Source organism: Apus apus, chromosome 2, assembly GCF_020740795.1.
Source record: "Apus apus isolate bApuApu2 chromosome 2, bApuApu2.pri.cur, whole genome shotgun sequence".
NCBI lineage: Eukaryota > Metazoa > Chordata > Aves > Apodiformes > Apodidae > Apus > Apus apus.
Window position 1 is genome coordinate 124,971,239 of NC_067283.1, and position 144,179 is coordinate 125,115,417.

A 144,179-nucleotide genomic window follows, 5' to 3' on the forward strand; every position below is an offset into this window, starting at 1 on the left:
AAGTAGATGACATCTGCTGCTCTCCCCTCATCCAGCCAATCAGTTATCACATCATAGAAGGCTAGTGGATGGATCAAGCATGATTTACCCTTGGTAGATCCCTGTTGACCACTCCCAATAACTTCCTGTTCTTCAACATGTTTAGAGATGACATCCAGAACAAGTCACTCCATCACCTTCCCAGGAACAGAGGTAAGACTAACCATCCTGTAGTTCCCTGAGTCCTCCATCTTGCCCTTTTTGAAGACTGGAGTGATATTAGTCTCAGGCACATCTGTTCTCCATGGCCTTTCACAGTGATGGAGAGTAGCCCTGCAATAACATCTTCCAGCTCTCTCAGCACTTGTGGGCGCATCCATTAGGGCCCATGGACTTAAGGATGTCCAGTTTGGCCAAGCACTCTCTAATAATACAATAAAAAATGCACAGATCATCCTTTCTAACATAAGATCTTTCCCACTCCCTCTTTTCAAACCTGTTCTTAAGAGATTTGTGACATTTTCAGAAATGGTCAAAACAGCCATGTCTTTCTGTATAAGTCACTTCCTTCTCCACAACAGGATCCTCAGTCTCCATCTACCTCAAATCCATAGGCATTTAGCCCTTTCCCTTCTGCTGAGCTAACATGATGGCATAGTCGAGCTGACATGCTGACATATTCTTCTTACCCCAGTCTTCAATCCTAGCCAATAGCAAATCTTTCCTTTGCCCCCTGACAGAGCTTTTTTTGCCATGTAATTTGCTTTGACAACAACAGCATATAGTATGGTCTGGGGATGTGAAGCATGCCCTCGAAGAAGAGATTCTTCCCTTCAGGTGGACCTAATAGCAACCTTCCAACATGTAGCAGGAGATCGAAAGGGAGATGGAGCAAGGCCCTTTTCAGCAGTGCATGTCTGGAGCAGGAGATACAATGGGCACAAGCTGAAGGAGAAAAGCCACAGACTGGGCATAAGGAAAAAAAAAAAAATCATACTTCAAATATTTCAGAATATCAATATTAATTTATGTAACAGTTTGGACACGTATTAAGCAAAATTAAATTTCCCAGCCTTTTTACTAATATGATAGTTATGACTGGATCCCTCAGGTTGTATAAACCTGTGAATACAGGTTTGCCACACTGTTTCATTCAAACCTATCACCACCAGTTCAGGCAACACTGAGGCAGATGATTTTTCTTACTTAAGTAAAACTTGATTTCCTCTGGATCATCTACCATTTAGAGTATTTTTTGTACAGCAAAAGTGAAATCCCACATACAAACACAACAGGAAGTGGGAAGGCAGATACATTGTACTATATCAACTTAGAGTAGAAGAATATTAAAAAAAAGAATAAAAAAAAATCCTGCCTTCACACAGCAACCTGGAATTCTTACCTATTTTTTCCATATAGAAGATGATGTTTGTTTAGTTATATCTCATTTTTTAACCTATCAGCTTTGAATTTTCAGCTGGCACCATCACTAATGAAATAGTGTAATGTTTATTAGAAATATCCATGATGTTTTGTGTGCTCGGTAATTTTGAGCTACGTGGTTATAACACAGATAATTGATAATAGTGGAACATTCTCAGAGTCTCTGGGTTAGAATAGGATAATAAATCTCTCACAATGCATCCTAAAGTGGAATATGGAACATATGGTGAGATATGAAAAACGTGGGGGGGAAAAAAAAAAAAGCAAATATGAAGTGTCAGTGATCACAAAAAAACACTGATTTCTTGGTGTATCAGAAAGCTCAATCAAGGCAGAAGGCTCTCACTTCAGGATGAGCACACACATTCCACTACCACCAAGTGCCACCTGCATTATGGAGCAGTTACATGATTGCAAGCTCAGGAAAATCTGCCTAAGCAATACATTTTATGAAGTAAAATACGATTGTGCATATAACCTGTGGCCTCCATGTGGGGAGCACCTGCAAGACATTCAATGTGGAATCAATGGCTAAAACACTCTGAGTTTATTAAACTATCTTACCATAATGTCAGTGAGTTGAAAAGCCGATATTGTACAGAAAACATGGAAATATCAGCCATTTTGTAGAAAAAGTATGTTTACTGGACTGTCAAGAAAAAAAACAACAAAAAAAAACCCCACAACTGTTTATTTCAAGCCAATCAAGTAACATTTTAGGCTAGCACCTGGAAAGCATGCTATAATTTTACTTTATATTGAGTGTTGATCTATGCATGATCTGTTTTCTACTTTCTCCTGGTCCAACCTCTATCCCATGGGACTAGAAAGTCTTCCATTCCACACTCAGACTGACTGTTCTTAGACAAGGCTCTAATTCAAAGATTTACTACAAAGCCAGTGCCAAAGGCTGACATTTCTGTCAGCTTGCACATTTTGATTACTAGGTAAGTGGAAAATGCAGATTGAAAACATTTTAAGGACATCAGCAAAAAACATATTTTCACTCCTGTTTCTTCTGATGACTTCTGTTAGGCTTCATTTAATTCCTGTGGGTCACCAAAAAAGAGGAGCCTGAGCTGGACAGGAACCTGACCATAACAAAACTTGATGGTAAACATGATAGCAAGGTGTTGCAAAGGTCACCAACTCTGCAAAGTCAGCATAACCTTCCACTTATTGATTCTGCAAATCAAGAAACTCACAAGCTGCTGCAAGTAAATCCAAATCCTATAAATTTCCGGTACGTGAAGGTTCCCACAAATAATTAATGTCAAAGTCAAGTCTATAAACAACTTGGTAAAGCATGTCAAACTGTCAGACATCCTTTATATTTTCAGTACACTTTCCAGTATAGGAGATAAAACAAGGACTTGCTGATGTTGCCCTCCTGAAGGCTGCTGGGCATCCTGGTGTCTTTCCAAAGGTCCTGAAGAACTTTGGACCAAAAGGAAGCATCTGGAATTTACAAATATTCATCTCTCTGGCAACCTAACCAAAGAATATGCAGTTGGAAAAGTTACAATCTTGTAAGCAAGCAAGCAGTCATTTCTACCACCTAGCAGTCAATATATTTGACCGAGTAGTGCTAGTCACAGCTTGTTAGAGGGCTTCCTCTTCAAGCAATGTAAACCAGTCTTGGAAACAGCTGTCCTAATAAAGCAAGCAGAGATCAGATTTAGTAACAATAGCTCTCATCAGGTTGTAGCCTAGTCCAACTTTACTGAAGTAATCTACTGAAACAAATTTAAGGAACGGTTGCATTTGTTCAATTGGCAATCTGCAGTAAGAAATGTCTGTCAGTTAAGCTTATTTCTATGTTATCAAACATCCTTTATTTCCACACAGCTCTTACACAGTTGAACAAAGTGCCCAGCAGTGGCAAACCTGCATACTTAACCAAATTTCTGAATGAAGACCCACACTTCTTAATTAGAGATGCTCTACCTATAGCCTCCTACAAGCTTACATCTGTAAATGACTTTGCACTCGCAAGTGAATCTGGTGTCTGCTCTGAGGTCAGCAGACATTTCACTCTGATCCTCAGAGCATGAGAATATCTCTATCCTACTAGACAAGTTAGACCAGGGGAAGCTAAGCCCTGAAAAGCAGTCATATTCATTAGCTCACGTCGCTGGGGAGAATCTTCTTCCCCTCCAGGAACTGGAACTCTTCTCTACCTTTTAGGAATGGCCTATTAGGAATAGCCACTTGTACAAGAATATCTAGGCATTTGTCTGCTAGCTGGCAGGCAAATCTCCAGCTGGGAGGGGCTAAACCATGACAAGTATACTAAAAGTTAAAATTGCAGGAACACTTGTGATCCATTGCTCAGCTCTGTTTTATTCTACAGCATAAACGTAGGCTTAGAGACCAACTTCATGGTCTGGAAACTAAATCCACCATAACTTCTACCTTCTCCCAGAACAGGTAGAAAATCATAGATAGCTTGAAAAAGTAGGAACTGGTAGGAATTAACAAAAAGACTTAAAAGTTTGTTTCAGGAACGCAAATTAAATTCCTGAATCAGTGAATAATTCAGATTAGAAGGGATTTCAGGAGGTCATATAGGCCTCGCACTGTAAGCAGGGTGAACACTGAACATCAGCCAGGTTAGGATTGCCTACTGAAGTGCATTGGAATCTGACTGAAAGCTGCTCACAGCTGCAAAACACATTTTGAGAACATGCAAAATATATCCATTAAAAGGTAATGGGAACTACCTGGGGTAACAAAGTATGTGCCCTGAAGATTTTAAAGCAAGGATACATCCTATCGAGAGCAGAGGACTGCTCATCTGTTTGATATAACAGCCTTCATATAGAGTTGATCCCCCTTGAAATAAATAGCTCTTTGAGGGTAATAAGCAGTGCATTAAACTCAAATCCAATTCCTTGGCTTTCAGTACTATTGAGCATTCTGCCATCCAAATATTAAACATGAAGCAGCTGCACAAAAAGAGTGCCGGAAATTTATGGTCAGTAAAGATCTGCCACTCGAGGCTAACATAAATGAACAAGCCATCTGCCTAAAATCCAGAAAACTGCTTTAAATATATGTCTCAAATCTTTGGGCAGGACATAAAGATCTAACACCCTAATGGCATTTAGCATAGGTATCCAATAGTATTCTAAGTAGGAAATGCATTTTTAATCCCACATATCAATGCCAAAAAATTTACCTTACTTAGGCAATAAAGTTCTATCTAAACTAATTTGTAGCCAAAGAAGTCATGGAAGGTGCACACATCTTCTGTATAAGTAAGGAAAACTTTTTGAAGAGAATTTCAGAGAATTTATTAATTTACAACATTAAACAACTCTGGAATGAGCAGTGATGTAGGGAACAACAAAAACATTCATTAGACCATGTCAGAGTCTACAGTAGGTTTTCTGTGAATATATAGAGTGTAGTTGCTTTTTTGAATGCCTACGGTAAGATAGAAAGATAATGCTGATGCATAATTCTACAGATACATGTTATTTATAATTTAGTGGGGTTTCCCAATTTATATATAGGGCATTTTTTATCATGTCTGTATCTAAATGCTAAGAGTTCTGTGGGCAATGGATCTACCATAAAAGGAAGAACCATACAGGTCCCCTCCTACTATACAATGAACCAAAAACAGATGATGGAAAATTTCCATCCTTTCTATCTAAGATAATGAAAGCATGAGGAAAAAAATAATCTGTAAGAACTGTATGCAACCTATGGAAGTCAAAGGCCCTGTTAAAGAGTTTAAGTCAGAGGGAATAGTGTTCTATTTTTTCACTACTAATTTTGGAAAAAGACTGCTTTTTCAATAAAAAAAACCCCTTAATCTTCTACAGAAAAGTGAGAATAATATTTTCCATTCAGTCCTTTTTAATGATTCAAAATTTACAAATGAATCTTAAGAAGTTACAGTAACAGAAAAAAAAAAAAAAAAAGTATGAATTATAAATGAGATAAAGCAAACCTCATCCTAGAGCAACAAGTGTGAGGATGCTGAACTCTTGTATAATGCAACTTTTGCTCTGAAAGATGCCTGTGCTTCGGGAATGCAAAGTATCCATAGCATTCAGATTTTCTTCTAGACTGATAGCTGTTCAGCCTGAAGAAGAGAAGGCTCTGCTGAGACCTTCTAGTGGTCTTCCATTGCCTGAGGGGGGCCTACAGGAATGCTGGGGAGGGATTTTTTACAAGGGCTTGTAGTGAGAGGACAAGAGCTAATGGATTAAAACTGGAAGAGGGGAGATTTAGATTTTACACTCAGAGGAAATTCTTTTATGTGAGGGTGGTGAGACACTGGAACAGGTTTCCCAGGCAAGCTGTGAAAGCCCCATCCCTGGAAGTGTTCAAGACTAGGGCAGGTGGGGCCCTGAGCAACTTGATCTAGTGCGAATTGCCCTTGCCCATACAAGGGGATTTGAACTAGATGATCTTTAAGGTCCCTTCCAACCCAAACCATTCTATGATTCTATGAAACACCTCTTAATTTAGGGATTAGCAATATACAGATATGTGAATATTCACCCATAACAAGAGGCAATGTTCCTTCATGAATATAAGCTTTGTTACAACACCAGAATGTACTTTGAAAGGTTACTTTGGAACTGTTATCAGAGGTTTGTTTGGTTGGTTTTTTTCATAAAAGCACATTTCTAAAAAATATTTTTTACTACATCTGATACAGGACACAATGTGTAGTTATCATGTATATACGTGATGATTGTGTAATTCTGACCCGGCTGCAATCAGTCCAACGTGGGCTAAATTTTCTAGAGACATTTCCTCATTTCTTATTGTTTATAGTCATCAAGAAGACCGCAGGGGCTTTTTCGTAATTAAGTTTTAACATGGCAAGAAGAAAAAGGCCACATGGCCATCTAGTGTTTACTGTAAGGAATGCAGGCGATCAACTTCAAAACGTTACTCCCCATTTGACAAGAACTTCACAGATATCCTTCAACAGTGAAAACACTTTCAGGGTGCATGCTATTTCTGAAAAGCTGAAACCTGAAATTCTGAAATTTTGTATATAAATAAAGTCTGTAATTCTGAAAACTATTGTAAACAGGTTTATTTCTCAGCATCAGTTATTCCTATTAACTGTATCTTTGTGTCAAGACTTTCACAGCACACTCATCAGTATGGAGCAGAGATACTGGTGCAAGCAGCAAGGATTTTCAAAGACTCCCAAGCACTGAGTGAATACATTGAATTTTGGTAGCAGTCAAGTGCCTAACTCCATTTTGTTATGTATATAATACCAGCTGATATGCTGATACCCCAAAATACTATTCAGAGTCAAATTTTTTGCCTCTTCACATGTACACTGCTCTGGAAGAGGGTTATTCCAAGCTGTCTGGCAGCTCTCCACCACACAAACATGCCAGGCACACCCTGGTATGTGGGGTCCCCAGAATGTGCTGCACATCTCAGGTCTGGTCTTGCTCTAAGGACAAATTCAATCCTACAGGAAAAAAAAAAAAAAAAAAAAAAAAAAAAAGACATGTAATTGGATTCTTTGGCTGCCATATGACCTGGTGGTGAACCAGAGCAAGTATTTACAGAAAATCTGTAAGTCGGAGCATGCTTACAGCTGTCAGTATGTGTCAGGGTGGAGTTATGATACACAATCGTTACAATTGTATGGTAATGTTTGCCTGTTCAGTCTGTAATGTATTCAATACAAAAATAACACATCCTGCCACACACAAAAGTAATTTTGTTTCCATTGAAGAGAAACAGAATTTTACCATTGACTTCGGAAGCATCATATTTCTAATGAAAATAACTTCTTTGTATTCATGTAGATTAATCACATTAGTTGTCCTTTACAGAAGTGTAAAAGTTTTCCTAGACTCAGATACGTCAGATTGGAAGAGACCTCCAGAGGTCATCTCTTCCAATCCCTCTGACAAGCTGGAAAGAAGGGAGCAGTGCTTCTTCTGCCTCCTATCTTCCTGACAATGTCACTCAAAAACTCAGGCTGAATCATTTTTTCAAAATGATGGTATTTTTAATAGACACTTTCTACTCCATTGTAGGAAGCACAGGTACTGACTGAAATCCTTCAGGAAAATTGGCAACACTTCCTGCGAGGAGAAATCTCTCATGAAGGCTCCTTCTAATGCATCTGAAGATGCAAGAGACACAGTTAAATGTCTCATCAGTACATGTTCATTAGGTATGGCCCTTTTGTGCACAGTGAGTTTTAATTAGCACTACCTTTGTTCCTGCAGGGGGTACTGCCAATGACAGCTGAGTTCACTAGCCTGCTGGGTAAACACTTCAATGTCTGCTACCGACATGGATCTCTTCTGCCCTCATAAATTTGAGTTCTTGTCCTAACTCTGCCTCATTTGTTAATTATGGCCATTGAGACTTATGCCATCAAGCTTTCTTTTTTTTTTTTTTTTTTTTTTTGAAGGTACTTTCAGCATAAGGATGGAAAAAAAAGAAATTACATTATAGCTAACACCTGAGCCCTATAGCAATTTCTACAGGCATATGGGATCTGGTGGGCTATTCAAGAATGTAGAAGAAATATCTAAGGTGATTTAATTCATTAAATAATTCCCTAGGTTCTCAGCAAGTACTACACACACAGGTCACAACGTTCTCCTTTACTTTTTTTCCAGTGTACAATTAATGAGATGGCTCATTGAGGAGTGGCTGGATTTAAATGTAAGAAGAAATGCCACATATGCAAATTTCCTGAAGGAAGCCCAGACAGGCATTTCACAAAAAAGAAAAACCACATCAGTGTAACATGGCACAACAGCATTCTGTTGTATCCCAGGTAAGAGAATATTACACTAAGCCAGAGCAGAAATCTTTAAAAAACTCTCTCAGGGGTTGGAAACACATCCTCCAGTACATTTAGTGAAATATATGTCTAAGTCTCTGCAACATTTTAAAAAATCCAATCATCTTATCATCCAAATATTTACTCCTGTTTTACTTCTGTCATATTTCAAAAGACCAGATTAAGTCCTAAGAGAGCTGCAAATAACAGTTAACTGTAAAGAAAACAGTAGGACTTGAATATGATGGGAATACTTCAACCACTTCTGACTACGTGCAGTATGTCCAATACACCCTCACCTTGCCTGTAAAAGTAGAGGACAATATTCATGGCAAAACTCTTCACTTGGGACAGAGAGCAGAAGACAAGCCCTTTGCTGGTTGAAACTATGACACTGACTAATGGAGGACAAGTGGAGTTTGTTGTGTGCCGTCTGCTATGGTTCTAGAACCGGATCGCCACATCACATGTACTGTCACTCAAGCCCACACCAGTTTCTAGTCCTATGTGTGTCCATACATCTAATCCTAAAAGGCAAAGCAATTAAGATCTCAGTACCATCACCCCAAACTGCCTCACTGCTGCTGCCAAAATTCCCTGTACATTTCAATTGGAAACTCCTGGGGTTCCTTGTGTCCATGGTGCAAGAGAGGCACAGAGGATGGTGAGCTGACAGGACACTGAGAAGAAAATGTATTTTGAATCTGTCCTTGCTGCACTAAACTGTTGCAAGGCCCAGAGTGCCATTACTTTCAAGACTTCTGGTAAATATACACAGTCCTGACTAGTACGATACTATGGTGTACAATTCATACATGAAAATATACTTGTGAGAGTAATTGAATCATCTTCCACTTGTGCGTTTGCTGAATTTTCTCAGTTTTCCCCAGAATGCATAAAGCTTTCAAAATCTTACTACTAGCTTGACAGGTTATTACATTGCATTTAACTTCCTTAGTTGTTTCAAGGATTTCCTGATGCCTTTTGAACTACTATGTGATGACATTTTGGAAATGAAACAGCTTTGGGGACTGGTAACATGATACAGGGCCTACACTTGCAGGTCTGCAGTGGCCATCTACCTTCTGTCAATACTGATCACAGTAATGTGTGGTTCCTTGCTGAAAATGAATTGGAATTCCAAGTCTGCTTGCTAATTGACAGCAAGTGCAACAGAAACCACCCTGATAACTGACATCTAAGTTGTGATGCCTCAATGAAATGGGTGAAAGAAGAAGTACCAGACTCCATTCTTATCCTTCTGGGACAGGGTTGGATCAGTAGATAATTTGTGGAATTACATACTAACCACACAGTACCTAGTCAATGACCAAATAAGGAACTTCACTTTACAGGATTGTCCATCTATCACCTTTCAGGAGCGTAAGTTCATGTTAAAAAAATAACTCTAACAGAAAAGGATGCTATTGCTTTTACTGAGGTCAGTGAAAGGGTAATACCATTCTCAGTGATGCTAATGTGAAGGTACAGGGGTGACATGAGTTAATTGCACAGTTACCACTCCATTATTGATTTATACTCTCCAGACATTTACAGAGAAATAAAGTAGTTTACATTTTACACACTCTCCTAAAATACGAAACACAGAAACTACTGTAAAGAGTTGGATTTCAAACCAGTAAAATTGTTACATGCAAAAGAATAAAAACAAGAAAAGGCTTAATTTTGTCTTTAAGTTTCCTTCTGTGAAGCATTAGAACTCTAATTAAGGGTTTGAAAAAAAGCAGGGAAAGAGGATTTGTCTATTGAAAAAGTTTACTCTTCCAATATCTATGTGCATATAGAAATGTCCTGCCTCTGTGATTAGCACAGTTGTCATAATTAAGGCCCACAAAAGCACTACGTAAATCTATTTGAACTATACATTTTACTCTATTTATCAAAAGATAAGATGATACTTGAATGTAACTGGATTGGTGTAAATTTTCCTGTTTTAACTTTAACAGTAACTGTATAGCACATACATAGCTGTTCTTCCCTTGAAAGAGTTTCTTTTGCCTGCCTATTCAGTCTGGTGACTTGATTTGTTCACTTTTGTTCATTCACAAGACAGGATGAGGGACTTTTTGAAAACAAGACTTCACAAGAAGCTTAATCTGAAATTTTCTTCAAGCCTTAGGGGTCGCTTAAGATTCACATTTCTTAACCCCCTTCCCCGTTTCATACAACAGTGTACGATGAAGGGTATCAGGAAGCGATGCTCCACTAGTGAAGCAAACCTGAAATTCACTTAATTGTGTAAATCTCCACCCGAGGCCCAAACAAAACAACAGAAGACCAATCTGTGGCACGCTAACAGTTCAGATAAACACAGGTCCTAGATCTTAGGTCTGCTTCCATACATGCTCTGTATACTTATCTGAATTTGTGTGCGAGTCCTGTGGAGCATGCAGCTTCATCTTTAGGGAGTCTAGGGCCTCCTTCCTTTAGTGTGTGGGTCTGGCCTTCTCCCCAGAATTTTATTTGTCCCAACACGCGGAACACTCCATTATACCAGACACAAGAATGAGGAGCTGGAGAAGGGAGAGACCAAAAAACTTGACAAAATACCACACAGTAAGTCTACAGAGAAAGCAGAGGAAGTAGTACATCTATATAAATGCATATATATATATATATATATGTATATATATAATCCCTCAAAAGACAAATCAGCTGTTCCATGATGATGTTAGCATAGACAATAGAGAAGCAGGATGAGCCAATGTATTCCACACTAGGGAGACAATTTCCTTTCAATGTACTCTTGCCTAGCATGCCTCTTTTAGTTTACATCTTTTGTATTACAGAGGCTAACTATTAACTCTTAAAACAGCTATTTTGTAATGCAATTACTTTCCATTTCTTCCAACCAACACATCAGCCTGACTTTAATGGTCTTTTTGTTTCCTTTTCTCAGGGAAAGGTGGACACTCCAAAATTCACCCATGCTAGCATGCTGTCAAACTACACATACAAACATTCTAGGAAAAAACAATCTGATGACTTCACTTAAACATCCTATTGTCAAGCTGGCAAAAACTTGCATTGATCTCACACATTCCCTGAAAGAAAATGTTTGTTTCTGCAAATCAGTATGAGAAAACACACAGAAAGTTAGGAAGCATGAATTTCTATAGTGTGATTTGATTTATAAAGCGTGGTTATTTTTATGGTGACAACATATTTCCTGGGGTTAGTGACTGAATTTTATGAATTGTTTAATAGATAAATACATTGCCTCTTATCAATCTTAAGTGATGTTTGCTTTTACACTTTTTGTATTAAGCTTCCAATTTTATGTTAAAAAAAATATTTAAATAAATGACAACTTTAGGTTCATCATAAAAAATACAAGAATGCCTATACTGTAGTTAGGCTTTAGGTTAGACTTAAGGTAGACAGTGTTTTATCGCATGGTTCTTACTGAAAATGTACATGGGGAATAACGGAATTTTAGATCTACAGGTATCTTAAATAGCAGTGTTCAGTAATATGCTATTCTTCTCCATTTCTTGTTACCTTAGAAATAAAAATTACCTTATATTAACACAAATAGGAACATAGTGGGGTTTCATTGTGTGTTCTGAATGTTGCTGTGATGTATACTGTGCATGAGGAACATACAAGAATCATAATTGTAAGTGGATTCTTAATAACTCTGGTAATTATATAAGCACCTATATAAGGCCAGGATACATATAAAACAGCCTACTCTTTCTGTATCAAATGACTTCAGCACTTGAAGAGAGACAGAGGTTCTCCCCCTCATGGATGATTAAAGTTACATGTTCAAAATCTCCGACACTGTTTTTAACAAAGAATACAGCCACTCACCTTCTGCAGCAAGTTGTCCGTCCTCTTTTGATTTGTCTCTTGAACATTATATCCCCCCTTCAGTTCTCCTATCATAACAACATGCGTGTTCAGTACGGTTAGAATAATCTAAGGCAAACAAGTTGACAGAATTTTTAAGTTAAGCTGGATCTCATTGTGTTATGGTGCAAGACATCAAAAACTGGCAGTTTTCAGCTAGGGAGTGGACAACCTAGGAAGAAGTGCTTGGAGTAAGGGTGGGACTGGCAGGGCTCTTCATAACTCACCTGGCTCAGGCTCTTCAGCCTCAGCCGCTGAGGCCAACACTGAGGCCTTCAGCACTAAAGACCTGAGCCACGTGTTTCTGAGACAGCTATGATAAAGTGATTAAAGTGCATCCAGTTCAACTCAAACCAGCCAGGAGGAGTTAGCTTGCATTTTCCTAAAACAGTGTTCTTCAGCTGGTGATCTGTGAATCATTGTGTTGTGCATGGATTAAGGAAAACATAAGGGGTAGCTAAGAAAAGTATATAAAAACACTGAATGTCATGATTTAATGCTGGGCCAGCAATTAAACATGACTAAGGCTCTGTGTTAATCCCTCTCCATCCCCCCGTAGGGAAAGGATAGAGAATAAGGGAGAGAAATCTATAGGCTGGAAACTAAACTACACAGCTTTAATGAAACAATAGTGATGAAAAGGAAAATCACAAAATAGATACAAATACATATAAAACCACTATAGCACCCCCTCACCAGTAATGCTCATGCCACCACTGAGGCTGCAGGGCAACTGGAAAAGTTCTGGATTTAATTCTTAAGAGTCAGTGGCAGCTGGGAGCTGGATGCAAGTACACACAGCTTCAGGAACACACATATCTGGATCAAAGGCAGATGGACAGACCGAGTCCTCCCAGGAAGCCAGCCATGGACACAGAGAGCTTGACCCTCATGATCCCTCAAATTTATACCCAGTATGATGTGCAAAGGATGGAATACTTAGTTTGGTTAATTTTGGTCATCTGTCTGGTCTGCTCCTCTCCCAAGGAGGGTCACAGGTGTCACCCCTTTACTCCTTTCCAGTTCTGGAGCATAAAATGTTTTTCAGAACCAAGCAGTGGCCTTAGTTCCACATACCACTCTCTAGCTGTAATTATAAACATTGAATGTTATCAGTCCTAGAAGGAGACGCTGACTGAGAAACATGCCATTAATTTCAGCAACTGCAGCTACTTAGTAGAGACTTAACTGAAAGTAAAATTACAGGAAAGAAAATTGGCTCTATCCTGGCTCAAAACAGGATGAATATTACAGTGAATCTGTACCTCCACTGAAAAAGTGGTGATCTACAAATAGAATAAATTTAAAAATTTTATTTTGAACAATTTAACACCTAAAATGGGCTCCAAAGCTATTCTGTAATTCTTTAAATCCAGTGCCAACACAATGCATATAAAAATAGCTGATAAACTCTAAGACTTAGGCAAAGTTTATTTGCATCTACATGAGCATAAAAATAGCCCAGAGGGACAACTTAGTTTTAATCTTCATTATTAACCCAAATAAATAGAATTTGTTTAAATGGTTCATTAGGCTTCTAGGGTGCTTTTTACCTGAGAAGCCCAACTGAAAACTGCAGAAGTTTTCATCAGTTGATGTGATGGAGGCTGAATTATTCCCAACTCTCAGCAAAATATAATTTTTATATGCCATGTCTACACTGTCAATATCAATGTATACACACTGTTTATCAGTATGCACAGTATGAATTATACCCACTTATCAGTAAAATATCATTTTCTTTTGCCTTGCCTACATTTTTTATTCAATCATCCCTAACTGAGTCAATGAGGTGGAACTGCTTTTTGTACAAATTATGTATCAGATACACACTCATCCTGTTCATCTCTGTTCTAGCCTGTTTCAGTCTTGCTGTGCTCTCACACTGGTACCGTTTAAATCTCTTTCAACAGCAATATCCTCTGCCTACCTATCCTACAGTTTCCAAGGGATCTCCCAAGACCTGTACATCCTGTGAGCAGTCTAAGGCAACCATGGCATACTCATATTTAGAGGGAGAAGTCCTTCAGTAAGGATCATTTCAGAATAGCCCATACTGGACAGAGCATGCAGACTAATAAATATATATCCAAACTGAAATTGCCATGCATATAAACATTTTTTATCATTTTTACAGATAAGCATAAGGTATATTCTATGTCACATTAAAGACATCAAATAACATAGAACAACACACTTCACAAACATAGACCAAGAAACAAATCCTTAGAAAGCTGCTCTTCTATGACCAGTATTTTTAGATATGGTATGTTGAAGTACTCACAATAACAACTAGAAATGGTTACAATTGTTGACATTACAAATAGCATAGTAATTTTTCATATCATCTCTTCATGCATGCATCTCATGACTGTATTTTGGAATAAAAATAATTTAATCACAATTTGCATAAAGCATACCATGAACATGGCCTGGATTAAGCAACAAGATGAAAATTTTATCACCAAATATGCAGTTACTATCTTCATCTGGGGAATAATTTTCATTAGCTTTTTTTTGTAATTACATCAGTAACTGCATTTGTGCTGCTAAGCCCTTATTCCTGCCTTAGCCTGGCAGGATTTTTAATCAGAAAAACAAACACTATGAATATGATTTGTACTTCCACACATTCACTAACGCTATGTTATTGACAATGTCCTAGACAATGATCTGTCCCCCTCCATCTGCATGATCAAAGGATGTGCTTTTCTCTGGGAGAGAATTGATAGGATCACTGACATCGGTCAGGTGGAACAAACAGGACGGAGACCCTGCATCTTATACTCTATTTAGCAATCTATCTACATGATAAGTATTCGTGGGGTCAAAGGGTCAAGTTCAGGAGTGGGGCGGGGAGTGAACTAAGTATTCAGGCACCATAAAACCTTCCAGATGCCCCTCGTTCCCTTCTTCCCCTCCAATACGTGGGACGCCTCACGTGTGGCACACTGATACGCTGGCAGGATTTTACTCACTTTCCCACTTACAGGCACTCGTTGCCGGCTGAGGCCGTAGCTGCCCTTTGGCCCCAGCTGCGGCAACCCAGCGGTTCAGCCCCTCCGGGGCCCCGCTGTGCCCGCCGCGGAGGCGGGGGCCGGGGGGCCGCAGGCAGCGGCACTTGCAGGCCCCGAGCAGCCCGGCCCGGCGCCGCTAGGTGGCGCGGCTGGGTCTCGCATGGCCCCGCGCCCTGCCGCCGCCGCCCGCCCTGCCCGGCCCGGCCCGGCCCTGCCCTGCCCTGCCCTGCCCTGCCCTGCCCTGCCCTGCCCTGCCCTGCCCGGCCCGGCCCTGCCCGGCCCTGTCCTGCCCTGCTCGGCCCGGCCCTGCTATGCCCTACCAGCGCTGCCCGGCCGGGCGCTGCCGCCTCGCCCCGCCGCACCGCGCCCGCACCTCCCTCCCATCCCCCCCTTATTCCGCTGCTAATGAGGGGAACGGCCGGGGGAGAGAGGGCGAGCCTGGGGGACTGGGGGGGACACACAAATCATCTTAAAAGAGAGGCGGAAAATTACCATGGGCAACCGCCACGAGGCTGTTTTTGTTTCTCGGCTCTTGCAGTAAACTCTTGTAATCTGCAGTCATTAGCATAATCTTCAAAGATCTTTAGGGGGGATAATCTTTAAACTGCCTAGGGTGCTCGCTTGTGAGGCTCCTAAATAGGATATCATTGGAGGACCGTCAATACCCTTTGAGGTGTCTTTCTTCGGATTCGAGGGGTTCCTCTCCGCCTTCTGCTGTGGCGGACAATAATGTAATCTCTGCCTTGATGGGGGTCAGGAGAGCATTACAGCTCTGAATACTCAAATCTGTTCTCTCGCGGGCTTTTAATTTACGAGGGGAGAAAGGCATAAATTTTCTCTCGAAGTTTACTTTTCGTCAAGGGTAATTATCTCACTTGCATTTGAACTCTTCGGGGGACTAGAATGAGTTTCCAATCATTTGATTCCCTTGCCTGAAATCTATAGCTCTTTTGTGTGAACCTGCAGAGCTCTGGAAATGAACAACCCAACCCGCGGTTTGCAGAAATGTTCATTGCAGCGAAGGGCGTGTTCGGAGAATACAAACAGCACCCACAGATAGTTGCCAAGGGCACCTAATACATCTTTGCATTACACCTTGAACCAGTCTGCTCGTATCTCCGAGTTTTTATTGCACGGATCATAAATGATTGTAAAGTCTGCAAATCTTTCATGAAAGCCTGGCAATTAATAGTTTATCTAGGGAACCTTTAAAGAAAACAGGGTCCCTAATGCAGCCCTTGAAATCGGTTCATAGCCGCATGGTGCCGGCGTAATCTCACGATTCAGAGTTTTAAGAGATTTACAGTTTTTCTTTTGAACAATGCACTTTCACTCTGTTTTGCGAGGCAAGAAAACGCAGAAACGTTAGTTAGTACCAGAATGCCAGGTGCTCTCTGATCAGGCGCTGGGGGAAAGGGCTCTGCAGAAGTCATCTTGAACACTCGGTACCAGAACCTGTAAAATTAGACCGCGTTTCCCATTTAGGGTTTCAGGTAACCACATAAAGCTAGATGTTTCTTTAAAGCAGTTTGGTCCTGATCGTTTCCTGTATTGCCCTTTTAAAAGCAGGAGCACCCCGTGACCTTAAGTGACTGTAGTTCCCAGCAGCCGTTTAGATGGTTTTATGAAGGCACGTTGGGGTCCTTTATCAATTATTCGTGTTAACAAACAAAAGGCGCTTGCCCGAAGATGGGAAAGTTTTTCAAGGGAAGCTCCTGCGAGGAGAGAAGTGCCCAGTTCCCCATAAATGATTTACAAGGGATGGATCAGTAACAAGGAAAAAGCAGCCCAGGGGAGGGAGAGAGGGCACGCAAATAGTTGCTTCACCCGCAGGTTAATGATACCGGAATGAAGCGAGCGGAGGCAGGGAGGGGGCTGCCCCGATGGGCGGCCGTCCGCCTCGGAGCCTGGCTGCTGCCCCAGCCCCTGCCCCGCCGGCAACCCCCCTTGCTTTCTCCCAAATAATGTGCCGGGAGCCTGCGTGCCGAGAGGTGGGCAAACGCTGCTCGGAGCGGGTCGGGGAAGGGCAGAGCCTGGCAGAGGTGGCCCGTAGTTGCCTTGCGGGGGCGTAGCGGGCTGCGCGCCCTGGGCGCCGGGCTCTCGCAGGGCAGGGACGAAGGGGCTGAGCCGGCCGCCGCAGTCCGGCGGGCAGCAGCCTGGCAGGTGTCTGCGGCCACACCCAGAGGCGGCCAGGTGCTTAGAGGGGCTTCTCCAAATTGGCCCAGAAACTATAGTGTCAGGGACTTCCCCCTTGAGCTCAGCGTCTAGAAATATTCGTTATTTCCGCTGCAAAGGCTACGTGGATTTCCTCCTCTCCCGAACTTCAGTACCTTCTCCCAGCCCTGCCTCCCGGGATGATGGTTAGGGAGAGATGTGGTGAACAAAAGGGACATCTCTTGCCCCTGATGGCCCAGCTGATGCTTTCTGGAATACCGGGTAGAAGATCCCCGTCGGTGCTTTAGTGCTCCATCCTCAAGAGAGGGGGGATCAGAAATGGAGGTGGCGGGAGCCCCCACCCGTGGGGGAAGCGGGAAAGGCTCCTGGCCACGGGCGCCGGGGCAATTCACAGCTGCTGCGGCTCTTTGGGCGGTCGCATGATTCCATCGTGGAGGTGACACGTGAAAATGCTGCTTCAGAGGTAGCACTGGCGGCGAGGTGACCGTCAGGGGACTCTATGCTGCCCCCCACTCTTCCTCAAAAACGTTGTTGAGAACTGTAAAAGGCAACCACTTCATAAAAACCATTTAAGGAAACGCTGAAGTCGAAATGGAAACCACTACTTATATTATCGTTAAATCAAACGTGGCCTTATGTGATGAGAAATAGGCGCAAATATTCGCTGCATATAAATGAAATTCCATTTACTATTCTGCAAGCTATTTGTTTTTGGCACGAAGCAGTACCTTTCCCGCAGAAAGAATGATAGTAATGTTTGTATACGCTGAAGCCACTGGAATCAAAACGTCCTGAGCCCCCCTCCATCAAATCTGCCAGCTTCCAGGTGCATGTGTAGAAATACAGTTGCTGAACATGACCACATGACTCTGGCATGTAAACTTTATTCTCATTAAGACAGCAAAGAAACCCCGACCAGTCTTCTTTATTAATCTAAGGAAACTGGTTATTAGCCATGGGCATATAGCTGAGATTCTCAGAAGAGAGGTAAAAAAAAACCAACAACCCTCATGTAAGTGACCGTCACTTTTTAAACCGGCTATTTGCGCCTGCGGATTGCTCCGAGGCTCGCTGTAGCCAGCAGCAGTAACGTTTATTTCATTGTCAGTGTTGCCCTTGCTTGCGGTATTTTATCTGCGGCAGGAGGTGGGCGAGAGTTCCTCAGGAACACGTCTTCCTTGGTGATTTTTATTGGCCTTTCAAAAACCACCTTGGAAATAACAACGTAGGACTCTGGATGTATTTACACCTTCCCTGTGGCTATCTGAACAGTTATGATTATTAATGTTTCGTAATGGGGGGGGAATTATCATGCAAATTTCCCTTTGTTGCTTCCGACGAACGATCGAAAGCCCTTAGAAATTGCATCCAGAGTTTCCACGAGCAAGGTCTGGAAATGAGGAACTGGCCACCTTAACGAGATACAACAGCATGGCAAGGCACCATCGGTACGAAAGTAGAGGAAAGTCGCTGATCTCCTCGCTGGGGAAACCAATCAATCACCGGCAGCTCTAAGAGGCTGCGGGAAAAGAACATTTTTCATATTTTTTTCAATCTTCTTCCTGTGTAGAACCAGCATAGTCCGTGTTCTGCGAGAGCGTCGTTATATCACTGACACGAGAGGACAGTTTTAGGGCGTCAGGCGTGTTTATGCACCCACGGAGAGGCAGTCCCTTATTACGGGGACTTCAGTAATTCTTACATGGGAACTTCTCGCAAATATCCTCTTTTCAAACCGCCAGAGGCCCCCTGGATGGTATTTGGAGTGACAAGACACCACCTTCACTGCCTTGAATTATTTTCTTTCTTCCTGATGCCTCTGTGGGTGTGAGCGGGTGATATCATAGGCAAAGCGTTAATTATTGTTTCGAGTCTGTGAATGTTCAATGTCGGAGGACAATGACAATTATTATTTTATAAATACTTCCTTGTGTCGCGACCTTCCTGATGGTAGGAGGCCCATGAAGTGTCTCTAGTGCAGGGAACCCAGAAACTGCAGTGAAACCCCGTATTTGGTCCCGTTTCTTTATAACACCAGGCGCCCAACTAAAATGAAGGAGGCTTCTCTTTCTCCTCCATCCCCCCCCTACCCCGGGACAGCTTCAGTGCAGCAAAGGGAGTGACACCAGGAGGGGAACCCTTGAGGTTTGGGCGCCCGCAAATTTGTGGCTGCCAAACACGGCGGAGAGCTGCGGCTGCGAGCGTCGCCGTTCACTCGGGCCCCGCGGCGTGGATGACCGCAGAGGAGCTCCAGAGCAGGGCGGGCCGGGGGTTATTTCCCCGCCCGCAGCCCAGAGGCAGTGGCAGCCCGGCGCGATGCAGCCGAGGGAGCGAGGTACCGGCCCGACGGCCGGAGGGCGCTGCCATGCAGGTAGCTGGGGGGGCGCCGGGGCTGAGGGGCAAAGCCCCCCCGCAGCACCTCGGCTCTCGCCAGCCGCAGCGCAGCGGGGCCCAGCAGAGGAGAGACGGTCCAGGCCGGGAAGCCCGGGCCCGCCCGCTGACGGGGCGCGGACTGCGCGTAGGGCCAGTCGCTGTCGGCAGCGGCAGCTTTCAGTTTTCATTGAGGTTGCTGGTTACTGTTTAACATCCCCACCCACGTTTCAGTTTGTTTAGTAAATCGATCTGATGGTTGGGCTGAGGCTACTGCCCTGTCGCCATTGAGCAAAGTTAATTCCTCCCCCCCCGCTCCACACAGTCTCTCCTCCTCCTTCCCTCTAAAGCATATGGTAAAGACGGTGCCAGCCACGCCAAACAAGTCACGCAGCCCAGCGCCGGGACGCCCGCGGGGAGCCGGGGGGTGCGGGGGAGGCAGGAGGCCCGGGGGATGCCGCCGCCCTGAGCTGCGACCGCGCCGCCGGAGCCCGAGGGACGGGGCGGCCCCGCCGGTAAGTTCCCGGGGGCCGGCAAGTGACACAACCCCGCGCACCCCGCCGCGCCGGCAGGAAGCCTCGCCGGAGGCGGCGAACGTGCCAGGTGGGGACAGCTGACTCGGCTGATCGTAAAGCGCACAGCAGCCGGGCTGGGGGGGCAATTACATTATATATATTTTTTTTCATTATTATTATTTTTTAAATTTTTTCTTTACACATCTGGTCACGTGTCCCTCTTGTCAGCGCCCGGGGCGCTCCGAGAGCCTCGCTGTGCGTCGCGCAGCCTCGGGCCCCCGGGGCGGGGTGTGTGCGTGTCCCGGCGGGACCAGGCGGCGGGAACCCGGCTCAGCCCGGCCCCACTTCGCCACTGCGTCCCCGCCCGCTGCCCCTGCCCCGCCGCGCTCCTGCCTGGGGCTCTGCTGGCGTTTGTGATTTCCTCTGCAGTCTTTGCACCGGCTTTAGGAAGATTTTCCGAAGGCGTTTTGGTTTTTTCTCACGTATTTCTCCACCCCCGTCCTCGTGATCACTAGTGCCGCAGATGGATCTCTACTGGATTTGTAGGGCTGCTCCTTGGCCAGTGCTGGAAGCCTTTGTTAGGGAATCCTGGAATACTGTCTCTAGCAGCAAAATAATTACAAAAGAGAAAAATTCAAATATGAAATGGGCAAAAGCAAGCTAAGGATGATCTTTGCATCAAATCCAGCAGTGTTTCCAGTGCTTCTGCAGTGTTAACAGGTGCACTCTGGTTACAGGGTACCTTTGGCTATATTTCCCATTTCAGTGTGCAGGAACAGATGTTTGACTCACAGGTGTGACACCTGAAAGTTGGCTTTCATCAAACATTTTGGGAAGTAGACAGTAGGTTGCAATAACGGCACTTTAAAGTGACTTCCACATACGCAGCAGTGAATACTATTCCATAGTAAACTATGGTTGTGTTAGATTGGACTTGGCTTTGTGCAGGCCTCTTCTTATACAGAGCTGCACTTTGATTTATTGTGATTTCTCACCCACAAAGACAGTAGAGTAGTTAAAAGCAGCATCTCCTTTGTTATGTGCTATGTTAAAACAATTAGTAAGACTGATTATGCTGCACAGCTTTCAAAGTCCCCAAGTCTTGTATGTGCTGAGAAGACTACAAAGTGATGTGTAATTCCCTGTATTCCTTAAAAAACAGAAGTTCTTGCAACTTATATAGGAGGCATATGAAGCATATATATATACATGCAGGTGATTTTCAAATATTATTAGCACTATTTTGGTAATTTCATTATTTTCCTGTTTTTCTAGTCATATGATAAGGAAAAAGGACAGAATGCTCTATTGCTACTCAGTTCACACTGCTCCTTATCCTTCAGTCTCTGAAGCATTGAGAGGAAAAAACAATTTAGAAAATTGCCCAGTGTTCAGTTCTCTGTCCCTTTCTCACTTACTGAAGTGCACCAGGCTGCCTAAGGCTCACTGCATACCTGTATTTGGAAAAAAATCAAAACCCAAACCAACCAACCAACCAAAACAACACAAAACAAAACAAAAAAAAAACCCAACCAAAACCAAAACAAGTGTAGAACAAGATGAGGATGCTGTTAACTTGCTCATGATGTTACCTTTGATTTCAGCAGCTCACACTTTTGGACTAGCTTCCCAGAACATGAACTTTGTGTTTCCTTAACACAAAGTGTAACTTTCTCTGCATCTTATCTAACTAGAGGAATATCTCTATCTCAGAATTTTGTACTTAGCAGCAATAGTGTAAAACCAGAGCAAAGCAGAGATCCAGTTTGCATTTCCAATATGGCTGTTATAAGTACCCTTAGGCAGTGTATTGGGAAAAGCTTCAGGTGGCATTGAGCTACCACTGCTCTTTGTCCTGCCATCCCACCAGGGAAGAAAACAGGAGTTACTGTAAGGAAAATGGGATTCCTGAGACCTGGTATAATAGCCAGTTCCTTGGATGGCCAAGTGCTATTTACTGTTAGTTTGTTCACATCATTAAATAGTCTCCAGGCCAACTCCTAATAAAAGCGTTCTAGTATAAACACATCTTTGCTATTCTTATTCCTCAAGATATGGCCTAGCATTGCTTGGCTAAATTTGAATCTGATCAAATCCTATTTGATCCCACTGGGTTTACCAAACTACAGTAGTGCACAAACAGAACTTTGTTTTTGTGTTTGACATGGTTCCTGTTTCAGATTTTGGAGGAGAATTTATATCAAGTCCATATGGACTCAATGCTACAACAGATTGGTCCATGTTGTGTCTTCAAACTATTTTATGATTGGAGTGGAAAAATGGGGTCCATCATGTCATCAGTGCTACCTGCAAATCTACATCATGTACATCAGTTTCTACTGGCTACAAGAAACAAAACATTCAGCAGTATTAATTAACCCTAGTAGGTCATTGATTGAAAGATACTTCCTGAAAAAAAATAATAATCAGAACTAGTAATATGGTAACCCATATGATAAAAAAAACCCAAAAACTTCTTTGTTTGTTTGTTTTTTGTTCATTTGGGAATTTATTCTGTTAAAACAATAATAATTTACAACTGTTTTAAGCCTGCATTGTTGTCATAACGTGGTAATGAGCTGAGCAGACTGCATTTACGTGTGTCAAGTAGCACTGGCAATGTACTCCCATTTATTAATTGATAAATGGACTCTTTGAATATGAGCATCTCTCTGCTTCAGTCCTCAGTGATTTCAAAGTTCTGTCTCTTGCTTGTGAGCTTTAAAGTATTCTCTGATTTATTTATTTTCATTTTTTTATTTAATGAAGTCAATTCAGCTGTTCAGAAGTCTTCTATTTCTTTTTTTTTTTCTTTTTTCTTTTTAATTAGTATTAAGCCTGAAAATTAGTTTGATTAGGTTATTTTATGCTATGTTGATATGAAGTATGTAATATCAGATGATTGCATTTTCTGGTAAAGTAGACTGGTAATGTCGATTGCTTTAGCATATAAAGAAAGGTTTTATTTCTGTGGTAAATAGTTACCTGTTGTACATGGTAATATATTCCATGATAGAATTTAAATTCTCAGCTAAAGTGTTACTGCAACATAGAAGGTTGTGGGAAGGCATGGCTCTTAAGTTTTAATGTATCTTCCTGAATGATGCATTATATAACATATCATGAAGAGAAAATACAGAAAATGTATTTCAAACAGATTAAGAGGTTTTAATGTCTTGCAACAGCTTTGATTGAATCAAATATTTTTCATTTTGAATTTTCAATTTTGAAACAGCACACCCTAAAAATCGGGTCAGAATGTTGTGTGCAATGTCAGACCTGAGATCTATCAAACTGAAAGCCTCCAACAGCATTTTCAAGCCTTTCTCAATTGTCAATTTAAGTTAATTGAAAATGAAAGGTCTCGCTTTCAGGATTGGGCCATTTAAATAGAAGCCTGCTGCTTTCATTTTGTAGAAGGGCAATCTCCCTCCACATACGTGTTTTTAAAAGGTTCATTCATAATTCTCCCTTCACACTTCTATTGGAAATGACAGAATTCATTATTTTGAGTTCTTGAACTATTTTTTCTGCAACTTGGGTGATAAATTGTATGAGATCTAGTTCATAACATGGCACGGCAACCCACAAGATTTAAAATTCTCAAGGCTCTATCTGTCTTTTTTTTGGCACTCGGCTGGCATGGGCACAGGAAGCCTCCATGTGCATCTTCTGCCTCTTACAGAGTAGTAGGTTGGGATGTTTTTATTCAATACTGACTAGAAAAAAAGACTCGCACCCCTGCTTGGTAATTCACTAGAGGTATCCAGGCAACAAGGACATACATTACAGTCAGCAGTATGCAAGGTGCTGCGTGAATTTTCCTTGCCTGCTGTTTATCTGGGAATCTGTCTGCAATAGACCTATGCAGTAGGTTTCTATGCAAATAGAGTTGTTTCCATTATCTGTTCCTAGCATGGTAAAGTTTGCCCCTAGACTTCTGGGTTTTTTTGTTTGCATTTAGTTCTCTGGTGGAAGAGGATTTCTCAATATGTATGTATGACAGTACTTGCCCAAACATGGGCATTATGCTCAAGTGGGAGAGGAAGATCAAGCCTCTGAAATGGCTTCAGCTTGCAATTGATAGTGCATCTATGGGAAGGTTGCAGTGAGAATCCCCTTTTTGAGAATCATGTTTGTATGAGGTTGCTAGGCTACACCAGCCTGGTTTTACACTTATCTGAGAAAAAATTAGTAGCCATGTCCATCAGTTACCAGCTACTTGCTACCTAAAATAGGTCTCACTGGCAGAAAGTTACGAATTTAATTTCCCATTCTATTTGCTACACAAGACATTTTTTCATTAATAGCTGACATGTAAAGTGTCAGCACTGGGCACTGAATGGAACCAGTTCATACTCTCAGAGCTGGTCCAGATGCTTGAAGATGGCTCACCACAATGACCATGCTTCCTTACGTGTTTTAGGCATTTTTTGTGCCTCCTGCAGCTAGATAGTGTGGGATTATTTTGTTTGGTTTTTTTTGTGTGTGTGTTTTTTTAGCTGATGACCAGGATGAGAAAGATTATTCTTATTGACACCACCTGTTTCAGAATCACATTTAAAAGTGTGTTGCAGGCCTTGTCTTTCACAAGGAAATGGGAAACTGAAATTTCATTAGCAGAAGAAATTATTTGAGAGAGGGCTAGACACTACTCAGAGCTGGAAGATGGTGATCACATTGCCATTGCATACATTAATACAACACTCACTGTCCTCTCTACTTTGTAGCTGTAGTCAAGTGCTGGCTTGTACCTGTTGTTGTACTCCCAAGGGTAAAATTTTTATTTTGGAAAATGATAGAATTTTGTTCACAGAATTACTAAATACATCACCTGTATATTGCTTCCGCGTCCCAACTGCTAAACAAGTTGAAACCAGTCTTTTCTGCTGAACCGTACGGTAGCCACGCAGTGACCCGATTAGGTGGGATAAAGGTCCCATACATCATTGGCTGTGTTTGTAGTTTCATATGGATTCTGTATTTCTTCTTTTGAGCATGCTAGAATGGAAGTAGGCTTTTTACTTATGAGCGCTGAAAACAATGCATAGCTTTTACTGCTAGATCTGATTTTGGTGGTAGACACTATCGACATTACATGTATATATTACCCTTATTTAATATCCTTCGTACCTTTTGGGGAGAAGAGTGATATTCCTGGCTTTAAAATGTCCAAATCCAAAACTTTTCAGAAGTATTTACGTTTTTCAAGAGGCTTTAATGTCTTTCAAGCTTTTTGTCTCAGTTCATGTTTTACAGTCCTACCCTGTATTACTGGTTTCAACTTTTGTTTTTATCTGACTCTGTGAGCTTCAGTGACTTTTTATATTAATATTAAACATATAATTTTAACAAGTGGTTTACATATACTTAGAGACAATGCTTTTTAACATGTTTGAGTTTTTAAGTGTCAGAACTTGGTCTGCCATAAGTTTAAGGCAAAACTTTAGGTTTTATCATAGTAATATGAATAACTTTGTCCGTGATAGTAGGAAGGAAAAAAAAAATGCATAGGAAGGCAATTGGTTTTAATGCGAGATTTATATTGCTATGTTTCATTTCAGAATCTTCTAGATAAATTTCAAGGATACAAACTAGTCCCTCTAAGATTTTGGTGTTGACATCCAAGCTTGCATTGAAAACCGGATCATTATATTGCAGACAAATCTGAAAAAAACCCCACAAAACCAAAACAAAGCAAGCCTCCACGGCAGTTTCCCCAAAGAGCAAAAAGTAGCCTCAGGATTAGAGGGAAGAAAATCTAGTTGTAAAAATGTAAAATGCATTAAGCTACTTGCAGGTGTAGGAGGCTAACTTTTTGAGTGGTTTTTGTTTGTTTGTTGGTTACGGCTTGCTTGTTTGTTTGTTTAAAGTGAGTCGATGAAAAGAATTTATCTCAAGTAACAAGTACTTTACAGGATCTGTATCTCCTTAACTCATAAACAGGATGAACCAGTGCCCCATCTCCCAGGAATTTACAATCCATACGAGATTTAAACATGTAGGTACATTCTGTGCATTACAGAACACAATTCTGGTTTGAGCCTTTGGGTTGATTTGGGGTTCATCTCCGCAGCCAGATTTTTCAGGATTGTTCAGATTACTTTGTTTGCAGATAAGTAGGAGTGGAGAAGAAAAAGTACAAGTGCCCTGATACAGGATGATGCATTTCATTTCCATTTTCAGGCTCAACCGAAGCAACCAAGGTAGCGTAAGGCATTAGCACCACTTGCTGGGCTACTTCATCTGCCATCTCTCCTGAAGGTCTCTATCCCTATAACAGAAGTGCCAGGATTAATACATATTCTTGTCTGTAGTTTAGATAATTGCTTAAATTGCTGAACACAGACATACTTCTGTAGATCTAGTGGATGTTGAATTTCCATGGCTGTGGTCCGGGTGCGTGCCAGCTTCTGCTTTCCCCATTGAAAGGAGCGGTCAGTTCTGAGGAGAGATGAGGCTCATGTTTTAGAGTATTGCAGCCAGACCTCAACTAATTTTAGTGTCAACAAAATGAGTAGTTTCTTTTTTTTTTGTCAAAAAGAGTAAGCTGACTGGTGTATATATAATGGTAGGGGTATTTGTCGGCTTGAAAATTGACTGATGGCAACTAACCTCATTTTTAACATCACGTTGATTAGTGGTAAATAGAACAAGCAACTCCACTATAGTAATCTTTTCAATGGCGAGTCTCTAAAGACCTTTTCTAATACCAGAGCAAAACTGGGAATTTTTCAATTAATAGACTTAAATTTCAAGGAAATATTAAGTGAAAGATTCTGGCTGAGAAAAGCATTCAAATTTTAACAGTAATTTTACCATAATTTTTGTTACTAAAGAACTTCATTGTGGATTTTTAATCTTATTTTAATCCAATAGGTCAAGTAATTTATTTCCCAAGATGTGTTTGAGGCTAAAAGAGGGCAGAAAATAAAAAACAGAAAATAAAAATGATCATTCCAAGGTCTTTATGGTACCAGAGAACACAAATGAGCATTCTGAAATTAATATAAATGTATGAATTGCAAAAACATTGGCAGGTAGAATATGAGACCAGCTTCAAGCGGCCTGAAGAACATATCTTAGAGATTGCAGCAAACTTTTTAACCTCTATGGTCACCTTCGGCATGTAGCAGCCTTGAATTTATAAGGCTGAACTCCTTTCCCGAAGAAGAAGAAAAACAGCATTGTAGAGCAGTTCTAGCCAGCAAGGTTCTTGTTAAACCTCAGCTGTATAGGGAAGGTCATGAAGGAAAAACTCTCCTAGTACAGAAGTATTTAATTAGCTAGGCGAAGTAATATAGTTAGAACTAAACACATTATCAAATCCAGAAAGACAATATGCTCTGGGAAGTCACTGTAAAAACAGCTTCTTTGACTGCCTTGTCTGGTAATTTTGGGTCGTCAGATAATGGATTTCTGTTTTTCAGTTTGAGAGCTCTGTTCTGCCTCAAACCAGTACGTGTGCAAGCAAAAACTTTGGGGAGCCCTCGTGTAAGTCCACTAATGGTTTAGAGATCTCGAAAGCTGATTGTGTGGTGCACCTTACTGCAGAGGATACATCTGCCCACAAGTGCACAAGTGCAGCTTGTGGTCCTGGAAAATTAAAGATGTTAGATTGCTTTTAGCTAGAGAAAAAAAATCAGCATGTCCTGTGATCCTTGATAAATCAAAATATATTTTTTGGCTGTCAGGAAAAATCTGTTGCTTGCTAGTGGCTGCTGATTGCAGGAATCCCTTTTGTTCAGCTGAGATGCTTTCCATATACAGTTTGGATTTGGTGTGCCAAATATTAGAAATATTCTCTTCTTTGCCTCTGTATCCTGATCCTAATAGTACTGAATTGAAAATTCTAACCCATTTTGGGCCTGACCTAGTGTTGGCTATTTGAGATGACCCTGGTGCTTGAGTCAGCGTAGTTGTATGTAGAAGGATATCTTCCAGCTGGGAACACTGGGAACTACTTACATTGAAGCTCAAGCTTTAGATACAGCATTTGGATGAATGTATATTCCCTCTGGCTGGGAGTAAATCTGTGAATCATACGAGTCTGCAGTTTGCCTTCTTCTCCTGATAGAAAATATTTAATGCTGTTATTAGTATGTGACATAGTTAGATTCCTGTTGAAAATCAATAACCTTCCCATAAAACAAGCCTTACATCCTTTCCTAAATTCATTTAAACTAATTTTGTATGCCTTATTAACCTCGTAATTTAAGAAAAAATAAAATAAAAAAACCCACAAACCAGCCACCTAATATTAAACAGTGTATGTAATTAAATTTTTCCAACCAAAGGGGATGTTTATGACACTAAATCTATCTGTTAGTCTATAAATACCTGTGCTTATAGTTGAACAGAGCAGTGGTTCTCATCCTGCGGGCCGTCAGACACTTAGTGGTGATCCACAGTGTACTGTAGGTAGTATGATGCCACTGCTACCTTTCTTCTTTCATCTGCTGTGTTACTTTCGTGAGGAACTAAATGTAGCACACTAAATGCGTTCCTAAAGATTCTGTGCAATCACACATTAGAAGCTGGGTGCTCAATGTGCATAGACACAGAAATGTTTTACAGTCAGGCCCTATACTTCAGCACAGTTGACATTTAAAGCAAAAGGTATTGAGTTCCTGAGAGGAAAGACACTGTATGACATAGAGGAATATTTTTGACTTTTATATAAAACTTCCAGTGAGCGTTTTGGAAGTTCTTTCAGCAGATTATAGTGTGTGAAAGTGTCACTTTAATATATAGTTGGCAACTTTTAATGATACTGAAACTTCGGAATTCTTTGCAGTAACCCTGTAGGAATTACCCAAAATGAAATAAATCAGCTGGGGTTTTTGATGACCTACAGAAAAAAAACTGAAAATAGGTGTTATTTGAGTTAGAAAAATATTGAATGTCCTATGTAATGAATGTGTGAGCAAGATTTGCTATGCTTTTAAGTATCGTGACACCTACTTTTTCCTGTAGTAAAATGTGCAGCAATACCAAAGCAGATGCAGCTATACTGGATGTCATCATAAGAAAAAAACAAAGCCTTTAGCAACTGCTTTATAAAACAATTGTTACTTGTTGTAATTGTTTTTTACTATATATATACACGTTCATTTCCAACATGCAGTCAGTGTTTAGGAATTATAAGTTTAGCAAACTCTTATTTAAATTTATTTTTTAAGAATAATCTTCACAAAAATAAAACCAAATGCAATAAATATTTCAATGTTTTTCTTTTGAAATAGATTCTTAAAATAATACTTAAAATGAAAAAAACCACAAAAATTAAAGTAAAATTGGAGTAGTCTACATTTTGACCAGCCGATTTTTTAACTTCTAGAAGCTTCACTTAGAACACCTTAGAATGATGTCACAAATGTATGAACTTTAATGTAGACTGTTTCTTAAATAAAAAAAAAAAAATAAGGCATAGTAATCTGTGTTAAGAAACAGAATTGTTTGTAATGAAGGAGAGAATCCCACACAATTTTAAATTCCCTGAGCAATTTCTTGATACCTGTTGATGCCCGTTGTTCTGGTCTGAATGCCTGCTCTCTATATGTGGATATCTATGTCCAAAAAGCTCATTTCAAGCTTTGTGTGTGTCTCTAAAGAAGGGCAACTATGCAATTTTTATTTAAGCAAAATTGTAAATTGTTTAACCTATATGTAGGTAAAACTTGTCTTTTCCCCTGGTAGGTTTTTCTCCCATTTTTAGTACAGCTGTCCAGTTCTATCAGAATTGCTTTGCCCTAGCTGAGGGAGCATGAGTGCGTGCGGGTTATTTATAGACTTGAGTACTAGTAAACAAGAATAGCGTGCAAAGATACTTTTTTCTAGACAAAGGCTGGTCATACATGCCTGGCGTTTTTTGTGTGTTTGGGAGTTTGTTTGGCTTTTTGTTTATTTGTTTCTATGTGGTTTTGTTTGTCTTTTTGATTACTCCAATTTTTACTAAAGTCATGAGAAGAGCAGCTGCCTGTATATTAGATATACCTGGTTGGTGCACAGTGCCAGCATGAAAAAATGTGGCATACAGTGTTCTGGCATCGGTGTAGATTTCTTCCAGTCTAATACTTTGGAGAGGAAGTGGTTATTGTTGGAGGAAGTTTATTCTTTCTTTATAACTTATTCTTGGGCAAGGAGCAGGAACGTAATTCTCTGTGTTAGAGAATGGATTAGAGTCTGTACATCTGTGGGGCTGGAGAGCTTGGCTTTAGGGCAGAAGGAGATGTAGCTGAATTGAAAACAGATGAAAGTCAAGATGAAGAATTTGATGAAGATGTGTGCAGGCCTTATTTCCAAAGGCTCTGCTCTCCCATCTTGTGTTTGGTAGGGATGAAATGAAGTGACTGTCCTCCAGCACCTGGAATTGCTGTGGCCAGGAAGATCACAGGTCAGACATTGGTCATAGCAACTACTGAACAGGGTTGGACTTCTAGATACGATTATCTTTAAAAAGGGACGAAGTCTGCAAAACTTTCCATTGCTAGGTCTGGGATTCTGAGTAAGCCACTGCCCTCACAGGTTTTTTTTTGGGAAAAAAGCACACTCCAGTTCTTTGCCAAGGAAATTTTTATATCAAGGGAATGTTTCAGGAATCAGCAGGCAGTTTGCAAACAGATGAGGTGCAGAAGGAGGAGAACCAGATTGATGCTGAAATTATGAAATATAGAAGCTGTTGAGAAAGAGGAAAGTGAAGGGGTAAGTAATAAAATAAATTCTTTGTTTGGGCTTTGGTGTTGTGAGCCTCAAGCTTACTTGAACAGTAGGGACAAAGGAGTATGAGATGTATCAACAGTTGTTGATGTTTCTACAGATAAGCATCACTGAAGCTGGTGTGGTGGTGAAGATTACAGGTGACTGATGACCTCACGTTCGATGCTTAGGAAGTAGTAAGGTGATGACCTTGGTGAGAACAGAACAGAGAGCTCAGAACTCAGCCTTGCAGGAGTCCACAAAGTAAGGATTCTCTGCTTAGAAGAAAACGAATGGTTGACGTGAAAAATGAATCTTTTCCAGATAAAGTAGTAACCATAGATTTATATTACAGTATAGCAATGGGAAAGTTGAAGGAATTAGAGAAATGTGTATGTATTACAAGGTGTGTGTACATAAGAATGTTAGACAGTTATGTTTAAGATATTGCACCTTGTCAAGTTAATTAATGTCTCATTCTATACTATATGCACCTTTATGGAATCACATCAGGGTAAACTTGCTAAGAAAGAGGTGTTACTCTGAAAAGTCACCTAGCTTTCTAAAAGATCAGCTGAAGAAGTAAAAAATAGCTGCAAATTTTTTATTTGCAGTTGAATAAAGAATTCTAACTATACCTTATCAATGAAAATAAACTATTTTAATAGCCACAGAGAGTTCAGGAACATCAGCATCAATATGCTGTTATTAGTACATCACTGCTATCATGTGGCATGTGGGAACTTTTGCACCAATCCTGCACACTGTGCCTGATTTCACTGCTGACCGAACTTCAGTTAATTGACACCAATTTAAAATCACTGTGATAGAAATAAAAACAAAATAATCCATCGTTTTTCATTATAACTCACTTCCACTGTGGAAAACTAATTTTTAAATTCAGTGCTAACTCCCATTGCATGTAGTTAATTGAAGCAGTTGTATGGGCTTGCATACCTTGTACCTCAACAATGGCACAGTATGGATACAATTACTTGTTCTTGATTGCCAAAATTGCTTACAGCCACCATTATATAACGAAGTATTTTCTAACTGTAGAGAAGCTTAATAGATTCTTTGCTCAGTCCTTTCAAGTTGCAGGTTCACATACAGTGGCTCATTCCAGCCTTTAGAAATGTTTGCTACATAAATGCTTTGGTTCTGGTGTTTTCCAGCCTTTTTTTTGAAGGAAAAGGTTCATAATACAGTCCTATGAGTTAGAGCTACCAGAACTTTCTTGGGCAGGCTTTAGCAGTTGGGGTTCTGTATAAAACTATTGAAGGCATAGGCATAAGAGAAAAAAAAATGAATGCAGAGCATTGAAGACAGTAATTACAAAGCTATTAAAAGGCAGAATAAGAAAGTGCAGTAAATATCCTACATTTTGAAACAAAACATAAGTTTTCCCCCATCTCAAGGTTCTTTAAACTGAGATTTCTATAGATCAGTGCTTGTGCAGAGGTACATAGGACATAAATGCAAAAGTTTTTTTGCCTTCCAGAGTACTAGGGCTGTTAAATGTCTGCGAGAAAACTCAGATGAGCACAAAGGATTTCTAAGTGCTATCATTACAGTAAATAATTACTATTTATAGTAATCATAGTTTAGCAACAGTAATTCCACCAGATTTGTGACAGCCTGCGTCCCCATTTATTTAAACAATAACATTTAATCTGTTTGTATTTCATCTGGAAATCACTTTCAAGACCAAGAAGTGTATTTCAGCCAAATCAGGGATTAACATTGACACTCCAATGTCCCTGGAATGAGGTCTTGTTTTTATTAACACTTGCTCATTTGGCAACAAGACAGGTGAGAGCACCTTCCCATAGCCCAGGTTTACTTGATGAAGCAAAATAACTTTCAGACCTTGTAAGAATGGCACCCATAGGATTGGATGTGGTCCAGTTTCTCATTTGTGATTTTCTCTTTTTCATTTTGTTTGAGATTGAATTTGAGGGAGAGCTTTGTTCCAGACAGTAGTTTATGGCAGTGGGCTGGAGATGAGATTTCATTGAATTATAGAACTAATACACAAAGAGAAAATATGTGAAAATTGAAATGACAAGGTAGAGTAGCTTGGCTGTTGAGGTAGATAAAATAACCAGGTTCTCGGGGAAATGAGGTGGGGATTTTTTTCCTGAACTGGATTTAGTTTGAACAAGAGCAGTTGAGATGGAAAACCTAGACACTATAAACACTTGATAAAACCAGAAAAAAGTATTTGTCCCACTTCTTCCTTGTACCTTTGTGTTGAAGGATCTGTAACAGTGTGATCCCACAGCCCAAAGAAAGCGAACGAGGGTCCATTTTTTTTGTCAGTGTAACACAGCTGAAAGAATAATAAATACATTTGATTAGGGTGGATGTTTTTTTTCTTTATTTACCATGCAGCATTGCTGTCAGAACACCCTGGGATACTGGAATGCATGGGAAAGTCAACAGTACTCAAATCTGTGTGTTCTGGGAGTTGTTTTTTATTATTATTATTTCATCATCATCATCATGTAGTATAATAAAGTATTTATTTTTCTTCTTCATTTTTCCTGGCGAATCACTGGGGCAAGTTGTGACTGATACCCCTTTGTGAACAGAAGAATAAAGTCGGCTTAATGCAGTCGTGCCACAGCTCTGGCAGAGATGCACTGTTTGAGGTGAAAAAGCCAGGATTGCTGCCAGGGCTCTCCAGTTTCCAAATAACTGTCCCCTCCTCTCTCATGCGACTGGAAGAGAGAGAACTATTTTACTTTTGATTAATAAGGAGTTAATTTCAGTAAAGCTTCTTTTAGCTCTTACAAACGCTCAGGGAGAAAGCGGCAGGCAGTGGCTTTGGTGGCACCTGAGGGAGGACGCTGCGCCTTGGGGAATGCGGAGCTTTGTAGTGAGCAGAACAGCCTGGGCTGAGCCCCCAAGCAGCACAGTGTTTCTGACCTTTTTATGTTCCTGCTTTAGTACCTGGAAAAAATGTCCATTGCAGTCAAATTTCATTGACTCTGAACTTAAGAGGACTGTGACAAATTGGTCAGGTTTTGTCAATTTGCTAAGGTTTTCTGCAGAATTGTGCTTTTTATATTTGTTTGTTTGCTTTTCAATGTCTGTGTTACTTACACTAGATTCCTGTGCAGTATTGTTTACAACTACCCTGGGTAATTTATTTTCACTCTACCAAAATTATCAATCTGACATAAAATAAACACATTCTCATCCTAGCACTTTCAGCTACCAATTACTTCACCAGTGAGGAGCACTTAACATAATGTGGTTGTACTGAGCTCTTACTTGTTTTGCAGAGCAAATGGTGACATCGTACACTGTTGTTTCTCTCTTCTGTTTTGCTGCTGGATAAAGTCTCCTGTTGACAGGCATCTGAATTTAGAAATATCTATGGAGCTATAAAAAAATATATGATGGGAAAGTTTAGAAGTTGCTGACTTCTAACTTACCCACATCTGAGGTTCACAGAAGACCCCAAAGTGTTCTGGACCATCACTGTGTTTTTCATATATTACAGTGTTGCTTGTTGGCCGCAAGAAGCAGAATGCTGTTTGCTGCTATAATAAAAAGGTAGCCTTTGCTCTAGGATCTTTAGTGCTTGCTAAAGTATTATCAGTAAAGTTAATATTTCTACTGCAGATCTGACTTTAACAGCCCATTCCATTCTTTATTTGCCAAAATAAACCAGATTATTGTCTTCTTTTCCACATATGGAGTTTTTGAGCAAAACTGGGGTGTATTTTGAAAAATTGAGTTTATTCAATTTATATGTTTGCCAGGTTGACAATTTGCAAAGGAAGGAGAACTTCTGACTTTTGGAAGTATTGTAATTTGTTGTTGTTGTTGTTGTTTACAAGGTACCACACTTCTTTTTGGGTTTTTTTGGTTGCTTTTTTTTGTGTAAAATTAATTTGGTTGTCCTCCTTTGAAAGTACAAGTGCCTCTGATTTGGGAGAGCTGACGGCTGGATATTTGAAGGTGTTAAGTAAATGTATTAGAGGAGGCTAATGTGTAACTTTGATGAGCCATATAGTATAATCAAGACCTAAAATGCCCACTATAGCCATCACAGTCTCTATGAGAAATCAACCAAACATTGCAAAATAATGTAGAATTAAGATTTTTGTTTGCTGATGACACATTACCAGTCATGTCCCCTCACACTTCTTGCTGTTGCCTGCTTAAGTGGCTTTTTGTTTGATGTTTATACCTGGCCCAGAGGAACTTGGCTGGAAGTCACTCCTTTGAGCCTTCTGGGGACAGCTGGTTATTTGTTAAACAGCTGAGTGGGACTGCCAAGTTCCTTCCTTAAAAACAGTGAAGTTAATTAATCACCACAGTTACAGCTAGAGGGTGATGAGGAATATTTAATATGAGTGAGAACAATCATTGTTGTAAAAGACAGGTAAGTTGACTAGGGTAGTATCTTCATTAGGTTCACTTCCATTTTCTTACGCAGTACAAACATCATGGATACAGACAGCTCTGGTAATTCCTAATAAAGCTACTCGTGGTTTCATCCCAGATAGTAGCTAAAAAACTAGACCAGAATGCTGTTTTGAGGCCTCAGCCACTCCAAATTCATATCAGCTATTTCTTATTAAGTACTTTTAGTTGTGTTTCACAATTAAACCTTTTGAAAGTAGACTTTGACTCCTTGGTTCAATAACAAGTGTCTCCAATATTTTAACTTTAATTTTATATTTATATATACACACACATACATGTATACATATATAGACATATTTTATGTGTGTGTATATATACATTTTACATATGTATATATACATTTCAATAGGATTGCAAATGCAGAGGTCATTGTCCAGTAGATGGAGGAACATACAGCCCTTGACCCCTGAACATATAATGAATGTTTTCAACTGACTTAAGAAATTAAATTGTTTTCTACAGTTAGCGTGTCTTTCTTCTTATCAAAGCTGTGGGGCTTTCCAGTGTCAGGACACTTGATGGGTGGATACTTCTCAGAAGAATAGAGGACTTATCAGTGTTTGCTTAGGGTCTATTACATTCTCGGCCATAAAAGTAGTTATGCTGTCTATAGCACTCATAAATCTTCACCTAGTCAAGGCTACTGTCTCGTTTCTTCATGCAAGTTTGTGTTTTTAAAAAATAAGGATAAACCAATTGCATAAAGTAATTAGAATCTCAGAACACCTAACTTTTGTCATTGCTGGTTTTTAAATAATTCAGTTTGCAAAACTGTCCACCTGATAAGTAAGCCTTGCCGCCAAATCTTTCTTTACCCTTATAATGAAAGCGTATGGCTTGGGCACATATTCACCAGAGGGCACTGTTACATATGCTCTTACAGAGCGTTTTTCTTTTGGTGAAAATAATGTCTGCTCTTGAAAGAAACGGTGTGTTGATGTTGGATTTTGAGGCACACTTTTCTTAGGGAAGCTATTGTTTGCAAGGTACTTTGAACTCTTTTGGTCTCTTTGTCTACATAAAGTACATTCTTCCTATTGAGAAGTGGCCATTGCTACCAAAGCTGATCTTACTGTAGAGGGCCCATCTTTGTGTGTGTGAATTAACTACATAATGTCAAAATCTATGTAATTTTTAAAAAAACTGAGTTTAATTAACCCTGAATCTTTAGGTTTCCACTGAAACAGTAGCAGAAGGGCAAATAAATGTCAGTTGTTCGCATTTATTTTTGTTGAAGAGAATGCTCAGGTAATAGCAAGTAAAAACAGTAATTCAGTTTTAGATAATTATTATGTCTGCTGTTTATTAATCAAAAGCATATACTCAGGCAATGTGATTATACAGGAGATCTCTGTATCCACAGTTACACAGATTTGTATTGCTGTTAGGTGAATAAAGATGAGAAAACTAAATAATGTTAGTTTATGCTTCAGGCTATATTTAAGTATGGAAATAGGCTAGTTTTGCCAGATGTCTTAGGACAAATCTTGCTGCAGTGTTTTTTTTGTTTTTTTTTTTGTCTGATTATGAGTTTCTTGAATTTTTATTTGTATTTTTCAACTATCCTGCTACAGAATGATTAATATGTGCTAATCTGTTTTACTAGTCTGTGTCTTTTATGTCACCTGGTACCCCTGTGTCAAAGAACTAGAATATCTTGGGAAATGGTAAATGCCATGCAGCAGTAAAAATCCAGTGTGAGGTGCAAAAAAAAAAAAAAATTTGCAGTGGGAGTGCACACTCACACTGCATGAGCTTGAAGTTCTTTCAGGGAGTCACTAGCTATAGGGAAAGGGATATGTTATTGACATAGGTGTGCCTCAGTGGACCTTCTGGTGTTGTGGGCTCCCTGTGTCCTGGTCGTTGTGTGTCCTGTCTTGAGAAAGTAAGCAAATGCCATAGCTCCTCTCCCACCGATGAGGTCAGTGAGAGAGAAGCAGGGAGAATGGTGACCTTCCAGACCTCATCCCAATACAGTATGAAGCAAAGCTGGGATATGACAGGTTTAGGAGCTTTGAAGTGCTTTCTGCTTGTGATTTTAGACGTTGTCTCAGTATAGTTTATTTTCCAAAAAGCCTTTGGCAAATTTCCTCAAAAAGGCACTTAAAGAAGCAAAGGTATAATGGGTGAAGATAGAAGGATTTTTCCTGGATTATTGATTGTTTAATAAATAGAAAACAAAGGGTAGGGCTAGGATTATGTTTAAGCTTAGCTTTTGTAATGAAAGGAAATGGCTAACAAAGTTCCAGATAGACCTGTTCAGATACAGAGATATTTCTGGGTCTTCTGTTGTTAACATATTCATCAGGGCTTCTTGAAAAGAGTGGAATCATGAGGTTGCTGCAGAACTACTGCCGTAGAGCGCATCGTCTAGTCTGCATCCATATTGTGGATTGGATGTGAGTACTGGATGTGTATCTGGTAGCTCACTTAAAAAGGTGAAAGGGAGCTTGCAAAGATACCCTTTACATTTCAGTGTCATTCAAGATGGCAGCCATCATAGTGATACTGAACAGGGTTTTTAACTATTTCAATAGGTTTGGGTAAGGAGCAGGGTACTAATGAGCACTGAAATTTCATTCTTTTCTCTACAAACTCTCCACTGGAAATCCTTATAAAACAGTTGTGTTACAACAGCCAAAACAACACCAAGTCCATGGGACTTGTAAGCATGTGGCTTTATTTTCTATTTTTTTGTAATTTCTGCTGATTTTTCTGCATGCCCATTTGATTATACTTAGTGCAGCCCTGATGCAGTGTGCTTGAATTGCTGTATCAGTGAGATTTACTAAAATAAGTCACACATTAATTGTAGGCCATTATCTATTGTTAACTCATCTAGAATTTCACGGCAAACTAGGCACTATGTGTAATGTTTTCTCAATTGCTACTGGCTGTGTTGTCTTAGTATAGCAGAATGGGACAGATAGTACAGCCACATGCAGTTGAGATACATGGAAACCAGTTCTGGGGAAAAAATACATTTAGTTAGTAATTGCAAATATTTAAAATTATTTTAGTTATTTCAAATTCTAGAGGCATTTAAATTAAAATTTATCATGTATTTATTTTAGACTTCTTAGTTGCATACATTGCCCATGAAATTCCTATCCATGCAGAACCAAAAAAACCCCAAAAAACAAACGCGGGCTCTTTTTAAAGTATATCTCTACTATAAAAAAGGCACTTTCAAGTTAATCTGTTGGTGTTTATACTTTCCAAGATTTTGTTTCATAAAGGAGATTTCATATTCACCTGGAACTGAGGTCTAAGAATTGCCTCCTAGCATTTATGATTGCCTTAACAATTTACAGTTAATTTGCAACTCATAAGCATAATACACACAAAAATATCTAGCAAACTCTTAGCATCACACTTCTCATTGGAGTACTTGGGGATGGCGTACTTGGGGCTGGGGTCATCAAAAGATGCAAGTAGATGACTAGTGAAATACAGCCTACCTATCCTACATATTGTCTGTCAGCTGGTCATCTTCTCTGCCATCACAAAGGAACAGGGCATTTAAAACCTTCAGAAGTAATTGCAGTTGCTGGCTCTCTTTCCTCTTGAAAATGGTGGTAGAATGAACACTGTGGCTATGTGTGTGTAAGAGGGAATCGTCTTTGGGTTGGAGAAGTCTTTGTACAAGATACCTCCTCTGTTCAACCTCTTCTTCATGCCAGCGATCTTGTCCTTCCCTCTTTTACTCTTCCAGTTGAGAATTGTGCTTTTCAGCATGCTGGTTCCCAACAGGAAGAGGCCAGTCATTATCAAGAGCCATGGATTCTTTTACCATATGTGTTTGCATCTTAAGGTGCCTGAATACTTCTGAAAAAATCTTGGCAGCTCCTTTTTATGGTGGTACTTATCTTCTACAAACCTGTGATTCGTGTGTGCTTCTCATTTCAGTTTGTTCACTGTTGTGTCCATGTTGAGAAGCTGTGTTGTAAGCAGGTCTGAGATCCCTCTGCTCACCACCTTCTTAGTGTTTAGAACTGGGGGTACAGAATGTTACCTGTGAAAATAACATTGGCAGGCAGTTATATCTCACTGTTTCTTTTAATTTCTTTTTGTTTAATCTTGTCTTGTTATGTCTCATCCTCTCATCTCATAATTTTATTTAATTTTCTTGAGACCAGCTACTACTTTGCATAGTGTTTTCTATAACATGTCTTCCAATAATTCATGAAATGTTTCAACTAAAATAAATGGCAGCCTATAAACACATTAATAAATACTTGTATGGCATAAAACAACTGTAACATTTCTTTCCGTGGTCTGAGTAAAATTGTATTAACCTTTTGTCAGGCTTGCCATCAAGCCATGATCTGATTCTACATTTCTAGTCTCAAAAATGTTTTATAGTTCTATATGTTAGTAGGAGTTTTAGGTGGCTTTCCTCACAGGCTTGTTTGAAGGAAGTGTGCTAAGTGATACAACTGTTTTTAAGACTGAAGGGGATCGTGCTCTTTGTCCCCTAGTGCTATCTAGGGGATAGTGCATGTTGCTGTTCCAGATGTAGTGCTGCTTTGTAATAATTTGCACATTTTCTGTGTGGATTTGGTTACTGAGTGATACACTTTATGACTACATTCAGTTAAATATTGGAAGTTTAGTGTGTGATCATATTTGTTAGCTTAATGCAGATCTGTTAGAAAATCAAGATGTGTGGCTTGGTAAAGCATCATTCTACTAACTCTTCTGGTACAATTAATGTAATTTGCTTTTGCATACCTCAACCAGCAATGGTTTCACTGGTGAACTTGTCAGAAGGAATGATAAAAGTCTTTGTCCATTAACATGAAAATGAAAGATTGAAAAGGGCAAAGAACAAGAGGATTGACATGAAAGGGTAATAGAATGAAAAATTTCGGGAGCTTGAGTGACTTGTAAGGTTAGACATGATTAATCTAATCCAGAGGTTTTAAAAAAGCTGGTTGATGATTCTGCTCCTCAGTGGTCACAAGTTCGCAATGAGAAGAACGATTAATCTTGTTGGCTAGCATGGCAGGTGGAATGCACAGTGCTGCAACTCTGGACCTAATATGTTATTTCATGGAGAATAAGTAAAGAATTGGCAAAAATTGATGTAAATATAAACATGGCTTCAGTGTTGCATCTAACTATTGTTACAGCTACGTAGAAAAAAAAAAATTGCTAGGTTTTAGAGGTCTTTTATTTCAAATTTGATTAAGATTTTTTTCATAATTAGATTAACATTTTGTTCATTTTGACAACCAGCTTGCTCGATCTGTTTTTAATTTTTCACTGCCATTATTTTGTGGATGCTTTTTTCAGAAAAGTCCTATGTATTAACTGAATTTTTAACTTAGCCTAGTAGTTACCTTGTCAAGTATCTCTGGTATTACTCTAATGACAAAAGAACTAATATAACAAAGGGATTCTGGAAGTTTTCTTTTTAGAAAATCCAGGCCTAAATCTGTTACATTTATATAAATGCATATTTTTCAACTTTTTAACTTACTAGCACGTTTCCTTAAAGATAATTGCATTGCATTTAAACACGACTTTCTGACAGAATTGTCCCTTAGCCAAACTGCATAACCTTCTCTCTGTCTCTCTATATACACAAAAACACACTGTGTATGTATGATGAAAATAAAATTGTAATATAAATATGTATACATTAATTTTCTGTATATTTTGTTAATTTATTTACAGTATCCAGGTAAATTGACATTGATTTTAATTCTGGAAGCTAAAATTGTAACTACTAATGTGAACATATTTGCTAATCCAAGACTTCAGTGCCAGCTTTTGCTATTAAGATTAGGTAAAGTACTCGTTGGCTACATTTTAACTATGAGTTCTTACAATAGTTTAAACATGTAAGTAAACAAGCCACAGTATATATAAGCAGTGTAATTTTTGTTTAAAAAGGTCATCTGTTTAAGTCAGCTACAAATCCCTTTTTTTTTCAGTGCCAGTCAAGTCTCATTGCCACTATTTATGTTATGAAAGTTCTATTTAAGTATATTAAAAATGTTTTCATTTTTTTATTACTGGATAACTCAGGCCCTATTATTGACACTTTTTCTTGATTTATTTTTAGTTTCTCTTTTCAGAAAATTCATCTAAATTTAGGGAGGCATAAAGTTGACAAAAAGCTGCACATTGTTCCAGCTTTCTTCCAATTGCCTGACACTTTGTCAAGATTGTAAAGCTATGTAGCAGAGAGTAAAATATGGATTAAACAAAGTTCAATCATCCTGAAAGCAGTACTGTTTTGTTTTGTTTTCCTCCCATTATTTTCTGTGCCTTTTTTTTTTTCCTCAATCTGTCCATGTTTTGTTCTCCCTGCTTTTAAGCTAAATGATGTGATTTATACACAGTGCTTTACTTTGGATCCTTTCTCAATGAAATAATTCTACACATAGCTCTTTTTTATTGTGTTTTTATTTCAGCAAGCCATTTTTTGGACAATAGCATACTGTTTGGACACTCAAAAATTCAAATGAAAAGAGGAATTTTTACCTCAGGGTAGTTTTGGACCAACTTTTCTGTTTAGAGCTTGCTATTTGAAGAATGTTGTCAAGCTGTATGTGCTTTCGAATGCACTTGCATGTTCAAACACAACCTGTTCTGTGTTTTGCTTAGAATATTAATGTGACATCATGTTATCTGGCTCATGCAATTATTTGTTCTGAGCAGTTGCTAGTTTGTGGCTGGGCTTCCATGTTTGTGCAGCTCATCCCAGTTTGAACAAGGGCTGGTTCCTAGAACTCGCAGAAGATGAAAAAAAACCCACTGTACATCTGTACAATGTCTCTGACAAAAGACTAACTGTAAGAGGGAATTTATCTGGAAAACTCAGGAGAAGGTGGAGAGAGCAGGAGAAGAACAGGCAATGCAACAGGTGTATCATACAGCACGAGAAATGCAGTTTAACACCCCCCCACACCCTGTTATTTAAAAGAAAATTTCAGATTTTTTTTCAGACTAAAAAGGAAGGGATTAAAAGACCAATCTTGTTCAAATTGGCACAGGAAATTCATAATGGTGCTCACAGGCATTTTGTAAACATCTCTTACGAAGATTTTAAAAGAAGAAAATGTAAAATCTGCATATGTTTAAGTACAATCTGGTAAGAAATCCAACAGTGGCCTCTTCCAGGTTAAGAAATATTATGATTTTTTGATCCTGAAAAATTGTTCAATGTAATAATTTATCTTGTTTCAATAGTAGTCTAAAGACATATTGCCTTAATGAAATATATATATATCTATTATTTTGTTGTTGTTGAAGTGATTTTTATACTTAAGGATCTAAATGACAATATCAAAGAGAGGAGACTGACTGAAAATGAGCTAGTGGGACAGGATAAAAAGAAAGAAACATTAGGAAGAAAAGACTGACACATACACAGCGTATGGGTGAAGTAAAAGTGAAGTGACTCTGCAGACATTTTACGTGACTTGAAGAGGTAATCCTAAAAAAATAGTTTGTTAATTTTCAGAACTAGGGAAAAAGCCCCCAAACAGCAGGGGTGTTTGAAAGATGAAACAAGAAATAGCCAAACTGAAAGTAAATTACTGTATTTTGTCTGTGAATGTAGTTGTGACTGTGACCAGTCACTGGGCTGTGATTCATCCCTAGATTTTTTTTTGCCAATTTTAAACCAAAACGGATTCTTCTGAAGGGCAATCACATGTTCTTGGTCCACGTTAGGAATATATTGGATCAAATTCCATTTTGCTTTGTTATTCAAAAGTCAGTGTAGGTTATTCCTTATGGGAATAATGCTTCTTAAGCTTCTTACAGAATAATATAAATGGTGAAGAGAAAGGAAGCTTTACCTGAATCGTTAATAGGTAACTATAGCTCTTTAAATGAAGAGATGTGATATTTTAAAGGAATGGATTTTAGATCAACATAGATTGATTGTAAAAATAAGCACAATATACTGTAGTTAATACATCTTAAGTTTGACTGCTTGTCAAGTATTTTGGAGAGGAAAGTCTGTTTACCATCAGATTCACAAGTACATAGTTATATTTTAAATAACTTTCTTACCAAGATCTGTCTATGGTCTAATATTAAACAGCCTCCAAGCTATGTTTAGTGCTTCAGGTGTTCTATGTACCTAATCTAGACAGTGCACCCACTGACAAAGGCACGTGTTAACACATTTTAACACAACCTCAGTGCAGCTATGCAAATTTTGCATTGTATCTAAATCACATCCTGCATTAAGTGCAGCCTGTACCCATGATGTCCACTTCCACCTTCCTGCCTTCTTAACTCACCTCTTTTGGTATTGCTCTGAAAGAAAATGGATTTGGGCTGAATTTGCAAAGATTTTTTTTTTTTTTTTCCACAAAACTTTTCTTTCTGTGAGATAGGTTTGTTTGTTTGTTTGTTTTTGCATGAGTTATGTGAAGCATGCTTTAAAACATTAGGCATAAGTCTGAGAATAATGATAACCAGGGATTTAAGAAAGATAATTAGTAGCAGCTCCAGGTATCACTGGGTACGAAGGTCTCTGTCATTAAGGACCACAACTAAATAAACATGCTGGGATATGATTGCTTTATTGCTCTTTGCTCACGTTGTTTTATTGCCTTACTAATGGCTATAGGATTAGGTGTGTTAAGTGAGTTCTGAAAATGTACAACTGAAAGAGATATGTGGGGAGGGGCTTTTCACCACAGAGGGTAGTGGTAGGACAAGGGGTAATGGTTTTAAGCGGGAAGAAGGGAGATTTAACTTAGGTATCAGGAATAAATTCTTCAACATGAGGGTAGCAAGGCACTGGAATAGGTTGCCCAGGGAGGCTGTGGAAGCCCCTCCCTGGAGGTGTTTAAGGCCAGGTTGGATCAGGCTTTGTGCAGCTTGGTCTAGTCTGGGGTGTCCCTGCTCATAGCAGTGGGGTTTGAACCTGATGATCTTTAAGGTCCCTTCCAACCTTAACCATTCTGTGATTCTAAGATACCTAAAAAAGTGTGTCCTTCCCATAGAGATTCTAACTTTTCCTCATCATGGATGATTGAGGGAATAATTTATCTTGCGTAGATAAGCACGTGTAGGTAGACAGGCACAGAGGGACTTAAAGAACAGATCCATTTCTAGGCTTCATCCTCACTTTAGTACAGCTGATGATTTTTATATGCCTTTATAGTGGCCCCAGTGGGAGAAGTTGTGTTATTACAGGTAGTGCTTTTTTCCTCCACAGCCAAACATTATGTTTCTGATCCAGGGTCTATGTGTGAAGATAAGCAGAAATAATTATTTCATATATATTTAACTATTAAATAAAACACCATCATTTCTGATATTGCCAGAATCAGTCTGGCACTTCTGAGGACAAAAAGTACTGATGGGCTAATCATTTTACTGCTTTCTATTTTGCATGCACTGCAGTTTACAAGATCAATAAAGAATGTAGTGCCTCAGCAATCCTACGACAGACTGTAAGAATCTCGGTGCTTGACTAAAGTCCTGTTGTGTCTGAATAAGGGAAGCTAGTTTCATCCCTGGTGTCTAGAAGTTATTTTCTGTGTTGTCAGTTTCTTCCAAGGGAAAGAACAATGTATAAGGTTGCTAGTAAATTAAAAAAGAAAGCAGAGAATGCTGTCTTAGCTGAAGCCGTTGGGTATTTTTTTGTAATAGGAAAACCTAAAAATGACATATTCTTACTTGAATCTTAATAACAGGGAGTTTTAGGATGAAGAAAAAAAAATGTCTTTCAGAACTTCATGAGTGGTAAGTGTATATTTTGTTTTTATGTAAGAATTACTCATAAATGTGCAGACTACATATGTATAAAATGTATAGGATCAGTAGCATTGACATAAATATACATTAAAAAAAAAAATAGTGACTGCTCAGGTAAAGCTCAGCATTTAAAAGTTCAAGTCTCTCTAGAAAGTCAGTGAGGCTGACTGCAAAAGGTGTAAAGTAGTTCTCAAGGTTACAACAAAATGTCCCTTTGTTTCCTTAATGCTTTCATCCTTCTTGAAACCCTCTCCACACAGTCAAATCAAACTTATTTTTCTTTCAGGCTTTTCTACTACAAATCCTCTTTTATTATGTAGTTTACCCAGTGTCTAAACATTAGAGTCATCCAAAGAGCAGGGAATCTTTTATTCATATGCTTCTATGTCAACAGTTCCGCAGTCTTAAAAACCATTTTGTCTCTTATTCCCTATATGTAATCCTTCCAGATAGTATTTCAAGACATTGTATAAATTCTATGCTATTTTATTCTACAAGAAGAAGAAAATCTGGCATCAACATTGTCTGATGACTTAAGCATTTTCTTGAAGTTTCTTTAATCTTCAGAAATGCCTTTGTACCTTGAATGAAAGCACCATATTCTCACCCTTTATAATCCAAATAAGAATTCTTTTTTAGGAGTGTTGTTGATTTGTACTGCAGGTAGCTTAGCATTTATTTTACTTTTATTGGTTGCAGGTATTACCTAGAGGTGAAGATGGAAACACAGCCTAGGAAATCAGCCTTCTCTCCTCTGTATATTGAGAACTGAAACTTTTGTGCTCTGTTTTCTTTTTTGAATCTCAGTTTTACTGCATGCTTCAGTAACCTACTGCCTTGGTAGAGACTGTATCATTAGCTGTCCTCTTTTGACATGCCACTCTCAGAAAAAGATGATCACTTGGAGATGCAGCTGTTGGAAAGATCATGTTTTCCTGAAAGCCACATAAATACCTATGAATTTATAGACATTGGTGGTGGGTTGGTGGAAAGTATGCACATCCCAAATATTTTTGCCAGATGTTGTCATTATATTGTTCACCCAAGGCTGTGTGTTGTCCTTATAAGGCAACTGTTCCCTCATCAAATATTATTACTTTCTGCAGTTGTCTGGATTTTCCAGTATCCTTCTGAGAAAGATGAACAGATGACCCATGAAGTTTCTTCTTCCATTTTTTAATTGATGTGTTTTAATCAGCTAATTAAGCACTTTGCCACTCTAACATGTATTGACCTTGAAAATGCAGTCCCAAAAGATGATGATTTCTGAATTTCTGAAAAATGATTTAATCTGATTTCATTAGGCTTTGAATTATCAGATATTCTTCAGTTCTCGGCCTTAAATACTCCTCAAAAATATTTTTCCCCTTTCCACTTTCTTAAGTGAATTCTACCTTTAATGTTTCTCTGTGTCCCCCAGTGAGCTAAATGATTCCTGTTTCTTCCTCATCAGCAGCAGCTCAAGTGTTTTGGATTCAGGTCTACTTGGTTCATGAGGATGATTTTTTTCCCATTTTCCCCATTTAATTATATAATGCCACTTCTGCTCAATTTGTGCAAACATCCTTTGGAATTGTTACAATTTGATTTTCTGTCAAGAATAGTTGCAAAGAAGAGAAAACGATGGGCAGAGGAGATGATGTTGGTGTATATCTTATTTGCAATTGTAGTAATAGCTTTGTGAATTTGAACACGTTAGTAAAGAGCACTTCACTCAAGTGCACATTACCGCAGAACTTGATAAACATGCCTAAGAATAATGCTACTCCAAGCTGGGCATATTAGATGGCTAACATCATTTCCAGCAGCTGTTAATTTTGTATCAACTGCAGTCGCAGCGTAATTCTGTTAATTGCTTAGCAGACTGAGGTCGGGTACATTTTTTAAATTCATAATTAGAATAACACACTTGATAGTGTTCACTTACTACTTAAAAAAAAAAATGATGCAAAAGTTCAGCAACATGAGACCAGAAGAGATCTCCTGAGTCATCAACTTCATCAACTTGACTGATGTCATCAACCCATATAATACCTTTCATAAATTTCTCTCTATGTCTTAAAACCAGATGCGTACCTCACCTCTACTCCCTAAATGGATGTTTGTTACAGTGCTGTAACCTTGTCATGTCTAGAAGCATTCCACTTGCCAGCCTTTGTTCTTATGGCAGCATTGCTTTATTGTCTAAATAATTTTTTCCTCCTACAATGCTTACTCTGCATGATTTATTTGTGGAATAAACTCCCTCTCACTTTTCGCTTCCATGAGATGGGCAAACCAACTCCTTTTAGTCTCCTTCTGTAAGATGAACGTTCTTGTGCCCTGAACATGGCTGAGAAGCCATTAGTGTTTCTTAATTCCAGTTGTAATGGCAGCTCTTAACACCTCCCTTGTGCAAATGGAAGCATAAATGCCATTCACTGTCGGATTAATGACCGATAGTAGGAGGTGTAGATGAGTTCTGCTGGCTCTGTAAAATGTATCCAGAAGTACAGCTGGAAGCAACTGGCTGACTTCTTATTCTGACTAAGTGAACAGATATGGCAGTATTTTAGTTAAAACTGTTTGGGACAGCTAAATCAATCTTTGTGAACCAAGTCCATCACAGTAACTTAATCTATGTATTCCTCTAAAAAATAGGGAATGCTGTAGTAATTTAGCCAGGAGAGGCTAGAAGGGTATTGTGATTCTTAGAAAATAAAAAACTCAATTATGAATCGAGAAATGGGGGGACACTTGGGGAACAATCCTGTATTGGGGGAGAATGAGGGGCTGGCTGGAGAGAAGCTGTGCTGAAAGGAGCCAAGGGGTCTTGGTAGATGGCAAGCAGAGCCTGAGCGATCCATGTGTCCCAGGAGCTGAGGTCCAACAGCATCCTGGGCTGCATTAGCAGAGTCAAGGAAAGTGGTTATCCCCCCTCTTACTTGGCACTTGTTAGATGGCATCTAAAACAGTGTATCCAGTTTTGCCTCCCCCTCTCCCCATCCTGCTCCCTTCCTCCTTCCAGGAAAGACATGGATAAACTGGAGGAGGTTCAATGGAGGACTGCCAAGATGGTCAGGGACTGGAACATCTGCTGGGTTGAAGAGAAGCTTACATAAAATAAAATTACTTACAGCAAGGATTGTGTCTTCATGTCTTTTTTAGGATTCAATGATTCTGAACAGTTTGGGATCTCAAAGTAATTTTTTATTCCACACTTCCTAGGAATGGTTTAATTTCAGATTATTTTTTTTAACTGTTGCTTCCAAGAAAACAACAGACAACAGTGCTGTAGTTTTGTTTCATTTTTTCCCTCAAGAACATTATGCAGGTCAAATTAGAAAAGTGACATCAATCCTCAATTAGAAAATATTTACCATGTTTCCTATCTCTGACTGTTATTATATGTCAAAAAAGGCATAACAGGGAGGTTTCAGTGTTTTAGTTGTATTTATTCAAAGGCCCAGGCAAGACCAGGTTTTAGTAAGATGTCTCATTTTTGTTAGACCAAGCAGGACATGCACTTCAAACACCCAATTCTGATACTCTTTGGTGTAGCAGTTGTATTGTTGCTGCTGGGTTGAACAGCCTTCTGCAGCAGTGTCTCCAACTCCAGACTTCACATCACCTAAAAAAGAAAATCCAGTTACCTCTATTTTTTCCATTCATCTGCACATTCTGAAACTTTTCTGATGACTAATTTGTTGTACATGTAATAAAACCTTAACATAAATGGCTAGGATACACCCACTAGTGACCTTTTCATCACCTAAATGAAGTCATCTTTGTTTCCTTGTGCTGCTATTGACTCAGCCTTCCTGGTTCCAAACCAAATTTGTTCTGTGGTTCTTTCAGATTCGGACATTGTTTCCTCCTGTAATTTTGCTTTTTTTTTTGAAAGCTGAAAGACTGACTTTTCACAGGAAGTTACTTTTGCCATTCTCACAAATCAGCTAGTAGTATCCAAATACTACTGTATCTTCAATGCTGATCTGTTTACAGAATTTATTGATCAAGAGTGGACTGTCACCTTAGATATTTTCTCATGTGTCTAATTAAAGAAATGTTATTTGGAATATGAATTCATATGAATCCATTTTAGGTAGGCAGTGTTGCCAGAAGAGAGTACTATCACTAGTAGAGATTACAGTTTACAGCTGCTTTTTCTCCTTAATCAGATGAAAATATGTGTCTTTACCACACTGGTTTGAAAAAACACTGAAACACTGGAATGCAACAACTTTTGTGTGTCCCTAGAAATAAATTTAGCAGATGAGCTGTGATTCCTCCTTTTGTTTAAAACGGAGTGTAGCTTGGCAGATAAGGCAGCCTGACTTCTAGTGGAAAGGTGTTCCTTGGGGCTGCATCTACACTGTAAGTGCATCACAGTCCTGGCCCCAGGAGATGCACCTGAACAGCATCACAGCTGGGTGGAGAAGTGGTCTGTGTCCTTCACATGACTTGTATTTCTGGTTCCCCAGGCCAGAGCAAGTATCAGAGAGGCTCTGAGCCTGTATGCATGATTCGTGTACCTCCCAAAGGATATAGAGGCCTGTCCTCTGGTCACAGGGATTTTGGGTACACATTCACATACTGGGACTGCAAGTGAGACCATGCAGGACAGCTCTCCCACATTTAGGTACGGTAACTTAACATTTGCTTTGTTGCTTTCTGTTATCAGGAATGTTTTTCACCTAGATTATTTTTGGATTATAATATATGTATCTCCACTTTAATCAAATGCAGAGATACCTGGGTCTGATTCTCTTAATCCTCAATGGGTATAGTGTTAATAATTTTATGGCTGCACACAAGTTAAGCTGGCTGATTCTCTTCCTCAAGCTCAGCCCTCTGAAACGTGATTTAAGCTGGACCAAACATCCATTATGTGAACTAGGAGTGTAACAATTTTTATTTTTATTTTTTTAATGAGATAAATGATGTTTTTTTTTCTGGCATTTATAGCCTGTAACCATTGGAGTGTATAATAATAATAATTTTAGTTTTGACAAAGTGCTCAGGTGGGTAGACCAGGTCTCCACTGAGGATCTCCACCTCTCGTCTGATTTCAGGAGTCATTTGGGTGGGTAGATTCACCTCACCTAGCTCGAGGGTTTTGTTGCGTTTGTGTGAGCACTTTGGTCAGATAACCAGTGGGAAGAAATGCGTGTTTTGAGAGGTGATTCAGTTCAAGCTACTGCTAAGGATAGGTTTAATGAATCTGTTTAGAAGAGCCTGTTTGTGATCAGTGTATACAAAGGGAGTCAGGTATCTGGTTTGCATGTAGATGACTATATTGTAGGCACGCGGACTCAAATGTCATAAAGACTATCTTTAGTTGTCCTTTGCCTCAGTTCTCTGTTCATAAAGAGAGGAAAATAGTTTGGACCTCTCACACAGATAGGGAGATAATTTTACTTACTGCAAGGTTCTCTGATAAAAGGATGGAGGCTACTTACATGACTGCATTAAACCCAAGAAATACGGCCACATGAATATTGCTCATTTCTAGAAAACCCACCCCGACACAGCTATTTTCCGTAACATTTAAGGTAGAACTGATCAAGTAACCTACATTATTGCAGCTTCACATAACTTTTCAGATTGGTTCTTGATGATTGGCATTGTGGTTTTACTCATAACTTCATCTATGACTGTTTTTCAAAGTTTCCTCTAACCTGTACTTAAGATTGAGATTAAGACAACTCTGCTTGTCTCATAGTCTCCACACCAGTGATTTTTTTCCCCACTCAGTTTGATCAGTGTTCTGGCTTTATTAATCAGAGAGGTGCAACCCATCTTATCGTTCTAATATTTATCATCAGATTTTAAAAGGGACTTCTAATGATGTCAAGCTTATTGAAATCACTGTTAAAAATATGTTGGAAGAATATATCTTTCTATTTCTTGGAAATCACAGTAGTTGATGCTTTACTCCTACCTGGGTGCTTTACTCCTTTTAAAACCTAGTGTGTTAAAATTGCAGAGTGGATCAGTATGTGTACTGCAAAGAACAGACTTAAGCTCCTTCTCCAGAGGATTCTATTGCATGTGCACTGGGATCTGAGTTTACTGCACTTAACAGTGCATATGCCTCTGCCCATAAAGATATCAAGTATCCAGGGCCTTCCAGGTTCTTGGGACAGCCCTGGTGTGTGTATTTTCAAGGAGATACTGTGATGTGTTTGCTGAAACCAGTCATGACTTTGTTCTCATAAGAAAAATAATGTAATAATTTTAACTTGAAATGTGAAAGGTTTATGATGTAGTGTAATAGTTTCTTTGGGCCAATTTGGGATTTTTAGAAGTTTTGTATAGTTGGTTTTGATACACTTTACAAGCAGTACTCAATCCCATCATATAATATTGTTCTCAAAGGTAAAAGTATCCTTTTGAAAATCAGTGTTTTACGTGCGTGCCTCCTTATGCATGAGGTGGTCTAAAAATCTACATATTTATTTGATGTATAAAATCAAGGTTTTATTTACCTTAAAGAGCTGATACAAAATATAACTGAAACAGAATATATTCCTTTATTCGGGTAGCATTTTGAATTTTCTGTCCCTTTGCTGCACTTTCAATTTAAACTTGTAGTCTTTAACACTGTCTGAATTTCTCATTAACTGACTTTTGCAATAGCAAAAATGAGAAAAATCAAGCTAAGCATAACTATGCTAGTGTCTTGGAAGAGTTAAACCCAGTGTGTTGACACAGCATTCTTTCTACAGGAATGTGATGAATCAGTTTAGGCTCTAGTTAAAAATTTTAATTTTACACAGAGTAACTGAAAGTAATGGGACTTGTCTGACTATTCAGTTATTTAATTTGTTTTTTTACGTAGGACCAAGAGTTATACAATCACTAGCATGACTAGTGACTAGTGCATGGCAAGAAATGTACTGAGTTTGTTTTTAAACCTTATGTAAAATATATAATGTACTCAGCAGCAGATAGGATATAAAAATTAGAAGACTTGCTGCAATTAATTCACACAGAACAGAAAGACTCTAGGCAAGCTGAAAAAACCTCCAAACAAACCTTACCTTGATATTGGTTAACCTTTTTTTGAACTCTTTTTATTGTGTGTAACAAAGGCAAGTGTTTACCTGGGGGAAAAAAAAAAAAAAAAAATCACATTATATGGTATTTCTCAAGATAAATGTGGATAAATTGTAAGTAAAATTTATCTAACTGACTATATAAAACATTGTTTATGAGCAAGTTTGCATAAAAACCTGCCAAGGAGGCTTATTAAGAAATTACTAATCACCTGAGGATGACTGAACAGGAGTGTTCTACTTATCAATATCATGATGGTTGGTTTTATCTTAAATCTGAACTCTTTATTCTAACTTCATTCTGCTCTCCAGAACAAGTCTCTGATTAATTTTCCTGTGTGTATCTGAACATAATAAGTTACCTGATCTAAAGAAATTATTAACAAGTAACTCCAGGCATTTAACTGTAACTCAGCAAATCTCACTCCAAAACTCTATGCTACAAACATCCTTTAAGCCCTCTAAACTGGCAACACTTCATGGCAGTTGTGAATTTTCAATAATAAAATGAATTAAAGAATATTCAGTTAAAATAGAAATATTAAATACTAAAGTTTACAAAATATTAAATTGCATACCTTACACTAAACCTTATCTGTTACTGTGTAAAAAGCAGAAGTATCCTATTTTTTATCCTTCCTCCCCATGAAAATGCATAATTTTTGAATAGTGCCTGCTAACCCCAGATAGGGTAAGCAAATTTACTGTTAATCTGGGCACAAAGCAAGGACAGGAGTGGATTGAAGTGGCAAAACACAGACTTAGTACTAGTCATGGAGATAATCTGCACATTGACAACACAGTGTCAAGAATTACTAGGATCCAGTATGTAGGAGGGAGAACTTCCTCCTATCCAATCCATTTCTGTATGGATAATTCAGTATACTCAGTGATAATTCAGGAAGCAAATCCAGCTGTCACAAAAGCACCAAAAATAAATTCTGTTGTGTACATACATGCATATGCTTATACATAAAAGGTATATGTGGTGTACACGTAAACCAGGATTTTAAATCTGCAAAATATTTGATATCTGATTTATAGTGAGAATTACAGAAATACCAGAGTCTGGGAAGTTTCAGTTGTCTTACACTTTCCATTGTCCCCCAGAAATTTAGAATAGTTTTGTAAGATAATAAAGGTTGGACTCAATTATCTTAAAGGTCTTTTCCAACTTAAATGATTCTATGATTCTACATGTGTTTCAAAGTCTATTGTGGACAGCTTTGTGGAACAGTTATATGAAGGAGTATGGCTGCTTTGTTTTCCAGAGTTTTAAACGTTTAACCACTGTACCTGGCATACTGTGTTCTGACTGTCATCACATTTGGACTTCACCATTAGGTGATCATTCATCATTAGGTGATCCTTCTAAATCTTCACTTAAAATGTGCTGCTTCAACAGGCACCCTCATGCCCTTTCCTGCTCCGTCACCCAGACACTGCTCTCCATCAGTGCAATTGCACAGCTACTAGTCAGCATCTCCTGGTGGTCTATATAAAGTGGTCCCTATGTGACCTCTTGGCAAAACGATGGATTTTACAGGATTATTTCATACTTTTTGGCAGTGGGATTATTTGATGAAGGCTGAGAAATCTCAGAAGAAATTTTTCAAGTGTTAGCTGCTGATGTACAATTGTTACAGTTGTATTTCAGCTCTCCTTAGTTGAAGAAATTCACTGCAACATGAGAATAATAAAGAAGTGGAATAGTAATACCAAAAATCTTCCTGGCTCTGGTAGCAATCAAGGGCAGGAGCATGCAGCTGCAGGACCACCACACACAGATGCACCACTGGTTTCACTAGACCACTGACAGAAAGTAGCACAGGGCATCTAGAAAATGCAGAAGATATTACCTTAATAATTTGGGTCTGTGCCGAGTGTGAGTGAAGCAGTGTGAGAATCATCCTCAAAACATGCCTTTCTGTTAAGGAGAAAATAGGAACTACTTTATGAGCTGTTACCCAAGACACTCACTGATGCTCTGCAAACTGGTCTGTGTGTGTGTGTAAATGATAAATAAAATCAGATAAACCAGATAGCTTTGTTTACCTTCACCTTAAGTAGTGACTGTAACATCTTCCCTTTGCATTTGGCACCACTGTATTACTGTTGCTATGCTAGTAGCATATTCCCTCAGTGACAATATGGTATATAAAGTGAATAAATAATTTATCATTTTGGAATAAGCTGTGCAGAGTGATATTTGGAATATGGAGGGAGGATCTGAAAGCAGGGTATATCCTCAGCCATTGTAAATGATCTTTGAAATTGCCCTATCACAGCTACTCTTCAGGCTCAAAGTATTTTCAAGCTTTTATATTCCTTTGATATTTCCCCTCAAGTTCCACTAGGGATAAGGACCCAGTGGATGTGAGATTAAAATTGTAAATTGCCCTTCATAGAATTTGGAGTGTTAAGTCTTCTACTCAGGTTTGGAACTGTCATGCAGACTAGTCACTGACATCTTCATAACTATTTTGGCAATATTTTCAGCTTACAAAATGTGCTAAATGGGGCGGGCCCATACTGTTTGACAAGTCAGAAGCCAGGCATGTTCTTTGTTTTCTGTGTTTATTCATGGCTATTGAAGTTGTAGCTAGGTGTTCCACAAGACAGATACTTTATGAAGCCAAAAACATAAGTATAAAGACAAATCAGAGCTTGCACTAATGGTCTGTTCCCACTTACGCCAAAATGAAAAAAAAAAAACAACTACCCCAAAATCTCATAATAACTTATTAAAGAAAGCCAAGTATTGTTGCTGTATGATACAGTGGAGCTCAATATAATGAATCACCAATTCAAATGAAAAAAGAGGCAGATTCAATATGTGCAAGAATCTTGTTTTTATAGAATGCCTGGGATGGTCTAAGTGTCTGAAAATGTGTGTAATGGAAACAGGCTTAGCCTAGATTTCCCACAAAGGCTTGTACTCATGTTTCACCTGGCATGATTTGTTGCAGCTTATCTTACCACCTTACCTAATAAGTGTGCTGTGAAAACCTGTTATTCAATTCTGGTACTGGCTTTGCTTTTCTAGTGTTTTATTTAGGCACTATATTTTTAGGACAAACTCGAAGATGCGAAATGGAGAGGCAGAGAAGCATCTAAGTGCTCTAAATTTACTCAGTAAAGCTGATAGTGGATGCCGGGTTTGAGAAGTGTGTATGAGATGGTGTCTTTGATCATCTTACTGAATGCAGTTGTGTTGTGGGATTACTTTCATGATTCACAAATTGTTCTGAAAAATCCTTTAGCATTAACCATTTCAAAGGCAACTTTGGCGTAGTTTGGCTCTGAACTTTTTTTTTTTTTTTTTTTTTTTTTTAAGGAGGAGCATGATAATGTTAGAGACTTGCTGTAATGTTTTAGAGTTGTAGAGGACTGTAGCCGTGTTTCTGTTATGGTATTTAGGTCTTAAGTACAAAAGGCTATTTATTTTCCAAGAAATCCAAGAAGTTTGGTAATACACGTTTAGTTTATTTCACTGATTTTTAGATGTGATTCAACTAACATTTTTATATTGGAGAAAAAAGCCAGTGATCTCTATCAAATAAGGTAATACTACAGTATTACAAATCTTTTCAGGCCATACATGTAATATTTTTATGTTTTAAATATGAGCAAACATGTTCCAGTCATTACTCATGGACCATTTATTAAATAAGTGAGGGCGGGTGACAGCAGAGCTGATGTGACAGTGACTGGCAGTGTTGTCCCTGGTGCTGAGGGGTGTGTTACAGGAGAGAGACACTCAGTCTCTGGTATCACATGGGCGTGTGTCTTTGTAAGCCAAAGATGAGATTCCCCACTAGCGTATGGAAATTTGCACACCACTTCCTGGGTGGCAAGCTTCTGGCGAATAAATTCCCCGACTTGGAGATCTACAGGTGAATTTGTGGTAGTAAGGTGAAGTTCTGGCTCAGTTTGTGTGGCTTCATTAGGCTTGGTTAGTACAGGCTTCCTGCCTACCCTGTCTCACACGTGTGCCTGCAAATGGGAGGAGAGGCATATCAAATTGTGTGTTTTATCAATACATTAGATAAATATGCCAGTTTATTCAGAAAAAAAAAAAAGTTGCATTCTGAGTGTATCTACCACAACTCGCTGTACTTGCAGAGCAAAGCAACATTGTCAAGATGTATTCCTTCCTTAGAACACATGGGAAACAAGAAAAAAACCCACAACTTTTAATAAGGACTTTCTTATGGGGACTGCCAACATTTCATAAGGTGGAATAATAAAAGAATATATTGCTGCTCATTAAAAAAAAAAAACAACAAAAAAAAAACAAAAAACCAGCCAACAACCAACAACTGCTTTCAGTAGTGATAGTAGTTTAAGATTTGTTTTCATTTTCAGGAAGACATTTATGGAAATAACCTTGGCTTTATTAGCTTGTGTTCTATTTTATACCACAATCATAAAGAATGATTACATTTAATATGGAGAGCTGAACAATTAACAGAGTTAATAGTCTTAAAGATAAGGTAGGAATGCTTTCTATATGTGATCATGTGATCATCAGATTTAAAGAAAAAACCCAACAAAACCACATGAAGAACACTATTGTGTAACTTTCTGCACAATTACTGCAAATTTTATTTTGAAAAAGTCATTTTCTCTTAACTTTACAGTATGGCTTATCTGAAAGAAATATTTAGCAGTTTGACTATTTATACAATTTTAAAACTTCTGCTTACCTAAGGCTGGTATTTTTTGGCTGTCAGTAGCAGATAACTTGACTTACAATTTGAAAGCAAATCTTATGCTACAAGCTGCATGGCATTCAGAACTGGAAAAACTCTGCAGGTGTCCAGTATGAAAATAAATCTGTGTAGAGGTCTGAATACTAGTTAACTATGTCAGCTGGGACTGACATAGGACGAAAAGCTCTTCATCATTAGCTTTTCCTCAAGTGCTTTAATTTCAGGACTGCATTCTGATCCACCTAAGGCAGAAGGAAAACATAATAATATTTTACAGTAGTCCTTTAGTATACATTAAATGTTCATTATTTACTTTGCAACGCCAGAAATCCCCAGGAAGGGGATTTTTATCAATCCAAGATTTGACTGTGAGAAGTTTCCTTAGCATAACATGGAAAAAATAGTATAAAGAATGACTTTCCTATAGTGTACATTTTTCCATATTAAAAAAATCAATTGAAACAAGTTTTTATATGGCAGAAGTCTGAAGGATCAATTCATTCCCTCTCTTTAGTAGTCACTGAGGGGCCTGTTTTGGCATCACTGAAGCAGTTGTGGTAACGGTGCTGGGAATAGCAGGATTTGATTGTGTCATACATGATATCTTTCATCTTACATTCATTCCTTTATTTTAAAGTTACTCATATGCCAGAGTGTTTTGGGGACTGGGGTTTCGAAATAAAATCCAGTTGTAGATATGTTTGTATATGTGCAGCATACAATTTTGGTATGAAAAAGCCAGAAATTATATATAGGAAATCTTATAAAAAATTTTGCACTAAGAAACAAAAGATAATTCTGGTTAACAGGTAAACCTTTGTATATTATTTTAGTACTGCATTTAATGCAAGAAATGATTTTTTTGTGTAACTAGTTACTAGTTTCATAGCAAACACTATACAAATACAACTAATTGTTGTAGCAAATGCAACAAATTCTACTACTGAAGAAACTTTTCAAAATGAACCATCGGATGGTATAAAACGATTGCATTTTGTGATGAAAATACTGTGAAATGATACTTTGAGCAGAATTTCTTCCATTATTGTTGGCATGAAATATTCTAATATTTCAGTCATAAACTTAAATATCTTGTAAAATTCCCATATATTATTTGTCTTCTATGGTGTATAGGAAGTATTTGTAGTTACATTGGTCATTAATAAATGTGCCTTTTCGATGTAGTAACTTCTGCAGGGTTTTGGTATCTCATTGAATATAATGGATGGATGGTTGAATGGAAAAGAAATAGCAGTTGGTTGAAAAAAACAGCCCCTGTGGAGATCTTCCAAAGTCTGCAGATAATTAGTGCAAGCAGTAGCACAATTGTAAATACTCCTTTTGCCCAGAGTTTGGGCATAGCTCTGTGATAGCCACTTACACAAGAGTCCTGTTGTCATAATTAGGCCACTGGCCTCCATTGGGGCCAGTAGAACTGGCCTGAGGCTGCATCTGTATGTCCACGAGCAGACAGGATAATTTGTGCATCTCACATAGGTAATGTGTGCCCTCTATGGACTAGGAATTAGAAGTATTAATTTTGGAATGCCTTATTTGTACATCTTTTCCTGTAAGTTTTCCTTTTCCCAAAGGAAGCTTGTCATTGATTGCCTCTAATTTCTTTTTAATCAAGGAAGTTTTTATGGTGCCATTTTGCAGCTACTTTTACTGAACAGCAACTACAGGCACTCTTTCCATTCAAATTAACATTTCAATTATCTGTTGTTATTTGCTCTTGTTAATTAAACATAAACTGGACAGTTTTTGCTAATCTTTAATGTAACTGTTGGTTACATTGTCAGCAGTATAAGGGCTAGTCTTCTGTAAATAATTTTTTGAGAAGTAATAATGTTTGATATTCAGTTATCCAAATTTAAATACAACCAACTAACAAGTGAAATTAAACTATCTTTTGCACAGATTCAAGCGGCTTTACAGGAGGGTTTTTAACTGGGTCTGTACGTTCCATGTTCACCAGCTGATGAGCATTGGACCTACCCAGAGATTCTTCTTTTCAGAGAAGCTGAATGATTTTTTTTTTTTCCCTTGTGCATCTGAATGGTGCCTGAAAACAACATGCTGCCATCACACCTTGTGTGACAACAAGTTAGAGCAGGCAGCCACCTTCTGGGAGTGTGCAAGGTCAACTGCCTAGAGCCATCACAGCAACGCAGTATGGGATGGAAGGGATCTATAAAACGGCTTTTCTTGCTACAGAGCTTGCGCTGCTTGAGGCCCTGTCTAAGCATGTCTAAGCTGGCATGTCTAAGCCAGCTCATTAAAGAACACTAACAGTTGGAAAATGGGAGGTTTTGCAGCAATATTTTAAAATATGGAGGTGGGTACTTTGGGTTTGAGAATATTCCATAATCATAACACACTTCCTCATTGTTCTGAAGAGAGAGAATGAAATGGCATATGAACCTACAGTCTCTTTGCATAGAAAAAGCCTAGTGGTTTGTTTAGTACTGTTTATACCGCACATTGACAGCAAAATGTGTAGCAGGGAATAGGAGATCGGAAGCTTCCTGCACGTCCTTGGGCTCACTCAAGAACTGGAATTAGTACAACTTCTGATAAGATTATTCCATAAAGCATTCCAGGATTATCAGAAAGGTTTCACTGTATCATAAAAGAAAAACAAACAAACAAACCAACAAGTAGAATATAGCATGCAGAAGCAGTTTTCCAGCTCCTCCCATTGCAGCACGTAAGTGACACAGTTATAGTTAACTTTGGTTTATCAATCACTGTGAAACAGAATGAGAAGGTTGTACATTTGAGCAGCTTTTCCCCTGGTATTACATTCAATGATGAGGCTCTCAGAACCAATGCTAGACATGGAAATGGCAAACTACAGTGAAGTTTTAGATCCAACGTATACAGCGCTGGAGTTCGAAACGATGCAGATTCTGTATAATGGCAATGGTGAGTTCTGCTCCATGATGCAAAATCCAGCCAGTTGACAGAAAAAGTGAAGCTTAGTAGTGCTATAAGGGGTTAGCTAAATGTTTTATTAATGGAGCATTTGGGGATTGTTTTCAAACTACAAATCTGCCCTTTTACATTTCATCGCTAACTCTTAAGTTAATAATATTATATATCTTTAACATTAAGAAAAATAAAAGAGAGGTTATATGTAATAAAGTAACTGAACTGTACTGTCACCAGTCAGTTAATCAAAGGAAGAAAATGGTGTATTCAGCAGTTGTTTTATTTACTGTAAGACAAATGAATAACTAGTATTGACAGTTTGGACGTGAAAGTGTATTTCATGTACAACATTAGGAAGGAAAAAATTATCCAGATGCTTGTGAAAAAAAAAATTGCTGCTGTTTCTCTTGATGCCTAGTTTCAAATTGTAGAACTAATATTTTACATATTTAAATGTTAATCTAGCCTTTCTAGCTATGTGTATTGTATGAACTCGAGTGATTTTATTAAAAAATGATGTTGGTTTTCTAGAGGCTAATGTTTATCTGAGAAAAACTATTTGTTTTTGGCTAATGTAACACTTCAACTTGAGGTGGAGTTTTTAATGCATTAAATTTTCGCGGAATTCTATCAGTAAGTTATGCTTGAAATAGGAAGCACACCATTTCATTCTGACATCATTGAGTACTGATCAAAAAAACCTAAAGAAAATTCAGTCTATTAAAGTGACGTATCAGGCAGTTAAACCACTTTAAAATGGCTTTCCAAATCTTCTAATGTATTTAAAATTGTATCATTGTATCATAAGGTATAATTCATAGATTTATTGTAGTATGTACTTTTAAAAGGCAGAATATTTAGTGGTTTTTGCAGAAAAAAATACTTAGGACCTGCATTTCCACATATTCCTGCAATATTGAACCTAAATTAGTTTTCTCGTTGAACTTCAAATTTTATCTGAATTTCTCATGTTTACAGCAAGGTTAGTAAACAGAAGGGTAATTTGGTTATTGATTAGGGAAGAAAAAACAAACCTTTATGCCCTAAGTGATTTTTAAGCTATCGACAATGGTTATGTAACTTTTAGTTTATTTCTTGGCTTTTTGTTCTAATATGAGTGATTTCATAGGTCGTTTGTTTTTTGCTGAATCGCACCTTTTCAGATCTGTTAATGTTACATTAAATGGGAATGCAGATTAGGCAGGTTATGCTGTGTTGCATTATGTGTTGGTGATAGAGCTAGTTAAATTATTCACTGTAAGTTATTAGTTTGGTAATTAATAGCTATTAGGTGCAGCCTTTTTATGCTTAGAGTTTGTTTTGATTTTAGCTTTGTGTAAGACATACAATATGCATAATAATATGTAGTGATATTAACATTTTTTTCAGTGTGTCCACTGTTAATGACATTTGAATTCATGTTTGAAAAACTAATTAATATGGCACTCTCTTCTCCCAGTGAGCAACGACAAATGTAGTTACATGTTGCAAACGGGTTTCCTTTTGTAAAACCAGAAGTATAACAGAAAAAGCTATTTTGCAATTATTTCTTTGAACATGTCTGTTGAACGTTGTGACTCAAAGAAGAATAAATATGTATGTTTTGATTTCAGGTGAATTTCTTCAGTATTGTTTACCACATTCAGTGACTAATTGTTAATCACATTGCTGATACTCTCTTGTGCATGTAAAGTCTGCACCAGTGTTCCTTTGGATAATGTGTTCAAGGTGTGTTCAAGGAAATAACACTTAGACAGTCCTCTTAGATTTTTTTTTTTTTAAAACATTGTTCAAAATCTGTCTTGTCTTTTTTTCCAGTTTATGTTAGTTACCAATTATTGCCAGCTCCTATCGGAACTGATATAAGAGATCTTTACCAGCTAATTAGGCAACATGGCTTTGTGCTAAAGGTCCCCTTCATGTTAGTAAGAATGTATAAGTCATTATCCATGCAGAGTTACACTTCAATTTTTAACCCCTTTCAGTTGGAAAGAGTTTAGAATAAAATTGTCACCAACTTCATAAATTCTATTAAGATCTCTGTAACTTTGAAAGTGTTCATCTGAGTAAGAACCAGATGTGATCAGATACATCGTGCTACATAAAGCGTAAGTGGCCATTAAAAGAGAAAAGGTCAGAAGAAGCTTCCATTTAAGAACAAGTTGTACATGGGGTGGTTGTTCAAAGTCTTGTCCATAACTACCTGTTGTTCTTGCCTCTCTTCAGACAGTTCAGGAGAAGCTGTCAACATGAATGCTGCTGACAACGGGGTCAGTAGTCTCTGTGCAATATGTGGAGACCGAGCGACTGGAAAACACTATGGTGCTTCCAGCTGTGATGGATGCAAAGGATTCTTTAGACGCAGTATACGGAAAAACCACGTCTATACATGCAGGTATTTCAAAAGTTTGTCTAGAGGCACTAAATTAATGAATCTATGCAAAAATTACATTCACACCTTTTCAGACTTTTCATAACTATGTCTGGGTATTTACAGCTTTTTCTTACCAAATTCTAACCAGCATTTTTGATGAGGATATGGTTCATGGTATATTCATATGATTGGAAAGATTTCTTTTGTTCAAGATTGCTTTATATTACACATTCCAGATACTAAATTCCAGATTTATCTTTATATTGTTGACATCATTACATCACTTAAGAGCTGTTTCACTTTTATTTATGATTACAAATGTCACCTCTTGGGGAAAAAAAAAGAAAAGAAAAAATTCTCATATTTTCACTAGCAATGTGAAAACTGTAATTCTTAACTGTTTTCTGAAAATTAATTTCAATTATTTTTCTTATGAAGTCAGTTTCTGAATAGAAAGTGTAAGATTCATGAGTCTTGTTTTAAAGGCTATACAAGTGCATCTGCACATCTGCACATCTTCACACCATGGGTGACACACTGCTCTTTTGAATGATCATTTCCCCCCTTCAATCTCAATGACAGTCTTCTAATTTCTGGATGTCTGGGTTCCCAGATTATCACACCTCAGTTCTGTGCACCATGTTTGACAAATTGCTCTGTGCATGCACAAGTCCATAAATGTCGTCTTTAAGCCATGCACAGAATGTATGGAAAGCTCTGTGAGTAGATAAGTTCTAAAGGAGGAAACTTTTTGTAAGAGTTTCTTGTTACTGGAAATGTTGTTTGCTACACTTCCTTGATTGCTTAATATTCTTATAAGGAAATCTGTCCTTCATAGACATACCACAGTGATACAGTATAGACATATCCCTAAAGTGGTATGACAAGAGCTGATAAAAGTGATTTCAAGAAGATGTCTGCAAAGCATAGATCTAATTATCTAACAAACACATGCACAACAAAAAGGTAAAAGCAAACAGGGAGAGAAGGGGATGGGTCATATACATTCCCCTTGGGCACACCTGTAGATATGCATGAGAGCTTGAGTAAACGTTCCTGCAGTGTCATGCTCTGTGTTTTTCCTTATGTCTTTACTTCATTGTGATGTTAGAAATTTTTCCTTCCATTTCCTGTTTGTCATCTGTAGCAATACAACATATACCTTGTACATTGGTATCTCCCAGAAGGAGTAAATGTTGCCAGCCAAGGGTACTGGTTTGGCAACTAAGGGCTCCTTCATGCCAGTGACATTTGGCATTTTCCTTGACTAACCTCTCGTTTTTTAATTTGTAGCTTTTTTTCTTTATTTTCCCCACCACAATTTGATGCAGCCAGTTGCTGACATATCTCACAGATAAACTGAGTTGTAAATGATGCACAGAACTCCATAATTTTCCACACTTTCCCATTCCAATGAGTATGAGTGTTGGTACACACACATATATTCCTGAAAACCAAGCAAATATGAAGCATATCTCCAGAATTATTATTAATAAATAAATAACAGAAGAAGAAAATCCGTGGCTATAGACCTTGTTCTGACAGACCACAGTTGGTGGGGCTTTTTTCTTCATAATCTGGCTGCTGCTTTATTAATGCTTTATACATTTACCTTTTCTTTTCTGTGATAGATTCAACCGGCAATGTATTGTTGACAAAGACAAAAGGAATCAATGCAGATATTGTCGTTTAAAAAAGTGTTTTCGAGCAGGAATGAAAAAAGAAGGTAATAGAATCATTTATTATTTTGCATACAAAGAGAAATAATCTAAATTACCTTTAAAATGTAATAAAAACTGTAAAAAAGTGCAGCAGAGTAATTCAATGGAAAGTATGCTATAAGACCTTCATGATGGAGAAATGCTTTTATATTGAGGTGAAATATGTGTAGTCTAATTTTCAGGTAGGTAACCAGTTCTAACATTTGGAGCATTAGCAAATCTATGGGTTTAAGTGAATTTGCAACTGCTTAATCCATTAATCCTGGCACCCAAATGAATTGATTTCTAAGTGTTGAGCCATATCTTGGATGAGTTCAAAGTGTGAGATTTTAATTTGAGTTTTTACTAAATTTGAGTGATAAAATGTCTATCTGATACTTTGTTTCCACCTTAGCTAAGTAATGACAGTGCTAATTTACTGGTTCTTCCCTTAAATGTAAAAGTTTGAAGAATTTAAGACAGAGGAGGGAGTGTGAAGTTGAGTGAAAAAATGAGTGGTGAGAATAGTAGTGGTGGTTCTCAGTGGAGTGTCCACATTAATTGAAAAAAATCTCTAATCTCATTAAGTCTTAATATGTGAAGATTGTCAGTTACACATCGCACTGACTGACATGAAGAAACATGGGTGTCACAGTGACCCTCCTGTCAAAGAGGAAGAACCTAATGACTGCAAGAGCAGCACAAAAGCAAAAGAAAGGCAGTGGGATTATCAGAGGACTTTTGTATTGGATTGTTGGAACTGTTTCTTCACTGGCATTTATAATGTAGAGGCAAAAGATATCCTCATCTGCTTCAAATAAGTACTCAGAAATGGTTCTTTAGTCACCAACTTTGCTGCCTGTTTTGTTGGGAGCATGGTGTATCTGCCTGAAGGCCTCTGTACAATGTGAGGTGTGCAGCTCTCCTGTTCTCTGTTTCATCTATACATAGCTTTCCTAAGATAAAGGAAGCTGTTTCTTTATGATCTTACATATCTATAGTACTGCTTTGCTAGTGATCAAGTTTTGATATGAGATAAAATGGATTTTGTCATTGCAGCTGGATGGGGATATTCTAAACAGCATTACACTATGTATGTATTAAATTGGTTTTCTAATTCTTGTGTATTTGCTTGAACACAATTTAGCATTGGAATTTGGGCCACTAAAATCAGTAACATACTGTATATATATATTACCAATCTGACATGAAGAAAAGGGATGTCCTGTGTATCCACAGCAGCCTTAAAAGTTTTGCAAAAAGCAGAGCTTTACAGACTTCCAAAACCTAGAATTAAAGAATAGTTTAGCTCAGAAGGAACGTATGGAAGTAATCTAGTCCTGGCCCCCATTTAAAGCAAGGCTAACATCTAGATTCAGTCAGGTTGCTTGGGACCCTGTCCAGCCAGGCTTATACAGTCCTTGAGAGGTGGGATTCCACAACGGCTCTCAGCAGCTTCTTCCAGTGCTTGACCACCCTCATTGGGAAGATTTTTTCCTTGTATCTGATTGGAATATGTCTCACTGAAATTAAGATAGTGTTCATTGCCTCTTGTCCTTTCCCTGTGTATCTGAGAAGAATCTGACTCCGTTTCTCTAGTACAGAAATCAGACTCCCACCTCCACCTTGGAGCTTTCTTTTCCACATCAAGACATCTGTCGCTGCTTGACCTTGTGTGTCTTGTGGGTTACATCTCCATAGCCCTCCACTGGACACTGCCCAGTTTCCCAGCATCTTCTTTGTGCTGGGGAACCCAAAACAAAGAAATAATCACTTCCCTCAAGAGGCTAGCGTATCCCTGTGCATGGCTAGCTGACATTGCCGTCAGGCATGATGCTGACACATGTTTATGAAGTGAAGATACATCCTGCACAAAACTTGTAATCTAATTTACACCACTATGCCTCCTCTGGTTCCCAATACCTATAAAACTTTCATTTTTCATTGTATCCAAGCCATGTTTATTCAAGGTTTATTGGTGCTAAAATAATTCAGGATGCTGAACTGTAGATTTCATTGCTTGTGTGTTGCTATATACTTCTCTGTACCATCTGGGAATGTCTTGTAGCATAAGTATAGCATAGTCTATATGATAGTTTCTCAGATTGTTTCTAGCAAATTGCTTCCTTTTCTTCAGGGCAAAGATGAAAAAGACTTTAGCTGGTAAAAGCTACGCAAGCCCTTTTTGAGCAGATATTCGCCCTTCCTCATGGAGTCTGTGTTTAAGGCATTTTTAGCCTGAACTGACAAAAAAGCTTTAGTAATCCAGTCTAATAATCCAAAATTGTGCATATGCAAGAGAAAATGGAAGCATTTCCCTATGATTCTCAAAGTGCTCTATTAATGACTTCCTAGTGATTGTCAGAGTAACTAATTTTTCTAATTTCAGTCAGCTCTGACCTCATTTTAATTTTCTGTGTATCACTTAGGCTGCTGACAGTCAGTGAATGTTTTTTTTCTCCATTCTTTTAAAACAGGTTATATTTTTTTGTTTCCTGTCTTCATGAACATTTAGCACTTTGTGTTTATCACTGTGCTACATTTCTTACTGTGACCTTAATAAAAGTCCCATCAGTGAGTGTCCTTGGCAAAAAGTTAGTACACCTCTAGAATACACTATGTGCATTGTTCAGATAAAACCTGAAAACTATTCTGTGTATAGAATATTTTATTTATTTTATTGAAGCCTTTGGTGCTACTACTAAATTCTGTAATGCAGATTGTTTCCCACAAAACAGCAGACATATCTTTGGAAATAAAGCTGCTGCTCTTAAAAGATGATGAGATTCCTTGTGCAATAAAAAGATTTTGATCAGCACAATTTTTTTTTTTTTCTTTTACCCTTCCTTGGCCTAACCTTGGAAATGATCTAGGTTTTAGAAAAATCTATTTGATGGTTTTATTTTTTTTCTTCTTCCTTCCATTCAAAAGTAAGCTGTGTTGCTTCATAAGCCTTGCACATGTTGATTAAGGATTCCTTATCCCAAGCACTTTGAGCTGCCCTTTTTTGGACCCCATGAGACAAAACTTACCTGCCTAAAACTTTTTGGTGCCTTTTTTCAAGGGAAGAAAGAGATTTTACTATAGTAAAGACAGCCACAAAAGTGCTGATAATTCAGTATCTATTTACAATGAGTTATACATAGTTTTTACAGGTGAACAATATGCGAATAAAGACCATAAATGTGTATTGTTATCCTTCTTTATTATTAAAAACACAAGGCTTTTTTTTTTAATCTCAGCCATTTTGATTCATATAGTCACCTAGTAAACTTCAGAAATTATATTGTCTGGCAGTGTCTACAAGTCAATAAATGGGATTATTATTCTTTTCCAGCTGTACAAAATGAACGGGACAGGATAAGTACGAGAAGAAACACTTTTGATGGCTGCAACATTCCCTCTATTAGCACATTGTCACAAGCTGAGACACTCTCCCGTCAGGTACTGAGATTTACCACAAAATTATTTAATGACTTTTGAACCATTTTTTCTAAAATTACTTTCCACTTTCTTATTGTATTAAATGTATTTATTGAGATTATGTTTTTCTTCTTCCAAAATGTACCTAGCTTCCTCTTTGTAATGAAAGAATGAATCAGAGAATACATTCTTAAAGCAAAGTAAAAAAAAAATAAGTTCTACTTTGTCCAGGACAATATGTCCTAGGCACCTTTCTTAATAAAGCTTTATGGTTCTTACTGCTTTTAAATCACTTGCTGTCTCAGGCAGCTGGTGGCATCTATCTATCCTTTAGGCTGGATTTCCCATGAAATATTAGGGAAAAAAGTGTCCAAAGCGTTACGTTCAAAGAGGTGTGGACACTCATTTCCTTATATTCCTTTGAAAATCTCATTTTTAATATCCTTAGACATTATAAATAAGGCAAAAAGAAATGTTCCAAATGCAGTCTATTCACATCTCCCTTTTAAATTGTCTTTGTCTCATCTGAACTTCATTTTCCTTTTTTTTTTTTTTTTTTTTTCTTTTCTCCTATGCAGTCAATTTTTGAACGGAACAGTCTCCAGTCCTTTTCTGCACCTCAGATAAATCATGGTCATTGATTCTGCATTCTTGCACCTCTTACTAACTTACTTAGGATTTAACTGCCACATTTATGATTTCATGCTGACAGATTTATACATCCCCAAATGTTTTGTAATCTCATCCTTTATCAGCATTTCTTTTAGGGTGGAACTATCTGTAAAGAATTGATGCAGGAATTGCTGGGTGATAGTCTTTGCACATATTGCATGTCTGGGCAGACTAAATGAATATAATGCACCTTCTTACCTTTCATACCTCTCTAGTATGAAAAATATACCTATTTTTACCTCCTTAGTAATTCTTTGAACTTGAATATTGTGCATTTTGTTTTGTTCTGCTTTACTCCCTTAATAATTTCCAGCTGGTATATGCAATTCAGGAATAAGAGCTATCTGAAACAGAATCACATTCTCAGCTTTTTCTCCTACAAAGTTCTTCTCAGCTGGTAGATTCCTGACCTAATACATCATCTTGTATATACACACAAATTTATTCTACTTGTTATTTGGTATGTTGTAGTAGGAGAGAATTGTTCCCACTATGCCAAGCATATGTGAAGATACAGCCTTGGCCTCAAAAGACCAAGAGGTCACATTAACATGATGGAAAAGTAGTCTTAAAATTCCTTGTTTTTCTCTCAATCAATGGATCTGTAAGATGAGTGCAGTCCTGAGCAGAGACTTGGTAGAGGTGATAGTCATTCAGCTGTGAAATGAGGAAGAAGGTGGCATTTGTTTCTTTAAAAAATTTCATATTAAAATAGAGAAAATTAATTATTTTGTCCCTGAAGTTACAGGGGGAAGTTGTCCATATACAGTGTTTCTCCTGCAGACCCAGGAGAGGCTTCCTGGACTGTGTAAGTTGGACTCTCGTAGGAGTAAAGACATGTCTGTTATGGTTCTCAGGACAACAGGGATATAGTGTTATATTGTCATATTCAACAACGTATTAATGGGTACAGGTTGCCTTGGGATAGGTTTCATCTTCATAGAATCATAGAATCTTAGGGGCTGGAAGGGACCTCGAAAGATCATCTAGTCCAACCCCCCTGCCAGAGCAGGATCACCTAGAGCACATCACACAGGAAGGCGTCCAGGCGGGTTTTGAATGTCTCCAGTGAAGAAGACTCCACAACCTCTCTGGGCAGCCTGTTCCAGTGCTCTGTCACTCTCACAGTAGTGTTTGCCTCCATACCTCCTTTCACATATGAAAGAAATCTTTTACAGTGCAAAAAATCAATAACTGGAACAACCTTCCCAGGGATGTGGTGGAGTTCCCATGACTAGAGGTTTTCAAGATGTAATTGGACAGAGTGCTGGATAATCTCATCTAGGCTACCTTTCCCACCAAAGGTTGGATGAGATGATCTTTTGAGTTCCTTTCCAACCTGGGCTGGTCTATGATTCTGTGAAGTCAGCGACTCCCTAGAAATGAGAGGCAGGTTAAATGAACAGACAAATAGAGAAAAGTTCACAGCTTCGTATTCTTGTGAAGAGATGCAGCCCTATGAGGTCATAATTAACTCCATGGGAGTCATCCCACAAATCCTCCGAAGTTCACCAAGTAATTTTAGCACCAAGTCTATAGTTTTTCCTATAAGATGTAATTTTATAAAAGTGCATAGCTTTGATTAAAAGATATTAAAGGAAGGACAGTGTATTAAGTTCATGAGTTAGCAACTGTAATGGTTAAAAAATCTGCCTGTTCTTTACCTTGGTGAATTAACTTCTAGTTGGTACATGGTTGTGTCTTTTTCTGGTAGATCAGTGTGTCTCCTGCTATCAGAACTCTCTTCTCTAGGTAGGTACTGCTGAATCATGGTCAAGACTCCTGTTATACTTCTGGAAAAACTAAAATATTTCTCTTTCTGTACTGGAGGTTTTCTAGACTTCATCATTCTGGTATCTTTAAGCTAAATGTATTCAGTATCTTCAGCTCTGTTTTGTTAGAAGAGATGCCAAAAATGGACACCTGATTACAGGGCTTTCACAAATGCTCTGCCTACAAAGAGTCAATAACTAACCTTTTTTTTCCTACGTGATAGCCTTTGAATTATGTATCTGAGGATTTTTTCACTTACCTATCTGTTGTATTCCCCTGAAAACTAATGTTCATCTGGTTTACTGCCATTAATATCTAAGCTGTTTTCAGTGGGAAGCATTGAGTTTTAGTTCAGAAGTGCATCTCCTTTTGACAACCCAGGGATAATAGAGTTTCACCACAGATCCAACCAAGGCATTTAACATGGATCTGGGAATTATCTGGCAGGAGTCAACCTAATTAGTATCCTCCATCCTGAAATCTGAAGGTACACAGTATTGGAGGATCAATTGGAAGATCAAAAAATTATTTTTTTTGAGCAAGGTGTGGGGAACATAGTCAAACTACAGAATTTTGTGAGTTTGCTTTCTGTAATAAAAAGGTAAAGTGAAAGTCAGTTTCGTAGGCCTTGTACAGTGATGGGGTTCTGTTATTGTGGGATTCTCTTTTCCTTGTTCTTTTCCTTGTTCTTTTCCTTTTCCTTGTTCTTTTCCTTGTTCTTTTCCTTGTTATTTTCCTTTTCCTTTTCCTTTTCCTTTTCCTTTTCCTTTTCCTTTTCCTTTTCCTTTTCCTTTTCCTTTCCTTGTTCTTGTTCTTGTTTTTCTTCTTCTTCTTCTTCTTCATCATCATCATCATCATCATCATCAATCTTGTTGCATTTTTTGAGGAGGGGTTTTGTGGGGGGGTTTTGTTGTTGTTTGGTTTGTGGTGGTTTTTTTGTAGTGTTTTTGTGTGTGTGTGTGGTTTTTTGGTGTTGTTTTGTTTTTCTTCTTTTTCTTCCTGGTATGATACCAGCTATAAACTGACCTTCTCTTCTGCGGCTTGGTTTTATCTCAAGTAATTTTTCCTGCCTGGCTTAGGAGCAAACCTGGTTTAGTTCCTTTCCTTGAAAAGTCATTAAGAATTTCAGGATTTGGCTCAGGGATTGTGTGGAAGTACCCCAGCTTCAGGCCCAGAAATATATTGCTCTCTTCTTATTTCACAGAACACTGTTCACTGCAGGTGGTCTAATGCACTTTCATGTCCTTTACATTTGCTCTGAGACATCTCAGGCCTCCACCTATACTGCTACTTCATGATTACAAACCATTCTCCTCCAAGCCCTTAAACCCCCCTGTGTTGCTTTCTGAAGTTAATGATACTCGTCTTTTCACTGGAACATGTTACCCCTTCATCTCTCTCTTTCTTTGCCCTTAATGTTACTGCATGCTCCTATGAGCTCTTTCTACTTCTGAAATGAAGTGTCAGCCTTTTCTAAAAAAAAAAAAGTACACCACACCTCCCCTTTACAAATAATAAGAACTCTGGCATATTTCAAATAATATTTTGGAATGCAAAGATATTGTATCATGATGTGAATAGGGCAATTTTGGCATACTGTAATACACATTGGTAATAATGAGAAATAAAATTTTAAAATTAATGTGCAGACTTATGGTTTCTATGGTCAAGGAATTTCTCAAGAGTATGCATGATTACTGCTGCAGGTTTTTCTTAAATATGCTCTTAACCACTGAAAATGAAATTATATTAAATGTAACATTGTTTTTGTTGTGTTTGTGTTTTTTTTTTTCTCTCACTATGGGCAGATCTCAGTCACCAGTCCTGGTGCTAGCACTGACATAAATGTTAAGAAAATTGCTAGTATTAGTGATGTCTGTGAATCTATGAAACAACAACTTTTGGTCCTGGTGGAATGGGCTAAATACATTCCAGGCTTCTGTGAATTACCACTGGATGACCAGGTATAACAGGAGACCAAAGAGAGAACTTCAGTTATTGTGATATTATTTCTGTGATATGTAAATGTTACAATTAAATGCTGTCTTTTTGTCTGATCAAATAGAGCTGGGTGCTAGACACACCATCTTAAAATGCAAAGTTTTGAAGTAGCACTACCCCAAAAAATCAGAGGAAACCGATAAAGTTCTAGCATGTTAACAGAAAGAAGCAGCAAATGACTATGTATTTTTGTGTTCTGTACTATTCTGGAAGCTGAGATAGCAAGCTGCATTCAAAAATGAAAAAAAATCTTGTTAAAAAAGCCATGCTTTTTTCTCACTTTGCATAGTATTAATTTCATGTTCACCTTTCATTATAATATGGTTTAAGACAGTGTGCTATTTAATTTGAAGCAGGTCTTCCCCACTTGAAAGAAACAAAAAAAGCTATTAGAACCTCAAAAAATTGCCAAACACACTGATTGCAAGAGCTTCTGGACACAGTTACATGTAAAAACAAGGTATACAGAGAGTGGAAGCAGGGCCGAGTATCCTGGGGGCAGTACAGACAAGCTGTCAGAGAAGCTGGGATCAGGTAAGGAAGGCCAAATCACAGAGAGAGTTGGACCTGGCCAGGGGTGTTAAGAATAACAGAAAAGGTTTCTCAAAGTATGTCAGCAATAAGAGAAAGATTAGGGAAGCTGTGGGCCCACTTCAGAAGGAAATTGGAGACCTGGCCATGCAGGACATAGAGAAGGCTGAGGTACTCAATGACTACTTTGTCTCAGTCTTCACTGGCAAAGGCTCTAGTCACACCATCCTGAAGGAACTGGCTGACTGAGTTGCAAAGCCTCTGTCCATCATGTCTGAAAAGCCTTTGCAGTTTGGAGAGATCCCTACTGACTGGAAAAGGGGAAACATAACTCCCATTTTCAGGAAGGGAAAAAAAGGAAGACCCAGGGAAATACAGACCAGTCAGTCTTACCTCTGTGCCTGGCAAGATCATGGAGCAGATCCTCCTGAAGGCTCTTCTAAGGCACTTGGAAAACAAAGGGGTAGTTGGTGACATCTAACATGGCTTCAACAGGGAAAAATCCTGCCTGACTAATTTAGTGGCCTTCTACAATGGAGGCACAGCATCAGTGGACAAAGGAACAGCAACTACCTGGATCTGCGGAAAGCCTTTGACACTGTCCCACATGACATCCTGGGATCAACACTGGAACAGTAAAGGTTCGATGGATGGATCCAACTGGCTGGATGGTCACACTCAGAGAGTGGTCATCAATGGCCCAATGCCCAGATGGAGACCTGTGATGAGTGGTGTTCCCACAGGGGTCGGTACTTGGACCGGTGCTATTTCACGTCTTTGTTGGCAACGTGGACAGTGGCTTTGAGTGCACCCCTAGCAAGTTTGCCAAAAACAGCAAAGTGTGTGGTGAGGTCAACACGCTGGAGGGAAGGGATGTCAGACAGGCTTGAAACATGGGCTTGCGCAAACTGCATGAAGTTCAACCAGGCCAAGTGCAAGGTCCTGCACCTGGGTTGAGGCAATCCCAAGAACAAGGTCTGGGTGGAGAATGGATCGAAAACAATTTGGAGGAGAAGGACCTGGAAGTGATGGTGGACAAGAAGCTCAACAAGAGCCAGCTGTGTGCACTTGCAGCCCAGAAATCCAACTATGTCCTGGGCTGCATCAAAAGAAGTGTGGCCAGCAAGTCAAAGGAGGTGATTCTCCCCTTTTACTCAGCTCTCGTGAGACTCCACCTTGAGGATTGTATCCAGTTCTGGAGCCCCCAACATAAGAAGGACATGGAGCTCATGGATAAAGTCCAAAGAGCCACAAAGATGATCCAAGGGCTGGAGCACCTCTCCTAGAAGGACAGGCTGAGAGAGTTGGGGTTGTTCAGCCTGGAGAAGAAATGGCTCCGAGGAGACCTTATAGTGGTCTCCCAGTGCTTGAAGGGGCCCTACAGGAAAGACGGAGAGGACAAGAGGTAATGGATCAAAACTGGAAGAGGGGAGATAAAGGTTAGACATCAGGAAGAAATCCTTTAGTGTGAGGGTGGTGAGACACTGGAACAGGCTTCCCAGAGAATTTGTGGAAGCCCCATCCTTGGAAGTGTTCAAGGGCAGGTTGGATGGGGCCCTGAACAATCTGATCTAGTGCAAGATGTCCCTGCCGATGCAGGGGGGGTGGAACTAGATGATCTTTAAGGTCCCTTCCAACTCAGGAGGTGAATTCATGGCTCAGGATCTCTTGATTCCAGTCCAAATCTGATTAAGCTTGAAAATTACTCTGTGAAGTGGAATTGAGTAATTCCTCCTTTTTGCCACTTCAGTCTCTCAGTTTTTAACAAAATCCTGCTAGGAGGGTTAGATCATCCTTGTGTTTGAGATGTGGAATGAGCTTGTTCCCTCATACTCTTCCTCCAAAATAGGAGCTTAATGATGTCTTTGCAGACCCACAGACTATGTGAGCACAAGATCAACATACTGGAATAAGTTAAAATGAGGATAATTTTAAATATATTAGTTACATCAAGGCAACAAAAGCAAGCAAAAATATTGCTGTTTTTATTGTTAAGATAGCATGAAAGAAAAAAGAAGGGCTCAGAATTCATTAAAAAGTTCCTGTCTGTATTTTTTTTATTTATTTTTTTTTCAAGTTAAAATCAGCTTAGAAAGGTAGGCTGAAAACACCCCTGCAGTGCTTGAAGGGTATGTGTTGGGAAGTACTCTGGAACCTTAAGTACTTTAGAAGAGTAGTGACAAAGGTATTGAGTGTTAAAACAAATGCCACTTTTGCATTTGTGATAGCCTCTTTCTAAGGGGAATTGTGCATTTATTTATAAAATTCACCATCTGGTTTTGAACAACTGATTCCTGATCTGGAAGACAGCCTGATTTTCAAAGCACAGAGCAGGCCAGAGCAGGGAAGCTAACTCTACTGAGAACCTGAAAAGTCTTAACACATTGAGTACTTGTAGGTGCTCTGTATCTTTGGGTCACTCATTAAGTGTTGGACTGGATGCATAGGAAAATACTTGCCACGAGAGGAATTCCTAGGGGAAATATAGGCCAGTACTGAAGTTTCAAGCAGACATGAAAAACAAATGACAGTAAATAGGTGATAAAGACTAAGCTAATGACCACATTTTTAAGTGCCTTCCTAGCATGAGTCAGGTTTCTTCTTTGTTGACAGTAGTGAATATTTTAGCGTATCTGGCTTTGTTGGGAAAAAGCTCTTCTAAATGCCATATAAATTTTTGGTGCAAGATGGGAAAAATAAAATGATGGTAGTGCCAAATTCACTGCAACAGCTCATTCCAGCCCTCCAGTCTTTAGTGTCAAATTAAAATTCCAGACAAAACTTTGTTAAGGACATAAGCACTAGGAAATAAATGCAGGTATTGTATTTATTGTGATGTGTTTTGCAGAGCTGTATGTTTAAAATCTAGACCAAATGGCAGAAGTGATAGAGGTTGACAATTTAATTACAGTGGGCTGTTAGCACAGTGTTAAGGTTTCTACATTCACTTTACATTTCACATTAGAATCTTAACAGTCTTAAACACGTACCTATAGCTGAATACACTCACGGTAATATACAACCTCATTTATTTTGCACTTATTGGAACTTACTGCTTTTTCTTCTAATGAGTCTGGTGGTGTTTTTTTTCTTGAGGTTGCCCTGCTAAGAGCACATGCTGGGGAACACCTGTTGCTTGGAGCAGCAAAACGGTCCATGGTGTATAAGGACATTTTGCTTTTAGGTAAATATTGGTTTTATTTTAATTAATAATGATGTTGTTATAGTACATTAGCAACCATGTAATCACTTAAGTGGGACAACTGTTCTGGCACAATCAAAACAATGCGTTCTGTGAATGCTAAGTAGCTATTAATGACATAAAGTCATGTGTTCTGTTCTGGAGAAAGCAGGTGGACGGTTTCCTGTGATTTAATGTGACGAAGGGTTTATTGGATACAAGAAAACACAAGGAAGTTCCTGGCAAATCAACTCTTTACATCTGCATACTATCTGCACTTTTGTCCCATAAAAAAACCCAGAACAAAACAGCAATCAAAAAAACTGATAAAAATCCTTTGCTTAAGAGGGGAGCAGCCAGCCTGTGGCCCATGTACTTATTTCAGTCTTGATGAAATCATGTATATGAAGGTTTCTAAAGAGCACTTTGATATAGTCATAGAAGATCCTACAGGCTAGAAAATTGGACACCCTGCTTCCCTGCAATTTTTTTTTTTCACCAAGAGCCCTCTCACTGCTGCCTTGACAGTTGCCATGTGGGCATCATGTGAACCTCATGTCTGTTGTCCCCTGCCATGTGGCAGATGGGACATCCATGACACAGTGAGGGGTCATTTTTACATACCTGCATAAGCGTATTCTTGGTCACTTAAAATGGCTCCTTCACTGGGTTATGTAAAGAGAGCATGGCTGCTAGGGAAGGGGACATTGTCATGTGGTAGAAGCGTGTCTTCCCTTCATTCAGACACCAGAGAGGCACAGTACTGTAATGAGATGTGTCCGTGTGCATGTAGTGATGTGATGAGCCATTTGTTAGCACTGTCAGACACAATACTCTGCCAGTATGAAGTGAACTCTGCCAAAAATGGTCTCATTAAACAGGTACATCACTTAGGCTGTTTTGTAAGAAGATGTGCAGGCTTTCTTGGACAGTATGTTTGATGGGAGGCAAGGGTATGTGGAATATGGACTCCCACTAGTTTCTTCATTTGTGGTGTAGTACAAGAGGGTTTTCTGATATTCTCTCTCCTTCCTCTCTGCACCTACCTTTTCATAGCTTAGTCAGCTTGAATTTATTTTTACACATATCAGAGAATTAAAGGGACAGGAGGGGCTTGTTCTGGAGTTACTACTCTAACCAGCAATCCTTTAAAATTAAATACTGTGCAAATTACCTTCTTAACCTAGATCTTCTTCTAGACATAGTTTTACTGTTAAAATTAACAGATACAAAAAGAAAACATTTGAATGTTTTATTGGATTAATGGGTAATAGGGACAAATAATGAGAAAGCAGAAAACAATACGCAACATCACCAACATCACCATATATAGAGAAAGAAGAAACAATTTGAGGCTCCAAGGGTTATTTCTGATTCTTGAAGGTAGACACCTGTATGAGTCATTTTGGCATGAATGTGTTGGGATATAATAATAATATTTTCTTTCAAAAACTGCTTGGTGGGTTCTGGAAGATCAATGGCTCTTCCACTGTTCTCATGATTTATGTTAGAAGATTTCTGGACAGAAGATGAATTACAATGTCATGATGGAGTCTCTCCCAAAAACAAAATTTAAAATTAAAGAAGCAGGAAAAATTAATTTGTTACTGAAAATTTTAAGAGGCTTTTAAATTTTATTGGAAATAGCAGAAATGTCTGTTAGAAACATTTCTGTTGCCTAATCTGAAGGAGGCTTTTTTGTCCATTGACAAATACGAATCAATTGGCTTGGGATATATAAATTTAATGGGGGAAAAGGAAATGCTAAGATTTATGTAAAGATAAAGACCTACTTGCTCCATGCTTGAGCTTTCAAATATGGAATAGGCTGTACTTGCAAAGAACAGTTCTGTATGTTACAAAGTTATTAGTTTAAAAATATTAAGTCATTTGAACTAAAAAAAAAAAAAGCTGTTTTTGAAAATGAGTTACATCGAGCACATTACATCAAAGTCTTTATATCAATCCATATCTTGGCTTTCTTTCTCTCCAAGGCAACAATTACATAATCCATCGCAACAGCACTGAAGTAGAGATCAGCCGAGTGGCAAATCGGATTCTAGATGAACTAGTTCGACCCTTCCAGGAAATTCAAATAGATGACAATGAGTATGCTTGCTTGAAGGCAATTGTGTTTTTTGATCCAGGTACCTTTTCAAAAAAACCCTCTGAGAATTATTGTACATGTGATTATACGGAAAGTAATTTTTGTTGATGTAGCATCTGCTCATGTTATTGATCTGAATGGAAAAAAAAGAAAATGGAAAAAAAGCAAGATGCTCCTCCCAAATCATAATCTGCCTTGACCATAAGTTTTTGTCATTTTTTAAGATGCAAAGGGACTGAGTAATCCAGTGAAGATTAAGAACATGCGGTTCCAAGTTCAGATCAGTTTAGAAGATTATATTAACGACCGTCAGTATGACTCCCGAGGAAGATTTGGAGAACTTCTGCTTCTGCTGCCTACACTCCAGAGCATCACTTGGCAAATGATTGAGCAAATACAATTGGTTAAACTGTTTGGAATTGTTAAAATTGACAGTTTGCTTCAGGAAATGTTATTGGGAGGTAAGCTAACAGCTTCTTAAATTTACCATGTTGTTATGTTGAATTTAGGATACTGGGATGTTGAGAGAATCATGATGCAAGCAAACCCTTCGACCACACCTTGCTGGCCAAGCTTTGAGTCATATGATTGCTAGATAAAGCCTTCTTGTCTTGGCTGCTCATCTCTGCAACCTTAGATTGTGCTGTGTACTTCTCAGTCATTGCTGGGTATCTAGACATACAATTTCCTAGGCAGATGGAAGATTCCTTACAAATATTTCATGAAACCCACTGTTAATGCAGTCAAAACAATAAAAATAAACACAGTACTTAATATTGTTGAAGTCTGCTTAAATTGTTTAATGAATACCCAGAGGTGATTATTCAAATTACCAATAAAAATATTTGCTCTACAGAAATGTAATTATTACAGTATAAATAGTTGTCAACAACATGCTCTTTTGCACTGATGTGTGCTCATGTTATTTTTGCAGGTACTTCTAATGATGCCAGTCATATGCATCATCCAGTACATCCTCATTTAGCCCAAGATCCATTAACTGGCCAAACTATCCTCATAAGTTCAATGTCTGCTCCTGTACATACAGAACAGATTTGTAAGTAGTTGCAAGTTAGCCTTCTGCCATAACATTTCACTATTACAGTTAAAAATATTAATTAGAATGATGGCCTGTCAGCACTCATTGAGTGATTTCATCATCATTCTTAAATTAAAATAATTGTGCATTAAAAATGTAGATATATATGCATACATATATATAGACAGTGTTAAGTGAGAAACTTTACACAAATTTAATCTAATTTTAAAAATTCATTACCATTCTGATATATCATTGGTTTCACATGAACTATTTTTAATAAACTGAAAATTCTGATAACTGAATTACCCTATTTACCTAACATGCCAAATGTACCAGAACTTTTTTTTGGGGCAGTACTAGGTATATGTGTGTGCAGAATAGGCCAGAAGAAAAAATACATAATTCTTTCTATGTTCTTTTTCAGCAACTCCAGAAACTCCATTACCTTCACCTCCTCAAGGCTCTGGACAAGAATACAAAATATCTACAAATCAGGCTTCAGTCATTGCACAGCAATCTATTTTGAAACCAAAACCATTGTGATAATGTTTCTCTGTCTGCCTTACTCGTCCTTCCTTCCTTCCTTCCTTCCTTCCTTCCTTCCTTCCTTCCTTCCTTCCTTCCTTCCTTCCTTCCTTCCTTCCTTCCTTCCTTCCTTCCTTCCTTCCTTCCTTCCTTCCTTCTTCCTTTCTTCCTTCCTTCCTTCCTTCCTGCCTGCCTGCCTGCCTGCCTGCCTGCCTGCCTGCCTGCCTGCCTGCCTGCCTTCCTGCCTGCCTGCCTGCCTGCCTGCCTGCCTGCCTGCCTCCTTCCATTCTTCCTTTTTATGCACTAGATAAATTGGTAGGACTCTTGCACATTTAAAATCTCAGGATGATAAAGGAAATTACTTCCTCAGCAGATACTATGTGGGTGTTTTTTAAAGCACCTCATGATTTGGAAAGCAATACTCATTGTTCTGACTGCCATGTACAACTATAACTGTGGACACTGCAGTCTGACAAACATGTATAGAGGCTGATATTATTTTTAGATCTTTTAACTGCACAGGTTAATTTTTTATTTTCTGTTGTTGTTGTTGTTGTTGTTTTAATATTATTGTTTTAGATGTGTATATAATTTTTTCATTGTGATGGAACTGGTTAGTGCTTGTTTAGCTGTGAATTGTAGACATGAAAAAATGGGTTAATCATATAAAAGCTAAGATTCCTTAAATAGTTAAATGGTAGGCTACCAAACAAAGCACATGCATTAAATAAGAAGGAAAAAATAATGGACAGAAATATGCAAATAATTGAAAAAAAACCCCAACAAACTTGATTTGAAAGAACAATCTCTTTCAAGTAAAAATTCTACAAAGGAGTTGAATCTTCCCTGCTTGCCTATTTGTATGAATTAGAGGGCCTGTCATGTGCATGTATGTTTGAGGACTTCTTAAAATTTGCCTACACAGAAATGTCTGTATCAGTCAGTTGGACAGTGCTGAGGTGTGGGTGCAGGTATTTATAGTGCTAAATCGTTAGATCAGCAACTGGTATGCTCTTTGGTAAGAACTAACTAGTTCCCTTCCAAACAATTGATGGGGACGTTTTGGCAATTTGGCCAGTCTAGGACACTTTTCACTGAGTGCTTTGGATATGGCCTCCTTGCTTTAGGGACACAGAACATAACTAGGAGTATGGTCAGACCATGCCACTTGACCTCAGGGCTGAGGTATAGACTTTGTACTGTTTGATTTCCTAGTGTAAATGTAGGCATTGTGTTTATTTGCCTAATTGGCTGGTGATGCCTGTTTCAGCAATCACTCTAAACTTCACCTACAGTGTAACTGTAGTTATGTAGTAGCTCTGTGTCTGGGGAGGTATGTCTTACTAACTCACACAGCAGAAATGCCTGAGTTCAGCTCCACAGGTTCCTGGTTTGAGCCATGGTATTTCAAGACAGAAGAGAGCCAGCATACCCAATACTCATTCTCTGGATTTTAAGAGTTTCAGAAGCTTGGGATGAATTGATTTACAGTGACAAGCCCCCTTCTTCTCATCTTCTTCCTCCCCTTCCAGTCAGAAGGCATCCAATATTGATCAGGTTTTGCACCTGGAGTCTGTAATAACCCATCTGGATTTGGACCCTTCATGGATTTGCACAAAGGGGACCTTGTGACACATGCTCACTTCGGCATATATTCACTCATTTAAATATGTGAAAATTATCTATTATGATGTATAAAGTGATCTGTTGTTCATACAATAATGACATAATAAGAAAATCACTACTTTGCACATTTTATTTATTCCAGACAGCAATGATTTTCCTTTAATACTTTAAAGGAGACTTTCTTCCCAGACATTATTTAAGAAAGAAACGAAGAGATAATAAAATACTACAGTTTGTTGAACTATTGCAAAGAGAAAACAGTGAATTCAGAAATTCTGCAAGTTGAGCTGTTGATCATCCTGAACCAGACACCTGCATTAATTGCAGCATTCAAGATGGTGTAGTTAAATCTATGTTTTTTAAAAGTTGCTCAAACAAACTGATTATGATTTTTCAGATAAGTTTTTGCAGACAGGAAATGCCACACAGCAAATACTGAGCTAACCTGAACATTCAAAAGACTTTAAAGAGAATACACTTACCACCAAGTAGATATTGTGTTTCTTTTTTATTTTAAGGTAGTTGCCTTTGTAAAGTCTGCATACAGGAGCTCTTAATGTTCACCTTTTGCCTTTCAGAGTGTTTATCTTTTTGCTGGTTACTGTTTATTTTTTCTCAATGCATAACTGTTTTTACAAGTTCCCTTTACATGAGTTTTTATGCCAAACTACCAAAAAATTTTGCCATTAACTTTACAGGTATCCAGACTGTTCTGTCTTTACAAATTGTCCACCAGCACTTTGTGTGGAAATACAAAGGTTAAGCATGTGTGTGAGACACTTAGTAGCCCAGAAGTTGACTGATGTGGGTCACTTTTATGTATTTGTCATAGAAAGTGTGTTTGGCTCAAGTTGGATCTGCATGGCTTTACTGGGTCAGATTAATTAAGTCAGTTGCATAAATGTTGCAGTATTAGTCTGACAAAAAACCATTTAACTGGAAATAAAAAGTAGTCCCTGAGTTGACCACCTTTGCCTTATGTAAGCAATGTGCATAGTAGTTTAATGGGTTTAGTTTTCATACCGTACTTTGGATATCAAGTGTACAATAAAATGTTTTCATATACTGCCAAAATGTACTGGATAAAAAATATACTTTAGTATTTTATCTGACAAAAATGTTATCTATTTTGTATGATATATTGCATTTTTGAATAAGAAGAACACCACTGTAATTTATTGGGGGAAGCTGATTTATTTTATAAATGTAACATTATTTTTGTAAAATTAACTATGAAAAATCAGAAATTATTAGCTTTGTTAAATATTAAATTATAATAAGATGTAACTTTCTGTGTTTGAACTGTGATATGAAGGCTTTTCTGTTGAGCATTTGGAATTGAAATGCTTGCTGGAAATGTTTCAAATGGACTGTTTTTTATCAAAGCTCAATAAAGAAAAATCAATTATCCCAATGACACATTTGCCTTCGGTAATTTTGTGACTATTTACATAAACAATTACAATGCTTTATATTGCTTATATTCTGAATAAATACAAAACTGAAGCATGCTTTCATCTCTACAGTATTCACAGCATCACAGAGTGTCTGTGGTTAGATGGGACCTTTGGAGGTCATCTTGTCCAGCCCCCCTGCTCAAGCAGAATATTGAAATCATATGAAAGAATATGATGGCAACAGTTGATTTTACTGTAACATGGCGAAGTATTACATGGTTATGGTTTTCAGTTTTTAGTTCTGGTTCAGAAAAGAAATGAAGAACATGCTTAATTCCATCTGTGCTTAAAATTAAGCATATGCTCAACAGCCTTTTTTTTTTATTTTTTTTTTTTCTGAACAGGTATAACTTAACAAATCACTCACTTTTGTTACTCTAGTGTGTTCCTATTTAGGGTGATTTAGTGGCAACTAAGCAGTAGCTTATTTTGTACATAAATACTTTGAAAACATTAGAAAGATTCTTTAAGATGTATTTTTTTAGATAACAAGTATCTCCTCAGCCTTCGAAAGTATATTCATTTGTATGTCTCCTTTGAGTAGACTCTGAATGGAGGGGGGAAGTTTTTTTATTTGGAGATGGTAGTAAGACAATTAATTGAGCTGTTTGCTTTTGCTTATGAATGCTGGAACTCTTCAAGTCCCTTTGAGAAACTAGTGTTTGTGGCTGGTAACTTTAGGTGAAAGATTTCTCTGCTCATTCCTTGTAAATGCCGACGCCGGTGAAGGAAGTTAATGATTTTGGGGAGCAGAAGAGATGTTTTTTTCAGCCTACAGTGGAGAAAACATGGGAAAACCTACATCTTCAATGCCATGAAGTGCTGACAGACTCTTGTTTAAGGATTTCCATAAATCAACTCTATAAGCAGCTCCAGAAATGAATCATGAGTGTATATTTTACAGAGAGATGGATATATTAGCTTTCAGTTCTAATAATTGCATAAAAACCCTCCCAAATAAGGAACTCTGAACATGGGTGAAGGCATTTTTTTGAGTTCCAGGACCCTTCTGCAACAGAAAAGCTAATATTCTCAGAATATAAGAAGAAAAATCATGATACCTTTTGGTTAATATTTGCATACTTGTAAGTTCTGTTTCCACTTGAAGGATGTCTGTCAGACTGTGACTGACTAACATTTTTTATGTCTTCTCAGCTGACTGTTTCTAGCTGTGCTCCTCCAATATTTGTGTTACTTATGCTAAAATATATAAAGAAAATATTAAGCTGCACACCTTCTAGCAAGTCTTTAATGAACTTTCTGTATTGGTTTGCAAATGTCATATGGTTCCTGATGTAGAGCCATCAGCTTTCTTCTCTCTCTTTATTATTCCTAGAAAAAAAAATAAAATAAAAAGGGAAGAAAAATACTACCCCAGAATTTAAAGGCATCAGGTTGAGTTTTCTTTCTCTTTTTTCCATTTTGTAATATAAAAAGAAAGGGAACATAGTTTTCTTCAAGGCTGACATTGATCAACATTTCCTTCTTATTCCTGAGTGTCTTATGGCAAATGCAAATACTTTCATTACTTGGAAAGTTTCTTTGTAAATAAAGACCCTTCTATGAAGCCAAAATACATAACTGATTACAGAGAGGAGTAAAGGTGTTGAACTGCAGGAAATGCGTTTTCAAAAATCTCTTCCATGAAAAAAACAATTAAAATGCATGCCCGATTTCTAATCAAATGATAAATACTTCTATGAAAGGATAAGAAACTTAAAGACAGAAGTTTAACATAAAGACTTACACAATGAAAGAGAACTTCTGTCTTGTATCACAAGATGGAAAGAGGCAAATAATTTGTATTAACTGCCAGCATACTTAAATAGCCTTTAAACAGGATGGTTAAAATCTCATTCAGAGGGGGGAGCAAGCATCTTACACCTAAAAAATGTACTTGAGACAATGATCTCTATTGCTTGATGTGGTGGAGCTACAATTGCTACTGACATTGTCTGGTAGTTCATCTGAGTGTCAGTCAAATATGCCACATCAATACTACATTTACTTGTGGGGCTGAGAGGGTTGTCACCTCCTCACTAACCGTGCCTGATGTGACAGCTGCTGTGACATAATGGTGATAAGGCCAGAACAGAGCTCTGAATTGCAACTGCTGATGAATCTAGGCCTGAAACCACTTTTTCCTTTTGCAAGACTGAATGCCATCAATGTCTAACATGATGAGGAGTGCTTCATGGGGTCAACAGCGGCAAGTGTTGAAGATTTTTCTCTAGCCAATCTGACCAAGAGATAGTTTCATCTGAAGCTTAGACACTGTTCACTGAGATTAGAGATGAATGCCTAGAAATCCACATTTTTAAAGTCCTTTGACTTGGGTCTGAGTAGCACTGGCTGGTCTCAGAGTGTTACTGTAGCAAGAGGGCACTTCTTGAATGGCTCAGAACCTTGTGTCTGATTAGGCTCTGGGGCTCTGTGGGCTTTGCCCTCGTGTAGCCCATGGTAATGCTTACTGTCACCAATGCCCTTTTATCATAGTGTCTTGGCACAAGTAGCATAGATGAACCTGCCAGTTGCAAATACTTACACTACACATGCACATGTCCACTTTCCCTGGAGCAGCTCTGCAAGTTCCCCCTTTCTGCCAACACTGCAAGACAGTGAGCACCCAGCTGATGCTACCATGCCAGCATTCCAACTCACCTTGCCAAGTGATAGGTGCTAGTAGCTGATCCTCTACGAGAAGTCATGCTTTATTTCACACTTCTCCCAAGCCAACTGAGATGAGGTAAAAACTTAATCGAGTTTTTAGTTGTGTACAGAGACAACGTTTCAATTTGATGCAACTTTGGGCAAAAAAAAAGCATTGGAGCCAGTGATGTTCTCATTTGTCACCTTCACAAATAGCATCAGCCACTCGATATGCAGAATGCTTGTGTCATCTATTAGAATGGACCCTATTTCCTGTCTTTTTGAAATAAAAGAGCTAAATATATTGGGTTACAGCTGCTGTTTAGCTACAAGTATGCCAAATTCATAAAAATGGAGTTTTACGATCATATAAAACTTTATTTTTTAGTCTATGCATTTTGCTGCTTAAGTGAAATGGTGCAGTTCATGTTACATTTTGAACAGCAAGGAGATTCTCTCTCTCCCTGTTTTTTTGACCCTCTCACAATTGAATGAATTTTCATGAATATGACTGCCCAACAAAGCATCCAATTTTTCAGATGCCTGCCTTTTGTAATTTAAATAATGCAAGCATATGAACATAGAGATTTTGCATTAAGAGGCAAAGGCAATCTCACCAAAAGAGTTTATTCAATATATTTCCAACATCATCTATTCCAAGATATAATTAAGATTACCATGGCCCAAGACTAATTTGATGTGGTTTCCAAAAAGTAAAGCAGATAGCAATTGTAATAGAGGGCAAGATTTTTCCATATAATTTATTTCATTGTGTTGCTAGATTTTTTTAGTGAGCATTAGTCTTGATCAGAAATGTAATAAAATGGACTGGACAAATACTCTGAAATATGCAGATAGATATATTATAAAATAACAAACTTTATATAATTAATGTATGTACTGTGAGGTATACTTCTCTTTTGCAACATGAACATTAATATCCATGTTAAATCTCAAAAGCAAGATCACAATTTAGCTGTAGCATGATCTGTCCTCTAGTTTAATGTGGGGTTTTTTGCAGGTTGATGAAAATTGCACCATGTGATTAAATACATAGCAGCAGATATTCCATCCCTCTGACACTGTGCCTGTTCAGAGATTGACAGCCTGAGGTGCTGTTCAGTAACCAACAAATAATTTGAAAATGAAAGTAGGGATGGAGTCCTTCTGGAGGGCAGGAGAGGAAGCTACATCTCCCTGATCATGAGGAAGGCACTGTTGGAGCTTTCAGCTTTTGACTTACAGAAGGAAACATCTGCTTAAAGAGAAATTTGCACTTTGAAGATAGGGGTAATAGTGGGGAAAAAAAATCTTTAAAAAAAATAAAGTGATGTTACTCTCACGGGTACCCAATGAGAAAGAATAGATTCAAGAAGGGCAGTCAGCTGAGGAACTAACACAGCACCATTGCCTTTTGCACAGCACCATTGCCTTTTGCAATGCCTCAGCTCCTGGAGGTGTATGTGTGAAAAGGAATCTTTCTTTTGTCATGGACAGAGCAAGCTTCAAGGCATCATGGTTAACAGATAACCTCCTCAAACAATGCAATTTACACACAGAAAAATCAGGAGGAATGTTATTTTGATTTGGAAATAGTTCAGCACATTGATTTTTTTTTTTTTTCAGACAAGTCAATCTTTCTGGTATTTTCAGATTTTAAATGTTTGGAATTGATCACGCAATGTCAGATGTCATCTTCATGTTTTGCTTAGTAGGGGTAGTGGAAGGGTTGAGTGGAGAAAGAGAAAAAAAAAAAGCCAAGGCAGTGGTAACTCTCAGGCACAAATACGCCTCCATCAGCACACTAAATAGACTCAGGGAACCTACTTCAACTAAAGCATTTGCTCAAATTATTGTCTTCAACCTAATAATATTATTTGCTTGTGATAAAGGTTCTTTGGTGTAATAACTACTAATTGCATTGTTCTGTCCTTTCTCTCTCCTGAATTGTCTCTTTCCCAGAGTAAGAGTCCTTATTTATGTACAGCTTAATTTATATTGAATCCTGTGCCTAAGAATCCTTGATCCTATCCAGTTTATAGCACTTGTGCTGTCACACTGCTAGCCCCATTTCATGTAAGCTCAGGCTGAGTTTCCTAGGGCAAAAAAGAAGTACCCACTAGAAAAACTAGAAACGGCAAGAGAAAAGAGCAGCAGATTTAGAAGGATGCAGAGGATCCTGTCACTTCTGTTACTCACTGCTGCTGAACTCACTACCTACTGCCTATGACCTCTGAACATGTTAGTGACTGCATGGTAGTTCCTCATGTCACAGGGAGACATATGGTGACACAAAGGTCTATATGCTGCCACTCATTTTCTCTGTGCAATCTACATCTGGATTTTCATGGAGAGTGTTTGGAAGGATGTAAACAGCACAGGTATTTCATCCCATTCTTTTGTTTAAAAATGCATGCATAAATGCATGAGTCACCCTTTGCTTCTTTTCATTTTATTTAATTCATAAATACTGATCCTGATGTGTTAGTAAAACTGTAACATTTGGATGTGATCTTAGCTGATACATTTCAATTTCTCTACCACTCACCTTACTAAAATCAGTTTCAAGCAGTGTTAATTTTCTAATACCATTAAAGTATATTGCAAGGTAGTTTAAGACTTTAATCTAAGTTTATGAAAAGTGACTGTGGGACAGTAATGAAGAATACCAGTATTTTGTTAATGAGGTATCTTTGCAGTCAGGGTTTTAAAGCTGCTCTTCTCTGAAGTTCTGTAATTTGGGTGCAATGTGTATTACAGGTTAATTCCCAGTACACACAAACCAATCCACCAATTTAAACCTCATTATTTCCTGTCACTTTGCTCTGAACTACAACCAGCACAAGAGACAAAACTGTGCCATTGTCCACTGTCATTTGCTTTATATATGAAGACACTGAGAGTTATTTGTTGACCTTTGAAGTAGAGTGTCAAGCTTCTTTAATATTCTTTCATTTCAGATGATGAGGTATACAACTGAGAGTGCTCGGTCAGTCCTACGTGACTCGTGTCCTCAGTGGTAATGAGGCTAAGTGGTGCAGGTGACCCCTAATGTAAGAAGGGAGCAGCAGAGTGCCTGCTCCAGCATGTCTGTAGGGCTACATCATCCTGTAACTGGCAAGAACTTACTTTCTTCTTCTTTTTCTGTGGAATAAAGAAAGCTCAGCCTCCACTAAAGCTGCTGCTGAGCTGGAATGCTTTTTATTAATGCATTCGGCATTTTGCTTTTTATATGAAAAATATTACAGTGCAATATGATAACACAACACAAAACATTACAGTATTATTGGAAGAAAAATGTTGCAATTTTGCAAGCCTACCTTGGAGTTTGATCTGGATAAAACACTTAGCACTATGACCCAATCCAACAGACCACTTAAGCAATCCTTATCTTCAGAGTCATGGCTTCATTTAAGCTTCTAGGCTTGAAGTGGCACACTGTGCTGTGCTGGGACAGGCAGCATGCCACTCTTTGCTACCCCATGGAAAGGAAAACAGTGCAGTGCTGCATCCCATCGTACAAATTATTGCTGTTTCTGCCACAGTGTTTAAAAAAACACAACCACTTTCAGCAGAACAGCTGCTCTTTCCTATCAACAGGAAAGAATGTAAGAAGACAAGATGCAGACTGAGCTAAGTGTTCTTTATAAATTGGAAAGGTTCCTCCACCTTCTCATAATTTTGAATACATAATTACAGAAGGAAAATTCTTATTTTTATCTCTGCATATTGGTGAGGTTTTTGAAGGGAGTGAGTAGTTCTTTCCAACTGCCTATAAAGTGTTGGTGGAACGGCTTGCTCAGCCGTCAGCTGGGTAGAAACTTCTGTCCTATCACAAAGCTATGCTTGCAAGTAGAGTTATGCTCACATCCATGCAGCAAGGTCTGTAACTGAATGCACTATGGTCTAACACCTTTGGACACAGTCCTCATCAAAATGAATCTATTGATGGGAACTTCACTCTATAGCTATTTATGTGAATCTAAACTTTGGCGCCAATCTTCAAAGATATTTTGGCACCCAAGTACTACTGAAATCAATGAAAGTTGGGTACCTGAATAGTAATTAAGTGCCTGTGTATCTCGAAGGATCTAAGTTTTTGATCTCAAGTCTGTCAGTTCAGCTTATTACAAGCTCTACATTTTATTTAAAAAATATTCAAAGTATGAATTAAGGAAAAGATTAATTAATAGTGGCATTAACTGTACCAAAGCAAAGAGATAGATTGCACTGACAGAGAAACTCGAAAGGATAATGGATTTAATGGCATGTGTTCTAATGGAAAAAAATAACCTACTGCGTGAGACTGTCATATCTGAAAAAAATGTGACTACCATTTGCAGTTCATATAGGGACAAAAAGGTTTATACACTAGCAGTAAATAAATCACTGAAAAGAGTAAGATGAGATCTTTATAGTAGCAGTGATATATTTTCCCTTGTGGAAGCTCTAGCCCAATTTTGTATCTACAGAATCTCTCCCTGGCTCAAGGGGCTGACTTGCCTCAAACCCCCAGCACTGAGGAGGGATGCATCCTGAGTGGAGAGCACACTCAGTCTCTTTGAACAAACATCCATTGAGGAACAAGCATGAAACCTCTTGTCTTCATTTACTCCTAGGTAATACAGGGAACTCATTATTTAGCTTTCTAGCTGCCATGGTTATCACTTAAAGCATGTCACCAAGCAGGGTGAAGGGCAGAGTCCCTAAATCAAGACTAAGAATTCGGACAGTGGCAGTGAGATGCAAAGTTAAACATTCCTAGTCCATATATGTCTACATGGGAATTGCTATGTGTGCTAACCACTGAGCTAGCATCTAAAAAGCAGAACAGAAAGTTGCCTCCTTCTTCATCCCTTTTCTTGACCAGGCTGTATATCTCCATGAGGGAACTTGACCAAGTTCAAATTTACTGAGGCTAAGGCGCTTCTGGCTGTACATATAAAGAAAAAATAGGAGCTTTTTTTGTAGGACCTTGGTGATGGGCAGAGAAGAATTTTGAGGATGGCAACTGGGACCTCAGTCCCTCTTTGGTACTATCTCTATTCAATGATGCACAATGATGCTGTGGCATCTGAGCCATATCTGGGCTTTCACTGGCGTGCCAGCTGACATGCTGCAAGCATTATACCTGTGTCAGTACAACATTAAGCTCAAAGATATATTGCACTGATATGGATAAACTGCCCTTAGCCACAAGTCAGCATTTCCTGGTATGTCTGTGCTAACTTGGTATTCTTCACCTATGCTGGGCTGTGCAAGGCAGGCATATTTTTCTGTTGGATCCTTTTGTATACCTCATTTTCAGTGCTTTCTTCAGAGGATTCTTTGCCACTTGTCCTAGTTTGACTTCTTAATTGATCCAGATGATTACATCTACAGGTGCAGACATAGCAGAGGAAGGAAGTAAATTTAAAAATTAAAAATAAATAAATATGATAACTGTTACACAAATTTACAGTCAAGCTGATCTAGAATCCAATACATGATGGGAGCAATAATTTTACCCAGAAACTGTGTGCTTAAATCTGTGAGATTTAAGGGAGGAAGGGGATTAACCTCAAATGCTTAGAAGTAGGAAAGTAAGTGCCTGAGTCTGATGGCTGCAATTGGTCCCAGCTTGCCATCAACATCCCAGTTGAGTTTGTCCTGCCAATTCAAATGTTGAGGGGGGAATAAAAATGAAAAAAAAACACCACAACAAACCAAACCAAAACAACAAAAAGGCCCCCGAAATTTTTAAATGAACTGTTTCAGTTTCATGTTCTCATGGCATTGATTTAAGCAGCTGGATAGTGAAGCAGCAGCTAAGGAACAAAGTGCTGAGAGATGGCCCAGAACTCCAGGTATGATGGACTGTCTAGTCTGGGGAGGGAGGAAATGCACAGGAAGAGGAAACCTTACCCAAGCCCTCCCCTCATCCTGGGCCTGCTGTGTGCAGTGCCAGCCCTAAGGGACAGGTCAGAGCAGCCCTGAGGCTGCCTTGCTAAGTAGATAGATCCCTCTGCAAGCACAAGATTACTCCCAAAAGAATGTTATTGACTGCTGTGTTCAATTTGGTTTTAAATGATTCATGTACTAATTGAGCTTCTGCTTACCAGCTGAAATATGATTTGACCTCCCAGTTAGGGAACACAGTCTTGTTCCAGTGTCCTGACAGTTGTCATTGTGTAATTGACCACCACCACCAAAAAATAAACAAGTGGCAGTAGAATGAATTCTGCTGATTGAATTTGCTGTGTGAGCGTAATCAGGTAAATATAGTGCTGCAGCTTCTTTTTTCAAGCAACAAAACTATGAAATGCCTCAGGGCACCAATGAAAATAAGCAGAAACCAGAACCTAGGACAAACTGGGACCAATAGTCCCCAATTATTTACTTGTTCAAATGCCTTAGCTTGTGCTAGTAATAAAAAAAAAATAGCAGACAGCAGTATATGGTCTTCTTCATAATTATTTACTAAATCCCAGAATACTTGAAAGATGAAATAACAAAGGAAAAGGAAGGAGATTTAAAGCGTTCTTGCCAGAATCACTCCGACAAATATTCAATCGACCAGTGGGCCTGTGTTTCCAGTAAGTATATACTGACTGAAAGAATCCCTTCTTTCTTTCTATTCACTTTTTTTTTTCTGTAGTAGTAACACTTCTTTATATTTTATATATTGCAAAGACTGCATCTTTGCAAAGAGTCATCTGTGCCACAAAATGCTGGGCACAGATTCTTTTCTTTCCAGTACTTATTTATCTTTTCCCAGAGGACAGGTTTGCCTTGTTGTCCCAAATGGTGATAAAATGTGATACAACTAGCCTTCTGTAAAACCTCAGATGGCAGGGAGACAGCTGCAGTGGCATCCACTGAGTGTTCAGAAGAGATGAGGCGAAACTTGAAGTAACTAGACAGAAGGCTGCAAGGGACTAACTAGAAATGCATTTCCACAATGGCCTGGCATGTCCCCTGCTCTTTCTTCAGAAAGTAAGGTCAATTTTTAGTCCTGAAGGAAGGTCTGTCTGCATATGTGAAATGCTATTCAAGATCCAACTTGAAGCTTCATGAGCACTGAGCAATTCTGTACTTAGTTTTGAGTTGGATGAAGGGTTTGTTTTATTTTTTTGATTCCTTTATTTACTATACAACGGGTAGTGGGGGCATCTGATAGGACTTATATGAGAAAAAGTTGTCCATGGAAAAATTGAAAGAGCAAGTTTTCACTGGAAGCAGAGCATCGTTGTGATCCTGTCACTTGTGACCATACAAATGCATCAGGAGAGGGAGCTTTCTGGAGCAAGTTTGTCTCCAGGGCTGGTACACTTTCAATCCAATACCACATCCATACCAGTAACTGACTTATAGTAATCTTCCAAGTCCTACATGTTTGGCCATCTTCTCCATGCCTGGGAAACATTATTATTTTTAACCAGACCTTCAAGAGCCAGTGCAACAAAGCTAGATGTGTGCAACACTGTATTTGATCTCATGCATTCTGGGAGCTTCAAAGTGAGCATCATTTTGAGCCTCTGGGTTTCATTGTGAGACTGTGCTCCAGATCTTGACCCTCTGTCTCCCAAAGGACAAGTCCATCTGACTCTCCAGCATTCATGGCAACTGGCCATTCATAGGCCACAGATCACTCACGCCTCCTCTAGATGATAGAGGTCAGAAGACAATCTGTCCATAAATGCTAAAAGACTGCACAACCTTAATCTGTATGTGCTGCTTAGAGAGGTGATCAAGGCCAAATAAGAATTAAACAAACTGAAAGATAAGCACATTAAGGTGAATCAGCTTAATATACTGAAATTCAGATACTTGAACTATAACCAAGAGAATCCATTGTTCTCTGTATTAGGTCTTACACAATTGACAAAAAGACAGTATGTGTCTTTCTCCTGAACAATATATAAAATTATACGGATATTTATAGGTGTATGAATCTTTAACAAACACAGTGACGGAAAAAAAAACAACACAAAAGAAAGAGAAATTAAATGCATAAGTCTGAATCTGTTTGATGGCCCCTTCATTTTATTATAACCCACATCACTCTCATAAAGAAAATCATATCTTGAAGAACTGACTCAGTAGAACACCCACCTAATTGTGTGTTTCAAAAAGATTTAAACCTGGGATTAAGTGATCTGATGAATCAGAGCTTCATACACTAGATTTCTTCTGAGCATACTAACAAAATACTAGAAAAGGAAAGTAGAAACATAGTTGTTCTTCCAAAAAAAAATTTCAGTCTATTAGAACAAGGAAGAAAACATTGTTCATGTTTCTTGTTGACGTGAAAATAAAAGCAGAGGAGCAGAAGAAAACTATAATTATTAACTCTGGAACCTATGGTAGTAAAACTAAAAAAAGTTTTTTCCTGAGTAAAAAGCGGAACTGCCCATGAAAGCAGGATATTTTTTCAGTAAACTTATTTGCCTCCCTTCTCACCTCCAAGTGATGGCCACTCCTCATCTCTAGGACTCAGCACGTTCCTTAATTGCCTGCCTTGCTGGCCAGTAGCTATGTGGAGTTCCACAGGCAGGGGGAGGACGATGCTGTGGCAGTGCAGTCGCCACGGATTGTCAGACTATGCTGGAACCCAGCACCCAGAGGATCCCTAACGTAAGGCAGTCTTTCCTAATTGAAATTTCATTTAATATATTCCTAAAAATTGCATGAAATTGCAATAACTGGGCAAGTCCAGGACCGGCAGAATGCATACAGCCCCTGCCTCCAGCTGCACACAGTATTTTGGTTCTGGCTTTGCTCATTAGCTCAGTATCACCTTTGACAGTCCCTATTTTTTATACTAACTTTCTGGCCAAAGACAAAATGGAGATTTTTCAATTTGCTGCTCTTGATCTTTGACTTGTTAATAAAAAGATGTCAGATGTATATTAATAACCTAATTTTTTAGGTTGCAATCCAAATGTTTCATAGGAACTCCACAGGCCAAGGATTTCTAAAGGGGATGAATAAGAAATCAAGATGCCATATTTCTAACACATAACCCTCATACACATCAGCACCCAAAATAACCCACAACTCCGATTCATTTTAGTGGGACAAAAACAATCTAATAGAGAAATAAAAATGAATTCATATTACTAGAAAGAATTGGACTCTGATATATATTGATGTTCAAACCCTTCAGAATTATATTTTTGATAGAAAAAGTTCTGTTGCAACATTTTTTTGACATTTATTTATTTTAAATATATGTATTTGTGAGTTTACTTATATAAGGTATGTGTATTATGTTGCATATATATATGAATTATATTTGCATATATATTTTATATTACATTGATCAACTGTCATATGTACACAAAGATTGGCACAATGTTTTAGGAATTCTTAGCAGATTCAACTTGTTTCTCTGTCAATTATGCAATGAAAATTGAATTATTCCAACTGTTTCAGCAGCTTAAGGAAGGAAACTGGTCCTTGCATGGACCAGTATAATTTTACATCTTATATATAGATCTATATTAAATATTAGGAAGAAATTATTTTTTGTGAGGGTGATGAAACACTGGAACAGGTTGCCAGCGTTGTGGATACCCCTTCCCTGAAGGTGTTCAAGGCCAGGCTGAATGGGACTTTGAGCAACCTGATCTAGTAGGATGTACCCCTGCCCATGACAAGGAGTTGGGAAGAAGATGATCTTTAAGGTCCCTTCCAAGCCAAAACCATTCCATGATTCTATTATTTTATACACAAACTTAGATATCCAGAATAAGATAAATAGCAAACACAATTCTGTAACTCATCACATTCAAACACTGGGATGAATGAAACTTAAACAGTAAGTTTGTAAAATTTTATACTTTAGGAAATCAATCTCAGTTCTATGATAAACCTGTATTTATTATAATAGACATGGCACAGGTTTACACAGTAAAACTGCTGACACAAAACAGGTCCATTGTGCTTTACAAGATGTTAATTGTCTTGGCAGATATTGTAGACTCCACGATCCTCAGAATTTTTCCTAGGCATTTAGTAACACTATGTGAAACAAGTAGTATCCTCCTAAAGAAGCAGAATCTAGTCTAAATGAAGAAGATTCTAATACAGCATGTCTTCATCTAGTGTTGAAACTTAGGCCATGTACTACCATCAACTCACTCTTCTGTATATTGTTTTTTCAAAACAGAGAAGGCTGAGGGGAAATGCTATTAATCATAGAATCATAGAAACATAGAATGGTTAAGGTTGGAAGGGGCCTTAAAGACCATCAGGTTCCAACCTCCCTGCTATGAGCAGGGACACCTCACAGTAGACCAGGCTTCACAAAGCCTCATCCAACACAATATCCAGAGGGCTGTGCTGCCATCCAGTGTGACCTGGACAGGTTGGAGAGCTGGGCAGACAGGAAGCTAATAAGGTTCAACAAGGGCAAGTGTAGGGTCCTGCACCTAGGGAGGAAAACCCCATGCACCTATATAGGTTTGGGGTGGACCTGCTGTAAAGCAGTTCTGAGGAGAAGGATCTGGGAGTCCTGGTAAATAGCAAATTATCCATGAGCCAGCAATTTGCCCTTGTCACCAAGAAGGCCAATGGAATCCAGGGGTGCATAAGGAAGAGTGTGACCAGTAGGTTGAAAGAGGTAATTCTCCCCCTCTACTCTGCCCTGGTGAGGTCACATCTGGAATTCTGTGTCCAGTTCTGGGCTCCCCAGTTCAAGAGAGACATGAACCTACTGGAGAGAGTCCAGCGGGGGGTAACAAAGGTGACTGGGGGATTGGATCATCTCTCTTATGAGGAAAGGCTGAGAGAGCTGAGACTCTAACCTGGAGAAGGCTGAGGGAGACTTTATTAATGCCTACAAGTATTTGAAGGTTAGTGCAAGGAGGATGGAGCCAGACTCTTTTCAGTAGTTCCCAGTGGCAGGATGAGGAGCAACGGGCACAAGCTGGAACACAGGAAGTTTCATTTAAATATGGCTAAAAACTTCTTCACTGTCAGGGTGACATAGCCCTGGAACAGGCTGCCCAGGGAGGTTGTGGAGTCCTCTTCTCTGGAGATATTGAAGACCTGTCCGAATGTAGCCCTGAGTAATGTGCTCTAGGGGATCTTGCTTTAGCAGGGGGGTTGGGCTAGATGATCTCTAGAGGTCCATTCCAACTCTGACAATTCTGTGATTCTGTGTTTCCGTGATTTTTCTGTGAAAGCTGACGTGTACAGGATCGCAATGTCCTGGGTATAAGCTATAGGAAATCTCTTTGTACTGTTTCACCACTTACTTCTCAAAACAAGCATGTAACATTGCAAGAAGAGTATGTGAAGCAGTCTTGCAGCTCACCTGTGTTTCTTCTGGATGAATAGGAATGGATGAGGTTTTATATGAATTAGACAACCAAGGATCCTCATGGCTATGCAGAGAGCAGTCTGTGAGCCAACCTGTCAAGAAAAATTTTCTCTGATCCTTGTATGCTCATTTTATATTCTCTTTTATTTCCTCCAATCCCAGCATTATGAGGGAAAAAAGCATTTTAAGGGTAGGCATAGAAGTGTGGAATTTTTAAGTCTGAAATTTGATGTGAAACTGGACTCCATTGTTGTGATCAAACTTCATGGCATCAGGCTGCTGCTTCTATGTGTCATACATATTCATAATCTCTGTGCAGTTCTTCTTATTCCTAACCTCTAAAATAATCTACCCACCTTCTAAAACTCAAGGCTTTCTTTTGTTATACACATTGGAAAACCACCGATACACAGCAAGCCTTAACTGGAAGACTTCTGGGCAAGCTCAGTTAAAGAGAAAAACTGAAAGGATGTGTTAACCTTATTTGCATAGGCAGTGTCACACAGACAGGGCCATTGTGGGGTCAAAATTTTGTAGTCTACTTCTGTACTTCAAAAAGGTTTCCTAGAAATCTTTGATACCTTTCATGAACAGTTGCTTTGTTTTTCTTTTTCCTTTTGTATTTTATCAAGTAAGAGCAGCAGAAGAAGTGTTTTCTGCTGTCCTAGTTCTGGAGAATTTTTCTTACAGTTTGGACAAATATACTCACATTTGAGTGGGGTTAGCATTTTTCCATGAATTAATTCTTTGACATGTGCTCTTCTGTTTGTGAAATGTAATTAATATTAAATTAAAGAATGACCTAAACAGTACTTGAAACTAAACTGAAATGTTTTATAAAATATGTATATTGATTTTAACCAAATGCAAGCTTTTTAGATAAAAAGACTCTTTGATCCATATTCAGCACACCAAAACCTAACTTTCCTGACTTTGATCATACAAAGACATGAGAAGATCTTGTCAGAGATGGAATACAGAAAAGAAAAGGGGTGAAAAATGAATGGTGTGACATAACACTGGTTAAGCATTGTTGTCCTTGCTATACTGTACTAGAACAACTGCTTCTTGCTAATACGATGGAACAGCTCAACAATTTTCAGACACAAAGACCACTTGAGGGAAAATTCAATAAGTAAGTTAAGAATACCAAACCATAATCAGGCCTTGGGGAAGATGCAGTATTGAAACACAACTTTTTTTGACAGTTTTGTGTGTAGCTCTGGTGGTCTGTTTCAAAAACTGTCAAAATGATGATAAGTGGTCTTAGGAGTCTAGTTTGACTCTTAAACCAAATAATCTGGCTGCCTTCTTGGTCTAAATGCCGTTAGCAATTGAAACTGTCTGCTTTTTGAAAGGGAAGAGATGTTAAAATAGAAAAATGACTATGCTAAATATAGAGTAATTACTTTTCATGACATCCCCATCAAAATCAATGGGATTGACTAATTAGGACATGTAAGCTGAAATCAATAAATCCGACAGCTATCACCTCCCTTTAGCAATAAGCCAGCATAAACAATTTTGCATCTATACTGATGTGAAAAATAACTAATATTATTTCTATTGCTATTCAGTAATTAACATTTTCCTTATCAACAAAACTATTCCATACCTAGAATACTGCCCATGTTCCAAAATAAAAGCTGATGAAACTGATATACCTTCCATCTTGTAGTGCACATTTGCACTTTGCTACAAAAGAGCTTTAATAGGCCTGAATTTTGGGTTCTCTTTCCTAAGATGCCAGTGGACTATAACATGCAATTAAGATGCTTGTCATGGCCAAAAGCATCAAATGCAAATCCAGTAGCAAAGAATGTGGAAAAAACACCACAACTAACACCTGCTTTTTGTTTTATTCTTTCATTAATTAGGCTTTAATGGGGAAGCCTATGGGTGGGTAGTTTCTTTCCACGGAGAGTTTGCTCTGCCTTCCCTCAAATCTTCCCCCAGTGGATTTCTGGAGATCTACACAAAGTCTGTGCTACATCCTTCCTGAATCTAGTCTCAGTGCACAGTGGAACATGTTCATGGAAATCATGTCACCTTGAGGATTTCTTGAGTTTGGAAGGGAAAAAACAAGGAAAGAATCAAAATACAACTTGTGCTACCCAATAGACATGCAGCCCACGGTTTGTTTTTCTCCTTGTTAGATTCTGTCTTGTTGGAGTTTTTGTTCCTGAATTTCTAGGCAGAATTAATAACCAACAATACTTTCTGTCTTTAGTTTGCAGTGAGGCTGTGACTCTTCTTCAGACCATTCTGATGGGCATGGTAGCCTTCATTAAACCAAATGCAAATTTTTTGACATTTCACATAAGTGAACCTGAAGACAGATTAAGAAATCCAAGGAGTGCAGAACAGATCAGAAATGTCTTCTGAATTAGCTTGTTATACCTAGAATTTACTTCACATCTGTTCCTCTCCTGATATATATATTTTTTTCCTTCCAGTTGCTGTTGGGGTTTTGCAGAGTTTATATTTAGAATCATAGAATCACAGAACTATCCAGGTTGGAAAAGACCCTTGGGATCACCAAGTTCAACCATCATCCCTACTCTACAAACTTCTCCCCTAAACCATATCCACCGACACCACATCCAAATGACCCTTAAACACATCCAGGGATGGTGACTCAACCACCTCCCTGGGCAGCTTATTCCAGTGTCTGACTGCTCTTTCTGTGAAAAAAAAATTTCCTAATGTCCTGTCTAAACCTACCCTGTTGCAGCTTAATTCATGTCCAAATGAGTATTATTGGCTTTAACACACTTGTCAGTAGCAGACTAGAACCATGTCTTCCAATCACTGAAGATCACAGTAAACAATTATTTGAATACATGTAAACTACTCAATATGGAATATATGTACTTTTTTCTTTTTCTCTCAGGTACAGACACATTTAACTGGAAGTAGAGTATGAATTTTAAGTATGCCTGCATGAAGCCTATGTACTTGGATTAATGAATTTTCAAGCTAAAACTCAGACATTTGTAAGAATCCCAAGTAACAGCATGTCCCAGTTATAAAATAAAAATTAATACAGAATGTAATAGAAATTACAATCTCTCATGCCAAATTGTCTCTTACTAATTTCTAAGCCAAACTGCTTCTGTAATTTCCTGTCCTCAAAAGGATTTTGCAGATACCTGGATATCAACAAAAAAAGAAGTTATAAAATTGAAACTGGAGAAGAACAGAAGTCCAGATGCCTTAATAAAGCAGTAAATATTAAAGCTGGACATATTCAAAGTTTACTGTAGGCACAATTTTCCTTCCAAGAAATTTCTTCATATCTGCATGCAATATTTTATTTCAGAATAATTAAGTGTGAGTTTAAATTTGAGCATATATGACTTCTTTTGCTGGCAAGAACATCCTTGACAGTGGGTGTTTTTCTTATTCATGTAAAGTCTGCCCCAAGTTCATTCTACTCAATGGAACTTTTCTTTTGGACCAGGCCCCAGAGAATTTAATAACCTCTGCTGATCTAACCTGCAGTAATGTGATTTGGAATGAGAGAATGTCATTCAAGTAGCAAGTTCCAGCCCACTTAGAATACCATGCTGAACCTGACTCAATGGCCTCTGAACTGTCTTTCTCTACAAGTACCACTGGTGAAACAACTTCACTATGTTGTTCAATTACAGCATTTTTGTCAACACTATGACTACAAAGGAGATTAAAATACCTAGTAAATGTGAAAAGATGGTAGAATATATATATATATATATATATATATATATATATAAGAAAAAAAAAAAAAGTGGCATGAGACAAACTGCATTATGACCAATCACAAGGGATGCCATAACATGCTTTCCCTTCTTCCATTTTACTAAGACAAGGACTCATATATAGGCTATGGACTTATGTGCAATACACTCAGTTTCTCCATTTTCCCCCTTGTGTGTCTTTTGGCAAATTTCTTGGCACAGCTAGTTCTTAGGTTCCTCAAAATAAGCTTTAGATAGTTGTTGGGTACGAGCCTCAACATCAGAGCTTAAGGCTGTATAGGATAATGTGAACATTTCCCCAGAACAGACACACTGCTTAGAATGAGAGATAATGAAGCACTCATCTGAAATAGATGTTTCTTGAACAATGGTTTTGACTTCAGCGTCCAACCCAAGAGTGAGTAAGTGCTAAGATCACTTCCCTTGGATGTGGGGAAAACTGGATTCAGATTACTGTTCAGCTTTTTTCATGGCAGTGAGCTAACAGAAGACGTTCTACATGTTAGATTAAAATTGCTGGATTAAAGAAACACTCCCTTTTTCCTTACTAAATAATTTATAAAGTACAGAGTAACTCCAATAAGAAAAATTTACTCTTCATTGGAAAGCCAAGTATTTTATTATTAAGGTACTGACATGGAAACTGGCAGAGCAACGCTGAAAATTCTTGGAGTAACTCCAACAGACGTGGAACCCTGAATGCAAATCTCCAACCTCTATGTGAATGCTTCAGACTTCAGTTTACTCTGTGCTCTTTCTGTCATTTTCTTTGCAAAAGGGCAAACCAAGTTTAGGTTAATGAGTCTCATGGAGGGTTAATAACTGAGGATTCCATTAGATAGATGATGGCTTAAATTTTGCAATACTGCATCTTGCTGTTTTTAAGAGGACAATCCTACAAGTTTCTCCCTGTTCCTTTTTCCTTGTCCTTAAAAATGGGCTATTTGTGATTCTCACATAATTGCAAAATTGCAGCAACAAGGTTAATAGGATCATGTAAGTTCCATGCGTGGATATCTAATAACAAAATAATGTATGAAGATAGTGAACCAATGATTCACAAAGGCTGAAATGAGAAACAAATTCAGAAAAAACACCTCTGGGTTCTGGACTTCAGTAGGCATTTCTTTTCTGGACATTCCAGGTGGTCAGTGTAAGATAAGTTGTAACAGAGGTACTACAGAACCATCAGTTCTGTGACTGAAGGGATAAAGGATTTCTGCAGCAATTAAGCACATAACATGTGAGTTTTATAATGATAAGGCTGTTGCTAAACTCTTCCATCTCTGTGATGAAGGAAGGAGCTTCATAGTTTAGATATAGTATAAATACTATAAATAAGGTAAAAAATATTTTTTTTACATCAGCGTTCCCATGAAGTATTTTCATCAATTCAGTCAAATAAGAGTCTATAAGTAAAGCTTTACATAGATTAAATAACAAGATGCAGGTGCCCTGGTTTAAGCCTGCAGAGCTCTGTGATACTTCTCAGGAGAATATCTTGCATTTTAAGTGTATTATATTTATTATTCCTTTCCTCCCCCTCCTTTCTTCTTACATTTTAATTCATTTTGCAGCTTCCTCTTCATCACATGGGTTTTTATTTTCAAAATAAGCCATTTGTGCAGTATCTTTTCAAATGCCTTTGAAAAATTTAAATATATAATGCAGCTACATTCCCTTTACCTGTCATGCTCGCAGTATCTTCAAAAAGTCTAGCGTATTTGTAAAGCTAGAGCAGCTCTCCTAGCATTCTTACTGCATCTTGTTAACTAATCCCCTTGTCACCACCTCACTTTCACTTTCTTCTGTCACAAATTAATCCATCAACAATCTTGTAATTCGAATGATCTGGTTTCCTTCTTTTTCCATGAAGTGACATTAACTCGTATTTGAGTTGTAAGGCTGCATAGTTTTCACTGAACAAAATATAATCAAGTCTTACTTCTTTCATATACTATTCAAGGGCTTTGCTAGTTACCATGCAATTGTGTCAAGGATATTTAAGAACCAAGGCAGAGGTAAATAGCAGATTGGTTAGGATGTGGGATCCAGACCACTCTGGAGCCAATGGAAAGCTTCGCATTGACTTTATTGCCATAGCACTAACACATCCTCCTTTACTGGGAACGAGCAGCTTGATTTTCCCGTGTCCTCTGGAGATGAAATAGGGCTTCTTTACCATCCTGTTAAACTGATGACAGAGAAACAAGGATAATATTATCCCATAAAACTCCATCAGAAACAAAGCTTTCCCAACTCAACAGAGCTGAGCATGTATTGGTAATGAAAATAATACATGTAATTAGGTTTTTAGGTTTCCTGTACTGCTTCTGTACTACCGGAATGTGCTACTAGCAGGCAGAACCAGTTCAAGTACAAATTAAAGCCATAGGCAGATGCTATGGACTTGTTTCAAACAGGAAACAAAGGAGTGCAGAAGCAATAATACAAGAAGGTATAGTTTTAACAGGCAATCCTATTTTCTGGCTGACTAGAGCCACTTGACCTTTGTCCTTGCCTTTTCCAGTGTGTCCAAAATAAGCACACCTTGCTAGGGGCTTTTGCAGACAGAGATAGGGGTCTGGTTCCCTGTTGTATTTAACTTCAGTTAGCTGTATCTACCAGTGCAAAATAATTGTAAATATTTTCCAGCTCAACTTGACAGCACTTTATATGCCTCTTGCCTGTTATGATGAAGCACATTTGACAACAAGAGGTAAAAAACAAGGGAAAACAAAACCACAGGAATTAGCCCCAAACCAGCAATTTAATACCTTTTCCCTGAACAATTGGTACAAAACTTCCAAACAATCTTTAAGACCTTTAATTTCTTGAACTTTTTTTCATCTGCTCAAGATTTTTGAAATTGGGAACTCCAAAGTCACTAGTTTCACTTCAAAAATAGATCTTAAAACTTTGTGGAAAACCTTAACTACATCCTGAGGAAAGGAGGTTCATTGTAAAGAAAAACTGACTATCATGATCTCACATGAGACTGGAGAATCTCCTTCAGTATAGCATCCTTTATCATCTTTGATAAGGTAACACGGAAGATTCACTAGCATGAACATTTTAGCCATTATAGGCTTTTTTAACAGGCACTTACCCACCTCCCTCCTCCCCATATATATATTTTGAAAGGCTTGAATTTTTTTTTTATTTTTTTTTTTTTTACAATGTGCAGTTGGAAGACTAATCTATACACTGTTCCTTACTTAGTCCAAAATTGGGCTTTTGTTGAGAACTAGTTTTGTTTCTGAATCTCTTCAACATTTAGATTTACAGGACTTCAAAATTCAGATTTACACTGGGAAATAGCTGGAAAACTTTCACAATCTAAATTTCATTTTAGGAAGAACTGACACTCAGGTAATTTCAGCCCACAGAATAAATATGCCAGGAAGTTATGAAGGTCTGAATTTCATATGATGAACATGAAAAGAGTTCTAACTGATGCTGTATTGTAATGGAGTCTGTACCAGCAATCTCCCATGCTGAGAAGGAACACTCATGTTTTATACATCTGATTCATACAATGGCAGGAAAGACACCCTCTCAAAGACAGAGATGTGTTACAGCCATGCAGCCAAGCATGGGGGATGCATAGGAGTTTCCCTAGGAGAAAAAAGCACTATCTAGATCTAGGAGTTAAAAAATTCAGAGCTAGGTTGTGTTTCTAGCCAGAACCCTCACATTTTCTGTTTTGGCTGTAGAGACCATGCTACATGACAGCCTGTGTTACAGAACACAGCTAACAGTGGGGTCAAATGGCAGGGAAGGGTGAGGACACTGCTCTGTAGATAAGGATTGAGCAAAACCTCACAGCTTCTGAGGGGCAGCCTTTTGCCCACCAGAGCCAAAGGGCACGGTGCTATGGCATGCTTCTTTCTTCCCTGTGGCAGAAAATCCTCCTATGAGCTTCACATTTGGTGACAGAGACTCGGCTGATCACTAGAAAGAGGCCTTGAAGGTAGTCCACTGATAAGGAGGCTCCCACAGCAGTTTTTCTTCCCTGCCACTGAGTTACCATGGGACCATATGTGAATTCTGCCTTGTGTAGGCCTCAGTTGCCCCATTTGCAAACTGAGAACATCTAATCCATGCCATTTCCACAGGCCTTAGAGATCCCTGAATATAAGCAACAGTTGAGTGCTAAACACTAATGGTGTTAGAAACAAGTTATAAAAACTGTGTGGACCAGCTCCAGAAATGCGTTTGGGCACAAGCAGAGAACTGCAGAGGCAGAACAGGCACAGAGAGAGGAGTCACACACAGTGGGACCCGATTGTTCATTATTATTTTCATGTCATTTTTCTGCTTTTATAGCTTTGTTTTTTATTTCAAGTACTAGCCATTGGATGCAAAGGCAATTATTGCCCCTGCATGAAAGTTGCTCTTTTTCATTTCTATCTTTTATTATGGCAATTGAATTCTCATCACTGACCCATATTCCTTCTTGTCCCTACAGGATATAGACTTTTTAGCTCTTCTCTCCATTGCTCCACTGCATTGATCAAGCAATTTGCAACCTGTCCTTCCTTTAATGTCATTTCCAAACCTCCATCTGTCTAGCTTCCCATCTCTCTTGGGCAAATATTTGGTGGATGCAATCTTCTTCAGCATAGCATGGCATTTTTTGTGTATTTAAATGCCACGTTATATACATAAATGGATACATGGCATGCTGAAATTCAAGAAGAATCTCTCTGTAGGTGTCAAGCTAGCCCTATTGTTATTATGAAGGCAAGTGAGATAGAAAGATGGCTTAAAAAGAGACAAATAAACTAATAAAAAGGATAAACAGAGAGATTTAGAGAGGACAATCCTAATAATTGTCTCCTTCAGCAGCCAAAAACACCAACAAAAAAGCCCAAGGAAAGAAAATTATCTGCTTCTCTGTAGGAAGACACACTTTTAGTCCATTTGTCCTGAAAAAAGCTTGAATGGTCAAATTCAGATCAGTTTTGTATTGCTGTAACACAAGCAGTTTCAGAAGAGCAATTTTCAGCCTCTGTCAGTGATATAAAACCAGATATTTAAAGCAATACAGGTGCTTTCACTTTTATTTTAACACAACCATTCGTTAAATCATTTCTTCTATCATGTACAAATCAGATCCTAAAACCTAAGCCTTCTGATAAGGGATGGCCCCTTTGCAGGGAGAGTTTTTATGTCACAGGAGAACTGCAGAACTGGGACAAGTACATGTGAACTCTTATAAGAGAGCTTCACTCCAGAGAAGTCTGCAAACATCTACTGTGTTTCCTAGCATTGAATGTAAAGATTCCACATAAAGCATCAAAATGAAATCTGTTCCTAGCCTTTGATAACAAGCTTTTTCACATAAATTTGCACTTAGTATCTCCCTAAGTTTGCATAGGAGCCAGAGTGCTGAAAACAGATGAAGAGTAGCTCTGTCCTCTCATCTGATACTGGTGCAGATCCCTGAGAGGATCTTCTTATAAATAAAGAGCTGCAGGCCATGTCAGAGCCTCTTTCCTCCTCCTAATCCACAGATCAGTTAAAAAAATAACATATTTTTTTCATTTGGGCCTTCTTTTATCTTTTTCCTTCTGTATCTGGGGGGTGTTTTTTTTTTTCCTCCTCTTCGCTATCTCACTGCTGCTGAACGTTGATGAGCGACTACTTAGGCCAGTCCTTGATTGATTTTTTGTTTTTGTTTGGGTTGTTGTGTTTTTTTGGATTTTTTTTCTTCAGGTCTGACAGTACCTGATAGCTGCATTTTAGAATATCTTGTAGGGTAGCTTAGGTTGCCCAAATACTGGATGTTGTCTTATGATAACACCTTTCCTTACCTCTCTCTTCATTAGAAGACACAGCAGAAATGTTTCTTGTGGTCAGTCTTGCAAAAGAACAAAACTACTCCATCTTCTGTGCCTTGCAAGCAAAAATCATAGGATGGAGTCATATTGGAAAGAAGAGAAAACAAACGTTCAGTGCTGGTGTTCTGGGTCAGTAGGTTCCAAATGTACACTTACTTTTACATCTGTTGCACTGATTTATATACAAGGTGGAGGTTAACTGTTTTCTGTTTTCCTCTTGCTATGACTTCCTCTGAGCTCAGAGCATATGCTTTCTTGATAGTATTTCTCAAGAACCTTTTTTTGGATGGTGGGGCTACTTGACTAGACCTGGTGAAACATCCCATTTTTAAACTGTACCCTTTATACTTATTAAAAGTGTACATTAATAATTTCCACTTAAATCTGTTTGCTAGCATCTGGCTGTAATTTTATCAGAAGAAAAATATATGCCCCAAATTCTTTTTTCCCAGTCGCTTTGACTGCTGTGGTGCTTGATAGTTTTCTATGCTGGTTTGTGCTGGAGAGGTGAAAAATACTAAAACCAGCTCTGTTGAACAGAAAGCAAATGAAGTATAGGTTGTCAAAAAGCTGCCAAGAGAATGGTTGCCTAGACCAAAGGAACCACAAGGAGAGTCCTGCTAGGGAGGGTGAGATTTGACTAACATAAGTGCTTGCATAAGTCCCTGCTTCTATCTTATGTTGATGAACTTCTTCCAAAGGCAGGGAAGGTGTAGGAGAAATAGTTACCTTTCCGTGTATCCGCTGAATAGTCCTGATAGGTTTACATCAAAGAGAAAACTTATTCTAAATATGTCAAATAATACAGTATATAGAGTGAGACTTCCCAAAGCTGGGAGGAACTGTGCTGGTGTCAGCTACTGGGGCAAAATGTTTCCCCAAGGGTTTTGTAGTAGGGCAGATACCCTAATGTAGCTTTATTAGTAGAACAAAAAGTCTATTGTGGACTACTTATCTGCACCCTTAATGGGAAGTATGCAAATCCATTGGCCTCAGTGGCACTATTCATGTATGTAAAGTTGGACACATGCTTTAGGTCTCCCTTCCACCCAACCCATGCTGTTGTTAGTTCAACATAAAGCAAAGCAGTTCCTCCAGCTTTTACATTGGTAACATTTCTCAAAGTAATGGTAGGAAAAACCTGCGATAAAAAATGGTATTGAAGATTTATAATGACAAAGGTTCTAGTTTTGTTACCAAAAATATTAATAGAAAAAAATAATTTCCTGTGGGGTTTTTTGGTGACTTTAAAGAAGCCTAAAGCTTAAAAGCCTGTGAACAGCAAAAGCTTGGTGAAGTCCCAGATTTGCATGGTTTTTACAGAACAAGCCATGCTCAAAATCAGGGGGACTGTTGCAAAGACTTTCAGCTGAGTTCAGTTCCCTGAGGTGACGTATTGCAAGAACCATACCTTTTTTGAGCAATGGTGGCTTGGAGAATATGGTTCACACACAGTAAAATATTGGAGCCATCTGTATTACAAAGCAGGCAGCAACAAACATTTCTCAGTAGAAGTGTGTAAAAAAACAGTAATCTATTTTGCAATGGAAATCTTTATGAGGTAATTCTACCATCTTGCAATCACATATCTAAAGATGTTAATAGCATAAAGTATATTTTGAAAACAAGTGGTAAACTTATTAATTTCTTGCATCTCTATGGATTTATCATTTACCATGAAATACTTAAATGTTTTTTGTATTGTTTTTTAAAAAAACCTGTCCATATTTAAATTAAAACCTCTTTTCAATGCCCATGCTACATATTTCATTTTATCTGTATGAGAAATGTGAAACTAGGGAATTAATAATTATTTCACTTGGAAAGGTATGAAGCAAATTCCATTGCCTTTGTCTGATTAGAATCTTCCCTGCTGGTTTAATTAAAAATGGCCATGTGACAAGCAAAGAAAGCATCTCTCCTTTGGGGGGGGTGTGGGGGATGGGAATGTTACGGTATTTTCCGGTAAACAGTGAATCCTGAAGCTCCAGAGTTGTAAAATTTAAATGCTTAATGCAAATGAAAAATGCAGACTCAGGTCAGCTACAGACAAATGTCACTAGACTGGATGCAAAATGCACTGCAGGCAGAAAAGATGACATTTATCAGTCATCCATACATCAGTAACTAAAACAATTTTAGGGTTGTCTAGACAGGAATCTATTATTCCTTAAATTTAAAAGCTTTAGCAGGAAGACAACAGCAAATGCTCTATTTATATTTAGGGTTCTTTTTTTTTTTTTTCTTTTTTTTTTTTCCTTTTTTTTCCCCCTGAAGAGACAAGATAGGAAAACGAAAAAATGATAGTATTCAAAATGAAAAGAACAAATTTCCTTTTATTTCTTTCTGCCCCTTTTTTTTTTTTTTTTTTTTTTAATCTTTTTTGCTGTCTGGATAAAGGAGATGTTCTTGGCGTGTTCTGAAGACAATTTAAGTCAATTATCAGAGTGTGCATGCAATGCTGGCTGTAATTATTACAGTACAGCCCTGTAATATTGAGCTTAATTACTGTGTACAGTGTTTGGCCTTTATGTTTTCTGCTTAATTTACCCTGTATGGTTAACGTGAATTTAGTGAAATCATTACGCACATTTCTGGTTTCTACTTGGGGGAAGAAATATTTACATTTTCGGGAGAAACAAACTAGAATAAATACAAATATCAAAGTAAACAATTCTAGTGGATGGATCCCTTCCCTCTGTTGCTTATGTGGAGTCAGTTCTGCAAATATATATTTGTGTACTGAATTAAAGTCTGTAAACTGTACCATTAGCTGGTATATTTTAAAGCTTTAATTCTCAAAATCAGACTAAATATTTTCACTATTTAAACCACATTCTTCACGGTTTTTCTCTTTTCATTTTTACTCCACGGAGTACCAAGCATTTTTGTAAGAACGTGTGCAAAATTACAATTATTCTCTTTACTGTACAGACAGAATGCTACACATTTTGAAATGAATGAAATTATTTGTATGAAAAAATGATTTATACTTCTGTTTTAAATTAAAGCTTATCTATGGATATGCTATACTTCAGCAGAAGCAGTATAGCCCTACTCATCTACAGTCTGTTGTCCATTAATATGTCTTCTGTTCACAGGACTAGCTTTTACATCGCCTCCTCTAGCAGGAGGAAACATCTCAGTGCCAGGTGGCCCCTCTGGCAGCAGGGCTGGAGCGTTGGCTATTCAGGCCCTGGTCTTAAGAGCCAGTAGTTCAGAGCCCTGCAAAAATGTAAGGTCAGTTCTGGCTGTCACATGTGGAGCAGAAAAAGTGGGTAGGGGAGTAACTTGGTAAAAATACAGAGGCAAAAGATGTTGCTTCCACAGCAGGTCTTAAAAGAGTGCTTGACTTTTAAGAAGATGGATCCTTTTAACGGGCCACAATGAAACACAGACTGCTTATGAAAGAAAGAGTTAGAAATTTTTTTAAAAGTTAATAATAAAAATAAAATAAGAGTTTCAGCTGAGAGCATTCCATTGCATTCACTGCCTTTTGGAAAAGAAAGCTGTTGTGGAGTGTAACACGTATACACAATGAAAGGGTTTTGGGGTTTTGTTTTGTTCTGTTGTTTTTTTTCCTGCCTGTAGTTCTTCTACAGATCTGACCTTTGGTGTCTGTCGTGAAGAGGTGATACATTTGTATGACAACATGATTCTCATATTTTGTCAACTTGGGAATGACAGGCAAAGGTAAAGAAGCTGAGGCATAGAGAGATTTCAGTAACCATCCCCAGGATTAGGTCATGTCTAGCTACATGTGCACTACTGCCACATTGATATTTGGAAAGAAGTTAATTAAATCTATTAGAGAAGCACAAATTAATACTGCAGTAAACCGTGTATACAGTAGATCCCCTTACCTTTGATGTGGGAAAAGTCATAGGAAAATTCTGAACATATAGGAAAATTCAGACTCTTTTTGACTAAAATAATATAAAATTTTGGCAGTTTTATCTTTTGTTTCGATGGATGACCCTGCCAGTATTAGAGGGTGCCCTTTTCTGATAAAGTTGCCTCACCTGAGAAATAAATAAAACCAAGTAACCTCCCATCTTTGATCTCTGAAACAGAGCACTTTGTAAGTGTTGAAAAAGAGCGGCTCGGGCACACGGCGAATGGAGCCGGTGGGCAGGGGAGGCGAAGCGCGGGGTCGGTGCTGTCTCCCCCGCGGCCGGTCCCGGCCCTCCCCTGTCCCGCTCCCTTCCCCGAGGGGTCGCGGCCCCCCGGGGCTGTGCTCCCTCACTGTATTTTTCCCCATTCTCCACTAGGTGGAGCTGCAACAATATTTTTCCCCCCGTCTTTATGCTAAGGAGGAAACCGTTCTGAACCTATTTGAAAGGCAATGTTCGCCTTAACAATTCAAATGTATTCCTGTTAATTTGTATTTGGTAAAGGTTCAGAAGTCTTTTGTTGTATGTCTAGTTAGCCCGCATGTTACATTTAGAGCATTTGCAAATTTTCTGTTTGATTGTGAGCCTTTCTGTGAATTTTTATGTGGCCGGATACCTGGACTTATTTGTTTATGTGCCTGCATGTGTGTGTATTTCTGTGTTTGTAGGTGTGTGTACATAAAAGGCAGGAAGAAAAGGCTTTCTTCACAGCTGTTATTCTCACGAATGAAGCAGTAAAACACAGAATGATGCCTAGTATGTACACGATGCTAATACATTACTCATAGACAGGTAGATATTAAGGATTTGGATGTCTTCTATATAAAGCTTAGTGATTCTGGTGTTCAGTTTCCTAAACTGAGAGACAGGACAGTGCTTACCTTTCAGGAAGCTCATTTTCTGTTTGTTTTCGTCTTGGACAGCTTATTGAAGTGGGAGATCAGCACTCTAGGACCAGTCTTTACCACCTAGATATCATATCCTCTTTTTAAAGGGTCAAGATCCCCTTAATGGTGGTTACCACAAAACACTGAAAGGTAGAGAAAAAACAGAATGAAAAGTCAGGTGTGGCAGATGTACAACTGTGCTTGCCCTTCGGATCACTGTGTGCAGATTCAGAGCTACCACTATTTGAATGGGAGTGCATGTGTTCTGTTACTCAGATACACACCCATGGATGTCCTTTCAGACCCTGGATGTTTCTGGAGGGCAGGATACTTGAACTGGCCAAGCCTGTCTTTTCCCTTCCCTGTTAGGCACAGCTGTGGCAGAACCTTTGTACAGACGCAAGATCTCTTGGCGCTGTCTAAACCTTTGCTACCTCTGGTTTGCTTGGCTGCAATGAGCCCCTAAAGGTGTCTCAGGGTTCAGCAAGTAGTAATGTACCTATTTAATGGGAGCAGCATTGGTATCTGTTCCCCAGAGATTGTGCTGGCTTCCTGTTTGCTTCTGGATTAGAGATGTGCCTCTAACTAATAAAGTCCTCTGTAGTTTAGACCCTGTGTTAAATCATATTATTCCTGTTTTGATGCTGAACCTAGCATGAGACTAGTAATTTGACATTCCAAAAGAGTCTAGGTATAATAGACACTTAATTGGAAAAAGTATTTCAATCTTGTGAACTGTTTTAAGAATCTCAGTCAGGTATCAAATGTTCTTCTATACCCAGGATTGCTTCTTCTTTGCACTTTAGCATCAAGAACCAAGGGGTTGATGAACCAGCAGCACCTTTTAGGGGACACTAGTGATAGTGTGCATGTGTAGTGAGGGGGTATTGGCAGGCGTCTCCAGCCTGCAATAAAGCATGGTGTTAGTCTGAGGCACTTAAAGACTGATTGATATTCATTGCACAAGCCAAAGTTTTGGTTTCCTTAGACTGTTATTTCTTAAGAATGCAGAGAAGTGTTGAGGGAGGCTGAGGGAAAATGACGTTTGGCTGATAAAGTGGCTGTCACCTTTTTACACAAGTGGATTTTATGATGGAATAAATTCACTTCTCAATCAGGGGTCTTCCTGCCTACTTAAGATTGGTAAAACCTGTGAGATATTTTGGAAATGCCTGCCTTGTGTATGTCCATCCAATGGATGTGCCAAGTTGTGCCCCCCACCCAGCATTGCTTGGCATTTCTAGAGCATGCAAGAGATTCTTTGTAAGTTCTTGTCTGATTGGCAAGCCTTGAACTTTTGTTTCTTAATTAATGAGTCAGAATATAAATGCACCTGAGCACCTTCAGTCTAGAAATCCTATAGAAGCGTGTTTCTGCTTTCTCTTCTGAAGCATTACTGTGACTGCACCTCCCAACGAATGGCATCAACAGCTGGAATTTATTGGTTTTGGGCTGATCAGCTCTAAGAATGCAGAATGATTTTTTCAACATTCATGTTTCTTTCTAGACATTTTTTAAAAAAAAACTTCAGGCAAAGTTGTTGAACTGCTGTAGGTCAGACTAAAGTAAGAAGCACAGAAGGCCTTCTGAAATTACATTTTCTCAACAGGAGAGTGCCTGTCTCTCTCCTTTTCTTTTTTTAACTTTAAACTCTCCTGTAAGTTTAAGAAAAGGAAAGAGGGTTTTAGAGCTCTTTACCTGCAGGATAATGGCTGAAAGAACTGCAGAAAATGGGAGAAAAAGCTGCCTGTGCTCCCACAAAAATGACCAGTAACAAAGAAATCTGTGAAACTGAGACCTTCATGATGTAACTAAGTATATCACTGACAAGCTTAGGGAAGGCAATATGAGTGGTTTTAGATGTGACTGCCTCTGGTCCTGTGTGCTCATTCCACAATGAATATTGATTTGAAAACTAAAGATAAAGAAGTAGATATGTCTTCCTTCCTTCCTTCCTTCCTTCCTTCCTTCCTTCCTTCCTTCCTTCCTTCCTTCCTTCCTTCCTTCCTTCCTTCCTTCCTTCCTTCCTTCCTTCCTTCCTTCCTTCCTTCCTTCCTTCCTTCCTTCCTTCCTTTTCCCTCTCCTCTCCTCTCCTCTCCTCTCCTCTCCTCTCCTCTCCTCTCCTCTCCTCTCCTCTCCTCTCCTCTCCTCTCCTCTCCTCTCCTCTTGTTTTCCTTTCCTTTCCTTTCCTTTCCTTTCCTTTCCTTTCCTTTCCTTTCCTTTCCTTTCCTTTCCTTTCCTTTCCTTTCCTTTCCTTTCCTTTCCTTTCCTTTCCTTTCCTTTCCTTTCCTTTCCTTTCCTTTCCTTTCCTTTCCTTGCCTTGCCTTGCCTTGCCTTGCCTTGCCTTGCCTTGCCTTGCCTTGCCTTGCCTTGCCTTGCCTTGCCTTGCCTTGCCTTGCCTTGCCTTGCCTTTCCTTTCCTTGCCTTTCCTTTCCTTGCCTTTCCTTTCCTTGCCTTTCCTTTCCTTGCCTTGCCTTGCCTTGCCTTGCCTTGCCTTGCCTTGCCTTGCCTTGCCTTGCCTTGCCTTGCCTTTGCCTTGCCTTGCCTTGCCTTGCCTTGCCTTGCCTTGCCTTGCCTTGCCTTGCCTTGCCTTGCCTTTGCCTTGCCTTGCCTTGCCTCGCCTTTGCCTTGCCTTGCCTCTTCCTTCTTCACTTTCCTCCTGCCTACCATCTTTGCTTGGAACACCATCTGTCCAAATAATCGTTGTTGGAAGGTTTGCGTCACATGATGCAATTAAAATTGAACAATCTTTTTGGTCATCTTTCTTAAGACATGAGCCTAAGAGTAGTAACCTCTTGGGAGGGTGGGAAGCTGCTGTCCCACCAGGAACACATGCTGGTCAGCAGCGGGAGGCTCTGCGCAGCAGTCGACCATCATTAGAGCTGTGCATTATAGCTGTGCTTCTGGAATGGATTGGGGAAATCTCCTGCCAGGAAAAAGGTGCATCTGGGAAAGAGTCAGGTACATATTATTTCACTTTGGGTCCTCTAAAAGCTAACTTGCTACTCTTTGAAGACTAGTAACTGTATTTATGTAAGTGGTGTAATACAGGGGGACCTGTAGGCAATTAGCCTACGTTTGTTGAATAACCAAAGTGTTCGCAGGTTTGCAAACTACTAATAACATTTGTGAGGAAAGAAAGTATCTAAAGTTTTTAGAGCCATTTAATCTAATTTTAACTGGATGTGGTAACCTCATTCTACGCACGGACACTGCTGCTACACCATTTGTGGCTGTAAAGGCAATGGCAATGGCCCCTCCCCCCCCAGAAAAAAAAAAATATTCTTTCTTCCATATTGATTATTCAAGTTCAGTAATCAAACTAGAGGTTTTTAATGGGAATATCATTTTGGAAAGTAATTTCAAGTAATTTCTGACATTTCAGGCAGAAGTACTGCTGGGAACACATATCAAATGTTTGGCCTCTTAGAGAATTCTCAACATGTATTAGCTTCCGTAAGAGTCAGTTGATGCAAGAATACCCTGTGAGCCAAATATGCAGGATGGTGCAAAGATGAAAGGGTGGCATTTTCACACATTACTTTGCCAGCTATGAGCAGCTTTCTTGGTGCAAGGTGTTTTTCTACCTACCGTAATTACGCACTGCGTCCGTATGGTGAGTAAATACACATCCTTTATTTTTAGTAACAGAAGCAATAGTAAGCTTCCTAATACATGTGATTGTATGCAGCCATATTGTCTATGGAAAAAAAAAATCTGAAATACATAGGTATTTCATTTTTCTTCTGCTTGACAGAATGTAAGGATATTGTGATAAATTAAGTTTCACCTATGGTATAAAACTGGGGCAGGCAAGGAGAGGTTCAGGCCAAATACGCTGGCATAGTTTAACATAGTGTCAATCTAGAAGGGAAGCTGTTGATCCTCTGATCATTGCTAGAATATAGTGTAATGGTTCCTTTGACACCTTTGTCTTTTATTTCATCAGTATGTAGTACATGACATTTTGTACTTGTGAAAGGTGCTGAACTGACAGGCCTTGAGACTGAAGTCTTCTCTTTGTACACATATCAGACGATATATAGACAAACACAACATCCCCTCTGCCTCTTTCTCTGTCTTTCCCACTTCAACTGTTTTCTTGCTGCAGCTTTCTTATATGACCAGCATTTGATGTTAAAAGATAGTTCAATCTCTACTACGATTTAGTAGTTGCTATTTGCTGTTAATATTACCAGGAAGGTTGCTTGTCCTCTGTGGGTTTTGTGGGTTTTCTTGGTGATGTAGAAATGTATTTCCATGAATTTAAATAATTCCAGCTTATTTCATATGGGTCACAAACTGGCCATTAGGCTGTAATATCTTTAAGTTACCAGTGACCTGAACCAGACTTGATCTGGTAACCTATAGCAGAGGTGAAATGCTCCATATCCTATTTCCATTCCTGCTCGTATATGAATTTTTTCGCTATTAGGTTAATCATGCATAAAAAGATTTTTTTCTCTGAAGTGAACAGTAGATCTGTTTTTTTGTGTTTTCTGTCTGTTTGGATGAGACAAAGAGGCCTGTGAATGGGTAAAGCAGAAATTATAGTGTTAACAGGACCAGTGAATGCACAGTAAAATTATTATATTTTATAATATTAGTGAAATTTGCCTCTTTATTCACATAGCGCAAAATTCCCATTGGGAATATTGGATCCACCATGCAGATCAGAGAACTATTTTGCCTGCAGTATGGGCTGCTAATGGCTTTACCATTCTTGCACTTGGAGGGAAGAGGGGAAACGACTTATTGTCTCCTCTTAATTTTGAATAATGCGACCACTCCGAGAAAAAGAAAATAGGAAAAAAATTCACATTCAGGACCTCAGCTTGCAAAATTTAACTTCAAAATGTATAATTAGTTTCTATGGGTAATACCTTTAAAAAATCTTCAAGTTATGTTAATTTTGTCTATTATACACTTAAAAATTAATTAGTGTAAGTACTTAAAAAAAAAAGTCATCCTCAAATACAAAAATCCCAACACAGTAAATCTATAGCTTTTAGGCTTTTTGCATTCAGTGTCAGAATAACTTGGGGTAAGGGAATGATGGTGCAGGGACAAAGTCAAAATTTTCTGGAAGAGGAGTTTCCTGATGAAAATTTTAGGCAAGGTCTCTACTTTTAATACCAAAATTAATAATTATAGTCCAAATATATAATTGAATTCAGAAACTGCAATAATACACAGCTTCCTATGATTTGTGTTGTGTGTTGTGCTTTTCCTTACAGCACTGGATTGTTTTGTCTTTTCAAGGTGTTTCTTAGTGTGCAGAAATTATATTTTCTGCTCTTCTCAGCAGGTTTACTATGTAATTAAGTTTTCAGTTATCTTTTACCAAATGTTAAAAATTATTCTGTTTTTTCAAAGTATATGTCAAGAGGACAGCTCTTTTGTTGAATTTGTTAATACTGTGGTAGATATGGAAGAAAATCAGTAAAGAAGAAAGTATAAATGTTTTTCTGGAAGAGACAAAAGAGCAGGTTTTTTAAATAATCTTTCTCCCTACATCAACATAGGATGAGGTTAATATTTTTGGTAGTAGCATCATATTCCTATTCCACTTACTCATACAAGGTATCATATGAACACAGACCTAAATTATTTTTGTCAGGACTGGGTTTGCATTAAGGATCTGTTTAGTGATTAAGGGCAAAACCTGCCCCCTATCATTTTTCACACTTGCATTTGCTCATACTTTCAGGCTTGTCTCGGCTAGATCAACTAAATTTTCCCTGAAAGATTGAGAACATATCCGGCCTCACTCAGTCACAGTCCAGAAGGAATTCAGTTATTTCAAGAAGTCTCATTACACAAGATCCTTCTATTGCCTCTTGTTATTTATCTTTCAGTACTATCACCTTTTACTACCCTTTCTTCTTTCTTAATTCAAATTAATAAAGTCCTGCAGTGAATGATTCTTCAGTTCCTTTGAAATTTCTTTTGAAAGAGCGAGTGAGAAGTCCTCAAAAATCACAATGCTCATAAAATGGTTGAGGGGGGGAAAAAACCCTTTATTCTTTCCTCTAGACTTCAGTGACACTATGAAGTTTCACATAATTTGCAGACTGCATCTCATAAAATACTGGCAAAATTTATTCAATTCAAATTAAATAGATGTAGCACAGAGTAATCTTTCTCTATTAAATATGTCACTTTTTGCAATTGTTTCTTAATATCCCTCACAGCTTCCATCTAAGATTAGCACTTTCTTTGCTGCCACAGTTTCACTAACCTACTGAATTATTCACTGAAGCATAACCTTCAGATATCAGGTTAGAAAGACCTTGATTATGGCAGGAAGTGAACTGTATAAACCATTTTTCTTTAAAAGAAAATTTCTTAGTATAAAAAAGTCTGAAATGAGATAAGTATTAAATGTGTGTAAAAATTAAGTTCATAATTGATAGGAATTTAGTCAACTGTGACATTCCTGTATTTTGTTTATAATAATGTACAATAACATTCTAGATACCATTTAATAGTGTAAAAACATGTGCATTTTCATGGTACTTATTCAAACTTAAAGTACAAGCCAGGATATCCACATATCCATGTTGGTCTCAGCTGTAAAGTAGAGCTGTGGAATCTTTCACACAGATTTAACATACTGGACAAGGAATATTTACATCCAATTCCTGAGTTTGTTCCATTTCCTGAAGATTACTTCTAAGGAGCTCACAGCTCTGGAAACCATGGTGACAGAGTGGAAGGCTTCCCTACAGCAAACTGCTGTTATTGACCATTACTTTGTGCCAATCCACTGTTGAAAGGTCATTTGAACACCTACCAAGGAGACAACAGCTTCGGGAACACTTCCTTTGCGAGTGCTGAAATACAAACTCACCACTCGCCTGTCTGCTTCTCATGACCTGTCCAATGGCACTCAGGAGCTGAAATGTAATTGTGAAGTTTAACAGGCTTAAAAGCCCTCCCTTTTAGAGGTACTATCATAGCCAAATGTCAGGGCAAACAACATTCTACAAATTATTCTACTAGTCATGCGTACAAATTTTCATAATGACTTGACATAGAATAGGAACAAAATGTGTTTTCCTAAAGTGCGTGATAACTGCATAATTACGCAACTGATTCTGCTAATATACTCAGCCTTATGTTACTCTCCCAGATGTCAGAGAAATGGCACAGAAGGAGAAAACAGGTGGTAAGACTGTTGGATATTTCCTAGTAGTACAGCTCATAACAGAATTTTCTATGTAGATTTGTTGACCGTAGAACTGCTGTACAAAACATTCTGCACAAGGATTAAAAGTTTTGTGTTTAGCAAGGGCTTCAGCAAATTTTCTGCTGTGCAACAAAATGTTCAGTTCCTAAGATGTGTTTAAACCTCTTGCTTCCTGTTCTCTGTCTCTTTTTCTCTGAGTGATGCTTGTGGTTTGTAGGCCTTTATGAACATATAAAGATGTCACTTATAGATATCTAAATTTTTACTAAATTATAATGTGAATTCACAATTCTGGTAAATTTTAAAAGAAATACAAGTAATGCAAATGAAAATACTGGTTTAATGAATTTATAAGAAAGATGTATACATATTGCTCTTCAAGGGTCCTTAGACAACAAGCATTTGAAAGCAGCATGGGATATAATAAAAATTGGGTTCATGTGGGTGTATAGGTGATGTTTTTCTTCATGTTTTAATAAACATTATGTATACATCCATCATAAGGATACATGCAGTCATGTATCCTTGTATACATTTATTTGGTAATTCAACTCTGTGTTTACTAAAGAACTATGCCTTTGACAAAAAGATCTGCAGCTGCAGCATTTGAATTGTAAACAAAAAATGCATGTGAAAGAATTAAACTTCCTGTATGTGAAAGAGGCTAAAATGTGTACTTAGGGAAACTAATAATTTTGTACTTAGAAATATATGTTGGAAGTCACTGTAGGCATGACTGTGTACACTGTTCATTTCAGCCTAACTGCATCCACTGAAGCTGCCTGGGAATTGCATCGAGAGTGCTCACAATTCTTTAGTTCCTGCATTTTTGCCTTTTGGTAATGTTTGCTGGAAATCTTGTCAGGCTTAAAATAATTGGAAGCAAACTATAATATCAGCACTGAAAATGAAAGTTGCAAAGACAGAAGAGATTGTTGTGGTGGTGATATTTTCAATAAAATAGACAAAATGAACATTTCATTGTGTGCCTGGAGATTGCATGATAATCTGAAACCCTGATTAAAAGGAATGTTATTAAACTGATTTTTTTTTTTTTCTCCCAATGAATTGACCTGCCATCAGGCTAAAAAAAGACAAGCTACCTTTACTTGATTTTTACCTTCTCTATTTCATGGAAATGTTTTGAAGAAGAAACCAAGAGTTAATATGTAGAAAATCTGCCTTACTGAAGGGATAGGAGAACCCAAAATATGGAAAGGAACTTAAATATTCTTCCTCAGTTATTTCTGACTCTGAATATGTACTTTTATGGAATCCTTTAGAGCTGGAATCAATATGAAAAAATTATCTGGTGAAAAATGGAAAAGTATCAGATCAAAACTTGCTTTTCATGTTAGGACTTTGGATAATTGATGGACAAGCGTGGATTTCGAATGTTACACTTTCTTCAGATTTGTAGGAATTTGGAAGGTTAATAACATACATATGTTACAGTGGTTGCCAACAGCAACGCCTCTGATTCAGGTTGGGTTCAAACAGCCATTCAACCCCACTTGCCCCCACTCGTTAACTCCAAAAGCTAGCCATGCACATTGTTTTGGAGGGGTGACATTTTACATGTGTGTCTAGTAGTCTCCTCTGTATGTATTTATCTAAACATTTATATTTCTTTCATCACCACATTACACAAGTGTGAATTAATCTTGGCTGACAACATAGCTCTGAGGAATGGAGAGGGAGTATTATCTACCCCATTTAACAGAGAGAGAACTAAGATTTTAAGACTTACTGGAAGTTTCCAGGAAAATTGGTATCACTGCTGGATATGCTGCTGAAGTGTCTGAGTCTTTATCTGCTTTTCCCTTTTCTCTTGTGTCCATGTAGAAGCATGTCTGGCTCTTCTGTGCCAGAGGCTCCTTTGAATTGCTACCAGGGACAACAGATTGGCTCTGGATTTTGGGATATCTAGCTGTATTGTAACAATTTTTTGCATAGTGTAATTCAGATTTTAAGGTGTCTATGTTTGTGTCTGTATGTGCAAATTTGTTATTCTTGCAACAATTAAATATTAATTGCTATCAGGTATGCATATACAAACATTTTTGTGACAAATTACCTATACTATCTAATGATAGTCAAGCTACTTGGGGATCTATTTGTAGTTACAATGTGGAAACTATTTCAACAAATGTGTGGGGTTTTGTTTTTTTTTCTTTAAACAGCCAATAAATACAACCTCCAATCACTATGGGATTGGGAAGGAGCTTGTGAAGCCAAACCCCAAGGCTGATGAACTGTACCTGGAGAGATCTAAAACATGATGCAGATAACATAAAATGGAAATGCTCTTTCAGGAACTGATAAGCAGCTTGGAAAAAAAGGAAAACTCTGAACCATTTTTGGAGTCCACTCTTACTAGTCCACTGTTAAACTTAGTATCGCTTAGTATAGCTACGCCTTTCCCTCACACCTACACTGCTTCTCCAAAGCTTGACTCCATTGCTACGTTGTGCAGCAGAGGAAAGAAACAAATGTGAGGCTGCATGCCACCTCTTCATGATAGTTTTCAAATATTCTATTCTGTTTTGTAAGGGACAATGAATAGTCACTGCTAGACTACTTGAAACGGTTTGTGTCGTTCCAACTTATGCATGTATCCAGAATATCTTCATACATGTCATTTTGATGTCTTATACTTTCCAAGGCATATTCCTGAAAGTGCACAGTTAAGCCTGTTGGACAAGCACATACAAAAGTGATTATTAGAAGTAATGAGAAATATAGAAAAATAGTTACAAATAAAACTTTATCTTGCATGGCAAGATTTGCTTTCCTTAGTCCCCCAAGGTCTGCTCAGCGTAAGGAGGATAAAAAAGCTGAAGAGAGGTATAGGCCAGCTGTGCTCTTAAGAGTCCACTGTGTACCTGTTCTGGCAAAGGCGCTTCTGGCAAAGGTGCTTCTGTGAACATGTTTGGAAACATAGTAGTAGATTACAAGTACAATGGGAGTTTTGTGCAAATGAGTGTGGGTGTTCCTAATGTAAACAGATGTATTATTACTCTGAACACATCCTGAGGAGGTAAATAAAGAATTTTGACCACAGCAAGCTTGATAATCATACATGTACCCAAATGGCACCCATTAGAAGAGGTAGTCACTCCCTTCTCTTCAATGGGGTAGGGTGTAAAGAGAACCCTCTGTTATCAGGCATGAGCTTCTGCTAGCATCCATCTGCTGCTCCCTCCCATCCCAAGTTATCATGAGTAATATACCTGCATAACAGTTAAGTACTCCTGTTAACAGGCTAAGAAGGCCCAACTTCAGATCAGAGAGCTACTGTATATATATTTTGTTCAGTTGTGCTGAAAGAAAACTGGTGAGAGTCTGTCTCAGCCACATGAAATTGAGACTATCATGAAAGAATGGGAAAATAAAAAGGTCACAAGGAAAACTGACAAACAACAAAACAAAACTGAAAAACAATTGGAGTAAGAAAGGAGGGAATGTATTTAGAAATTGCAAAAAAAAAGGGAACAGATGGAGATTCAGTCTTCATAAATGGGAGTGAAAAATTAACTTGGAAGGAAAACACACCAAAAGGGCTATGAAGAGGAAACTAGTAGGGAAGGAGGAAGGAGGGGGAGAGCAGGAGAATGGAATGAGGGAAGAACAAAAGAAAGAACAAAGAAAAGAGCAAAACCTGTCTCACACTGCAGTTATTGTATTTTGGCCATAAATATTTGCAGGTGGTTACAGTAGTAATTCCCTCACTTCTCCTCCCTTTTCCCTTTTAGAACCAGCTCACAAATCAGTAGAATCCCAAAACATATGAAACTCTTAAAAAGTCAGTTCTGTGTCTAAACCCACCACAGTCTCTCCACAACATCCACATCACTGTAATGATGTTTTCCTCTTTTTCCGAGTGCTGCAAGGCACATGGAACTAGCCAATCACTACCCTAAACTTGAAGCAGTCCCTTTTTAAGCAAACAAAACAAATAATAACTTTTTCTTTGAGCTTCATCAGCAGATCCTGGGCTTGTTCTTTGTGTGTTAGCATTTTCAGTTGCACTTGGCATTTTCTTAGCGTGTTTGGTTCTATGCATATTATTAGTAATTTACAAGTGTGAAACACTTCTGGAAACGTGCCCCATGTCAGTCACTAGCACAACTCTCTGTGGCTGCAGGAGGGTCTAGCGTCCCTCCTTCCATGGCTGTTGGGGGCACTGCGGCTGTGAGTCTCTTTCTCTTCTGCTGCAGAGCTTCAGCAGGAAATCAGAAAAGGTTTGCAACTGCATTTCTCATGTATTTCTATCATTTCTCTGATAATCTTTGCTTGTGGTTGCGCTGCACTCTGTGTGCAGCAGTGGCAGTTTCACCTGCCCACTATTATGTGTCATTACTTGTCACTGTGCTCCTGTGTCTGGGAAGACGCATCTTCAGTGGGAGCAGCTTCGGCATGGTGTCTGGGCCTTGTAAATCCTGGCAGCAGTGCAATGCACTCAGCAAAGGTTTGTGAGAAAAGAGAAGAATGACAATTAATGATGGGTAAATTTGGGAGAGGGAGGAGAAACACACTTGGGTCGTGCAGAGAGATGCATTTCTAGGCTTTTGAGCACGAGGCAAAATTTTATAATTCAGGCTACAGTTTTAAAGCCCGATAGAGGTACCCCTTCGTCCAGCAAATCACAAAGCCTGTGTTAATATCTGCCATTTGCAGAGCCTCTTGACTTCAGCAGGGGCTAGTTTTCATCTGGCGGGAACGTCACTGGATGATTGAGGCATTATTGCTTTGAAAAGGACCTTAATCGCGTGATCAGTCTATAAATTAGATTTTACGCAGTGCGAGCCGAGGTGGCAGGACTGGTCCCCTTGACTTCAGGAGGACCACTCACTTCACTAAGGTTTTACATGGTCAGGACTTTAGATTTAAGAAAAAATACTTTATTTTCCACCAAATATTCAATTAACATTAATCTTACCAAATTGTTTTGAGCTCTGAAAATACAAAAAATGAATGTTCATTTAATGTGCAGGATTTTTGTTTACAACAGGCAGTAAAGACAGGGAAATACAGCGTAAGAAGAGATGGACTTAATGGGTTAAAAACTGTGTAAATGTTACTCCAGTTAAATTACAGCTTGTTGTTCAGATGAATACTCTCCACTTCTCATATAGCTTTAAATTATGGACAAATGCTTGCAATTGTGAACTACCTACATTGTGGCTGCCTGTTCCCAGGCTTCATCAACCCTAGCTGTCCAATGGGATTACTGTAAGCTTTCACGGCAGTCTGCCAGCCACTGATCAGAAATTCATATCCCTGGATGTTAGATTGCTCTCTTTATTCCATCCTTGTGATGGCTGTGATTGCTGTCATGGTGTTAGGTTAGAAATTAGCATTTTGTGGCCCAAATTTTGCCATCCAGAACATAATCAGAAAAAAGAGAGAGAGAGAGAGGAAAAAAATATCAAAGAATAGTAATTTCGTCTGTCGAAGGGAAATGCAGTGTTACCATGATACAGATGTCTATGAAACTTAGGTCAGGAAATGTTGTGGTATTTATGGTCCTATTTGGCAAATGCTTAGGCAGGTGGTGCTTTTTTGTTACTGCAGACCTCTGCTCATAGATTAATACTTTTCCTTGATTAAAACAAAACAAAAAAAAAGTGTAAATAAAAAATTAACAACCTATGAGTGAAACTATAGGTGGGCTTCAGAAACTCTTAAATTAAAAAAACAAGGGTCTCTAGCAGATACTTTCAAGGACATGCTGAATTAATCACAAGAGGCTGGTTAGCAGGAGGTCAGAGAGAGACTTCTTAGCATCATTTTGGGTCATATGTCTAGAGGCGATGGCAGTATGTATGTGCTGTATTGTAATATCCCCTTTCTCATTTCTTGTCTCAGTCAGAAAAGGATGAATGCGTATTGCATAGGGCTCTTGAAAGAAAAGAGACACTGGTAAAAATAGGCAGTTTGGTTGTTTTTTTTTCTGTATTCTTTATAACTGAGTCATAACAGACTCATTATTAAAAACAAGTAATTGTTTTTCACCAGGCTTGTACTATATTCAGCAGCCCTTGTGTGCTTTATATTTTGTTTTCTAAATGTCTCATATTTGATGATACAAAGGTGGTGATTAAACAGTACAGTAGTAGTCACTGATAGATCTAATGAGCATTTGATATTGCTCTAAACAAAGATTTTTCTACCAATCTGTTTCAAAATAATTAATCAGAGCATATTACAAAAAACCATGGAAAACAGCTGCTTAAAATTTAGTGCAGAGATATTGTTAGGTCCTTAAAGGTAGCTTGTTATTCTTTTTAGGCAACTCACAGACATGTTAATTTTTCCTGTCATTAGCACTGAACAAGCTGGAAGGATTCTGACAAGCAAGGTGCACAGATTCTGTTAGGAGCCTTGATTTTTATCCACCCAAGCTTATCCGTCATCTTTAATCATGCAAAAAGCAGGATTACTTAATAATTTCATTTTATTGAAAAGAAAAAGAAAGATTTACATTAAAATGATGACATGCAAGAAAAAAATAAATTGAAAATTATTATGAAGAAAATGTAATGTAGAGACTAAAGCTCCATTGGTTTTGTGATGCTCATTTAAAGCAATGATCTAGTAAAGCCAAGATATAAAAGTAATGATGATCTCAGCTGTTGAAGTATAACCATCTTATCTTTGCATTTTAACATACTTTCTAACATGAGGTATGTAGCTGATTATAGCAGATAACTAAGGAAGATACTGTTTTTCAGCTATGCTATATTTATTCCTTCCATTAAATTGTACCTTTGTCTGAACTAAGTGCATTTTAGCACACAAATGTTAATAGGCAAGACATACTAGAATTTTCACACACACTTCAGTGTGCATGTGCCTATCTGTTACCTCTCTATATAGGACAGGCCAGAATTATACAGGTTTTTCTACTATCTTCAGAAAGTATTGATTTAATGCAAGTGTGCGTTAAATTTTGGAGATAAAATTAGCAAATTATTCATGAGTGGCTTCTGCATCATTTGGATTTTACACATTGCATTGCGTTCTCTACTGATTCTACGTTACAAACACTTGATTTAATACATTTTTTTTTGTTTCTTTGTTCTCTTTACCCACTTTGAATATTCTTCTAAGTTAATACATTTTTTTCTTAGATAATCTTTGTGTCTATGTGTGTCAGAATTTAAGTTGTAAAAGCAGTGGGGAAAATATTCCTACAAACTTTAGATGTCATTGAACATTTGTTTAGGAAAATTATTATAGTTTCCAAAAGAAAGTTTGTTAAAGGAGAAAATGGGGAAACATTTTCTTATGTAAGTATATACAACAAGTGGTGTATTTCACCAAAGAAAATTTATTAAAAGTACCAGGCTTTGAGGTCTTGGTCTGTTATTTACATAAAATGGTACATTAAACAAGTAATTACATTACAAATCAATGTTTACCAATTAGGTCATTAATAATTCATTCTACTGTACTAAGTTGAGTGGATTTAAGGTTGAATACACTGGTACCAAACTGTTTTAGGTACATTAACATTTAATGAAATCTGAAAAATATCCAACTTTTTCCTTGAACACATAGCATTTCTAGGTGTTGAATATTCATTCCATTTCAAGAGTGAAAAAAACCCCACAAAATGAAGTTCTGAGTTTTTTTCAGCTTTACTTCATCTAAAATCTTGTATTGCTATGAGTATAGAAATAAGAAATAAACCAGGAAAGGTGAAAATAAGTGTGCAGCTATTTATCTGAATTCTGAATTCTGAAGCATTTTCTACAGACACTAGGACTGTACACTGCTTGGCTCTGATAGGAGGCTGTTTTGAGAGGTAAACTTGTACCAGGGAAATGTTTAAAAATGTCATAGGGTAAAATCATATAAGTGGGGAAAAAGATTGGGAGTCCCTAACCACAAGAACAGTACCTGTTTATATGTTTTTTCTGAGTTCTCTTTTAGAAAGGATACTATAAAACCCCCTAAAAACTCTCTCTGTGACCATGGATAATTTAAATAAATTGATAATTAAAAAACTGCATTTAGTCTAAAAAACAAACAAAAGACTTGAAACAAACCCCTTCTCCCCACTTTTATTTTTTTTAATCTTTTCTATTATTCCTCTTCTTGAATGTATCTGTCTATAAAATAATTTCAAAAAACTTAAAAATATAACTGGACTCATAATGAAATATTTTCATGTAGGGCACATCTCGGCATTCTGCATAGTAACTGTGAACATTTTTAGGCACAGGAACAATGGATTTGTACTTTTTCTTTTAATAATACAAGAGAACAGAAGGGATTTTATACAATACACTGCTACTTTCCTGCAGTGAAGAAGCAAAGTCAACTTATTTTACAGAGACTGAGTAATACACTGAGGGTAAAAAGAGGCCTTTAAAATATAATTTTCTTCTATAGTAAGTAATCTTTCTATATGGTATTTCTATTACAGAAGTTTATATAACTGGTGTTATTTTACACCAAATCAGTTGCCTTCCTGATTGATTTATATGACTTGCCTTACTTAGTATGGTCAAGTATCTGTTTCTCACTTTTTCTTTTATAGAAGTGGAAATTTTTTATTTTTTTATTTTTTTTTTTAAGGTATTTTGTGTGTGTGTGTGTGTGTGTATGGTTTGGTTGCTTAGGTTTTTTAAATTGTTGTTGTTGTTTGTTTGTTTGGGTTGGGGTTTTTTTGTTTGTTTCTTTTCTTTTCTTTTTCAGACTGGCTAAGGTATTTCTGATGGTATGATTCTTGTTCAGCTGTGGGATTCTTTATCTTGTTTGGTGTTTGTCCTGAAAACAGAATTATTTACTGAAAAGAATTAGGTCCAATCTTATATTGAATTATTTCTATGCTTTGTATTTGCGAGTCTAAAAGAACTGCAGATGTAGGTTTGTAATTTGGGTATTTGTCTTGCCACCTGCAAAATGTTAGCAAGAGTTGTGTCATTTTAGATACTTTTTATCTAATCAGTAACTTGGATTTTGTAATATTTGTTATGTTATAGGTGAAACAATCTTCTTTTGTTCCTTTTCTGGAAGGGCTTTATATTTTAAGTGAATTTCTTTGGTGTTGTCTAGAAATAATATTTTCATAGATATTGAAATATTATTTTGTCAAATTTCCATTAATTCCTAATAAATTATAGCCATAGTACTGAGGGCAAGCACTTATTATTTGTTAAGCATCCTAGAATATGAAAACCTGATTCCATTCTTAGAAATAATAAAAGCATAGTAGTCAAAACAGCATAGACGAGTGACAAAAAACCGCAACAGTTTTTTAGTAGCTATAATATTTAAGCAATAGGTGGCAGTGTTACCTAAATACTCTTTGCTTTGAATTGGAAAAAAATGGGAGTACTTAAGAGGAGCAGGACATTTGTTTTACTTGTACATAATTACATATTTGTACAAACAAATTTTACATAATTGAGGATGTTTTTAAAAAGTTTTCCTAAAAAACTTTAAATTCCATGTCCCTTATCACTTAAATGACTTCCATTTTCCTGTTATGTGATTATTTAGTTAAAACAGAATATTGAAATCTAAAATATTCAACTTGTATCTGAAAAATTAGAACGTTTTCCTATAACACACTGTATTTGAAAATGTCATATATTTTAACTTCATTACATATTTATAGTAATAAACACCATGTGTAGTATTAGAAAATATAATACGGAAATTACTTTTCTGGTTTATTACAAACATATAAACTTAGGACCTGGTTAATAAAGCTTATAGAACATAATGCTTCTGTAGAGATTACAGGATAAACTTTATTAATCCTTTTGGTACGTACAGCACAATGCCACAGAATATACCTGCACTAATATACAAATACTGTTTCCCTCTATGTAGACAAATAGGCACTCCTTTCCATACGTTCTGAAAAGCATGCATTAACCAAAAAGGGATGGCATGTCTTAGTAAAATTGATGCTTTAATATACATTTCAATAGCAAGCATGTCAAAATGCATGTTCACTTAAACATAAAACACTTTAAAACTCCCAACATTGTAAATTACAATCAAAACCAATTAGTTTAAGTAATTTTGGCCCTTTCAGTGTTATATATGTAGATTTCATCATATAATAATTAAAAGACCATACTGACCAATGCAGCAGCCATATCCCATACCATGTGTTCTACCTCTAGCACACAGCTTTCATACAGTAGCCCTTCCAAGAGACGTGTTCATCACTGTGTGAGAGAAGCACTATACTGTACTTTTTTGCAGTTTGAAGGGGGGGGAAAGACTTGCTATAGTATGTAGGATAGGCTTAGTTTGATAATTACACCTTAACTATTTACTATGTTATATCTGTCAGTTTTTAAACTAAAATTAGGATGTTGCTTGTAAGAAGGAGAAAGGTAAATTATAATCAAACTAGCAAAAGAAGATAGTGATGGATAGAAGCAATGATGAAATGTGGCTGATAGGGTAGTTTTCTTCCATACCACCATTTCGTTGCTGTTCTGGGAATACAGCAAAATGGTGGCTACTTATATTTTATGGAAAATGTAAATTTTATGGTAACCTTCCTATAGACAGTAAATTGCTTCTCCTCACCATCCCTATTATAATGCTCAGAAGAAGCATTTTCTGTTTGCCTTCTGAATCTTATAGCAGTATTGAAAAGCTAAAAGCTCAGTTGCAAAATTCTTCATTGGCAATATAGACTTAGTTTACATACATGTGATTAATACAAAACAATTACATGAGAAAATCATGTTGGTTTAGAATTACAGATAAGGTAGTAAATAGTCCTAGGTAAATCTGGAGTGTATTCTTGTTTTGTACAGCACAAAATTCCTGTATCTGTGTGAAAACATTTGTGACACCTTTTTTATTTTTTTTTTACAAGACTTAGTCTTATATTATCATACGATTTTAATAAGTAATAGATCTCATGAAGGAGAAGAGATAAAGTTACAATGTTTTGCTTTCTAGCCTTACTCTTTCTGTGTTCCCAGTAGTTGATGTGGCATGGAGTGACAACACTGTCTTGTAAAAGATCCCTTATCTACCTTCTTGGTAGGGGTAAAGGTTCTGAACCTACCTCACTGAAACAGCTTTTTTTTTTTTTTTTTTTTTGTCAGAGTTTATAGAAGGATGTTACTTGTGAGAATATGATTTTTCCCAGGTGCCTAATTTTTAGAAAGGAAAAGAATTAGAATATGTGGCTTATAAATCTGACTTATTTTATGTTAGAAGAGAGAGAATGCAGGAAAGTAAAAGGCAAAAGGAAATGTACAGAACCAATTAAAAAAATGAACTGAAATAGAGAAAGTTGGAAAAATAATACAATATTGTTTTTTCCTTAAATTCTGAATGGAAGATGATTTGTAGAATGCTTTGTTTCTGCAATTACACTATTATAATTAAATTGCTTTATTAAAATATGGGGTGTTTTTAAAATGCAGTTTTATTTCTCTCCAGATAGATAGATATTTAAAATTAAACGGTATATAATATTATATAAAATTTCCTTGCCTAATTTTATTATGTGCTTCATATAAGTTACCTCAATTTTGAAGACGTGACATTACAAATAGTATAAAAATCCTATCTATAAAAAATCCCAGCTTCTAGAGTCATGTTTGTTTACTGGGTGGATATAAGTGAGGAGATAAAGTACTGGATTAAAAGCATGTCATAATGGAGAATATAGGTTGATATTAATTACTTTTAAGGAAGCAAGTTCTTCAAGGTGTAAATTCTTTCTTTGAATATTTGTATATAATTGAATTTGGCATTATGGTGACTGTAAAAACACAATGCATATGAGAGCATACTTTATCTCCAGAGACACTGGTTACCTATAGGCAGAAGTTGTGACTGAGTATTTAAAATTTATAGAGATATGCTGACAGTATCCTTTTAGCATGTAATGGCAGCTAGAGACAGAAGAACAACTATGTTTCAGTTGTACCTTTAACTTCTGCTTCACCCTCCACACTTTTTACATAAGTGAATCAGTTGATACCCCTCAGAGTAAATGGTGATTCACAGCATTATGCAAAACAGCATTGCTCCGAATAATTTCTGATGAGTGCATAAATTTAAACCTAATATTATTTTTTAAAGTTACATTGGCCTGAAATGCTCAAACATATTTGAATAGAGTTTTTAAATGTAAAAGTGATAATGACTTAAATATTTCTATGATGAAATCATGAGCTCCTAGTTGCAATATGAGCATTTGTTTTGTTACTCCAGTTTCTTTTTTATAGCATGAAAGTTGGCAACATTGCTAAGAAGGACCTGGTTAGGAAGCCATTCTTTTTCATACCTAGCAAAAAACACACTGATCTGAAACTACATGACCTTTTTTAAAGTTGGATTGATTATTTTTTTTTCCTTTGTAACTTGTTTACTTCAGCTGAATTTTTACATGCCAAGTTTGGAGTACTTTGAAGTTATACACTAAATGCAATAATGTCCAATAAGATCTAAAAATCCATTTCCTAATTTTACAGAACTGATGTGCACTATACTTTTGTTTTAATTAAAAAATAATTTATTTTAAATACTGAATGACATGTAAACTATTTAAATATAACAATCTTTTAAAAAATTGTCGCATTGCTTTCACATGTAATGACACTATAAACAACTCTGGTGATTATTTTATTTATTTCAAAAATATGATAGTCATAATATATATAGAAACTATTCAGACAATATTTATTTGGTATTTTCATTCGAAAGTTCAAATTTTTCTACGGACCACTAAATAAGTGACCTGCTGTATCAATGAAGTCACTGAAGATCTCAAGAGAATTGTACTATCCAGAGAGACCAAACACTAGGAGAACAGTCTAATTATTTTTATTGAACTGGTATATTTGGCTAATGTGTATGGTAAGGCTTGCTTCATGTCTGTAAACTTGGTATTATCTTGAAAAGTGAGTATGTGACTTTCAGTGTGTTAAAAAAAATTATATTAAAACCCATAAATACATAAATGTTGCCTCAATTAACGTCTGCTGAATAAACATTACGGTTTATGCAGTGTCATGCAAAACAGAGATTTCAGAAGGATATTAGTTTTTATTCCATTTTTTTTGTCTTCTTCTGATGCTGGCAAAGATAAAAGCTGTGCAATTATATCTCAGCAGCCAGGATGTTGAATTTCACTATATTCTTCAATCAGAAAGCACAATTTACTTGTTCACGTTCATAAAATTTAGAATCAGAGGACAGAACAGTAACCTGGTCTTCTGTCTGTACTGGTGCAGAATTGTTTTCAGCCTGTATATTTATTTGGTAATATTTTGGCCAGTTATTTTAAAATTGCATTGCAGTGGGCTACTCTTTGCTCTCCAGGGAAATTTTGCAATTGGTTAACTCACAGTCAGATTTTTCTTTTTCCCTTACTGATATATTCCCTTTATTAATTTCCTCCCATTACTTCTAGTTATACCTCCTTTTACTATGCTAAATAATTCCTTTTATGCTAAATAATTCCTTTTTTCCATTTTTAAGTTATCACTCTTTAACATTGCTGTTCTCCTTTTTATGGAAACTGTCTCAAATTGGCAAGATCTAAAATATGCTGAGTTAAATCTGCTATAAAAGACTTTATTGACAATTACTATACCTTAAACACAGTCCTGTTTTAATAAGCTCAGCTAAAACTGAAGTTTGAATAATTCTTGTTAGCTGAAACAAGAAATCTATTAAAAGAGGCCTTCTATTTTGAACTGTTTTGTAGTGATGTAATGGGGCCAAATGATTAAGCATAGCTTAGATAGGCAAAATCCTCTGGGTCAAATTACCCTGTCTGCTGAGAAGCACAACAGGGTTGAAAGAAACACAGACATCAGACAAATGTTTCTGGTAAGAGAAGGAAAAGAAATACAAGACTGTCTCCTTTTCTTCAGGGTGGAAGCCAATTTTGGTAAGCTCTCCTTCACCTTCTGTGTGTTTTCCTGAGGGCTGGAGACTGCCTAGAGCTGAAACCTATGGATACCAAGTCCCTAAATGCTGCTTTCTCTTGCAGTCTGTGGGAACAGGGACTTGATGATGCAAATTTGGCCTTTTTCTGCTTGTATCTTAGAGAAAAGCCGGGCTGGTCGGTTAACTGCATGTGCCACCAGCACAGCATGTAGGTACAAGAACTGGCCCCTCTGCACCCACACCCTCATGTCCAGGGTCCTGTGAAGGCCAACAGAGGCATTTGAGGAGGGAACATGCTTCACAGTGAGTATTATCTGCAGCCAAAATTTGCAATGGGCTTTAATCAAACTTTGCATGTGGAAGGGAGGGCCCAGCTAGGGACAGGGGTCTCAATTCTGGCCCTGCTGCCTGGAGGTTGGGGGTAGGAGGTGGGACAGCTGACCTGCTGCTGGCAGAGCAATAGTAAGGCAAAAACTCCAAGGTTTTCAAAAGAGGAAACAGGTTTTCCTGTAAATCTCATGGTATATTGAGGAAATTTGGGTGGGAAACATAAGATAAACCGTGTCTACTTTTCTAAACTCTCTTATACCTCAGCTTTCATTCCCTTGAGAGACCCCTAAATTAATTTAGAGAGACTTGCACACGAGCAGCCTGACAAGGATTGGAAACCACAGTGGTAATATTGCAGTGATGCATGCTAATGTCATGGTTACAGCAAAAAGGTTTGCTATTGTTTGACACTGTGCTTATGACATTAGTAACTCTCCATTTGCATCAGGGCTGCTTTTGCAGAACAGCAAGCAGATTCTGTCCTAGCTGAAGTTAGTAGAAACTGAGGGGTAATTCCCTCTGACAAGCCAGACATCTTTTAAGAGTACCTGGATATGCTTAAATAGGGGCTGTATTTATTTGTTTGTTTATTTATTTATTTATTTATTTTCCCTTCGATTGCTTTGTTTTGTAAAACCTTACTTTCTGCATCTCATAGGACTGGGGCCTCCAATCTGTGTGTCTGTGCAGATGAATGTGCTTTATTTTATTTAACCCTCCAAACTGATGTGAATTTGCACAAAGCTTTCAGTGTCATAGCGATGGCTGTCTTTATTACATTATTTTAGCTGATCAGCCTTTTGGTTCTGATAAAAACTAAAGCTGCTGAGATTCATCTTATTTTGCAGAGTTTAGAGCTGCTTTTGGAATATTTTGGCTTGTTTTGCAATATGATCTCTTACTGAGGTTATCTGAAAAGTGACAGATAACCTCAGCAAAAATTATACAAGCAGTAGTAAATGTCTTATTTCACAATTACATTTAAAACCTTCATATTTTTTTTTATTCTTATAAAACCATTCTGTGATCCCTTGGAGCACGTAAGAGGTGCTCCATGTAAGCAGGTCCCTCTGCCCTTGTTCTTTAGACTTTAGTGAGGCTGCTGAAAGACCTGAGTGATGGTGCAATGTTTTAAATTAAATATAGATTTGGGGTTCTGAGCCTGCTGAGTTGAGTGCTGTAAACATTGGAGGACCAATCAAAACAAACATAAGTGACAGAAGTAATATTCATTGAATCATTTTGCATTTCTCTTAACTTGTTTAGGGAAAAAAGCTTTTGTTCCTTTTTGTGGAATATTGTTTCTAGATCTATTCTGAATTTTCATTTATAGGGAGTGCATTACAAGATAAATAGCATGTTTTTACCTTGAGCAGCCAGTTTAAAAAAAAATAAATGTTGAGCAAAAAACAAGGGAGCTGTGGCATTTGAAGGCTCTGTTTTCCTGGTGAGATCAACTGTGTTCCATTCCTGATCAACTATTCTCTCAGTTTACAGTATCCTAACTCCATCACATACTGATTATGAGGAAAATTTTCAACGTGATATTGCTATGGCTGAGAAGGAGGAGGTATTATGGGCATGTGTGTGTGTGCGTATATTCATTAACACTTGGGGTAGCAGGTGTTGAGAGCTCTTTTTCCTTGGTGTGAATACATTTTGCATCAGTGCAATGCACTGGGAGATCTTATGCTGCAATCTTTTGCGAGCTGCAGCTTAACATTCTTTTATTGCTTCACTAGAAGGGGACCATGCAAGCCAAGGCCCTTCTCCACTGCTAACAGCTCCAGAATATTACTCAGCTAAATAATGAAGAGAGCTTATATGCTGAAAGGATTTCAGGTGGAGAGTTATCGCAGGAAAACAGAAACAAAAAGGACCTCCAAACCTAAAAACATTTTAATTACTTTGGAAACAGGTACAAGAGGATCAAAGTTTTACCTTATGACTTTAACTTCTGAGTGTAGAAGACTTGTTGGAAACGTTAGACTTTAGGTAGAAGACTAGGTAATCATGTGCAAGAGTAAGGATATGATTTTCTCACTTTTGTAGTTAAAGAGCTGGGAGTAGTCCACGGAAGGGAATTAATTTATTATTTTTTTCTTGCTTGCTCTGTACAACAGCATGACATCCCTGCTGGATGAGTTGATCTTCTTGTCCTCTTTTTGGTCCTTTCAGAGCCTTTTAACATCTGCAGTCATATTCACTATTAAAAATGTGACCAACTATGGAGAATTTTCGTTTTTAACTGCAGCAGAAAAATACGCTCCTTTGTAATAAAGGGAGACTGATGGAGGTAAAACAAAGATTAGGCCATTTCAACAGCAATCACTTTGTTCCGTAGTACAGTTCAAAGCACAATACAGAGAAACAGGGAAATAATCAACAACCCGTGCAGAGGTGACTTTAGGAGAGAGTAGAATGAAATGTTAAAAATAAACAAAACAAGTCATTGATGAGAGCTATGCTTAATACAAAATGTATCTTCCCCTTTTGAAGGACAACATCACACATCTAGACGGTCTCATACTGGCTGAGAAAAAAAAGACTGGTTAGTCTTAGTGGCCAAGAACACCCTGATGCTCTGTGCTACAAATTGAAAGTGAAGGTTACTTTCTTGTAGACTTTATCTTAAAGCAGTAAAATGGGTAGCTGCAGCTACAACTGAAAGTATTGATTTTGTAATTTCAGCAAATTAAGAACAAGACAGGAAACCTATTAAACCTTTCCACTGATTGCCAGGGCACTTTTTGGTGATGCTGGTGCTGACATTAAAATTACATGTGCCTGTCTCTTTAAAGCCAAATATACACATTTTACAGAAGATAGTGCCAGTTAACATGCTGAAAAAGGATCTTTATAAATCTGTGTAATTTCACATTTCAGATGTGAAACTTTTGAAGCCTGATGACATGAATGTCAAGCAGCACATCTAAAATTTTCATAAATTATGGTTCATGTTAGATGTGCTTTTATTACATTTTAATAAATTAAAATTTTCACAAAGCTAGAAGATTTTTTATAATAATAGCAGAGATGGTAACGCTAGTAATAGCATTATCTGTCAGAACATTATGAGTAATGATTATGTAAAAATCTATGTAACAAAGGCTAACAGAAGAAATGATCAAATTATATTCTTCTGTATCTTGTATAAAACAAGTTATTTTATTACAGTAGCAAAACCCCAACTTCTCTTAAAGCAATATTTAAATTACTTTTAAAAATCAGTGTAATTAAATTCCTGTGAATTACAATAGTTAAGATCACTTGTTTCATAAAGGATTGTTTAAAAGCTTTGCTTTAATATTACTGAGTATAAATTAAATATGCGTCTTTTACAAATGCAATATTTCTGATAGTGCATAACAAGAAAATTTTTCATTAAAAGTGGGGCAGGGCAAGGGAAATTATACCTGGATCCACTCCGAACACCCTATAAAGATGTAAGTTTCCAGTTTATCCAATTCATAAATATTTTGTTTCATCTGAGCGGGTATTTGGCATCTTTCCAGTGTGTAAACAAGCATGGGTTTTACACACACAAATCTAATTTACAGGCAAGCCATCATCTACATTTACTGTAGTAGCCAGCAGTTTGTGATGTGCCAGTAATAGAAATGTACAGTGATAAAGAAGGCAGTGAGAATGTAAATTTTAAAAGAGAGATTGGATTTGTAACAACAAAGGCAATGTTAAAATGTGTGGGGGAACACTGCTGAGACTTTGAGCTAAAAATCTCCACCAAAGCAGACTCCAGGAACTTGTTGCAGGTGTTTACATCTTTTCTAGACATATGGAGGTGAATGTACAGCTAATGTTAGAAATGAAGCAGCAGAATAGCATATGAAATTAGTAGCAGATGTTACAATATATATCTAAAGGTAAAAGTATGGAATGGTGAAGTGGATTTAATAGTAAGGAAGACTGGGAATGAGTAGAAGGACAAATGTAAGAGGAGTGCAGAGCTTCAAACAAATGAACAAACAAAATCTTTTTTCTCTGCAGAAGAATTAGTGCACTTGGAGAATGCTGGAGCTCTGTAACTACCTATCCAAAACCAGCAGAAGTTCAGGTGATAACGGTAACTCTTCACAGCACATCTCTTCAGCTTACCAGGAATGCACACGCATGCCTGCCTATACAGACCTATGTCTTTTCCCTTAGTTTTCACAGCAGATATGCCAGGCTATTCAATGCCTGCTAAGTAGGATATGCATTGCATAATTCAAATATATTCGGATGACACCTATAACTCCACAACAAGCATTGGTGCTTTATTGTGCTGCACAGACAGAAAATTGCACAGAGACATTCAGCTCCCACACACTTCATGATCTGCAGCTTCACTGAACCTGGTACAATGACTATGAAGAGGAGAAAGATGCAATAACAGTAACTACAGGTGCACACTAAAGTTATTCACAATGGCCTGAACACACACAGGTGGCCACCAGGATAACCACTCCCAGGTGGTGGTGGTTTGTAGGGAAAGAGGCAAAATGTAGATTTAAGGAGGAGTTTAAAGGGATAAAGATCAGTGAATGCTTGAGTGGTGAAGCTTAATTTGGCACAGGATGGCTTCAATAACCTGAGAAGGAGCTTAAACTTACTTTGCTAACATTCCTCCTGGCCCTTTGGCAATGCTGAGATTGTATTGAGTGTACTATGGGTTTGAGCCTTCTGAATTTCTGTTCAAACTGTCTTTTCTTCCTACTAAATGTCAGTTTGTCTTTCCTTCATCACGGGTACTCATTATGTGCCACTCTCCTATAGGTCTATAATTTTCTCTGAGTTGTAAGTGGTGGAGTTTCTACCTGAATTTTATCATAGGGATTTTTCATTTGTTAGTAATTTTTTTTCGGATTCACCAGAACTTTTAATTGCAATTGTTTTTTAATGGAATTTTAGTTCTGAACTAGAACATATGCATGTATATGTTTTACATATTCCTATGTGTATTAATGTATATAAATATGTGCTTAACTTCCCCATCTATAGATTTCAGGAAGGTGGAAGAATCAAGAATGGCTGGGTGGCAGAAAGTGCACCTTAAAAGGTACAAGTCCTTCCTTTGCTTCATCTAAAGCAAAGATTAGAACGTCAGTCTTTCGCATCCTAAAAATTCAGACTCAATTTTTTTAATTATTTTTTTTTCTGCAATACAAGACATGGATGGAGACATAAACAAGAAGAACCAGTAGCCAAGGAAGGTGGGATGGTTGCTGGAATATGGCACAAAAGCCAGGACATAGTCTAGTGTATAGGCCTCCCACAGTCCTGGGAAGTATCCTCATTAAAAGCTCTTTCATGGTATTCTGCAGAACTTGCTCACCATATGAAAAACTTGAAGAATCTGGGTTATGACCCAAGACAGAGGGGGGAAAAATATTAAATCTCCCAAAATGCTGCACTGTAGGAGAGTCATGTCCTGCACACCTTTACTTTCCCACTGAGAGTAATAGAAGTTTGTTTTTTTTTACATACGTGAACTGTGCTCAAGAATGCACATGTGCACACTGGAAAACACTGATCTTTATTAAAATTTCTTTTTTGCCTTGAAGCCTGTCCAGAGGTGTAGAATCAGAACTGTCTAAAAGCCACTTGAAATTGAATCAACAGGTGACGAAAAGTTTGGCAGAAATATATTGATTTTGTGGAAGGTAATTTTGGATACCAATACCTCAATTTCTTAATGTGTTGTAAATGGCAAGAGCTAAATTCATTTGCGCAGTCAAGATAAGGTCATGTACCACTGCTGAAATTGTGAATTAACTAGCAAATGTGTCTTATATTTGAGGGGTAAGGGACTTAATAAATTTTAAGTTAATAAGATGCTCTAAGAACAAGACTGCGCTAAATTAAATGGTAGCAAACATGGAATATGATTGTAATAAATGGTTTAATTTCAAACTTAAATCACCTGCAGTGTTTGCCTGGATTTCAGAGAAATATAGGCAAAATAGCGTAAGGAAAATAAATTCCTACAAGTATAAACTGAAGAGAGAAATAATGAATGAAAACCATTAAAAAAAAAAAAAAAAGCTGAAATCATTAAATCCCCATTTTTGGATGATGTCGCCAAACTAGTCGAACACAGATTTATCTATACAAAACCTAGTATCAGTCATAGATTTTTTACTAGGAATAGAGATAATTTTTGTAGGCATTGAAATATAGTGTAATTACAAGTGGTGATGAGGGAAATAGCAAAAGAGAAAAAACATTTACTGACAGTTTGCTTCCCTCTGCATACAGTGTACACTATTCACATACAATAAATACACAACATGAATACCTCTTGGAGTCTACACAGGGTTTTTTATGTGTAAGTTGTGATTTTCCTTGATTTCTTCTTTCACCTAGGTAAGCAAACTGATAGGAAGCAAGAGCGCCTTTAGAAAGAATTGACTTCTTCATTGAGAAATCATTGAGTGCTAAATATTCTTTGATGACCTGAAAAATGTTTCCAAAGATAGCAGAAAACCAAATCTTTTTATGTTAAAAGGCTTTTTTTTTTTTTCCGCTGCTGCTTTCAAACAAGAAAAAAAAACAAAACAGAGCAAGAGAGAAGAGTGAGAAGAGATAAATTATGCTTTCAGTTTATGGAATTCAGTGGTGTGTGACATTCATAAAGGAATTTTGTTTTTATTTTCTTTGGTCCGTCCACGTTTTCCTTGTTGTTTAGTCAATGTTTCTACTGGGGAAAATACATGAAAGTAATGATTTTGTCTCATGGTTATCCTCAGCAAGTTTGCTGATGACACTAAACTGGGAGATGTGGCTGACACACCAGAAGGCTGTGCTGCCATTCAGTGAGACCTGGACAGGCTGGAGAGCTGGACAGGGAGAAACTTGATGGGCAAGTGTAGAGCCTTGCATCTGGGGAAAAACAACCCCATGTACCAGTATAGGTTGGGGGTTGACCTGCTGGAGAGTAGTGTAGGAGAAAGAGACCTGGGGGTCCTGGTGGACAGGAGGATGACCATGAGCCAGCAATGTGCCCTTGTAGCCAAGAAGGCCAATGGCATCCTGGGGTGCATTAGAAAGGGTGTGGTTAGTAGGTCAAGGAAGGTTCTCCTCCCCCTCTATTCTGCCCTGATGAGGATGCATCTGGAATGGTTGTGTCCAGTTCTGGGCCCCACAGCTCAAGAAGGACAGGGAACTGCTGGAAAGAGTCCAGTGCAGAACCACAAAGATGATTAAGGGAGTGGAACATCTCCCTTATGAGGAAAGGCTGAGGGAGCTGGGTCTCTTTAGCTTGGAGGAGACTGAGGGGCAACCTCATCAATGTTTACAAATATGTTAAGGGTGAGTGTCAGGAGGATGGAGCCAGGCTTTTTTCAGTGATGTCCAGTGATAGGACAAGGGGCAATGGGTGCAAACTGGACCATAGGAGGTTCCATGTAAACATCAGAAAAAACTTCTTTACTGTGAGAGTGACAGAGCACTGGAACAGGCTGCCCAGAGTGGTTGTGGAGTCTCCCTCTCTGGAGACATTCAAAACCTGCCTGGATGCATTCCTCTGTGATGTGCTCTAGGTGATCCTGCTCTGGCAGGGATCTAGATGACCTTTTGAGGTCCCTTCCAACCCCTAAGATTCTGTGATTCTGTGATGTTTGTGACTAATAAAGATGTGGTTAAAGGCAGAAATGGTAAATTATTGTCTTGAGTCAAACTTGGAAACAGTAAAGAAAATATCAGATGTAGTCCAGAAATAATTAAGTGAAAATCAATAGCTCTGTTTGTCAGTTTCTTACTACTTGTCATCTTTACTCTCTTTTCTAAGATGAAGGAAATGGGTTGAATTTTGGATTTGGTTGAATCTCAGAATATTTGGATGTTTTTTGAACTTACTGAAATGCTTTTCTTCCATTGTTGTTTCTTAATTCTTGAAAGGCTATTATTATTATCATCATAATTATTATCATAATTAGCATTATTGTTATAATTTACTGGGGATAAGGCACTTTCTTAATCTGCTTTCCTTTGTTATATATAAATCAACAAACAGTATACAGAAAAAAGGCCAAGACTGATGTTTCTCAGCTTTGCTGCCCATCACACTTCTCCTATACAGTACCATTTGCATCTCCTTCCCTCTTCATCTACACTTTCAGACAGGATAAGCAGGATAATGTTTGCTCTTCTTGGGCCTCTTTTTCTGCCCATGGCCCTCTTTTCTGCCTCTAAGGGTGCGTCCCAGATTGGGAAATGTTGAGTTGACTGGTCACAGTGCAACTGGGTATGTATGCTCAGCAGGCATAAACAATTCTCTACCTCCTCTTAAGTCAGAAGTTTTCCCCACTAAGCAAACACTCTTCCAATCTAAGTGCCTGCTAGCATCACTCATGCATCATCCACTGATTCTCCACTCCAATACCAGTTTTCCCAGTAAATGCCTCCCAAATTGAGGGAATTATCTTTCCTCACAGCCTCCACTTTTTCCATGATGAGTGCAGAAGCTGATTGTGGCCTCACCTGTCACTGTTCTGTTCCCATGTTTCCCACTGAAAAGAAAATCCACTCATAATCCCCATAAACCTGGAGGAGAGATTATATAACCTTCTGTCTGCTGGCTCTGGCACTGTCCTTACTGTCTCAGCTTTTGCAGTGGTGAATGCCTAGTTATGGAGCTATGGAATAAACTGTACAAATGCTTTTTATTTATTTATTTATTTATTTATTTTTATTGTGATATTATGTCAGACAGAATTAGTTTATAGAATTCCTTTCTTCTTTCCCCTTTCCTTTCCTCTTCCCTTCCCCTTTCTTTCAAGAAGCTCAATATTTGAGAAGTGTTATGTGGAAACAAATCAGTAACATTCCACTGGAATGGGATGGAGAAGTAATATTCCTTCTCTCTTGACAGCATTTGCAGCTATTATGCACATTTATATTTTTGCTCCTGTTTTGTTTAATCTGTTTAGTTTTTCTTGACTCCTTTGTCTAGGAGTCACCTAAATGTGCTAGGTAACTCAGAGAACAAATGTGGTTTAGACATATTATTTTTCAAGCTCCACAGCACACAAGGAAGAGATTAAGACATTAATGTGTTGTGCTTCCTTTGATTCCTTTGACAGGATGACCAGATACTGAGCAGTTGAAGCCTTGGCATGTCTGCAGAAAAGTTTAAACTTACATCTGTGAATTTGAAATATGATACCCTAAATGCTTTTTCACATGCTAAATGGAGGATGATGAAACTAAGACAAGGCAAGATTAAAATAATGTTAAATAAATATTTAATAGTGAAGAATAGTTTCTGAAGAGAAGTATTGGAAGCCTGCATCCTGGGACATGTAAAACAGGTTTGTTAATAGCCCTAGGAAGCTTATTCCTGGTAGCTACTGCAGACAGTTTAAATCTGGGGTAGATGATAAAGTAAGTCTTGTATTGCTTCCTTGAAACTTCATTGTTTTCCAAAATTAGTCTACTAAGGAAGTTAACGCAATAAGAGAAATGTGACCAATCTTTATATAGCCAGGTTAACTAGTAAGAGGTCCCAGGCTGCCTCTTGAGGAGTGTTCCTGCATGGGAAGTCTCCAAAAGAGAACTTTGTTCTTATTGGCAATATGGATGCAATTGGCTTCCTTGCTTAGCCAAGGGAACCTGAGCTCAAACATGAACACTGTTACCAAAGGCAAATATAGGTCTAATCTAAGGTCTTCTGTCATTTTGTGGCAAGGAAAAGAAGCTTTGAAGATTTTGTTTTTAATTCTCAGCCTTAAGCAAATGAGTACTGCCACACACAAAAGAAAGTCAAGGGATGCATTTCTTAAAATGATACATTGCAAGTTCTTGTTAAGTGTCTTATCTTTTACACCACTAAGATACATGGACTTTTAATTTGAAAACACATACCTACAAATGGGAAAGCAAGAAAGTTACTATTTAAATATGAAATCTAAGTTTTATATGCAAGTGCGTATTTCCAGGAAAAAAGAGGTGGAGATTAGAAATGTTTTCTCAACTGTAAAGCCATTTATTTCTTATTCTCATACTGCATCTCCCAAAAAGGATCATAATCTAGGAGTTGCTATCCACAATGTAAAATATGCCTACTCGGATGGAAAGTTATCTATCCATTTTGTATTTGATATAGAACACACACTGGATTTGTACTGGGTCAGAGCTGCAACCCTTAAATGAACCACTAAAGGAGCAGGAGGGTTAGTGATTTGTCTGGCCTAGCTAAACCATCCTTTACTGTAGACTTGGGAGAGGGAAGGTAATTGGGAGAGAAAACAGGGTAGTCGTCTGTACCCGCGTGCATTGTCTCCCATGGAATATAGGTCATGTGATAAAATACATTTGCAATATTGGAACAATCTTTCCTGGAACCAAAGACACAAATTTAACATATTGGATTCACATTTTTGTTCCCTGCACAAACAAAGGTGATACTACTGGAATTCTGATTAAGTCTAATGAGGGAAAGTGTAATGTATTCATTCCTTCCACTTTGGCTTCTTGAACAGTTTAACTGTAAAATTTGCCCTTCTTTGTGCTCAAAAAACACAAACATAGTTAAAAGGAAGTCATAATACTGCTTGATGAAAACCCAGTTTTTATGTTTTTAATCTTTAAAGAGTAAAAGATGATACATTAATAGCAAATTAAGCAGATGTCAACCAGGTCTGTTTATATTAATGACTAATAATCAGCAGATTAACATTGTCTCATACTGTGAGCAGGTTTATGTCTGGACAGTAGGAGGTGATAACATCCTACTCAACCAAGCTGTGTTTGAGTCTACCACAGGATTATGTGACCAAGTCATATGATTCTTAAAGGAACTAGCAGAGAGAAACACAAATTTAGGTACAATTTTGTGCAGAGATTTTGTAAAAAATAGAGAAAAAGAAGCATGGGGACATTTTCAGAGAATATTTTCATTTGTAATTATTTTTATGCATACACATATTATGTTTTTTCATGCTTATGAGTACATACTTTGCATACACTACACTTATACTAGGATAAACATTCAGATAGGCTGGAGATAGCCATTATCACTTGTTAGGATAACTTAATTAAACTTGCTTATTAAAACCGTTTAATTCGTTAGTGATAAAATCTTGATTAGTACATTTTCCTGCTAGGTGACCTTCTAATTTAATAGAAAACGAATTTTTAAATGGAGAAAAATGCCTGTGGCAGAGATTTTGTGCAAGTGAATAGAGTTTGTAATACACATAGGGATATAATCGAGCCTAATTAGTGAGGGTGCAAATGAATTTTTATTTCATACACCAGAAGTGTCATTGATGAACCATGGTTCAGAGTTTGAAATGCATTCAGGCTGGCAGTGTGGGACTGAAGTCTGTGGGAAAATCACAAGCTAATTCATTGATTGCCCCTTGGAAATTACTGCTGTTAATTGTTAGGTAATTAACATGGAGCTACAATTATATTGGCCTTAGGGGGTGATTAATGTTTCAACATGTCACATTAGCAGCGACTGGATTTTAAAAGCTTTTCTTTTCACATGGTTTAGAGACAGATGGTATATTGTCTATGGAAAATTGTTTTCTTTTACTTAAGTTTATACCAAGACTAAGCGAATATTCTTTTTGCGCTACAGCCTCTTTTTATATAGTTGAATTGTAAGCATCTTGCCCTGATGCACCTTAAGAAATAACATTTGTTTTAAAGAAATCCCCATTATACCTGCTATGAATGCATAAAATACACATGTTGAAAGGAAATTATTTCTGTTCTTATTTTTCATGTAGAAAATCAAAACAGATAATGTAGCATTAGACCACTTCATGGCAGCTCTTACATTATTTAGTGATAATACAGGGAAAAGAATTGCACAATATTACTTATTACAATCAATATAATTTAAGCAGAAACCAAATAAAATATGTTGAACAAATGCATTTAGTAACAGTAATAAAAAGTATATTAATATCTCCACACTTCGGTATTATACTTTGTTCTATGTTGAGATTTTTTTCTCTTTTCACAGTCCCAAGAGTCAGAATAAAACCGACATGGACTTTTTTTAGAATTCTACTGTGTTCTATTTTAGCCATTAATATGCAGAATTAAATCCTTAAAATTTTCTGTCAAAGACAGTGTTGTCTGTCAATGTGATCCTGGGATGACTACTAATGTTTTGATTTTCTTTCCTTTTTTTTTTTTCCCCTGTATATGCTGCTACACTAGATAGATACTTTGCAAAGTGGTGCAGTTTTGGTAATCACTGTGTAAATATTTTCTTGGTAACATTCATAAGATTTGTCCTATGTATGTTCTTGTTTGCAGTAGGAGTTTTG

At 37.9% G+C, this 144,179-nt stretch overlaps 1 protein-coding gene across 6 annotated transcripts; it reads left to right on the top strand.

Moving 5' to 3' along the window:
• Window positions 1-20,093: 20,093 nt before the first annotated feature.
• On the top strand, window positions 20,094-79,190 carry HNF4G (hepatocyte nuclear factor 4 gamma). 6 transcript variants are annotated; one of them, XM_051612207.1, is made up of 10 exons: window positions 20,094-20,171; window positions 61,963-62,131; window positions 63,742-63,836; window positions 67,148-67,254; window positions 71,487-71,642; window positions 75,307-75,394; window positions 77,386-77,538; window positions 77,723-77,959; window positions 78,433-78,555; window positions 78,965-79,190. In XM_051612207.1, the coding sequence occupies exons 2-10, from the start codon at window positions 61,986-61,988 to the stop codon at window positions 79,081-79,083; spliced, it is 1,224 nt and encodes a 407-aa protein (XP_051468167.1). In that variant the 5' UTR covers window positions 20,094-20,171; window positions 61,963-61,985; the 3' UTR covers window positions 79,084-79,190. The 6 variants fall into 6 exon arrangements, with proteins under 6 accessions (XP_051468167.1, XP_051468169.1, XP_051468166.1 ...); XM_051612206.1 differs by lacking the exon at window positions 20,094-20,171 and adding an exon at window positions 59,604-59,730; XM_051612208.1 differs by lacking the exon at window positions 20,094-20,171 and adding an exon at window positions 61,386-61,464.
• The last annotated feature ends 64,989 nt before the right edge of the window (window positions 79,191-144,179 follow it).

What these genes read in the sequence shown, in the direction of transcription:
- HNF4G (XM_051612206.1), top strand. Translation starts at nt 59,613, where the DNA reads ATGATGAGGCTCTCAGAACCAATGCTAGACATGGAAATGGCAAACTAC. An exon ending in AATTGTGTTTTTTGATCCAG is followed by an intron (nt 77,539 to 77,722) that starts GTACCTTTTCAA and finishes TCATTTTTTAAG; the next exon opens with ATGCAAAGGGACTGAGTAAT. An exon ending in TCAGGAAATGTTATTGGGAG is followed by an intron (nt 77,960 to 78,432) that starts GTAAGCTAACAG and finishes TTATTTTTGCAG; the next exon opens with GTACTTCTAATGATGCCAGT.